Source organism: Myodes glareolus, chromosome 14 (genome assembly GCF_982192425.1).
Source record: "Myodes glareolus chromosome 14, mMyoGla1.1, whole genome shotgun sequence".
NCBI classification, from domain to species: Eukaryota; Metazoa; Chordata; class Mammalia; order Rodentia; family Cricetidae; genus Myodes; species Myodes glareolus.
The window spans coordinates 39,325,855-39,469,503 of record NC_142039.1 but is presented as its reverse complement, the minus strand read 5'-3'; the positions used below and the strand labels follow the sequence as shown (position 1 = coordinate 39,469,503).

Sequence of the window (143,649 nt, the reverse complement as noted above, 5' to 3'; positions counted from 1 at the left end):
CCACCCACTTTCCCATTCTAGACAAGGCGGTACTCCTCTTTGTTTGATTAAGTTGCCTTTCTTGAAATGTAACACCTCTCAGGAAAATGAAAAGATGACACAGAAAAAGAAATGTCTGGAAAGGGCATAAAACAAAATTCAGCGCTGGTGATGTGGCCGGTGGAGCAGTCCTTGCCTACTATGTGCAAAGCTATGGGTTCAGTCACCAGTACTACTACCAAAAAAGGCTGTGACAATGAGATGCCATCATACAGCTCTTGAAATGGACAAAATTCAGAACACAGACAAGACAACATGCTAGAGCAGAAATAATACCAAATACTAGAACACAGACAAGACCAAGTGCTCAGACACAGACAAAAGATGAAACCACGTGCTAAAACACAGACAAGGCCAAATGTCAGAACACAGACAAGACCAAGTGCTAGAACACAGACAACACCAAATGCTTGCCTAGCACATAGGCAAGCCAAAGTGCTAGGATAGAGAAGGACAAACGCTAGGGCAGACACAGGGCTGCAGGCATTCCCATTTGCTGCTGGTCAGATGCACAGTGGTTTAGTCACTTAGAAGCAGTTCAGCAGATTCTTACAGCACTAAACATAAGCTATCAAACTTAGCCAGAGATTGTGTCCTTTGCTAGTCCCCAAATGTCCTGAAAAGTTATGTCCATTTGAAAACTTGCACACAAATGTTTTTAACTGCTGTACTCATAACTGCAAATTCTTAGAAATAACTGAAATGTCCTTCAACACGTGAGTGGATTAATAAACCCTGGCATATTTAGATAATAGAACACGATCCAGTACTAAAACCTGAGCTTTCAAACCATGAAAAGACACCAGAGAAGGCAATCTGAGAAAGCTTTATATATTGTATGATTCCACCAGACCGTCTTCCCCAAAGGGTGATATTGTAGAGACATTAAAAAGATCAGTGGCTGCCAGTGACTGGGAGGTGTGAGAATCATTGCAATATCAAGGGCTTAGGACAGTGAAAGTACTCCACAGCCTCTGTGCGCACTGCTCTCTGTAATGATGGATATATGGAGATATATCCAAATGCACATTGTGTACAATGCCACAGGTGATTCCAGTGTAAAGTCTGGATTTGGGGTGTGTGAAGACCTAACCATGTGAGTCTATTCCACCTTGACTGAATGTCAAAGAGTTTGCACTGATTCAAAGTTGTTGACAACAACCATGGCCACACACCCTGACCTAGGGTGTGGTTACTTGGTGTGTTGGACATTAATGACCCATAGAGGTAGACCTCTCCACCCTGACCAAAGTCAGAGAATTCAAGCATACTTCTACTCTTCCTTTTGATATAGGCTTGACCTAGGGAGTGACTGCCTTCAGGATATTTAGTCTAGGGTAGGTTCACTACCTGAACAACAGAATGCTTTTTCTCATGAATTAATGGCTTGATGTTTCAAAGTATTGGAGCAAGTAACTGTTCTAGTTGTCCTTTGTATCATGTTAAAGCAGTCTTTGGCCTTCTTCCCCTTTTTGTACTGAGGTATAAAAGTGTATAGAAAATTAAAGATGGGGAAAAAAAAGAAAATTAAACATGGGTTAACCCAGAAGTCAGAAGTCAGAATTCAGCATTCAGTATTTGCTCAGTTGCCCTGCCAATACTATCCTATGTCTCTGTGATTCTTTCTCATCTCTGTTCCTCCTACCTAACATTTCTAATCCTCATGCCCTTACCCTGGAACATACAAACCCTCTGCATCTAGGATCATGGCAAAAGTCACCCCAAAAAGGTAGCCCACAACTTGGCAGCCCAATATGCTGTGACTCTGGACAGGTGTGATCTATCAATTTTTGGCTCATTGACTTTAACAAATGTTCCTTTGTGGTGGGAGAAAGGGAAAGCTACACATGTCCAGAGGTAATGGGATTACAGGAAATCTCTGGACCTTTGCTCTACTTTTCTGTTAGCCTAAAATGTCCCTAAGATAAAATTTTGACGAAAAAAATTTGATCTGTCCATCGAGAAGATTATATGATAAATAAAAGTGAATTCTCCTTGTAGTCTGCTCAATAATGTATAAAAGCTAAGTAAGAACCAGTTAAAAGACAAGCCTGAGGAAAAGAATAATGCATTTGAAAGTTAATGTAGATATTTCCTAGCTTAAGAAAGTGATATAGATAGTAGATATGGGAATTCATTCTGAAAAATCTGAGCCAAAGAAGTTTATCCTGGCTAGAAAGACGTGTTTCATTCTGCTGACTGAGTCTGTGGAAAGTTCCACTGTTTCCTCTGTTTTATGGTTGAAATCTGATTCTGAAGTGATGCACCTGAATGATGCTGACTTGCTGAAATCCATATGCAATGTGGTAGAGGATTCTGAGAGGACTACAGAGCATTTTCGCCGTCAATTGATCATAATGGACAGGTAATGAGGACAGGGCTCCACAGCCCATGGCTCAGGGGTTCCAAAAGGAAAATCATTCCACAACCACAACTGTATCCTCATTTAAAGTATACAAAGAACCCAGTCAACTTAAAGACCAGCTCCTAACAAGATATTTTAGCTCTGTTATCAGTTCTGTCTTCATAGCATACAAAGGAAAATTCTTTATATGAAACATGAGGAGTAGCTCTACATTCATGTCATGTGAAGCAAGACACGGCTTTCTAAGTCATAATTAAATGAACTAATTGGCTGCAAACACAATTAGAATGGCAAACTCTCATTCTTGATCTCTTTTCTGCTTTTCTTTGCTCCTCCTTCTCCTCCCCTTCCTCCTCCTTGCTTTTTGTTGTTGTTATTGTTTTGTTGTTGATGTTGTTTTTATCAAAACAGAGTTTCTGTATTACAGCCCTGGCTGTACTGGAACTCACTCTGTAGACCAGGCTGGCCTAGAGCTTACAAGGATCCTCTTGCCTCTGCCTACCAAGTGCTGGGATTGAAGGTATGCGCCACCACCTCCTGGCTCCTCATTTTTTTTTTTTAAGACAGGCTTTCATGTAGCCCAGGGTGGCCTCATCTGACCTGTGTAGCTGAAACTGGCTTGAAATTCCTGATTCTCCTGCCTCCCCCATCTCTCAGTCTCTTCTTGTACCTTGACTTGCAGCTGTAGTGAGGCCATCCACAAACCTTACACACCACTCATTCAGCTTGGCAGACTTCTGTCAGTCTGTTACCCAATGACATTGCTTCATTTTCTATTGCTCAGAGCAACTGTCAAGCCCAGGAAACCCTTCAGAGAAATTCCACTCAAACGTGTTCATCTTTCCTTTCTGTTCCCTTATGAACTATGAATGAGTGCATCTACTTCTCGTTATTCACTTACTGTATTTTCCCTTTGTATACTTAGTGAAGCATTTTGTCATCACTTTATAAATTGCTAATTAAAAGTTTAAAATACATCTTTGGGTCTCTCATTTTCACATGTTTGGGTTCTTTGGACCCTTGTAGACTTATAGCCTTACATTTTTGGTTAGTGTTTTGGACAGTGTGAGTAGTTTTGGGGTTACACCTTAAGGGATATTCATAACTCAGGAAACTGCTAAGTAGAATACTTTGGTCCTTACATGAGTCAGATCATAGGGGCTGGGGCCACAATGTTGAGTAAAATAGATATTACCCTGAAAGATCATAGAATATGATTGAAGGTCAGATACTAGACCCACAAACACCCAGACATTAGCTTTGTGAAGATAAGCGCCATCTTAGAAAACTCATCTTAGTAGGAAAGAGATAAAGTATGTAAAGGGGCTTCTCTTTTACGCAGGAGGTTTAGTTGAACCCTTTTCAATAAAGTGATATTTTAAGTAAAGACCTGAATGGGGGAAAATGTTGCTGAGAGCAGGTAGAATATAAACCATGGGGCAGAAACATAGAAACATGCCAGGTACTGTTTGAGTGGAAACAAATTATGCTGCCTTGAGAACATGATATTGGGTCTGTCTTAGTTAGGGTTTTTGTTTGTTTGTTTTTCAAGACAGGGTTTCTCTGTAGCTTTGGGGCCTGTCCTGGAACTAGCTCTTGTAGACCAGGCTGGCCTTGAACTCACAAAGATCCACCTGCCTCTGCCTCCTAAGTGCTGGGATTAAAGGCATGTGCCACCATCGCCTGGCTTTTAGTTAGGATTTCTATTGCTGTGAAGAGATACCATGACCATGGCAACTCTAGAAAGAAAACATTTAATTGGGGTGGTTTGCTTACAATTTCAGAGGTTCAGTCCATTATCACGATGGGGAGCATGGTGGCGCACAGGCAGTCATGGTGCTGGAGTAATAGCTGAGAGTCCTACATCTAATGGGCAACAGGAAAGAGACTGTGACACTGAGCATAACTTGAGCAAAGACCTCAAAGTCCACCCCTCAGTGAGACACTTCCTCCAGAAAGGCCACACCCACTCTGACAAAGCCACACCTCCTGATAGTGCCACTCCCTATGAGATTATGGGGTCAATTGCATTCCAACTACTACAGGAACCTACCTACTTGTTAAACAAAACTGTAATTGCACAGGATAAAAGATGCCTGTAATCATAACTATAGACTGAACTGAGGATCCACTCTTGTTTTTCTTTTAAAAAAAATGATTATGTGAAAAATTGGTGTTGCTGGGCATTTGGATGCAGCAGAAAAATACCTTATCTTTCTCTTTTGAAGGAATGAAAGAAGTCATCTCTAGAAGAGGAAGAGTAATAGAGCTCTTCATCCAAAAAGAAGGACTTGTGCTTGGATCAAAAGTTCCTGTGTGGAAAAGTTAGGCATGGCGGTGCATGCCTACAGTCCTAATGCGTCAAAGACAGAGACAGGAGGGGCCCTGCAGCCTACAGCCCAGGTAGTTTTGCCAAATTAGCAAGTTTTATATTCAGTGAGAGAATTGACCTCGAAATATAGAGTGGAAAGGGGTTTGAAGAGATGACTCAGTGCTGAAGAGGTCCTTCTGCTCTTGCATTTAGTACCCAGCACCTATGTCAGGAGGCTCACAGCTGCCTGTAGCTTTAGCCCTGGAGGATATACTGCCCTCTTCTGTCCTCTGCAAGCATGCACGCATGCTCACACACACACACACTCACTCACACACACACACTCACATTAAATAAATAAATGAATAAGTGAATAAACAAACAAAAATAAAAGTTTTAAAAGGTCAAGGTCAGACATGGCAGTGCATGACTTTAATCCCTGCACTCAGGAGACAGGCAAGCAACCTGGGCTGCATAGTGAGTTCCTGACAGCTGGAACTGACCTCCACCTCACGAAGATCTTCATACACACACACACACACACACACACACACACACACACACACACACACACGGATGACCGAAGATGAGAGATGGGAAGGTGGGAGAGAATATGAAGGCATCTGGGGACAGGGAGAGATTAGCTGGTTAGTCAGTGGTGACAAACAGTAGCAAGGCATGGGTGTGAGACCGAAGGCTTAGAGACCCACACTTTGAGGTTCTAGGAGGCTCGAAAAGCAGTGACGGCAAAGGAAAAGCGGCATTGGTGTGAGCACTGCATGGGATAGTTCAAATTGAAACTCTCCTTGCAAGGTCAATTTTAACTTCGGCAGGCAAGAATCAGTTCTCCTGAGGACTCTTAGAGATCTCCGGCTCAACTTAACCAGCTTCTGAATTATAAAAACCATAAACTCCCTGAATTCGGGGCTGGGATGGTTTGTTATAATAGTTTAATCACCAAAGCCAGGGACATATGGAGACGAAGGCAATGTTAGGGGGTTGTCTCCAATCAGACGAGATAACACAGTCTTGACTTGTTGACAGGGACCAGGTCTTCACAGATTAAATAGTAGAGGAAAAGAATGACATCCTGTCTTCTCAAAAAAACATCCTCAAAATTCCTGACTTGTCCACTGCTTGCACAATCTGATTCTTGAATTGAACTTAATGTGTTATATTTTACAGAATTTGTTCGGTCGTGACCTGCTCTCACACTCTTTCCTGAAGTTGACACAAGCAAGTGCTGGCAGTCTCTTTGGTAGCGCGAAAGTTCAGTTAGCTGAAGCATCTTAGCCTGGCTAATCTTGTGTACCTCAGAATGCTCATGTATTCCCCTCCTCAAAACCAAGTAAAACTGAACAAAACCCAGGGATATTTAATACTGTATTGTAGAAAGTGACATGACTAGCACATACCTCTGGTTTTGGGGGAGTTTTAAGCAGTTGTGAAACTTAGGAGAAATGTTGATGGGCCAGATTCCACAGGTCTGGAGTGGGAGAGGTGGTCTAGATGTGGCAGGTGCCTTGACAGAGAATATTCTCTCCTAACTCTATGGCTGACTCAGCAGCAGATAAAACCATCTTTCACTTAGTGCACCAGTCATCCCTGAGAGACTGCCGTTGGTAAATTAATCTCCCGAGAGCATCAGTTTTATGTTTACCATTTTGGCTACAATTAGAAATTGCATCAGTTTTTCCATCCATTAATTTCACCTTACTATCGAGGGAGATATTTGCTTCATCAATTTTCAGAAAGCAAACAAATGTATTAATAACAATAATGATAGGGTCTGAGAGATGGCTCAGCAGCAGAACACTTTTTGCTCTTACAGAGGACCTATGTTTGATTCCCAGCACTCATATTGGGTGACTCACAGTACATGTAACTCTGTCTCCAGGGATGACCTCTTCTGGCCTCTACATGCATAGGCACACACACATACACACACACACACACACACACACACACACACACACACAGAGAGAGAGAGAGAGAGAGAGAGAGAGAGAGACAGACAGACAGAGACAGACAGAGACAGACAGAGAGTCAGAGACAGAGAGAGAGACAGAGAGAGAGCAAGGAGGCCGCTTGTTGGCTCCCAGCTGCTCAGCCCCAAAATAATCACACAGAAACTGTATTATTTAAATCACAGCTTGACCCATTAGCTCTAGCTTCTTATTGGCTAACTCTTATATTTTAATTTAACCCATTTCCATTAATCTGTGTATCACCATGTGGCAGTGGCTTATCAGCAAAGTTTCAGCATGTCTGACTCTGGCAGTGGCTTAATGACTTCTCCCTGACTCCAGCCTTCTTTCTCCCAGCATTCAGTTTAGTTCCCCCCTGCCTAGTTTTGTTTTTCCCTGCCATAGACTCAAAGTAGTTTTTTTATTAACCAAGAAAAGCAACACATAGACAGAAGGACCTCCCACCCTCCCACACATACACACTAAAAATAGTAACAATAATAATCATTTAACACAACCTTGACTCTTTACATGAAAGTTCCTAATAGTTTCTTAAAGTGGGTATTATTATTGTCCTCATCTACAATTTGAAGCTTGAAGAAATTGAATAACTTGTTTAGGGTTTATAAGACTTTCACATTTTTAGAATTCACATATTAAGTGAAGGTTTTGCAGGTATCAGAGCCCATGGACTTTCCTGTGTCAGTGGTGTGTGGAATAATTCAGATTTCATTTGTTCAAGCTTGCCATGGTCAAGAGTTAGCTTTTTTTTTAGCTGCCTTAAAAACGTTATTTCTTACATGAGTTGGTACAGTTTCGACCCATCTCCATCCCATGAGTTTTCAGAGTAAATTGTTCCTTAGAACAAAGCAGAAGAAAGGCAGCAACTCTAAAGATGGGTAAAGATTCTCGCCCCGCTCCTTCCCAAACACCTAGGCTGCCCTTGCAAGGGTATTAGATGGCTCCTGATCAAGTTGCTCAGAGCTAAATGTCAAACAGTCCCTCCTCTGTCTGTTTTGTTTTGAGTCTGGCCTTGAACTGACTGTGTAGCTGAGGGTGACCTGTAACCCCAAGCCATCTGTCTCTAGTTTCCAAGTGCTGGGATTACAGGAATATACAGCTACACCCATTCCATTTTCCACCCCTCCTAATCAATCCGAAGAACAGGAGAACAAAGAGACAATAGCCACTGCACACGTGCAATGATACAGCCTAAGAGAGGAAAAAAATTACATTTTCTTATGATGTCCTCCCTCCTTCCCTTCCTTCCATTCTAGTTTGTGTTTGTATTTTATGATTGGATTTTGTGTAACCCAGGCTGGCTTCCATCTCACTGTGTAGGAGACATCCTTGGACTCTCAATTCTCTCCCTTCTGCCTCCCACATGCTGGAATTACAGACCTGAGCCACAGTGCCTGGTTCAGTCCGTCTGTTCTTCATAGAGGATCTCCTATATAGGTAGCTGGGGTTTTATTTTCTATTTTCCTCCTTCAGGAGTAAATAATTAAACAATACTTTACTAGACTGGCGTATTCTCTTTTTAAGACAAAGTAACAAAACTATTTTAGAACCCTTGAGGCAGAAAAGACTAAGGTTTGAGACTAGTCTAAGTTACTACATTTTGTTTTACTTTATGTCTATAAACCTTATTCTTGCCTCTAAAGAAATAGAAGACAGATACCATGAGAGGATTATGGGTTTCCAAAAGAGGTAGTCTTGGATTAGAAACTAAACATGGCCACTTACTCTGTTGACAGGAATATCACTAAACCTGTGTCTTCGACCACCAAATGCTATTGTAATACTTATTTATAGATATATGAGAATATATATGGAATTTTTTGATAGAATGAATTCCAGGAAATAACTCTCTTGTTTATGTGATGATAGGAGAGATACAGCTCCTGAGTCAGCACAGGGAGATGTTAGCGCAGCTTCTGAACCAGTACACGGTGCTATTGCAAGCCTCATTTTAGATCATCTCCCCGTTCACTATTGTAACCCAGTGTTTTGTAAAGCCACTTGTTTCAACAGCACTTGAAGTACTTACTAAAATACACAGTTCTGGGCCACTGACCAAATAAAATTAAAATTCTGAGACTGAGTCCCAAAGCAACTGTATTTTAAGTAGTTCTCTGGTGATTCAAGTGTGTGCTGAGAAGGAAAGTCACCACGTTAGAGAATCAGACTGCTTCTTCAATTACAGAGCTAAAAATTCATATTCCAGTGAGGTTAATTTATTTATTCCCTTGAGGACTAAAAGTCTTCTCTGTAGACAAAAGATATATAAACAGATATAAATGGCTGTCGCTAAAATTTATTAATACCTGGAAAATTATGTGCAAAATAGTAACGCAATTCTGGGTTATTTAATAGCAATAAAAAACTATATCAGAATTCAGAAAAGACTTTAAACACTGGGGACATTCGTTTTTCCCACTCTTCAGAAAAGAAAAGACAAGGCTGGTGCATCGTGGGTGCATCTGAATAAATGTAATGCCATAATTTTGTGAGAAAATCACCCCCATTGTTTACAAGATCTGTTGAAGGCCTTCAGCAGGGCTTTCTAAAGTTTCTCTATTACCCTGCACCTTCTCAGGTGCACCCCTCCGTCACATACTCAGCCATATACATAATATGGCAGAATATGGTTTGTTACATAGGGGTTGTCCTGGTACTCTCTCTGCAGACTAGGTTGGCCTCGAACTCAGAGATCTGCTTCCTCTGTCAACTGAACTACACAACCCAACCACCTGTCTGTCTTGTGTTCAGTCCTGGACCCTAAAGTGTCTCCTGTATTCAAGGTTGACTTTCCAACTGACAGTCATCCCCAGACTTATATTCTAAGTTGACTTGTATTTGGCAGTTGATAGTAATCATCATGAGTTCCAGGACAGCAAAAGCTGTAGGCAGAGAAAACCAATCTCAAGAGAGTAGCTATCACAGACGGACTTGTCAAAGCGTGAGAAGTCACCAGGGCTGCACACAAAGAATCCCTGCCACAAAAATCTGGGGGGGGGAATGAGAAACTATAAGTATAATTCTTAGACATTCCAAGATAGAAATCTTATATAACTTTGCAATAGAAAAACTATTTTTGCATAAAAAAATCAAAAATGGAAAAAATTTGATGTAAATATATACCTCAAAAGATAGAATATATATACATAGACAGAATGTATACACACATACATATATAGAATGTATATACACAATGTATATACAAAATGTGTATATACATTTTGTCTGTTGAGAAATGTGGTGGAGCACCCTTTAAGCCCAGTTCTCCAGAGACAGGGGCAGGTAGATCTTTGAATTAAAGGCCAGCTTGGTCTATACCAGGCTTGCCAGGGATACATAGTAAGACACTGTATCAAAAGAAGAAGATGAGGAGGAGGAATCTGCTTGCATATATTCCTGTTCCCTCAAAAAACACATAAGCAAAGTGGAAAAAATCAAGATAAACTATTGGAAAACTATTTCTAAATTGTGCTTTAAAGTTGTCTGGGACTGAGCGAGCACATAATCCAGCCAGATTCTATGAATGAGGTCGGATTCTCTGAATGTGGCTGGCCAGGAGTCTTTCTGAAAAGCCATTGACAATGACACTGGGACTTGTTTCCTCTGCATATAATGGATTTTTGGGATCCAGTCTGTTTGGATGCTCACCTTCCTGGACCTGGAGGGAGCGGGGAGGAGCTTGAACTACCCACAGGGTGGGAGACCCTGACTGCTCTTGGGGATGGAGAGGGAGGAGGGGAGGGAGTGGGGGGAGTGGGAGGGTGTTGGGAGGAGGGGCGGAAATGGAGACTTTTGTATTTTAATAAACTTTGAGAAAAAAAAAGAATTGAGTTTCATTAATGTTTAAGGAATCTCAGCAAGAAAAATCCCGCTTCAGAGGAAAGCTATGCAAATAGCATGGACATCAAATTCAAGGAAAAGGATGAAAACGCATAAGAACCAACGATCAGCATCGCCCTTCACAGGGAGGGTCAACTGTAGATCTACACTGAAATAGAAAATTGCATCTATAGCTTGGCAAACAGAGAACATTAGTCCTCTGAGGGTTTCTATAATAAATTACTACAAATGAAGTATTCCCTTTAAAAGTTATTTTTGTCATTTTTATTTATGCACATGCCCTTGCATGGGTTTACATGTTCCATATACACACAGCGTTCTTAGCTCCCTGATGTGGGTCTTGCAGAGCAAAGATCTTCTATGTAAGGTAATATCCTATCCATAGGGGAGAGAGAGAGAGAGAGAGAGAGAGAGAGAGAGAGAGAGAGAGAGAGAGGAGAGAGAGGAGAAGGAGAAGGAGGAGAGGAAGAGAGGAAGAGGAAGAGGAAGAGGAAGAAGAAGAAGAAGAAGAAGAAGAAGAAGAAGAAGAAGAAGAAGAAGATTGTTTCACACGCACACATTTACAAAGCATCCAACTTTAGTAAAAATTGAATCGACAGTAGTCATCATTACAACATATTTAGCCATTGTACTTTTAGCAAGTTCTCTAATATTACATATTAATTGTATGTGTTGCTGTGCGACACTATTGCTAGAGAGGCATGATCTAATGTCTTCTCACCTGATAGGGAACTGAGGCAAAAGTAAGGATACCACTGAAGTCCAACTTGGTGAACCACTGGGTTTCATTCAGTTTCATTAGGAATATAGGTCGGTTGTTACTTCCAGGGCTACACCACCAAAAGCCCATCCCAGCATGGGTTACAACCCAGGGAAGCTGGAAACTGGTAACTTACTGTACAACTTACAGGGAACACAACAGGTTAGAGACTGCCTCAGGCAACTCAGATAGCCGGAGCCGTCCCAGGCTTCTTGGCTGATCTCTACTTTTCTCCAGAAGTCTCGGCTGATCTAAGACTCTTCTTGTCAGCGTTTCTTCTCTAAGAATTTCTCAACAATATTTATAGCTTGGATATGAATACTTGGGAAAGGAGGGGCCAGTTTCAGGGACCTCCTGAAGTCATTGAGTTCCTTCTTCTCTGTGTTTAAGGAGCTTCATGGCAGAATGAAATACTTATCTCCCCTTAGAACATTTTATTGTTTTATTGAGCATCCTAAGCTCTAATCAGGGCTCATCTGGGACAGGACATTGCTACCCAACTTGATATATGGGTTGATTGTGTGTAACTTGATATATGGGTTAATTGTTTGTAACCTGGTCCGTGTGGTGAGGTTCATAAACATGGCTCCATAGAATTGAACGTCATAGGCACACAGGAGAGAATGAAGAAACTCTGCTTGGGTTTGGGAACCATGGCAACACTGTGACGTGAGAAGGCCGTAGAACAGATTTGGAAAATGTAAATGTGGGAAGGAAGTAGGCTTTTGCTGCCCGTGTGTGCAAAGACAATGCAGATTGGTTGTAACTGCAGTCTGGTGATGAGTCTGCTCAGAAGGCCAGTGCTCAGGGGAGGGTTGGGTCGCAGTGGGTGCTCACTGAAAGGCGCTGTCACCCTTTTGTTTGGTTGGTTGTTTGTTTTTGTCTTACTCCTACCTTTTGGGATCAGGTATTTAAAGCAATTGGAAATTAAACACGGGCGAATTTCAGTATTTTTGTTATTTTAAATATAAGTTATTCTATAGATGTTCCAACCACCAATGGGATCTACAAACAGGCCCCCTCTTCTTCCACACCTTGTTGAAGCCTAATCAAAGGTGTCCTCAATGGAAGCCGATTGCTACGTCTTCCTCAGAAAACAGGGGATCCATTCCCCAAATCTCTCGCTCCAGCCGGGGTTGGTGGTGAACTTTGCCAAAGGCAGAAACAAAACCTGAATCAACAGCCGGGTCTTTGGAGGAATGTGCTGAGTTCCTGCAAGTTGCGGGACGAGTGTGCGCCCCAAAGCGCTGCGTGCTTGTCTGCGCCCCTCTTACACACATTGGAAGCGGGTTAAGCTCCCTAGCGCTTTCCTCACAAGTGAAGTGGAAATGATAAACACATGCTTTAAACTTTTGGTTACAACTTTATTTCTTAAATTCCAGAACTCAGGAGGCTGAGGACGGAGTATTTGGGGTACATACTGAGTTCAGGATAGGTTAAGCTACAGAATGAAACTGTCTCAAAACAGAACTCTCAAACGCCAAAGAAAATATTTCATTTCTAGAAAATATATAATATTATATATATATGTATATATATATATTTCAAAATTATTTAAAAGCAACAAAGTTCAGTGTCCTTATTTGCGTCACTGATCAGTATTCCCCGACAACTTATTTGTGACGAATGTTCAGTGCGGTACTGTGAGGTATTACGCCATTCTGCATACAGTCGCGCTTTTAAGTAATTTAGCACGCACAAAAAAACATCCCAATTACTTTCCCTTCCGGCCCTCCCCTCCGGCCCTGTCTTTCCAACTCCCAGCTATCCCATCAAATCTTTATTACTCTAATGTGGAGCCTAGACAGGTAGAGGGCACTCAAGAGACTCGGCTAGGGAACATGAATTGTAACTATTTTGGTTGCGGCTCCTGCAGCTTCCGCGCTCCGCTGTCATCTAAAAAGTTCACGCTCAAGAACCGCTGTTGACGCACAGAAGCAAACAAGACCTCGGGGTTTAAATTGAGTTTACGGTTTTGATGGGTTGCAACGTGGCTGTCGGTGGTTTCGTGCAGCTCGGGGCGGCTGTGTGAACAAGCCACACTGTTCCTTTGACTTCTGTTGAAAAAAAAAAAAAGTCTGATTTCGGAATGAGTGTAGAAGTGTGAAAAATTGGAATCAATAGTTTTGGTCAAGAGCAAGGCATCCAGTGCCTTCTTAGCGCAGTAGGCAGCGCGTCAGTCTCATAATCTGAAGGTCCTGAGTTCGAGCCTCAGAGAGGGCAAATACTTTTGTTGATTAAGAAACCTAGAGTCAGATAAAGTCTCCCGATCCTGTGACGTTTTACTAAATGAAATCTAGATTCGGTCAACTGATACACACCGTAAACGTAATGAGGCTGTAGTCCTTCGAGATTTTTTTCTTTTTATTTTAGTACCTCCTGTTTACAAGATGATTTTTAATATGCCTACCACAGTTACGTAATTAAAAATAAATGTGTGCCTAACATCATAAATCTCAGTTACCTCCTGACTCTCTAGAAAACTGAAACAAATGTAGAGGCTTCAAATAGCTCAGATATACTCTCTTGCTCCAGTGAAGTTGGAGCCTCTGTCCTCTATAAGTCTCAGGCTCTGGGGATTTGGGGTCTGGTCCGTGGTCCGCTGACCCGGATATGCAAATGCAGATGTCAACCACAAGGTGGCGGAGTTTGAAAAAAAATGAACCACAGACCCCTTTGCTGGGTGCCTGTCTGCATCTAACAGTCTCTCACCAGAGAGTTAACAAATCGGGAATTCCGTTAAACTTCTTTCAATCTCGGTTTGAGTTGCTTGGAGCTGTGCTTAAAATTAAAGAAATTTAAGTGTAAAACCCATTAAAGCGGGTGTGGCGCTGCACACCTGGAATCCCGGTAGTTCGGGAGGCTGAGGAAGGATTGGCAAAAGTTACAGGCTGAGACCTTGTCTCAAAAACCAGCCGGGTAGACGGAGCTATCTGCTATACATTTCTGTTTATTTCAATGCCCAATTTCAGGCCAAGATCTACTCTAGGACATCAAAGTGGCTCTGCGTCATGACATAGCTTTAGCAAGTCCAAAGAAGCATCTACATTATCCTGGGAAGGTCTTTTTTCCTAGGGGACCTAGAACAAGCTGTTACGTCAGTGACACTACACAGACTCAATAGGACCTACCTCGATAACCCACCACTGGGTGAGCAATAGCTCACTCCTGGGAGGACAAACTGACAAGTTGTCACATTCTTTGTTCTGTGAACAGATACTATCCAAGCACTTTGGGTTTCTGATTGAGGACTAGCTACCAGGGATCCTGGATTGAGTGTGTCTGGTGTCTATTGAATTTTTGTCCTACTATGTCAGGGTTGGGCTAACGGTGTAGCTCAGTGGTAGACTACTTGCATAAGCATGTGGACTTTGGATTTCCGTCCAGCAGTGTAAGAAGGACAAGTGCACAGAGAGGATCTGTGAGCAACAAAACCACGCCTACGTGTGCTCCTCAGCAACCCCAGCAGACTCAGCTCTGCCTTTAGATGGGGACCAAGCACCGGCTGGTCCTGGCACAATCGATGTGCATGATCTGCTCTTTTGGCAGATTGTTCAAGCCCTCACATAGGTGCTTAAAAACGGGCCTCAGTCTGGAGCACCTTGCCTTTACAGCCCGTTCCTTACCCACGGTCATCCTGCCTCTGCTTCCTAAGTGCTGGGATGACATTCATGCACCACCATGCTCAGCACCTGTGCCAGTATGGGTATGTGAGGGTTGTTTGTTGTTTTTAGTGCTGTGGTATGTGCTTGGCCAACCCTGCTGCTGTTATCAGTCCCTAGGAAAGAAACTAGGACCCTTGCCTGCAGCGTAAGAGGGACGCACACACAACAGCTGCAGGTTTTAACTGCATGTCGAGATCTTGGCAATGGTGGTTCTCTCATTTAAATTTTCTTTAATTTTTTTCAGTTAATTTTTTGGTTTTGGGGGGACATGGGGGGCTTTGGTTTTGCTTTTTGTGTGTTTGTTTAGCTTAGGGGGTTTTATTTGTTTGTTTTTACTGTGTATATCCTATAAATATACTTTCATTTATCAGTAAGTATTTTATAGGTTTGATAATATTACAAGATGAAATCTTCTTTAAAATTTAGATTTTAGGGAGCTGGAGAAATGACTTAGTAATTAAGAGTGTCTACTTCTGCAGAGGATCCCAGTTCAGTTCCCAGAACCACATCCTACTTGCTTATAGCTTCACCTCCAGAGGATCCCAGGTTCTCTTCTGGCCTGAGCAGGAGTGCACACATGTGTTCACATATGCACACACATACACATAGATAAATAGCAAAATAAATAATTTTGAAATCCAGTTTTTCTTTGCTTTGAACTTAAGGGCGCCCTGCTCAGCAATGATGTATTGTTGCCATTTCCTATAACAGCTGCATTGATTTGCTAACAATTTGAAGAACATTTTCTTTTTATGGAGAACACTGACTTGAAATGTGTCATAAGTGTGTTTGCCTGGTTTGTTAATGCTGGCCTTCTAAAGTTGGCTCAGATATTTGTGCTAGGTGAAAAAGTACACCCTTGGGAGGTGAAGACACAGGATTAGGGTTCAAGGCCAACCTGGGCTGCCTGAGACCCGATTCCAAAACAAAAAAGAATAAAACAAAACAGCAAAAGTCAGTTACTTCTGCATTGAATTTATTTCCAAATAAAGTCACATTAATAACAGTAGGCGCAGGGGATTAAAGAGTCAACACATCTTTTGGGAAAGCGAAGCACACTCATCAAAACACGTTTAGAATGTTTATTCATACATTTAAAACAAAAAGGGATCCAACATTTGTCACAAACAATTATTTTAAAGATGGGAACAATGACCTCACCACATTCTAAACTTAACTGATGCCTTGTTTACAGGTCAGATATCCATTTCGGATATTCCATGGGGATTTATCCATCAAAGCCAGTCAACTCTCCTTGATGAACTTGTCCCTGCTGCCCATAGAGCTGACAGAATTTGCCACAGGTGCCTCAACCACCTGGTGCAGCAGCTGAGGGTTGAATATGGAGACTGTGCCCTACATCAAGTCCCCATCAAAATGGACAGAGATGAGATCCAGTCACAGTTAAAGGTCATTTTCTGATTATTTTGTGTTGCTACTTCTGGTACTTAGAGAGTGATATACTGATTATATTATGACAACATCCATTGAGTTAAAAAAAAAATTAAAGCCAGGGCCAGTGAGATGGCTCAAGGGCTACGGGCACCAGCCACCACGCCTGACAACGCAACTAGTTAGTCCTGTGTCCCTAGTCCCTAGAACCAACAGGCTAAAGAGAAAATCGCTCCCACAGGTTGTCCTCTGACCTCCATATGCACGCACGCATGCACACACAAGTAAAAAAAAATACATAAAAAATTCAAGAACATTTGCCAGTGATTTTGACAGGATACTCTCTAAGTGCCTGCCCCACATTCTTTCCTCAGTTCATCCCCACCCCAGACTTTATCGGTAGCTGACACACTGACTTAATGTATATTCATCTTTGTGTACCGGTCACTCCTACAGCAGCATGTAAGATTCCCCAGAGGTTTTAGTTAGCTGTGCTCACAGCTGAGTTTCCTCCCTTTGCCTCATAAGAACAAACAGTTCATGTTTGTTGAGTTAGTGGAGGAGACTATGGGGGATGAGGAGGCACCGACCTCTTATAGTTTTGGCACAATTGCTTTGGCACAATTTTTCAGTCTGTTCCTTTCTTATTCTGGCTATCCTTGCCCTAGGCTTACTTAGGTCTAGTAAGTTTTAACCAGTATATCATTGAGAATGCTTTCTGGTTATTTCCTTGAGAGGCTTAATTTAGGTGTTCTTCCTTTTATCCTCTTCAAAATGCCAACGACAGGGCTGGCCATGTAAGGGGTGGTCGGGTGCCTGCCCAGCATGTGAAAAGCTTTGGGCTTCTTCTACAGCACAAAAAGGGAGAGGGTGAATGAAGGGCCAGGCCTTTCCCTACAAACATTCTAGCTTTCCTTTATATTGGCTCACTGAACTGGAAATGTTTAGGTTCTGGATCATGTGTATCTAAGCATTTAATTGTGGTTGCGCCTAAATATCTTACTATGACTTAACGTAAATTTATGAAAAATGACCAAGGTCCTGTCCATGCATTATTCTTTTAACAAGATTTGAATTTGAATTATGTCACTAAAAATTGTCTTATTTTAAAAAGGATGAGGACCATGAAAGTTACAATCTTGTAAATAAAGTAACTTTTTAACAATTGCGTCTTATTTGCAGGAAAGATGTGAAAACACAAGGCCCCACTGGGAGTCGAACCCAGGATCTCCTGTTTACGAGACAGGCGCTTTAACCAGCTAAGCCATGGAGCCACATGGCAGCAGGTATGAAAGATGGGTGAATCTATCCCATTTTATTTCTATTTGATGAGGAAAAAATAGCTTCTGCTATCTGGTGATGCCTGTTTTCGTCATAGAAGAATCAGCTGTGAAAAGATGCTGCATTTTCTATAGTCAAGCTGAAAACATCAAAGACGAAAACTCCCAGTGTCAGATATTTTCCTCTTATCACAAAGATAGTCATTTCACAAAAAAAGAAATCCGGCTATGGAGTGACAATGGCCAGCTACGATAAAGTCGATAAACGTGTAGGCGCGGCGCTTGTGCGTGCTGTGCGAGTCTTTGGCCTCTACAAAGAGCTATAAAAAGTAAATCATATGCAGCGTTCTCGCTTGCTAGAATTACTGGCGACTGAGTTTAAAGGCGATCTTTAGCTACAGGTGTCTGCAGGTTTATGCCCTCTTTGAACCTCGTAAGATCGATTTCAGGGACCGTAAAGATGTTCTCACGCAGAGCCTCTGGAGCAAGGGTTTGGGGAGGCTGGAGCCCGCACTCTGGACACAGCGCGCACCGGAAACCGCTTGTTTTCTTGGGAGTGGAGGTGGAGGGTTGTGGTCAAACTGGGAAGCTGGCGGGTGCTGGGACTGTTGGGGGCGGAGAGGGGGGAGTTGGGGTAGAGGAGGGGCCTTAGGAACTAACCTGCCAGGCCACAGGGATGGGGCAGGCAGGGCCCATCTTCCCAGGGCTGGGGAGGACTTCAAGAGTCCCATAAAATGCAAACGGGTTCCAAATCGAAGTGTGGGGATTAAATGCTACCCAAAAACGCCTTCGGCAAAAGGTTTTCATCCTAAGGACTTTATAATATCAAGTAAAACACGGATTCCCAATACGTACAGTTAGTTGAAAGGCTGGGGTGTGTGTGGGGGGGGAGCTGCTCTTATTAAAAATAACAAATTCTGTGGTGGTGTACACCTGCAATGCCAACACTCGGAAGACTGAGGCAGGAGAATTGCCTTGAGCCGGAGGCCAACCTGGTTTACCTAGCAAGCCTCTGCTTTAAAAATAAACAACCCCCAAACGCAGACTGCAAAGTGCAGCAGGAACTTGGAACTGGGACTGAAGGGACAGGTATGGGCTCAGGACCCCAGGACCAAGTTCTCAGCACAAAGGAGATTTATTTGCCCCAGAGAAACAAAGGTCCTGGAATAAGAAACAAAGACAGGAGACAGAGGACGAGGCAGGAGGAGGGAAAGGATGTTGGGGGTGGGGTGAGGCAAAGAATTGCCTCAGAATAGAAAGGGCACGGGCACAGGAGGTTTATAAAGACACAGCAGGCAAATGGAGGTTTAAAAAGATAAAAGGAGAAACCCTGTGTTAGGATAAGGTGTTTAATTTTGATTGAGCATCTTAATTAGGGTAACCAAAAGGGAGCGTCTGATTGTTGGACTTCAATAATTTGATAGATGGACCTTGGTAGTCTGCCTTGGGAGGAGGAAGTGGCCTAATAAGGGACTAGACCTTGGTGACTAGCTTTAGGAATATAATCCGACGGGTTTTAGCAGGGCAGAGGGAATGGTGAAGGGAAAGGCCTGCCAGAGCTATGGTTGCCGTGCTCAATCTGGCTAGAGTCCCTCCCAGGACTAAGTGAGGTCATTGTCCCAGAACCTGGTTCTCTGAGTGAGGACCCTCATGAAAGATTTTTATGACGCTGACCTTCCATTAGGTTGTGAGCAATCGCAATTTACGATTACACCATAGGTTGTGGGAAAGTCTGGCTTAAGAAAATTGCTCCAGCAAAAATACTTAATTGTGATGATAAGTAAGAGTTATATAGATAATCTGAGCATTGCAACTTGTCAGAGCGCCTCGGACACGCCAGTTTGCCCCTTTCTAGGTAATATGCATAGTTTCCCTCCAGAACTAAGAACCGTCATAGAAATTGGCTGAGTAGTGAAATGGGATTTTTTTCCCTTTTGTTCCTTTTTATAAAAGCTTTTACAGTTTTCTATGCTCACTATCATTCGGTTCCATATCACAAACCGACACTCACACCTCACACAGTGGGCACATTTCTGTTTCTGCTTCCCCCAGCTTTGGCTGCATTATGATTTGGATATGTAATGTTCAGCACAGACTCATGACTTTCAACACTTGATCCTCAGCTGATGGTGACTTTGGGGTAGGCTGTGGTACCTTTAGGATGTAAGTGACTTCAGGGCAGGTTGTATGGGGTACAGCCTGTCCTGCTGAACTCTCAGTAATTACCTCATACTTTTGCTGCCAGAAAAACATCGCAAGCTGTCGGATTCATCATCAACGAGGAACCAAAGCAAGTCCTCCCTCCCTGATGTGGCTTTTGTATTTGGCCACACAGGCAAGAAAATTAACTAATCTAGGTTCCTCAGAACAGCGTTAATTTTCCCTAGATCAGAGGCTGAGCATCTGTGTTCTCTAGAGCAGCAGCAGACCTGAGACCTCAGAGATTCTCAGGCACAGAGTACGTGGGCTGTGACGAGCCCAGGTTCCCGGTTGCTAGAAGATTTTCAGGGCACCTCCAAGCCCTAAGAGTCAAGTGTCCCAAATTCCTAGACCCAGATGTTGTAACGTTAGCTGCTGTAGGAAAAGGGGGCTTACCCAGCTGTCTTGAAAGCTGGAACACTAGCTCTGGGATCCCAAGATACCTAAGGCTTAGAAGCAGCAGAACTGGCTGGTACAATCACCACCAGCTCCTGATAAGGGCAGAAGATTACAATTAGTGGCAAGCAAGTTACAGAGTAATAAGCCCCCACCCTAAACGCTGGGAGCATAAGTCTCTGCACTGTGGAACCCATCACCATAAGCCTGTAGACTTCTAGACTTGTAGCTATAACAAGCCCTGGGGCCTGACACTAGACCATAATCCCCACAACACTCAAGGGCCAGAACTACAGACACCAGAAAAGCTACTTTTCCTGCTTCGGTTTTCCATCTGAACAGAACAGAGTACATTAGTCAGCTGACCGCTAACGGTGGGGCTTTCCGTAGGGCTTTTGCACCTCGATAGAGATCAGGTTTTGTTGCTTTTGGACATTTCTGTTTATGTGCTTTCAGATTTTAACTGTAAGTTTGAACCAATTTTATAAACAGAAATGAGAGAGGAGGGAGGGGAGGAGGGAGAGGAAGAGAGAAAGAGATTCAAGAAACAAGAAGTCCTCTTTTGTTGGGACTTGGAGGGCTGGGCTGAATGACCAGAACAGGAGGCACAGAGAGGTCTGGCTCCAAAGAGTCTATGAGCTGGGTGGGACTGCATCCCTGTGTTCCTAGATATTTGAGAGGCTGAGACAGAAGGATTGGAAACTCAAGGCCAGCCTGGGCTACATAGATAGGTCTGTGCTTTAGGTCTGAGCAGCAATGAGGTAGTGTGTCTGCAGCACCACCTGGTGCTTTTAGTAGTACCAAGGAAGATTCTAGAACACTTCTGAGAATACCAGAATGTGGAAGATGTAAGTGGTGAGGTCAAGAAAGCACATAGTAGGGGCTGAGAAACATCACTCGGAGTCCACTGCTGCGGGGTCTTTGATTATTTATTATTGATCATTATCTTGAGACAGCGGTCACAGGAATGAATTTAAAGATGTGAAGAGTCAGGGTGAGAGCAAAGTACATCATTTGGTGTGAAAGACATCCATGGCCAGGAACCCAGACCGGAGTACACTAACAGGAAGGCACCCAGGAAGGTTCTGGTCAGGTATTATCCAGAGGGGCCCTGGGGCCTACTGGGGTGGAGATGACCCTTCCTTCATGCCAGGTGAGGTTCCTGCTCTCAGCCTTCAGCATCCCCTAAGAAAACTCCAAGGTCACCACCAAGGGGACTAGACAAAAGAAGAGCTTGACAAAGCATCCCCAGCTTGGGAGGAGAGGAGGCTGGGAAGGGAGCCCAGAGGATCTTGCTACCCATTTCCACTTCCTTTAACTCACTGGGACAGTGACTGATAGATTAGGACCCTTGCGGGGTTGGGTTTTTTTAGGTGGATAGGATTGTCTGGATCATCAACTCTAAAATATGACTTCCTTTTGGAATAGTTTAGGAGAACTTGATATAGCGGAGCCTGATATTTGGGTAAATAGATTTTCTTTTTCTTAATTTTCAATGCATGTGCTTGCCTACCAGAACGGCACTTCTGTATACAGTCATACAGAGCTGTTTATACAAGCATTAGTAGGGACCTAGGCAGTGCTGCAGGCTTTGGTCATACGGAGGCTGGAGAAGGAGTGGAGCAAAGGCATTGTTTGTAAGGCATATCCTAGTGGGTCTGGGTTTGGTTTAGGTACTCCATGATGTCTGATTGGACAGCGCTGACAGGAGTGTGGTGGAACCAGCGCATGACAGGCACCCCATCGGACCCCACCAGGAACTTCTCGAAGTTCCAGCGTATGTCATGGACCTTCATGGGATTCCAGAAGAGATATTCCGAAGAACCCAACAGTTCAGAGGTGGGAGGACAGGAGTTCTAGAGCAGAGATATGAAAAATGGAAAGATGAAAAGATGATCTCGTTTCCGCTTCTGTGTTGTCCAGCCTCCTCTCCGCTGCTATAAAGCTTAATGTTTTAAGCCCCACATGCTTCCAGCCCCTCCCAGACCTACCAGGATACTACTACCAGCACCCCAAGGCCGTTCTCACCAGGGTGGAAAGTGTGGCAGTCGGTGAACAGCACCTCACTTTCCTGCCTCTCCTCTAGTCTCATGAATTCTAGTCATGAGGAAAAGAATACCTTCAGCCATGCATGATGGTGCACACCTTTAATCCCAAGCACTCGGGAGGCAGAGGCAGGCAGGCAGACTTCTGAGTATAAGCCAGCCTGCTCTACACAGTGAGTTCCAGAACAGCCAGGGCTACACAGAAGAATCTGTTTCTTTCAGCAAGTCCTGATTTCTATGGTTTCGGCTCCCGTAGGTGAAAACTAATGAGTTGGCTGTAGAGCAGGAGCTCCCAGACTTTGGGACTTCATAAGCCAGAAGCTCAATAGCTGTTTTGACAATGAGGACATTAAAAATCTGCTGTAACTATAAATAGAAATCTTAAGACATTTTATTTACTTCCCTTTTCTTTAGATTTATCTTATTTTTAAAATGTATGTACATATATGTATATCTCAAGTGGGTATGTACACCTGTGAGTAAAAGGCCAACAAAATTCAGAACAGGGTGTTGGATGCCTGGCTGAACAAGTGATTGTAAGCTGCATAGATGTAGGCTCTGGGGACTGATCTGGAAGATCAGTGTATGTTCTCAACTGCTGAGCCGTCCCTCCAGTTCCAAACTATTTATTTGTTTTTTAATTAGTTTCACTCAAGAGCCCAAGTTGGTCTGAAACTCAGGGTGTAACCCAAGTTGACTGTGAACTCAGTTTCCCAAACACGGGGATTTCAGGCGTGAGTCACCACATCAGACCGGACTTTTAATTATTAATCAGCTGTGTATGAATAATATCACTGTTTGTTTTAAGACAGGGCCTTGTTGGGACTAGAGAGATGGCTCGGTGGTCAAGAGCACTGGCTGCTCTTTCAGAGGACCCGAGTTCAATTCCCAGTACCCACATGGCAGCTCACAACTGTCTGTAACCCCAGTTTCAGGGGATCTGAAACCTTTACACCAATGCACATAAAATAAAGTTATTAAAAAAAAAAGACAGGGCCTTGTTATGTAGCTGACTTCCCTGGACTATTTGGACTAAGTTATCCTGAATTCGCAGCCATCCCCCTGCCTTTGAATCCTGAGTACTGGCATTATAAGCATGAGCCACCAAGTTTTGTCATGGACATCTTCTGTTATGTGGTATAACCTATCGATAACATAAATATCCATTATTTATTGGAATAAATAATTATCTTTTGTATTTAATAAGTAGATTTTTTGTTTCAGTTTGCTGTGGATGAGTGAAAGTATCCATAGGGACAGCTTTGTTCTGCAGCCCACCCTATGGGGACAAGTGACTAAATGATCCTTGTTGGGAAGGTTCTTTGTACCTGCTGTTCTGCAGTTATAATACTCTGTGATTCTTCTCTCTTGGCACTCTCTTTTTATCTATGTCTATGTCATCTCCTGACTTTACAATAGTTCCTTCAGATAAGAGACTAATCTACTAATAACTGTTAATGTGTATCTCATAGTTTCTTGAACAAAGTAGGGATTTGATTAATGATTATAGAATAAACAGATCATTAGCGGTCAGCAGGGGAGGTTAATCCACATCAGAACAACCATGTGTATTTCCTCTGCTTGAAGCCAAGGCCTCATGACTGTGAATGGACTCCTTAAGGAGTCCCATCCCATCGTAGACACCAGCCCCATTGCTTCCAGAAAATCCTAGCTGATTGATCTATGCTGTTTGTTTACCCACCTTTAGGAAAGAAAAAATCTTTTGTTCGTTTTCTCCGTTCACATCCCCCTTCTCAAAGAGCTGGAAATTAGGGACATAGCCACCGCCTGGTCGCACATATCTGCAGAGAAACAAGGTGTTTTCAAGAGAATCCAAATTAAATCAAGGAAGGTTAGGACTGGTCACCAATTGTCCTCACAAAGGAATGGAAAGGACTGTATAAAAAGAGAGGAGGAAGAGGGGTCTCTGGGATCAGGACTCCAAGTAGGAGGCTTCATAGAATCAGAGAATTCCAAGACACTGGGGAGGGGATACTTTGACCCCAGATTTCCTGGCCCATCTCCATTTCCTATGTGCCCTTCTTTCCCCTGAATGTCTCTTCCGTAGATTTTCCCTATTCTCATCCTCAAAGAAGCCAAATGTGGAGAGAGAACTTGGGCATTTCCTGAGGGCTACTTGGAATTCAAGGCATCATGATGGCATTCTTCAATCCATTGTTCCATCACCTACCTAGTGAGAAGATTCTGGAACAGGAAGGTATGTAGGCAGATGTGAAAAGGGCATCCCTAGGTCCCCACATAGTACTCACTTGAGTCCAAGGAGGATCTCTGAATTTTTTCCAGGTTCTTGTTTTCCAAACTGGTTGCAAGGAAAGCCCAAAACGATGACATTGAAGCGCTCCAGCTCCTCCTGCAGTTTGTTCAGTTCTGTAAGCAGAGGGTGAGCGCCATGGGCAGACTCCCTGAACAAGACCCAAAGGACCACAAGGTTCACCCTCTCATCACATGAATACACTGGAGACTATGAAAAGCTACTGACATTGAATAATAGGCAGCGCAAGCAGCTATAACCCAGGTCTCTGGGAACTTTCTCAGTGGCTGCTGATCTTGAGGCACAGGGTCCCCTAAATCTCATTGCTCTTCACCGTGCATACAGAGAGTTTATTTAAAGCAAATAGACATGGACTTATTAGACTTACGAGAAAACCTGCTTGATTCTGAAAGGAGGCTGGCCTCAGAGTGCATTGTCTTTGTTACCCAGGTGGATAGGTTGACCAGATGTTTTATGGGTGGATAGGTTGACCAGATGTTTTATGAGGAAAAGGCAAATGGGAATTCTCCTGTCCTCCCACCATGTCTCGTCATGACAACCTCTGACACTACCGTCCCTCTCCCAGAAGCACTCTTGGGTGTTGCATGTTAGAAGTAACAGAAGAATCAGAAAATCAGAGTCTGGCTGCAGTGCTCACCTATAATCTCAGCACTGGGGAGATGGAGGCAGGGGGATGGCCATAAGTCATAGGTCAGCCTGACCCACATAGTGAGTTCCAGGCCAACCAAATCTACATAGTTAGACACTGCCTTAAAGAAGAGAGAAAAATCCAAACATGGCTACATGGTATTCTCTACCCTGACCTCAATGCCAATTAGCTAACACTGTATCCACTTCCTTAGGCTCTAGGCCACAGTGTGAACTGTACTTCCTACACCAAGAGTTTCTTATGGGTCTGCTCAGACTTGTGTCCCTGCTCTGTCTTCAGTCCTTTGCAGTTTGGAGTTACTCCTCAGAACCAGCCACTAACCTCATCTAGGCTCAGCGCTGCCTGCTGGCGTCTCCCCTGAGAACCTCTGCCTAGAGGAGAGTGCCTTTGAGTTTTAATATGTTTCTTGTATATTTTATGTGAAATATATATTTAATAAATGTAATATACAATTTATTTTGAGACAGAATTTCGAATTTAGTTTGAGACGTCTTCCAGCTCACTCTGTAGCCAAGGATGACCTTGCACTTCTGACCCTTCCTCTTCCCAGTGCTGGGATTAGCGACCTGCAGCACCATCCTTGGTTATGTGTTACTGCTCTTCCAGAGGACTGGGGTTCGGTTCCCAGTACTTAACACTGCATCTCACAACTGTCTGCAACTCCATTGCACTATACATCAATTCAAGTTGTATTTAGGAAGCAGAAAATTCTGGGATTTGTAATTATATTAGTTGCATTAAAACAAATTGATAGAGTGTAACAGCATTGTTCACAAGTATAATCCAAGCACTTGGGGGGCAGAGAAAGAAGAATCATGAATCTGAAAAAGTGAGATCCTATCTCGAAAATTATTTTTGAATAGCGCCTGATATTTTTGAATAGTCAAGTAGGTGACAATGTCAATATATGGAATTTGTAAAAACTTATTTCTGTATTATTTTGGCCCATTTGTCTGTAGGATATGATTCAATAAACCTTTCAAATTTGTTGTGAATATTCTTAAAATAATAATGTTCTTAGCATGTCAAAGATTATATCTAACACTTGTACAATTCATGTAGAAGTTTATATGACCTTATCTGTTTTTTGTTTGTTTGTTTGTCTGAGACAGGGTTTTTCAATATAGCTTTCAATGTAGGACCAATCCCAGGACTTTGTGTATGCTAGATAAGCATTCTGCCAACTGGGCCACATCTCTAGCACATAATCTGTATTCTGACTCCCCATTTTACTCCGTTTAATGCAAACCAATCTCCTCTATTCTAGGTTCTGGCCTGGAAGTCACAGGGAGGATTTAGTGTTCTATCAATCAACTCTTCAGAACACCAACATCACCGTATGCAAACATGATCAGCCATAACCAACCAAGAATGCTCCCCAATCATGTCTAAACACACACACACATACACAAACACAGTCTAAACCACAAAATGACTACTTGCCACCCTGCCAATATAAATGAACACAACTGTTTTACCAGTTAGAGTCTCAGCCTGTCTGTTTCTCTCACCATATAGATACGATTTCTTAAGATAACCAGTCACATAATTGCCCCTTCTTTATTTCCTGACAGCCTCTAATCCACAGCGAAGGTCCGGCTTCTTGAATCTTTCCCCACACTACTTGACGCCAGCTCAGATGGCCTGAATGCTTTCTGTCCCTTTCTGAGAAGCCTTCATGTTTGCCTTTGGCATATGGACAACTCCGGCTTGTTCAGCCACCGATGCATTCTTAGTAGTCCTCCAGCCTATCCTGGTGAAAACCTTTGTGCTTAGTGGAGATAGTTGTGGCATGAGAAGCAGCAGAATGGCAAGACTTAGGGGACTAGAGTCAGTGTGCTTATTCATTCCCCGATCCCAGCAGCGCAGGGAAACCGTCTCCAGTCACGATATGGTGATGTGACAAGCTAGTTCTGAGAGAGAATTGCAATCTGAGTTCTTACCAGGGTAAGTGGCCGTCAGACCGCAGAAGGACGCCACGTTGACAAAGAGGACGTGCTTCCCTGCGTACTGCTGGAACTGAACGTACTCGCCGCCATCCAGGGTCTTGGCTCCGTACTCATAGATGGTGCCGTTCACCCCCTTGTTGCAGTCCACCTGCAATACAACACACGCAACTGTGGCGGTTTGGCCTAGCAAGCGATAATCCTCCACACCGGCCAGCATTTTCCAAACACTTGAAGACTTTTTTTCACCCTGTAACTTAAAATTGTAAGAACTGAAGAATTTCTGTTTGAGGAACTCCACACCCAAGCAGGCATTGGTGGTGAGCACAGACCTGGGTGCTTCTAGAGGGTGCCCTCTCCAGTGGGCCATGACATCACTTGATAGACGGCAACCTGGGACTTTACAGCTGCCAATCAGAATTTTACATGCCTCCTTACCCTCCACCTCCCCAATAACAGAGGTCAAAGCTCAAAGGTCAGAGGTAAGGACTTACATAGGTCTCATGAGAGCATTTTAGAAATGTTTGGACTCTCAAGAACATACTGGATCAAAAGCTCTAGCCATGGGACCCAGTCACCAGTGGGTCTGGGAATTACTGTGCTCTGTGATGAGATTATTCCTTGCCTTTTACGGAAGGGAGTGGGAGCTGGCAAAAGATATATAAGTAGCTGAAAGCCATAAATGAGGTTGAGGTTTTCAACGAGTTTCTCTGATATTAAAGTTAAAATATGTTGGTTTCTTAAGTCATCCCCACTCGCCCTATTCTGTCTCCTAAGACTCATGCATGCATTTTTTAAAAAAAAAAAATAGGGATGGACGCTGACTCCCCATGTGGACACTTTTGATTACTAGTACCTCTTTATGGCTCCTTGTGAGGATTTTTGGCTACTGCCCCACAGTGTGATCCGTTCCCTGGAGCAGCACCAAGATCTGAGAGTCCTTATACTGAGCCTCCCCCTCCATCCCCCACTCCCCCTACACCCGCCAACAGCATCCTCTGTGTTTTAATAGTCACTGAAGAAAAGTCCCCCTTTCCCTAACCCCGGAGGTCTGGAGCCCAGTCCCCCCCACCCCCGGTCTCTCTCTCTCTCTCTCTCTCTCTCTCTCTCTCTCTCTCTCTCTCTCTCTCTCTCCCTGTTTGGTCCAATTGGTTTGAGAGCAATCATTCTCCCTCCCAACTCACTTGCTACTTAACCACTCGTTTCCCAGAACCCAAGGGGCTGCTCCAAAGTACAGATCAGCATGGGACAGAGCAGATTCTGATTGTCAAGCAGCCATCAAGGAGGAGTGGACATGGATCTGGGGAAGGGGGCAGCTCAAAGATCCACAAAGTGCAGAGAAGCGGAGAAGATGCATAGAAAACACAAGAAAGCACAGTGAACAGAGGCAGGCCGGGTGCTGCGGCAGAGGGCCTCCGTGGCAGAAATATGCAGAGAAAGGCTGTCGGGCAGCTCTCTCCCTTCAGCAGCAGGATAGGCTCCTGAATCTCTTGGTAGCTGCGTTACTTATCAGATGTTGGAATTAGTTTAGATCCCGGGCAGGGGGAGGGGAGTCACTTACCTTTGCTTTTTGAGGACTCAGAGACTCCTGAGACAAGACAGCAAGAAACAGTGTGAAAAGACAGGAGACCCATAACTGCTGGGCCATGGCTGTACAAGGAACACTGGGTGAGTCTCGAACCTCAGGAACTGTGATCCCTTTTGAGTATCCCCAGCAGGCGCCAGTCTGGAGATACACAGCCAATCACAGAGCTACTTTCACTCTCCTCCTCTCTCCTCTCTCTTCTCCTCACCCTTGCTCTTCTGATAGAGAAGCCACGTGAACAGGCACGTGTTCTGATAGGTGAAGGTGAGATGAAGGTGACACCTTTCTGTCTGGAACCTGAGAGGCTGTACCTCCCCTCTCCAAGTGGTTGGGGTAACTCATGCCAATGAATCACAGCCTCCTTTCCCACAACACGTTCACAAGGTTTGCATGCAAACTAAAGTCAGAAAAGCATTGACTCGGATTGTCAACGTGGTGCAGCCTGGAGACACAGGCACATGCAGCCTGAGGGGTTCCCTTCCCCCATCGGGACCTCTGCTCCGGCTCAGGTAAAGCCAGATCCTTAACTCCGCCTTAGAAAAGAACTCAGGACCAGAGAGAACAAAGCAGTCAGTATATCAGGTATTTAGACAAAGAGGCATGAAGGGAAGGGCAGAGCACAGACCCAAAACATAGCTGTACGTTCTGCTGTGGTTTTCTAAGCCAATCCACAAAGCCTGTAATTCACAGCAAGATTAAGTAAAGCTCAGAATTTAAGTAAGGTTTAAAAGTAACAAATACACGCACTGGTTTAGTTTGTAAAGACTTAAATTTTAATTTAGTGTTTTGTGTATGGTGTGTGAGCGTGCATGAGGAGCTCACAGAAAAACTGTGGGCTAGTTGTCTTCTACCTTACATGGGCTCCAGAGACTAAACATACATGTTTGTGAAGCTGACACCTTTACAACTGGAGTTACCTTGTGGCCATGAGAAACAGGTGGCAACCAGTGTTCAGATGTCAGTCCACCAAATGCGTGGTTAATCTATCTGATGGGGGATTAATCCCGTCCAAAGTCAGCAGGACCATCGACTCTGAAAGCTGTTGCTCACTTTTCCTAAAGCAGCTTGGTGTCTCCCCAAAATCTGCATTGTAGTGTGCAGTCTCATGTGATGCTTATATGTAATCTCATGATTACATCTTAATTTTATGGGCATGTATATCTGTGGGTGTTCAGGCTTAGCTATATAGTTTTTATATATAGAATATATACTGGAACTTGCTTCATAATTGGATCTATTTGACCCACAAGGACTGTAGATATTTAAAAGCATGCCTTATTCTTTTGCTTACTGGATGACTTTGTCCACCCCTTAAGATCTCCAGTGAGAGAATTTGATCACGTAGCCAGAAACCTTGGTCCCCACATATCTCCATTCTGTTTCCTGAGCTACATTAGGAACCACCTCCCTGCCACTCTCTTCCAACTGACAAGACATGCCGTCGTGAAAGGAGTCTTTTGTATAGATCACATTTGGGACCTTCAAAGATAAAGGGAGATCCTGGCTCAGAAAATTGCCTTTGTGTATACAAACTGGAAACTTTACAGAACAGGAGAAGAACGGCACAAGAAGAATAAAGACCGTGATTGTAACAGTATGTGTGAGCGCTCACTCAGTTACTTCTTAGGCCAGAACTTTTCTAAGTCCATTGTTATGCTGAGGCCACCGACCTGAACCTTGACAGGGACTCGATAGAGCTGGACTCTGCTGGCCGCTGATAATCTTGCCATCCCTAGTTTGTTGGTTTTTGTTTTTGTTGTTTGGTTTTTGGTTTGGTTTTTTTGAGACATAGTTTCTCTGTGTAGTCTAGAAAGGGTTTCTCTGTTAGCCCTGGTTGTTCTGGAACTAACTTTGTAGTTCAGGCTGGCCTAAACTCAAAGAGATCCTTCTGCCTCTACCTCCCAAGTGCTGGGATTAAAGGCATGCACCACTGTTTTGTTTTGTTTCTTAAAGGCAAGGCTTTGTGTATCCCAGGCTGGCCTCTAATTCATTTGCAGCAGATGATGACCTTGAACATCTGACTTTCCTGATTTCACCTCGGGGTTGATATAGATGCTTGCCATCATACCTGGTATGCTGTGATGTTGAGGATTAAACCCAGGACTACCTGCATACTAAGCAAGTGTCTACAAGCTGGGCTATTATACATCTCCAGTCCTATTGTCTTAGTCAGGGTTACTATTGGTGTAACCAAAGCAACTTGGAGAGGAAAGGATTTCTTTGGCTTACGCTTCCAGGTCACAATCCATTATCAAAGAAAGTCAGAATAGGAACTCAAAAAGGGTAGGAATCTGGAGACAGGAGGTGATACAGAGGCCATGGAGGAGTGCTGCTTACTGGCTTGCTCCTCATGGCTTGCTCAATCTGTTTTCTAATAGAACCCGGGACCACCAGCCCAGGGATGGCCCCACCTACAATGGGCTGGGCCCTCCCCCATCAATCATTAATTAAGAAAAATGCACTACTGGCTTGCCTACAGCCCAATCTATGCAGGCAATTCTCAATTGTTCTCTTCTCTCTGCTGATTCTAGCTGTGTCGAGATGACATAAAACTAACCAATACAACTAGTCATCCTTCCTCCCTCCCTCCCTCCCTCCCTCCCTCCCTCCCTCCCTCCCTCCCTCCCTCCCTTCCTTTCTTCCTTCCTTCCTGTATCTTGTGTGTATGAGTGTTTTGTCTGAATGTATGTAATCGCGCTACATGCATGCCTAGTGCCTACAGAAGGTAGAAGAGGGCATTTGGATCCCCCTTGGACTGGGGTTACTGCCATATGGGTGCTAGGAATAAAACCTATAGAAGAGCAGTCAGTGCTTTTAACTGATGAGCCATCTTTCCAGCCCCATATTTTTCTTAAGGAATCCCATCCCCTCTTTAAAAACTGAAACTAGACGCTGTTTTATGAGATTTCCTGTCTATATTTAGGGGTGTATGAGGAGAGCTAACACAGCAGAGCCAGAGTTACAAATGTTCTGGCCTTAAATCATAACTCTTCTGTTTTATAACACCTTTGTTTGGGACATTTTTAGGAAAACACGTTACTTCTGCAGGCAATTTTGGATTGATTCATTGTGATAAAATTTCTTGACTTTCAGGCAGCAGAAAGGGCAAACTGGATCCCAAGGTAAAGGGTTTCTTTCTCTTCTCACACCCCCTTAATCAATCTTCCCATCTTTTTAATTCTGCTTCAAGATGACTATCATTTATTCTGTCCCTTCGAACTTCACCATTTAAACAACAACAAAAAAGGTCAGATTTTTAAAATATGAAGCCAGGCTATTAGTGCTAAGCATTTTGGCTTTGCCCCTCACACTGGCCCCTAGGAAAGACTTCCTTAAGAGGTAGAACAAAACAAGGGGCACACATTCCTGGTGGCAAGCTATCAAAGAGAAAGCTTAAGGCCATGAGGCAAGAAGGACCTGGCCTTCAGTTTCCTTCTCTGTGGATACTTGTAATAATCTCTGCCCTGCCTATTCTAAAATGTGTTATTGTGAAGTTTTAGTAGCAACCGAAATGTTCCTCCAAAATTTTTGAAGTGGGTGAGAATCGTGTTTTCCTGCTGCTTCCTTTCCCATCCTCTCCCATCCTCTCCCATCCACCTGCTTTTCACTGCCGGCTTCGACTCATGAGGAAGCCTTCCTCTCCAGGTCTTAGCCTTCTGTCATCCAGCTCCGCCACCTGCCCCGCCCCTTCCAAGTTCATACAAAGGGCCTTCTATGTCTTTGAGAAACGCGATCTGGATGGAGTCCAATTCTTGGCAACTCTTAGAAGGCACCCTTTTTGTTATCTGGGATCTCTGGTTCCTCCACAGTCCAGAATGTGACTGGACATCCGATGCAGCCACACCATGCTCAGGGCCCTGAGGCAGCTGTGCAGAAGGCGCCCCTCATAGTGCACATCTCCAAGATCTTCAGCCTTCTCCCATTCTCAGTTTTAAGAATAACTGAACCTAAGAGTGGGTGTGTTTTCCCACTTTACAAATGCAAGCATAAACTTATAAAGGGTCACTTGACTTAACCTTTCTGTTTGCTTTGTTCATCAGACACACTACACATATTAGGAACATGAAAAATGACATTTATTTATCTATCTGTTTGTTCATATGTTTCAGGATCCTACACCATAACCTTGGATAGACAGCAACCTACTTTGTAGCCCAGGCTGGGTCTCAAAACTTATGACAAATCTCTGCTTCAGTATCCCTAGTGCTGCAGTTACAGGCATGAGCCATCCTGACTTTCCAGTGATGATTTGTTGTAGTTTCCTTTTATTTACATCTTTGTGCACGTTTTGCCTTGCACTGCCTAATGCTTGAAGGAAATCCGATTCAGGCTGGCTTTGTTCTGGTCCTGAGCTTTCATGGTGCCCGCTGGTCCTAACTTAAGGTCCTCCCTCGACTCTGTAGGTATTAGCAGAAACCCTACCTTCTTCTGCTTCAGGAAATAGTTCTGGCAGTTGGTGGCACAAGAGGGAGACTGTGTAAAGATAAACATGTGTCTTCCTGGGTGTGGCTCACATCCGTTGTTCTCAGCACAGTGGACCTCAGAAGTCCCACCATGTCCCCACATAACCACAACATCTGAAATGCTGTGACTGCCCTAGATGGAGATGCTCTAAACACGCAAGCAATGGACACTAAAGGGCTGAAATCTCCCCCAGAGTCCTATGCTAGATAATGGGAAAGGCTGAGACCCAGCTATCAACCAGAGAAGAACTTCATTTCACACAGGGCTGACAGCTTGCTTGTCAGACCAGAGTTGAAACAATGTTGAGTCAATGATGGGAGCGACAACATGTTAATCAGGACTTCTTAGATAAGAATACCCTTTGCCCTCTATATAAACCTAAACCCTAGTTCAGTATCCCAGAGATGGTCCTGAAGGTCATTAAACTTCTTTGTTTGTCCTTCTTCCCAAGTGGCCACAATGAATGAATTCTTTCTTCTCTGCTTTTCACTACTGTCTCTTTAATTGGCCTCCTGGGAAGTGCTGACTATAGAGACTGCCAGGCCCAGGTTTTGAGCATGATAACTCCAATAACAATGTCCACAGTGCTCACAAGAGTTGCTGTCTCATTTCGTCATAGGACAAGATGTCTCCCAACAAGGCATAGTCCCAAGGTTGCTGTAACTTAGGTCTACTTTTCTCTGAGAAGGAAGGAGAATGCTTATATCAGGCTAAATTTCAGATATGAGACTAAAAGATGATTTATTAATTTATTTTCAAATTTATTTTCTTCCCTCCTGTCCCCCTTTTTTTTTCTTGAGATGGGTCTCACTCTCCACATTAGGTTGACCTTCAATTCTTGGAAATGCTTTTGCCTCTGCTTTTAAAACCTGGGCATACAGTTGTGCACTACCTCACTTGACTTCAGAGTCTTAATGTTTTCTCCAATTTTGAGAAATTCTGCTCTTTTGGTGATGTAGTTGTTTTTTACTTTTTTACTCTGACTTTTTGGGGGTCCCATCACTCAACTCCCAAAGAAATCTCATGCAGAACCTTGTTATTTCTTATGAATGCCAGACCTTAGCTTGGCTTGTTTCTAGCCAGCTTTTCTTAACTTATTCCGCCTACCTTTTGCCTCTGAGCTTTTATCTTTCTCTTACTTCTGTAAATCTTTCTTTACTTCTTACTCTGCGACTTACTCCTTGAGTCCTCTCTCCTTTTCCTTTGCTCCTTCCTTTGTCCAGAGTTCTTCCATTTATACCCTCTACCTGTCAACCCCGCCTGTCCTTTCTCCTGCTTTGCTATTGGCCATTTGGTGCTTTATTAGACTACCAGGTGTTTTAGACAGGCAAAGAATCACAGCTTCATGGAGTTAAACAACTGTAACATAAACAAACACAGCACATCTTTACATAGTTAAACCAGTGAGTCAGAGCATAAACAAATGTAACACACCTTAAAATAATATTCTATAACACTGTGATCAGTGATTTCTCACCTCGAGAAGACTAGAACATGACAGTATTGACTCTAGACGTCTAGAATCTCAGCATACATATATTCCAGCTTCTGCAATCTATACATAGAAAGAACAGGCCCAGAAAGTGGAAGGGCTGGCCATCCTGACCTTGCACCGCCCTGGATAAAAGCCGAGTCTGCTTCTGTTGCTGTAGGGATCAAGTTAAGGCTCACTAAGACACTGGATTATATTATATTTGATTGACCAAGGCTTTATTATTTGGTATTAGAGTCACAACCTCACTGCCTTTTTGATGTGTGTGTATACATCTGTGTATGTGTGTGTGCATGAACATGTATGTGCATGTGGAGTCCAGAGGACAACCGTGGATGTCATCCTCAGGGACATCATCTGCCTCCTTTGAGAAAGGATCTCTCCTTGACCTGAAGCTCCTCAACTGGGACTAGACTGATGGACCAGGGGATCCTGCTGTAAGACAGGATGCCTCCATGTAATCCAGGCTGGCCTCAAACTCACTATTATCCAAGGATGATGCTGAACTGATTGATCCCTTTGCCTTTTCCTTCTGAGTGCTGGGATTGCAAGCATGCAGTACCACACCCAGTTTGTATTCTGCTGGGGAATAAACTCAGGGCTACATGCAAAATAGGCAAGTACTCTACCAACTGAGTTACATGGGTTTCTATAAAGAGAGACAGAACACCAAAACTTTCTGCCAGGAAACCCTCTATTATGCCTTACTCTGGCTTGGTGGATTCACAGGTAGAGGCTGAAAGCTTTTATAACCTCTGTTAGTCCTCCCTTTAATTTTTAGCACCTTTATTAGATTACATTTTAGCTCCTTAGCATTACATTCTGTTGGTGTGGCCTGTCTTACAAGGCTGTTGCAGACTCGATCGTGTGCACATCAATACTGGTTATACCACTTAGCTTCTCTTCCTTCTGAAAGGATCTTTACCCCATCACTAAGTCTGAGGTAATTTGTTAATTTGGTATAGGAAAGTAACATGAACTTTAACAGAAAGTAAGGTGCCACTGTAACAAACACAAAAGTAAAGTCCGTGGAACTGAAAAATGGGCAGAGGCTAGGAAAAAAAAAATGTGAGCTACAGGATGGACAAATGTTGTTTGCCCGACTGTTGCTAAACATGGAGGTTTCAGGTGCTTCCAGTGAGGGTTCAGCAAGAAATGAGGAAAATATTATTAAAAGCCAAAGGAAGGGATAAAGAAACTGGATATTTCTCAGAAGAAGACAGATGTGGTGCACAGCTGTAATGCCAGCACTTAGGAAGCTGAGGCAGTAGGATTGCTGCATTTGAGGCTAGCCTGGGCTACATTCAGATACCTTGTGTTTGAGAGAAAGGGAGAGAGAGAGAAAATATTGATGACCAACCAGTGTTTAAAAAAACCTGCACCACTGATCGACATCTAATTTCAAATTAAAACCATAGTGAGACATCATTTCATACCTACTAGGATAGACATGTAGCAGGGGATGCACACTGGTCGTGAAAATGGGCATTAGGACAGCTGCATTGCCTGCGCTTCTCCAGTCTTCGGTAGGAAAGTGTCCCTCTGCGTCCTCAAGGATATATGTGGTTGCATCAGAGATAATCCAGATAATCCGGAGTAATCCCTCCATCCATCTCAAAATCCTTATCTTAATCGCTCTTGCAAAAAGAGTTGTTCTGTAAGAGCATTTCCAGGTTCCAGAGACTAAGACCGTGGTTGTGTCTTGCCCTGCACCCCCCCACCACACACACAGTCCTCGCTATGTCTTTCTCTTTCAGCCCTCATTACGTGGCCCAGACAGTGCATGGTCTTGGCTCCAACAGAGACAGCGAACTAAGGGACGACCAGTGCCAACCCCTGGACAGCAAGAATCGAATGGCTACTTTCTGAGCTCTCCGCCATGCCGTCATGACGTAAAGGTCTCCCGAGTTGAGAGAGGTACGGGAGTCAGCAAACACCAACTTAGTTTTCGTCTCCTTGTTTGTTTGCTTTCCAGGTCTTTACAGACAAAAGGTTTGTTGCTCAAGTTTTAGGAGCTAGTCCCAAGACCAAAAGGATCACTTGTATTTCTGATCAATAATAAACTTAGGGTTCCTACAATATTCTCAACAGTGACAATGCTTTCCTTAAATAATTCAAGAAGACTCTTTATTCACATTTATTGGGTTATCATAAAAGATGCAACAGAGGAGCAGCCAAATGAAAGAAGGTATGGGGCAGGAGACGAGGTGGGCAGATGCAAGCTTCAGTATCTTTTGTGTGTGCACGCATTGCTCACTACCCTGAGAATTCTCTACCTCTGAAGCTCCCTATGCCCTGCTGTCTAAGGCATTTTACATCACTAATTAAATATGCCATTGGTGATTGAATTAGATCTCAAGTACCATCCCCTCCTTAGAAGATGGCATCAGACGGCATCACATTTCTGATAATCACGCCTTAATTGTTGTGGCAACTAGCACCCATATTGAAGAGCCATTGTGTCTTCTCATTAGCACATAAAAGACATACCTGTCAATTGGGCAATTCAGAGGGCTTTTGGACCTTTGTATTAGGAACAGGGACCAAGACTAAATATTTTCTAATATACATGTTGACATGTTCTCCCCAAATATCTGAGTTTGGCCTCAAACTCACATCTTCCTACGAAGCCTCTCCAGTGCTCGATTACACCACATACTTCTATACTTAAAAAACCAAAACCAAACCAAACCAAACAAACAAAAAAAGCACTATTGTAGAGATAAAAGTAAAGGCAGAAATTCTTACACCTTTAGATTCTGACTGACCGTAGCCTGGCCCAGTGACTTGTGATGTTTTATGTAAACATTTAGAATCCATTTCCAATGACTCATTGCCTGGCTCAAAATGACTAACCTCAAGAAAAACAAAAACTTACCACATGATATTGTAGCAAAAAGCTTGTCCCACAGAACCTAGAGCTCTTATTTCATCCAGGCTCTCTGACTGCCCAGTGGACTCCTGGGATCTGCTTGCCATAGTCCCCCAATCCTGAAGCTATAACCACATGCAGCCGTACCTGGCATTTTCCATGGATTCTGGGAATTCAAACTCAGGCCATCAACCTGGCAGACCGGGTGTCTTCAGCCACTGATCTATCTCCTTATTCCTTACAATAAATGAAGATTTTCAAACTTATCCAAAGTAGGTACATTGTGTCATGATTCTGAAGTGTCTTCCCCAATCAAGATGTCATTACTTTTCTTCCTTTTCCCCCTTCATCTCTTCTTTTGCTCTCTCCCCTAAATAGCTGTGTGTTTCTCCATTTTCTTCCATAACTACAACATCACCATCATACCCTACAATGCCAACAATAATTATTTAATGTTATTTAGGATGCAACTTAGGTTCAAACATCCTTAATTATCTCAGTGTTGATGATTCTTAAGGAAAAACATCTAAAGCATGAAACAAATGCAGTCACTGAAGTGTTACATGGTGATCACCTATGACACATATGACATATACATATGACACATTGTTTACTCATTCTCCTGATGCTAGGCATTTATTTTATTTACATTTACATTGCTTTGGGTAAAACTGATATGAACATTAAAGCTTTCTGTGAACATGTTTTACAGTTTTCATGGCTAAATATTGAGATTGTAGGGTCATTGATTATATGAGTTTAACTTTCTAAGTTTTATTTTCTAAGAGTATTTCCTGGTCTTCCAAAGGTCATGAGTTCAATTTTCAGCAACCACATGCTGGCTCACAACCATCTGTAATGAGATCTTGTGCCCCCTTCTGGTATGCAGGCAGAACACTATATATAATAAATAAACCTTTAAGAAAAAAACACTAATAGGTCCCCAAAGTGATTTCACTTATTTAGCTTTTTGTTTTTATTTTTTGAGACAGGGTTTCTTTTTGTCGCTCTGACTATCCTGGAACTTGCTCTGTAGACCAGGCTGGCCTGGAACTCAGAGATCTGCCTGCCTCTGTCTCTTGAGTGCTGGAACTAAAGCCATACACCACCACCACCCAGCAGCATATTTAGCTCTTTAATTGTCCTATTTCTCATATTCACCTGCCCACAGAACATTCACACATCTGAAAATATAAGCACATTGGACTACATCATCTTAAGATTTTTCCCTGCTTTAAGCAGTGAGAGATGCCAAGTCATTCAAAAGCAGAATTGTTAAAGAACAAAAATTTGGTTTAGATTTATATGCTGTGTTGTCTAGTTGACATAATCTACAGACATTTCAGGGAAGAGGACCCCTGAAATGAGAAAATGGCTATATCACATTGGTCTGTAAACAAGCCTGTGGTGCACTTTCTTAATTGGTGATTGAGGTGGGAGGCTCAGCTTACTGCAGGCAGCGTCATCTCTGAGAATGCCATCCTGAGTGCTAGAAGAAAGAAGTCTGAGCAAGCCGTGGGGAGCAAGCAAGAAGGCATCACTCTTTCATGGCTTCTGTATCAGCTCCTGCCTCAAGCTCCTGCCCGAACTTCCCTTAGTGATGGTGTATGACCTGACATTTGTAAGATGAAGTAAAGCCTTTCTTCCCAAAGTTGCTTTTGGTCAGCAATCCAAACCCTAACTAGGGCATACGCAAATTAAGTGAAGCCCAGGATGAGCATAAAGCACCTGAGAGGTAGAAAGTAGAAATAGAGGACGCTGCTGTGTTCTGTGGCGCAGAGAGGCACTAACAGACAAACACTGGGATGGAGGCAGGTCAGGCCACAGAGAGTCTGAGATACCAAAGCTAAAAACAATACATGATTGCCAACTATGTGGTTGCTCATGCCCGTAATCCCAGTACTCAGGGGAATGAGGCAGGAGAATTACTGTGACTTCCCCTAGCTTGACCCACAGGGTGAAACTGTCTCAAAAGCAAGGAAAGGAGGCAGAGACTGCAGCCAACAGAAGGCCGCGCAGGCTGTGGTGAGGGCAAGCCATCTAGGAGCCTCTCTAGGTAAAGAGTGCCGTTCTGATCAGTGGGAGTTGAGTGGAGGACTTTCTCTAAACCCGGAAACAAGATAAGATAAAGTTGTACTCATCCTAATCCCATTCATTAAAAAATTAAGCTCATAATCATGCACTGTTGTGGAATACAATCCCTGCAGACTCTAGCACATCTGTGCACCGTGGCACGGGCAGTGGCTGCTGCTTGAACTGCCTTATGAAGAGTAGCAAACAACACAGAAAAAAACCATATCCCCTTCATGAGTGAAAGGTTTGGCCACACCCTCTGGGTAGAGCTCGTCTCTACCTCATGAAAGAAAGATACGCATGCCCACTGCTCTTTATGAAGCATTCAGGTCCCAGTAGACTCAGAATGCCTCTCCTGAAATGCAACCCATCAGAAGGCAGGTGCAATCTCGCCCTCTTTGGTCACTCTTTTGAGACCTGGGAACTCAGCCTACATTTAAAAAGGCACACTGAGCATCTGTCTGCTGTTCTGATGTTATAAACGCCTTCTGTACCCATGTGTCTTCCTAGTACCCGCAACACGATAGAAAGTAGACTATTAGTTTGGATTGGGGCAAAAGTTTAATCACTTCAAAGTTCTTTCCAGTTGCATATGAACATCTTCCTCTCCACAGATCCACATCCTAATTTGTCAACAGGCAAGTTTTACCTAACACCAAGAGATCAAAAACAAACAAACAAACAAATTACAGGAGCTCAATTACAAAGGTTCCTCAAAAAACCAGCAATACATTTACCATATGGCCAAGATATACCACTGTTGGACATATACCAAGAAGACTGTGTATTCTACTATGGATTTACTAGTTCATTCATGTTTGTTGCTGCTCTACTCACAATAGCTACAACATGGAAACAACCTAAATATCCGTCAGCTGAAGAATGGGTAAGCAAAACACAATGCATACAGCAATGGAGTTTCATTCATCTCTAAAGACATAGGATATATCCATGTAAGTGAGTGAAGCTGGAAAAATTATACTGAGTGGGGTAACCCAGGCCTAGGAAAACAAACACACGTCTTTATTTATATGTAGTTCCCAACTTCCAATCTTCAAATCTGTGTGTCTGACTTGGGGGCCTATAGAAGCTAGAGAACTAGAAAGGGGCCTTGGAAAGTGGAGAGATAAAGTGCCAAGGAAGGGGGATAGTAGAACAAACAGGTGTATGAAGGGGTAAGCGACAATAAGGGGGTGGTAGTGAGGAGAGTGTTGGGGGTATGGCAGAGGAGGGGTAGGAGTAAGGGTAACTAACACTAAGGATGCTTAGGGAAAAACACATATAGGAAAATAACTACTTTATAAGCTTCCAAAAAACATTTGTAGAGTTAAATTGGAGTTCCCCTGCATGGGGGATAATTCTCCTCCTAGAATAACCACAGGTTATTAACAAAAAGTCCAGTGCCAGGTGGAGTTGGTGGCGGGTGGCGTCCCAGAGACCCCCAACACAATGTAAGCCATTGCCATTCCTCTTGGCTGTCCACAAGGATTTGATAGTAAGGCACTAGTGGTCAAGATATGGCACATTTTCTCAGTGTGTTGTTGGTTTCTAAACTTTGGGGCTCTGGGACATGCATTTTCTTGCATTTTTTAAAGAAAGGAACTTTGTTGTCACATGTCGAGAAGATCATCCTTTTGTTCTGGGGAATGATCCCATTAAACACCTGTCAGATCTTGAAAAACAAAAATAGCCAAATTCATCCAAAGTTTCCTGAATCAGCAGAGTTGTCCAAAAATCAGAATGGTTCGCACCACAAGTGTTGGCCTCTTACAAACCTTTTTCTCCCTCTCTCCCTCCCTCCAGTCTTCTCTTGCCCATGAGTCAGAGCAGTGTGGGTTACTTGAATTCCTGTAGTTAGACCTGGACACAGCACTGTCTCCCCCACAGCCTCCTCCAGCCCATTAAATCGGGTGTAATGGATAAGAACAAGACCTCAGGGAGGACACATTATTCTTCTCACTACCTCCCTACTACAACCTCCAAGAGACAGACTTCCTTTCGGAGCCCGTTGGAGGAGGGACGTTTGGCATTCAAGACAGATCCATCAGGAAGTCTGTACTCTGCCAGCTGCTTCAGTGGAGACTCCAGTTTAAGTCAGTGTTTGGCCAGACTGCCCAAACTGTATCATGTTGGGCAGGTTGGGGGAGGGGTGCTCAGAAGATTTAGAGTATCTAAGCTTGAAAATTAAATACACAAGGACAGTTAGTGAGATTCCTGTATTTCCACGCAGGTATTCCAGGGAATTTCTACCAGGTGGTGGAGAGATAGGCAGAGTCCAACAACTGCTAAGTCAGAAATCAGATGGCCTTATGATCACTCCTTCCCTTAAATTCAGGAAAATGAACATCAGAAAGAGTACTTATAGTAAGAATGTACGGCTAACAATGATGGTGATTTTAGTGTGTTTTGCCAGTGTTTTAATAGTGTTTGATATTTGCACAGTAGCCCAGAGGTTCTAGCTCAACTGTCTCAATAGACATTCCTTAAGATTTGTCACCTAGTGATTCTGTTGTTCTCTTTGTATATGGAACTTGTGATGTTGAACTTGAACTCTGTGATGTTCACATGGTGACACTATTGACTGACAACAAATTTCTTAGAATGCATTCCCATCAATACGCATCCACAATTCTGTGCTCAAGATCAAGAGCTTAGATTCAAAGGGGTGCCTGGAGGAATAAAAATCACCTCTTTTTACTGACGGTGAAAGTAAGGAACTAAGCTGAGAGCCCACACAAGACTTCCTGGACCACGTTGTGGCGCCTGTTTGGAGACCTAGTACATTGTTTAACATGCCTGACTGGGTGTCAGCGTTATCATCACAGAGGACATTAGAATTTCCAGATGATATACATAGGGCATAAGAAAAGGGATTGAAGAAAAAGAACCAAGAAGAAGGAAGATGATTTCATCATCCAGAAAGGACAGGATCAGGACTGAATAACTGTGTCTGGTGGGAGGTGGGAGGAAGAGAAGCAAGCAGCTAAGATGGGCAGTAGGGCAGCTGGTTGGCAGTGCCCAGCTGTGGCCACCTGCTGAGTCTGGGCTCCCCAGGGGAAAAAAAAGACAAGAAGTCCCAACTTTAGTCAAATCACTTTTCTAGTTAAGTATTACTCTTTTTTGGGAGTAATTGAAGTCTGTTGAATTAGCAACCTGTGACTCTATTTATTTCAGGCTAGAAGTTGAAATAAATTGGGTGTCTCCTTTATTTTTTAAATTAGCCCCTCATGCTAGTTAAGTTTTGTCAAAAATCAGTCACCTGGGAGAAGGGAACCTTGACTGAGGAACTGCTTCCATCAGAAGCCTGTGGACGTGTCTGTAGGATATTTTATTGGCGAATGATTGATGTGGGAGGACCCAGTCCACTGTGGGCAGTGCCAGTCCTGAGCAAGTGATCCTGGGCTGTATAAAGAAGCAACGTGGGTAGGGCAATGACCAGTGTTTCTCCAGTCTCTCCTTCCCCTGGGCTGCTTCTCTCAGTGAGGGACTTCATGCCAAACAAACTTTTCTCCCCAAGTTGCTTTGGTCAGGGTGTTATATCTCAGCAACACAAAAGCAAACTAATATACTACATGACGTTTATATTCCCCAGTTCAGCAGATAAGCTTCAAAGGTCTAGAACACAATTCAATCAAAGTCTAGGTGATTAGGAAAGAAATCCAAGTATGTTGTTCCAAGATTTATTATTCTAATCTTTAGGATTACCTGAACTGAAACGCAGGGGGAGGACAGGGCAGTCAGTGTCTTTAGGCAGGGAGGGAGGTGCCCTGAAGGATTTGAGGAGCTCAGACTGCCATGACTTTAGATCCCTCCCCGCAGAGCAGGGGCCTCCAAGATCAGAGGTCCTGACATGAGGAAAGGCTTCGGTTTCCTAAGATAAATCATGAACACTTGGGCTCCGCCAGCACAGGGAGTAATTCCACTCAGATTCTGCTTTGCAACAGGAGGCAACTGCTTTGGTGAGAACATGAGAAGGGAGAAAGAACTACAAAGGGAGAGTTTGGGAAGACAGCGTAGAGCATTTCCGGTTCTGGTAGCCATGCTCGTGCTTCACGGAGCGGAGGGGGCCGTGCGTGCCGAGCTGGCCGTGCTGAGCTGGCCGTGCCGAGCTGGCCGTGCAGAGCCTGTGGGCAGAGGGGCCTGAGTTCGGGGTGGGAAAGAGGGAAAAATCTGAGAATCTTTTGCTAGTCAAAGTATCCTTATGTTAGTTATCTAACAGTATGCTTTTGTTACTTATCTAGTCAGCTATAGCTAGTTAGTCTGGTTAGTTGGTGAATTTGCCTCCTTAACAACTCTAAAGCATTACCAGGCATAGTGACGCACGACTTTAATACCAGTACTCGGGAGGCAGAGGCAGGTGATTTCTGTGAGTTCCAGACCAGCCTGGTCTACAGAGTGAGTTCTAAAAGAGCCAGCGCTCTCTCTAAGCAACAAAAATAAATAATTCTAAAGCATCCTGAACAGTTATCACAGATCAATAGCCACCCATATATATCTTTTCACCATCCCAGCCAACGTAGGCAACAGTTTAACCAAATAATTTGTTCTAGCATCGCCAAGATTGTTATCTTTCCAGCCTGGAGTATCTGTTTCCTTGATATAAAAATGGGTGTGGACTAGAGATAATTTTTTTTTTAAGTAGCACAGTACTGTGCCACTAAAGACCAAAGGCCACACTTTCAGAAATGATTGCCCTAGGCTGACCTTGAACTCCCGAGCTTTAACCACTGCCTCTGTGGGTCTGCTCTGTCTGGGGGAGGCAAGAAGGCTGTGCCTTTGCCTCTCAAATATCAGCAGAGGGAACTTGATACAAGGCAGTGCGTTCCACAGAAGGCAGACCAAGAGGTTGCTGCTGCAGCACTACCACAGACTCTCTAGTGGAGCATGTGAAACTTCTTCAAAAGCAAAACGTCCCCCAGAGGGACATGAGATTAAGCTCTTCAGCAGCAGGTGTCTTAATGAGAGCTCCAAAAAAGATCAAAGCAATGTCTAAACTGACAGAGACGCAAGTTTTATCACTGAAACGCTATGAATCTGAAATAGCAAGGCGACATGACTCCAAAACACAAAAAATTCTTCAACCACTCAGGTTTTTTTGGTTTTTCAAGACAGTGTTTCTCTGGAGCTTTGGAGCCTGTTCTGGAACTAGCTCTTGTAGACCAGGCTGGCCTCAAACACACAGAGATCCACCTGCCTGTGTCTCCCAAGTGCTGGGGTCAAAGGCGTGCGCCACCACTGTCTGGCATATTTAATAAAATTATAGAAGAAAAGTTTTCAAATTTATACAAATAAATGGTCATCTCTATTAGTTATGCTTTACTGCTGCGAGAAAACACCATAACCAAAGGCAACTGAAGGAAGATCATTTGTTTTGGCTTATGGTTCCAAAGGGAAAGGGCATAGTGACTTGAAAGGCATGGTGGCAGACAGCCAGGGCAGGAAACTGAGGGATCGCATGTCCATCCACATGAAGGAAGCAGAGAGAAGAAACTGAAGTGCGTCAGGCTATGAACTCTCATAGCCTGCCTCCAGTGACGTAACTCCTCCAGGAAGGCTGCACTCTGTAAGAGGTTCATAAATTCCCCCGTGGCACCAACTGGGGACCCAATGTTCCAAATACGCAAGCCTGTGGGGAGCAGTTCTCATTCAAGCACCACGACATCCAGATACAAGAGGCATTTAGCACCCCCAAATATATGACTAAAAAAAAAAACCTGTCTATGGCATTCATAGCCAGATGTCAAAAATATAACACAAAGAAACGACGATAAAGGATGTAAGAGAAAATGACAACTCACAGCAAAGGCAAACTCATCAGTAACATCAGATCTCCCATCAACACCCATAAACGCCAGGAAAGCGCGTGGACCAAGCAGGATAATGTATCCCAAGCCCTGAATGTCAATAACTTCTGATCAAGAGTATATAGCACAACAACCATGCCAGTGCTGCAGAAGATACTCAAAGGAGAGCGTCAACTGTGAAAGCTCAGGAAACAATAAACTTAATGGGGGGAATCTGAGTCTCAGTATGGAGGGTTCCTGAAATCCAGAATCAAAACAACAATATGACCCAGCTATCTGTCCTTGGGCACATCCCTAAGAACTAATCCCTGCTACAGAGCTACTTGCTCATGTTCATGTTTAGTGCCGGGAAATGGGTCCAGCCTTTAGGTGCCCGTTATCAGACACATAGGTAAAGAAAATGTGGTACGTATATATAATGGAGTTTTATTCAGCCATAAAGAAAAAAATAAGATTGTGACAGGAAAATGAATTACTATGTTAGACAAAGTAACCCAGATTCAGAAAAACAATACCGTATTCATTCTCTCAAATGGGCCCGGGGTTTCTATATATGCACATATGTATATATGCGTATGAAGGGTTAATATAGGTCATGAAACTGGAAAGGGACCCTGAAAGGAGAAAGGGGGAGTCTTAAGAAAATGAGGGAGTGATTAAAGATGGGTAATAGAGGACATCGGTCATGAAAGTGGAATGGGAACATGGATGGGAGAGGCAGGGAACAGGGGAGTGGGGGAAGACCATCAACAAAAACAAAATATGCCAAAAATATGATTCTGAAACCCGTCACTTTACATGATAACTTAAAAAACAAGCCCCCAAATTAGTAAATTCAAAAAACAGAGAGCACTACATTCAGAGTAGCCACCTAAAAAGTCGACAGTGTTCTGTTTTCCCCACCACCCATCTAGTATGCAGGAGCACCCAATGCCAGGCTGCACCCAGGCTGGGTCCCAGCATTCCTTTTAACTTGTGCCAATCTGATAAACACGGATACAGCTCTTCCTATTCATAACCCTTTGGTTATTGCTGAGAGAGAACATTGTATCCTGCCACAGACACCACTGGGGTCCTGGACTGTGCCCATTTCCCTCTGGATCACATTTTCTAAAAATTACTGATGTATAAATCCTTGAGAATGTTCCTATAATGAGCCTAACATTGTGTTGTGGTTTATTTTCAATTCCTGCCACATTACCAGCCCCCAAGTTCTCTTGAACTTGGGTCTATCCTTTAGGGTTTTTTAAGCTTATTTTTATAATTTTTGTTTTGTTTACTTACGTGTGCGTGTGTCCCTCTGTCTGTATGTATGAGCATGCGCATGTGGGTACCCCCCTCTGTATGTATGAGCATGTGTATGTGGGTACCCTCAGAGGCAAGAAGGCTTGAGAGCCCCTAAAGCTGGAGTTGCTGGTAGTTGTGAGGCACCAGATGTGGGTGATGGAAACCAAACTCAAGACCCTTGCAAGACCAACTCTAACTTCTATTCTTTAGTTTTTAAAAGCTGAAACAATAAGCCAGTATTTCTGTTACTGCCCAACTCTTTACAGTATAGCAGTGTAAGAAAGAAATGTTTCCTTTTTTAAAGCTAAAATAATAACGTTAGGTAAAGTACTTAATTGGCTGTTTTGTTGTTATTCTTACGCATTGAACTCAGAGCCTTAAGCATACTAAGCTTCCGTACACTGAGCTACGTATCCCAAGCCCTAGAAATGGTGTGTGGAACACCCATGCCAGCTGTTTGACAAGAAGTTTATCTTTATCTAAACATTTACATCCACTCAGGAAAACCAGCTAAGGCTTCTAGAAACTTTAAGGACTTGCCACAACTTTCTGACAATCCTGCCAGGATTTATATGAGTTCCAGGGCCTCGCCACACTATTGAAGTCTAAGCGATCATGGGGGCGTGTGTAGGCAAGGATATGACTTAAATTCTCCGGGTCTGCTGAACAGGAATACTTGCTGCCCTTTGATTGGTCTCAACAGGTGTGGGCCGGGCTTTATCAAGGTATCAAAAAAACTGGGAGCTACGAAGACCCCAGACTCTCAGACCAGCGACCTACAATACTAGTCATGACTATGCAATTAAGAGTCTTCTATCTTGTCCCACTTCTTCTAGCCAGCTATGTGCAGACCTTTTCCAAGCCGGAAAAGATGAAGGTAAGTAAGGGCCATAAAGAGCACAGCAGAGCTGAACAGGGCCGCTCCTAGGCTCTGCTCCTAGAGCTCGCCCTTCCGTCCTTCTTCTAAGAATCTCACGCCTGTCTTCTTCTCCTGGTGGTCACCCCAAACCTTTCTTCTCTTCACTTTTAAATATATGCTGTTGAGTTGCGTATGGATAAGGAAGAAAGGGTTCCCTAACAACGGTCTTTTCTCCACTACTTCCCCAAGAGGATGCCCCCTACAAAACCGATTAGATGAGGGCAGAACTACTGTGGTCATCCAGTAGGTGGTAACTGGGGTTTGGAGGAGAATGATGGGTAAAGGAAGGGTTTCTTTCTGAAAAACAAAACAAAACCAAACAAAAAAACAAATGTGGATTTTTAAGACTAAAGCAACACATGGGGAGAAACAATAACCAGAGTCCTAAAGCAATTCGATTTGGAGCTTTGGAGCACCCGCACGAGGTGTCTGAGAGTCTAATCTTAGTTCTACTCTCAATATGGAGCTCAGAGACCTTGTCAACAATCTCTGTCTGTGTGGTGGTAGAAAGGGCAGTCCGCAGGAGGATAGCAACATATGAGAGGGACACCAGAAGCAATCAAATATTCATTCACACAGTGGGATATAACTTCTGGGGTGCAAACTCTACCCATTTCTAATTTGTGTGTTATATTATCCAGTTAGGGTGGGAGATTAAAAATAATAATTTATTTTTGCACTTAATTTCTTCTATAACAGGCAGCTCTGGGAAGACTTTTTCTCTTTGAAACTGACATGAAAAGTTACTGGGTAGATAGGGTTTCTATGGTACCCAGAGCTGCCTCATTAGATGTGGAGACTCAGAGTTTAATAAATGCTGATCTGAGGGCATGGGGACCTAACATTCAGACTCATAAAACATTTGGAAGAGCAGAATAATCAACATCCAGAATAAACTGGAGGGGCTGCTGAGATGGCTCATCATTAAGAGTGCTTACTGCTCTTACAGAAGACCAGGGTTCAATTCCCAGCACCTACATGGTAGCTCACAACTGCTTTTACTTCTCACCTCTGCAGGTTCCTGTATATACACAGTTCCTGTATATATATACACACACACAAACACATTCAGGCACACATACATATACACACACACACATATACACATTAAATAAATAAATAAATAAATATAATTTTGGAGGCAAAAATAAATTGGAATAGCTGGGCATGGTAGTTCATCCCTGAACTTAACACTCAAGGAAGTGAAGCAGGAGAATCACCATGAGTTTGAAGGCCAGCCTGGCCTAGATAAAATCAGGCCATGCCTCAAGCCCTCCCTCGCCCAGATAGGTAAGATGGACTAAAATGAATCTTCAAGTCCTGTCTCTCTAAGATATTGTACTGTAGTACTCAATGTGATTTTCATTGCTGTAACTCCCTGTCTGCTTCCCAAAAATAGTGTGACTTGGAAGCAGGCATCAGGAAGGTGAAAATGAGTGCTTTCTATATGTTCTGTATCTACACCTGAGTATTGCTGGCACATGAATGTGTGCACGCATGTGTGTGTGCTTGTGTGTGTGTGTGTGTGTATTTCAAGAAAGCTTACATATAGAAAGTACCTTTCCCATGAGAGTAGGACCTCCAACCTCAGGTGCTAGTGATGAGATCATCAATTGTACAGGGTTGGAAATGTTGCTTTGTTTTGCAGTATTCCCTGTCCGGGTGGGAGCAAATGGTGCTGACTGCATCCTTCCCAGCACTGCATTTCCAGGAAGTCTGTCTAAGTCGATTTCGCTGTCTGATAAGGAAAGCCAGTTTGGATCTTTTTCTAGCCAGCTCAACGGCACTTTCTCAGTCGATGGCATGTAGCTTTCTTTTCATGATTTTTTTTAATACTCCTTGTATTTCATGAGCAATTTATAGCTGCCTCTCTAGCTCTGTGAGTGGCTCTGGTTGTGCTGGTGAGCATCCATTTATACATCTTTGCATTGCAGGTGCCAAGGCAAGGCAGAGACAGAAATAAAACATAAGACTTGCCCTATAGAGAAATTTGACATGAGGACATGCAATGGGAACTTCCTGTAGAACTTATTTCTGCTCTCTTGAAATCTGCTCAAATGTCTTCAGATGTGACAGGTTAGCCTGTCTCAATCTGAGATAGGTTTTAGGGCTTTCCACATCCTTTCTTGGCACATATCATAGTTTGTTTTCACAGTGTTGGCATAAGATAACCATAGGAGTAAGATAGCGATTGTAAGAGAAATCCATCACAAAAACTGCACTGGATTCTAGAATGACAAACCTGGGAACTTTTTTGTTCCATTTTACTGTTAGGGAGAGGAGCTCCAGGGCCCAGGAATGAGAGCTTCCCAGATTCACAGACACTCTGAATGATAGATCTTATTCCAGGCTAGAGATCTCCCCATTCTATCATGCCCTTGAGCGGATTGAGAAGGCAGAAGAGCTAGAGAAAGAGAAATAACTAGGCCATCTTGAATCACTGAAGCAATGAAAATCTGGCCCTCTTGGAGAGCAAGCAGGCAGCGTGCCTTTAATCCATGGCTGTCCACAGCCTCCTCCTCGCCAACGCCGGGGTTCTTTTCTCTTTGTGCCATTTGCTCTCTAGTTCCTTTCAGTCTGATTCATCCACACATGGCCTGGTCTCCTGACATGCCAGGGCAAGAGACGAGTGATAGACAACCCTTTGCCATTCCTTTCTCCACAAAAGCATCGATTGTATGTCAAGCCCCACTGCTCTGCCTTCTAATCCCTTACACAATTCCTGTTTGTTTCTGCATCCTGGTTAACACCTTCATTGTTCATGTGTGTTTTGAATGATCAAACAGACATGGGGTACTGCTGTCAGTCATAACAAAGCTTTCAAAACTCTTCTAGATGAATTGCTACAAAGATGTGAAAGGCACCATCTATGACTATGAGACTCTCTCTCTAAATGGAAAGGAGCGCGTTCAGTTCAAGCAGTATGCAGGCAAGCACGTCCTCTTTGTCAACGTGGCTACCTACTGTGGTCTGACAATTCAGTACCCTGGTAAGAATTCAGAGCCATATGACCTTGTGACAAAAATTTTCAGCTGCCTGTATTCTCAATTACCTTGGGAATTCTATTCCAGTTCTATGTGTCATGGTAATTTGCTTCCTTCTCTGATGTCTTAAATTGGCATGTGATGGCCCACACACCAAACTTGTGAGTTTATTATTTTGTATGGGCTTTATTGGAGCACGGCACATCCTTCCCTACGGCTGCTTTCACATCCTAAGGCAGAGGTCAGTAGTTCTGTGGCTACTAGGGATGGAGAGCTGTGATCTGCAAAGTCTGAAACACTATTCAGCTCTTTACAGATGAAAACAAAACTGCTGGCCCTTTCCTTGGATAGGACTGGGGTCTGCTTTAAGATTGCCATTGGAACCAATATGTATCAGTGAATTTGATACTTCTCAGAAAGTACCAGAAGAGTCCTTGGCAAAGACAGGAGGGAAGAGCCATGTTTTTGAGTCCGTTCTACGGAAATCTACAATGACCATGAGAGGGACACAGGGGTTTTATACCTAGTTTACCACATGACCAGAGTAGAGCTTGGTGGAGGAGGCTGCCGACTCCTAGAGCTAATAAGGCCTTCTTGTGAATTATTATGGTGTGCAGCGTGCTTTGCAGAAGTAATGCATTCATAAGGATCAAAAGTCAAGGGAACAAAAAGTCTTAGAGTGAAAACCGTTTTCCTTCTTACCCCTCTGAAAATACTGTCATGCTTGTGGAGGACATTCTTTCTTCCGACACCCCTGTTGTCAGTATTGTAAATGCTATTTGATGACTTCTAAATTAATAAAGTACATTTGATGTCAGTCCAACTCCTCATTTTTTAATCAAACAAAAATTCATTTTACCAGTTTATAGGAACCTTAAAAATGACTTACAGCCTGGCGTGCGATGCATAGCTGTGGATCCTACACTCCAAAGGCTGAGCAAGGAAGGTCAGGGTTTGATGTTAGCCTGGGCTAATAGGGTGACCATACCTCAAAGAGAAAAAAGAAATCTACTTATTTAATTTCCACTTAGCATGTAACAAATAAGTAATCCTGGGAAGAGTCGCTGAAGGGCTGAAGGCAGGCTTCCTAATTTCTTGTCTCTTTCTTGGAAAGAGGAGGGATTTCCTGGTACAGACAAGAGGAATGGGAAGGAGGAGAGGAAAGTGTGTGGAAATAGGGAGGTAATCTCTAACTTTAAAGGGGGCCTTTGAGAGATGCCCATTGGCCAAGCTGTATCCTAGTGTGACAGACTTGGATTTGTCAAGGAACTAAACAGTTAATAAAAGCAGGCAGTTGGAACTCTTCATGGCGGTGGACAGGAGCACCGAACTATGTGTTCTGAGTCAACTCTGAGGACTGTCTTTAGAGGTAGAACTTGTCTTTGACTCCCAGGGCGGTTGCTGAGTATCAGGAAGTTCAGCTGGAAACTCTCGGCTCCTGCTACCTGTCAAGATTGTCTGCACCTGCTCAGCATGAGCTAACCTGAACCCAGGAGAGAACCTGCTCACCATGAGCTAGCCTGTACCCGGGGGATAACCTGCTCACCATGAACTAATCTGTACCCAGGAGAGAACCTGCTCAGCAGGAGCTAGCCTGTACCCAGGAGAGAGCCTCAGTTCTCATCTGTGCCTGCTCCTTTAGGAAAAGAATCCCCCAACAAGGAGTGGTATTTCTAGCTGGCTTTGTTTAGATGGTGTCAGACTTTTAAGTAACAAACATGGGCGGGCTCCATCTCAGAGGAAAAGAACTGGAAATGAAACCTGGAAATCTCTGTTTGTAAAAAGGACTGTGTATAATTGTGAGCTTGAGAAATGTTGTACCATAACTAAGGGGCTCAGAATGCACGTCTAACTTAAGTCATGACTTTCAGCCTCTCTGATCAGATAGTTTTCTCCTTCTGTTTCCTTCTCTGTAAAATGACCAACCCATGGGGTCAGCCTGGGCTATATAAATTTCCACATGTTGGTTATAGTAGAAACAGACTCAATAGATCCTTCCTTGATGTGGGGTCTCCAGGTCAGGCCATAATGTTGTCCCTTTTCTAACCACAGAACTCAATGCACTCCAGAGGGATTTGAAGTCATTTGGCTTGGTTGTGTTGGGCTTTCCCTGCAACCAGTTTGGAAAGCAAGAACCAGGAGAGAATATAGAGATTCTTCCTGGACTCAAGTAAGTACCTGCCTGAAGTTCATTAGAGGCCTTGTTGTGGGGGCCAGACTGTTGTCGATTATAATAAAGGAGTCCCCACAACACCTTGTCACCTTCTCTGTCTCACAGGCCCCTCAGGGCCTCCAAACCTCCTGGGAAGGTGGTAATGCATAGGTTCAGGGCACCTGCAAGCAGATTTTAATTGATGAGAATCTGATGGGGTCCATGGAGCCTCTCTTCACTCCCAACTGAGACCTGGATGAATGGTGGAGAAATTGGAGATCAGCTACTCCTGAGAGAGAAGCAGTGAAAGAAGAAAAGATAGACTAGAATTCAGAAATACGAAGTCAACCAGAGACTTGCAAAACAGGTTTTTGTCTCCTGCATGCCTCTGTTAGCAGAAGCTGCTTGTTCATTCCTGGTCACCCAGACCTGAAATAGTTACACAGAAACCATATTAATTAAATCACTGCGTGACCAATAGCTTAAGTGTATTTCTAGATAGTTCTTATATCTTAAATTAACCCATTTCTATGCATCATCTATGCATCACCACGAGGCTCGTGGTTTACTGGTAAAGTTCCCGGGTGTCTGTCTCCTCCAGCAGGGGCTACATGGCTTCTCTCTGACTCCACCTACTTTCTCTCTATATATCTTTTTCAGCCTGATTATATTCTGTTAAGCCATTGGCCAAAAGCAGCTTTTTAATTAACCAATGGCAATAAAATATATTCATAGCATACAGAGGGGAGTCCCATGTCATCCCACCACCACCCCACCAAATCCCGGGCTCTTTCTGTCCTTCCTCTGTCTGCATCTCGATGTCCTGTCACAACCTTCACCTTCACGTCCCACCCTTTGGCTCATTGCAGGTATGTTCGTCCCGGAAGAGGATATATACCTAATTTCCAGCTTTTTGCAAAAGGCGACGTAAATGGTGAAAAAGAACAGAAAATCTTCACCTTCCTGAAGGTGAGTGAATTGCTGGAATATGTATCACTCCCAATCTTGCTAGCTTCACGTGGGGGCTTAAAATTTCCATTTGTTGGTTATGGTAGAAACAGACCCAAGGGTTCGTTCCTGGAAGTGGGTTGATCTTTCTGGATGAAATCTCCTGCTTGGCGTAGAGATGTCATCTAGTCTTTAGCATGTGTAGGACTCTGGTTTGGGGAGGAATAAACACCTGTATGCAATGGCAGCTTTTACTTGGCCCGTTGCTCACTGACATGCATTCCCTCATTCATTCAAGGTTTCTTGGATGGATGTCTGCCACCTATAGGATAGGCTACATAGTAACAACATAAAGAACTCAGAGCTCTACAACCGTATGGCTCTCCATGGACTGATGAAACAGAGCAGTGTGAGGCGGCTCCATAAATTCCACCCATCCCGTTTTTATGATTGCCCTCTATTTGAAGGTCATGGGCCACATGCGAGTTATTTTTATGTTTTTTTAATTAAGTGACAAAATGTGGTTTAGTCTTTTTTTCCTTCTTTGATAAAGTCTTAAAGTAGCTCTAAGCTGTTCCCCAAAGGTATTTTTTGGAAATTCCACAAGTTCATAGAACCCTACACCTTGGAAAGAATATTCTAGTCCAAGTCACCCACTTTGAACAAAAAAAAAAAAAAAGAAAAGAAAAGAAAGAAAATGAGCCTGCACAATCTTATTTTCTGACATCCCGGCGTTTGGGAGGTAGAGTCACGAGGATCAGGAATTCAAGGTCATCTTCAGATATATATTGAGTTTGAGGCCAACATGGGCTGTGTGAGAGCCTGTTTCAGAAAACAAGAAGAAATGAAAGTTTGAAAAGCAATGCATTTTAACCTATGCAATGTGACTGTGAGAGAAAGAACGAGGGCATGCACTTAGGCTATGGTGTCAGCAGCGTTCTTGGTGACTGGCATGTTGGTGACGAGGAGCGCCTGTGGGGTTTCGCAGAAACCACAAGAGGCTAAGATGTTTGAGACTCACGGGGAGGGGCTTGCCAGGGAGTGACGACAGCCTGGACCATCTGGGAACAGAAATCATGTGTTTTGATGTTTGAGACTCACGGGGAGGGGTTGCCAGGGAGTGCCGACAGCCTGGACCATCCAGAACAGAAACCATGCGCTTTCTTTTCTCCGCTTCTCCGCTGCAGCACTCCTGTCCTCACCCCTCCGAGGTTGTGAGCACAAACAAGCACATCTCCTGGGAGCCAGTGAAAGTGCACGACATCCGCTGGAACTTCGAGAAGTTCCTGGTGGGACCCAATGGGGTCCCTGTCATGCGCTGGTCCCACCTTGCTCCTGTCAGCACCGTCAAGGCTGATATCGTGGCGTACCTGAGGCAGTTCGCAACCAAGTAGGAAGGCCATCCTGCTTCTCTCCTAGAGAGCTGCTCTGAAAAAAAAAAAAATCCGTCTTCTTACCACACTCTTTGCTTAAACGGCCTCTACCTGCCCAAGTCACCCCTAAACTGCCTAAGTCCCTCCCTTGCACAATGTAGATTTATGCTTGGAAAGTGGCAGGGATTTTTCCTTGTAACATATGAGTTGAAGAACAAAAGAAAAGGAAAAAAATCTAGATCCAGAGATCCCAGTTATAGATTTGGCTGGGTGTATCACTCACCTATAATGTCTGCATTCAGCAAGCAGACAAGAGAAACATGAATTCCAGGCCTGTCTGAGCTACAAGAGACCTTGTCTCAAAAAAAAAAAAAAAAATCCATCAAAACAACACAACCATAATGAACCATTCAAATTCATCAAAGGATTTGGGAATGGCTTGGTTGTGTCTGGAGGAAGAGTCTCCTTAGCCATTCCAGTGCCTTCTCTTTCCAGCCTGAAGGTGCAGAAATAGCAATAGAGGATGGTTACACAGTTTAGGTCCCTCCTCCTAAAATTTTTGTCTCCTGATACAAACGTGTTGTATGTTCACACGCCTTTTTGATTCAATCTTCATCCCGTGGGCCCTTCTGTGCCCAATCTGTGGAAGAGTGGGAGTAATTTGACTCACACAGGAGGAAGGTGCCTGTCCATCCTGCCAGGATCCCAGCCAAACTTGTCTCTGATTCTACAAAAGTGTTCCTTCCTGTCTGATCTTCAGTGGTCCAGCTAGTGATGGTGCATTTTATCGCCTGAAGGGCAGGGTCCTCTCATGCAACCTGGGACTCTTCAACTTCAAAACTAGACATATTATTTCCAATAAATTATTTCCAATATATGTTTCAATAAAATGTTTTCTGAAGCATTCGAGACTTCTGTGGTTCATTCCTAACCAATGCTTATGTTTAAATCTCTCTCTTCCTGCTTGCAGTATCGGTGACATCCAGATTGCTGTCCTCAGGGACAGTGTTTATCCTTCCAGACGTCACCCGATGGTTTGTGGCTGGAAGCTCTCTTTAGGAATTGCCTCAGGCCAAGTTTATCCAATGAAGACTTAGCTGCAAGGGTTTAACTGAGACCCCATCAGTTCCAGAGATGCCAGGGGAATTGGCTGGTGCTCCTTTGTCCTTGCCCTGCATCCCAGTCCTTCTCCCTAGTAAAGCCCACTCTCTAACTTGCTGTGTCTTCTAGTCTTCATTCAGGATGAGCATCAAATTCGGAATAATCCTATCAATGAGAACCCCAAGCCTAGGTGTTGACAATTCACTAATGTTCTTGTATTTTTTTTTTCTTGAAATGTTGGGCGTCGAACTGGAAGTTGCTCATGATACACAGATGCTACAGGCATTGAGTCACACCCCCAGTCATCCAATAATCAGGATGAATTAGCATCTCTATTTCAATTCTCACAATCTTCTTTCTAGGAACTCCAATGTACAATTATCAGACACAAAAAAATAATCTCACATCAAGGGAAAAGATGTTAATGTGATTTTTTTGGTTAAATTATCCACCACCTGGTTAGTAATTAGAAAATAAATATATAACCAATAGCTACAGGCACAAAGTAACCATGTGATTATTAAGACTTCCCTCCAACCCGAGTGAAACAGCTTACCTTGGAGGGACACACACTAGTAATATCCTGGTACTGAAAGCTGTGCGTGATAATAGAATAGCCATTCCTGAAGGACATCAACAGTTTGGTTGAACACAGTGAACAACTGTGGTGACACATCATGAAATAAAGGTAAATGAGAAACCATGACTCCTGGATCCTTTTTTTTAAAAAAAAAAATCTCAGGCCCAATGTGCTAATGCATATTTTTAAACCCAGTATTGAGACAGGAGAGTCACCTAGTCAAGGTCAGCCTGAGTCACATCGTGAGACCCTGTCTCAAAACAAATGGGGGGGGGGGGAGAGACAGAGAGGAGAGAGAGAGAGAGAGAGAGAGAGAGAGAGAGAGAGAGAGAGAGAGAGAGAGAAAGGGAGGGAGAAACGATAGCAACAACATTGCTCATGTTCTGATACTCAACAGCACGAAGGAACTAAGTTAAATTCCAAATTTAAGTTGTGCTCCCTCTGTGCCAGGTGGAGATGCTGATGGGAAAGGCTAGGTCATCTAGACACCAAATGCTTTAATACACAAGCATACCCAGCTTCCATAAAACTGAAGTCCCTGGTTGTAGGCTCTGATGTGAAAGAGCAGAAATAAGGAATCAGGAGGTGAGAAAGTTGTAAGATGTAAGAATTCGTTTAAAAGAAAGCTTCAGCTAATAGGCTGACCAGTTTATAATTAATATAAGCCTCTGTGTGTTTCTTTAGGACTGAATGGCTGCGGGACTGGGTGGGACAGAAATTTCTGTCATCAGAAAGTGAGGCACATAGATTACATTTACCAAGTAATGCTGGGGACCCACTGTGAGTAATTTTCACAGCAGTGCTGATGAATAAATCTTCAGTTTGAAAAATAAATGTACTGTGACATGGGTCATCTTAGTCATGTTTTTGAATAATCCTTACGTTTTAATTTTTTAAATCATTGTGTGTGTATGTGTGTGTGTGTGTGTGTGTGTGTGTGTGTGTGTGATTAGGGGTGGGGAGCGAGCACATGCTATAGCACCTGTGTAGCCATCAGAGGGTAACTCTGTGGGGTCAGCTCTCTCCTTCCATCTCGACAAGCACCTTTAAGTGGTTGACCAACTCTCTGGCCACCAACATTGTTGAGTATTTTTAACAACAAAAAAATGTGTTTTGAAAAACGTGTTTTCTTAGGTTATGTACATGGGTGTTTTGTGTGCATGCACATCTATCTGCAGACTAAGAAGAGGACATGGGATCCCACGGAACCACAGTGACGGAAGCTCGTGAGCCACCATGTGAGAGTTGGGATTGCACATTGGGAAATGAACCCAGGACCTCTGCATAAGCAGCCAGAACTCTTTGGATGGGGTATCTCTCCAGCCCTAACAAAATGTATTGTTTTTAAAAAGTTCATCTTAATCTACAGATCTTCACAGAAAAAGGTGGTGGTGGAGGAACTAAACCCTGAAATGAAAATAACAAATGTAGCCGTCATGGTGCATGCCTGCAATCCGAGAAACTGGGAAGCTTAAAAAAGAGTATTACTGAGACCAGTCGAGGATAGCCTGGGCTACTGTGAGGCTGCCTAAAAAGAAAACTGAAATTATAGAAACTTTAAAAACAATTATTGTATTGTCCTTCTGCATTTGCTTTAGCCACAGTGCATGTGTTAAGTGTTTTTTCTTTTCTTTATGATAATGATACTAAGTAGTAGTAGTAGTAGTGCTGGTGCTGAGTCTAAAAGTGTTTGCTTCATGGTAGCAAAGTGTCTTCAACAGTCTTAGGTCACACCCTAAGGAGAGCGTCTGGAGGAGCTGGAGACTCGTGTGCTGCAGAAGAGAGCTGAGCAGACGAGCAGCTGAGTGACTGCAGAGTGAGAACCGTGGAGACAGCCCACAATTTCCCAGGAGTGGAAAACTCACAGTGGCAGACAGGACTGGTCTGCATGCACCTGCCTGACTCCATCTTTTGTTCAGCCAAGGTGATTTTTATCAAAATGATTTCCAATGGCATTTAGAGATTTTTAAATGCTGTATTTAAAGAAGCCATAGTAAAAAAAACCAAGGTTCAGGTGTCAGTGGTGTGGACTCTGGGGGTGGGGAGCAGTGTTGGTAGGACAGACTTAAGATGATGGATTTTGATAGCAGCAGATTATGGGGAGTCCAGCCCTAACTGCTACATCTATATCTCCTACAGCTGCTGCATCTAAGGCTCAGGAAACACCACTAAAGAGGGGCTGGAATACCAGGAAGTCGGCTACGAAACAGTCTTTCCTAGAAATGACTGCTTAAATGAGACTAGAACAATTGGCATTATCAGTGGACATGTAAAAATGGAAAGAAAGGAAAATTTGAGGGTCTTACCTGTAGACAAAGAAATATAGGCAACTAATGGCTGCTGGGAGGAGAATTAGCCTCTCTCAAGGATAAGCTCTCTTATTAACTATTCAGAGTAGTAGGTCTTGTAACTATATGCACATCAATAACAATGGACTCAACAGGTTACACACACAACACACACACATATGTAACAATAATGGCCAAAGAATATATATGTAACAATAATCAAAGAAAAAAAGGCTATCAACTTGAGAACTTGAGTGTGGAGGTGAGAACATCGGAAAGATTTTAAGGAGTGTAGCTGAGGGGGACTGGAGGGAGGAAAGTGGGGGAAAACAACATAACAACATCTATTTTAATTAAAATCATATTAAAGAAAAAAGAAACCGTCACTGTCACATCATCCTGTGTATTCGAGACATTCTTTTTTCCTCTTTCTTTCTTCCTTCCTTCCTTTTTTCCTTTCGTCCTTTCCTTCTTTTTTCTTTGTTTGTTTATTTGTTTGGTGTTTTATTTATGAGGTGGGGGGTCGAGATGATTGATGCGTGCTCCTGTAAACAAGAGGTGGAGGCAGGAGGAGCAAGAATGCAAGGTCATCCTTGGTAATATAAAGAGTATGAGACCTTGCTTACAAAGTTCCTGTCTCAGGGCGGGGGAGAGGGAACGACAAATAGTGCAATTTATTTCGTACTTAAGACTATTCATAATTAGCTTGAATGTAACCTGACTCACCATATTTTCTAAGGATGTGTCCATTTCCTCTATTCGAACTCACCTGCTGGGATTAGTGTCCTTTTGCAGAAGTCTTTTGTCTTCTTGGCGTCCAATCTCAGAGTTTTAAAAGTCTGTTCTCTGATTCCTCAGATATTTTGGTTTCTCAGACTCGGCCACATCCACCTGATTAATGTGGATGATCCAGCTCTTTTGAGGTGTGAGAAATTTTCCTTTCCCATGGGGCGACCTTTAAATGGTCTTGAAAAACTAAATTCTCAAGGATCATAGGACTTTATACATAGAGACAGTATTGACAACTGTGTGACCACTGCAGGATTTGTGACTTCCATCCCGACCCACAGTACGCATGCACCAGCTCTGCTGGCCGCACAGTCTGAAAACACAGTTCATCTCCAAACTCGCAGACGCGGGGCTTCACACAATTCTTGTAAGTGAGTGGTTACTGCAGCAAGACAGTTCAGGCTGAAGCGGCAGAAAGGGGAGGTGAAAAAATACCAACCACGAAGGGATTCGAACCCTCAATCTTCTGATCCGAAGTCAGACGCCTTATCCATTAGGCCACGTGGTCCTACGGACTCTGAAGGGTGAAAAAGTGTTACAAATGTCTAGAACGTGAACAGCTGGCTGGCTCTGTACAGTCTTTAGTTTTAGCTGAATAGCACATTCTTTACGATGAATATGATCCCAAGGACGCAATTGATATTCTAAAAGTCCAAGTCACACCTTGGACATAGCACAGTAGCAAGTAAAATGCAGATCTCCTGCCTTTAATCTTAGCACTCTGGAAGCAGAGGCGGGCGGATTTCTGGCAGGTAGAACCGTCTTTGTAAACATAGTGGTTTTCAGGACAGTCAGGGCTACAAAGAGAGACTCTGTCTCAAAACAAAAACAAACAAACAAACAAGCAAACAAAATCACAACAACCACTCCTCAAAAAAGAATATATTTCAGAATTCTCCAAACGCCCCAAAGTGAGTATCGCTCCACGTGCCTCTCAGCTGATAAGGGTTGGTTTTTTTTGTTTTTTGTTTTTGTTTTTTTTAAAGAAATAGGAATTTAGTAAAAGAAAAAAAAAGAATTCATCATCCCTCTCTAATCTTTGCTACACGTGGTTGGCCAGTTTAGTCAGGTCTGAGACACTGTGGGAATAAGCGATAATTCCGCAAAGGGAGAAGAAAGACCCTCTCTGTAACCCTGCCCTGCGCGCCTGTCCCCAGCCCACCACGCAGTCGATAAACCTTGCTAGGCATTTTCCAGTGTGACCCTTGGAGAGTGAATACAGTGTTGCGGTTAATCCATTGTCAACTTGCCACTCAGAAACGCGTACGTAGGGAGCCTCACCTGAGGAATTATTCTGATTGTCTTAAAAGATGTGGAAAGACTCTCCCTGAATATGGTAGCAGCAGACTCAAAACCAAAAACAAAACAAATAAACAAGCCTACAAGCTAGAAGGGAGACCATTCACCTTGGCTGGTTTGGTTCAGTGTTTCCGGACTTCCATCCTTGACTAAGGACCACGAATTCTCTAGGTTTTCCGTGCTAGGGTGTGACTGCTGAGGTTCCCAGCCCCGTGGGCTCTCCGATGTGAGACAGTCACCGTGGAACTGCACCACCACGGAAGCCCCCGGCTTCCAAGCTGATATATATTCACCCTACCTGTTCTGATCCCTAGAGAAATCTCACACAGACCCTTGCCCTGGACTGCCAGTCACCTTGCTTCCGAAGGTTCCAGCTGCCAAACTGCACCGGGAAACACCATGCCATTTCTTTCCCCAGCCCTGCTGAGGTTCCAGTCATCTGGGACTCATTTCCCCAACTTTGGAAGTGTGGAAGAAACTTGATTTTCTAAAAAGCTTGACCAATCGGAGACCGCCTCCTCTGACTCTGCGGTTTCTTTCCCTTGCGCTCCAAGAAAGCGGGGTCTAACACCCTCTGAAGGTAGGCCACCTTAGTGTCCCATCACACAGCTTGAAGAGGGCCAGTGTACAACCAGGATCCAAACTTACTCTGAGACCTAAAAACATGGCAAATTTTATGGATTTTATTGAGCTATACATGTTTCTTTGCTCCCTTCCCTTCCTCTCCTCTCCCCTTCAGTCCTCTCCCAAGGTCCCCATGCTCCCAATTTACTCAGGAGATCTTGTCTTTTCCTACTTTCTATTTCCCGTGTAGATTAGATCTATATATGTCTCTCTTAGGGTCCTCATTGTTGTCTAGGTTCTCTGGAATTGTGAATTGTAGGCTGATTTTCTTTGCTTTATGTCTAAAAGCCACTTATGAGTGAGTACATATAATATTTGTCTTTCTGAGTCTGGGTTACCTCACTCAATATGATGTTTTCTAGCTCCATCCATTTGCCTGCAAATTTCAAGATGTCAATTTTTTCTGCTGTGTAGTACTCCATTGTGTAAATGTACCACATTTTCCTTATCCATTCTTCAGTTGAAGGGCATTTAGGTTGTTTCCAGGATCTAGCTATGACAAGCAATGCTGCTATGAACATAGCTGAGCACATGTCCTTGTGGTAGGATTGAGCATCCTTTGGGTATATACCCAAAATGGGTATTGCTGGGTTGTGAGGAAGGTTGTTTCCTAATTTTCTGAGAAATCTCCATAATGATATCCAAAGGAGCTGTACCAGCTCGCATCCCACCAGCAATGCAGAAGTGTTCCCTTTACCCCACATTCTCTCCAGCATAAGTTGTCATCAGTGTTTTTGATCTTGGCCATTCTTACTGGTGTAAGATGGAATCTCAGAGTTGTTTTGATTTGCATTTCTCTGATGGCTAAGGATGTTGAGCATTTCCTAAAGTGTCTTTCAGCTATTTTAGTTAAAAACATAATAATTTTTTATTTATCAGTTTGTTTTCTTAAGGAGAAAATTGGAGTGCATCGATCAGCATGAACACTGTTGGAGAGAATTTTGCCCAAATAATTTGAAAATTTAAAATAAGAAACCAATTATGCAAAAAATGTCAATTACAAAATTCGATTTAAGAAGAAATGGAAAGCACTAATATCTCTTAATCTGCTACATCAATTGAATAGTCAAAATTCCTCAGAGAAAATGTTAAGCCCAGATATGTTTAGTGAGATGTTCTTCAAAATAATACCAGGATAATTATTTCACCAGGCTGAGTCGCTTCCAAACACAGCCCCAAAGGAAGAGGCAGGAGGATTTCTGCGAGGTCAAAGCCAGCCAGGGATACACAGAGAACCCCCTGTCTCCACAAACAAATAAACAAACAAACAAAATGAGGATTTTTTTTTTTTTTATGACAATGTTGCCCTGGCTGTTTGGAACTCACTTTGAAGACTCACAGAGATCCTCCAGCCTCTGTCTCCCTCCCGAGTGCTGGAATTAAAGGCGTGAGCCACCACCGCCCGGCTGAAACGCTTATTTCTTAAAAGCGTCCCTGCTAAGGACAGTCTCTGGCCTCCTCAGCACGGAAACCTGAGCTGGGACAGGGAAGCCAAGTTGACGGGAAGCCAAATGGGTAGACGAGGTGGGCTCCCCTCGCCGACTGATTCGGAAGTTTTGGGGACCCCTTCTGTACTTGCGACCCCTTCTGCACCAGCGCTGGACGAGTAGTTTACACTAAGGATTCCTCAATCCCCAAATGTCATCAAGACTCCGGGTGACTTAGACCCAAACCCGCTTCTGAATCGTAAAGCAAGCAAGAAAACTGCAGGAAACTGGGGAGGCGGATGAGAAAAAGGTCTGCCTTTAACCCTGCAGGCGGGAGACACAGAGACTGGAGGCATCCTTTCGCTCACTCACTCACTCAACGAACAACCGGAGTTCTCTGCTTAAAGAGCAGAAGCCTCCGAACTGGGTAGCAGAAGGTGCTCTTTCCAAATTGTTATAACTGGCCGTCGGTCAGAGTTCCCTCAAATCGGCTCGAGTCTCCAAGTTCCACAGCAACTTCCAGGCTGGCAGAAGCCTTTTCCAGTTTTGGAACTTCAGCTGCGGTGCCCGGTGCCCCTCCCTCCCACTGTCCGGCCTCTGTGCACAAAGAGTGCGCATGCAAGCCAGCGCTCCTAAAAAGGATTTGTATCCTTTTCATTTGTTGCTGGAGAGAGGTGTTGCGAAGTCTGGGCTTTGTTATCCTGCCATTTTCAAGAAAACGAACCGCTCCTTTGAAAGGTTCGGGAGGAAAAGGAAGCTCAGCAGGCCCCACTGGGATTCGAACCCAGGATCTCCTGTTTACAAGACAGGCGCTTTAACCAACTAAGCCATGGAGCCAACTGCTACACTTGCTTCCAAAATAAACCGCTATTTAATGTCTAACAGACACTTCGTTAATTTTTTTTTTTAAAAATAACTTAAATGTATTTTTTTAGGGTTTTTTCCCTCTTACTATAGATTTAATTTCAATTTATTGTGTATTGCCACGTAGAATTCTCTTGAAAAGACCAAGAATATCAACTGCCTATGAAAACGCTCAGCCTTCATTAATTTCCAGCTTCACAGGGACCCTGTTCCCACAAAGCAAGTCCTCGAAAAGGTGGAACGCAGTACAGGACACCTTCCAAACCCGCAGAAGCCCACTTTCTGACTTCTGAACCCTCACACCATTTCTGCTGTGAATCCCGGTGTTGGGGGTGGGGTGGGGTATATTTACCCTATTCTCGTCTTCCATCTTTCCCTTTTGATCGCGGCTGTTTACTTGCTTAGCTAATAATTTTGTTTTGTTTTGTTTGAAATAAGTTCTCACTTTGTAGCTCAGACTCGACTCCAATTCAGGGCAATTCTCCTGCCTCAGAGTTGTGAATGCTGGGGTTAGGGTGTGAATCGTCACGTCTTGCCTATCTTCTTTAAATGTTGGGGGGAAATCTGCTGGTTATTCATTTAAATACTGATGTATCTTTTCATTTTAAAATCCCCCCTTTGCTCTTACTGTCCTTTATTAGGACAATCAATGTATAGAAAGGCTACATTTTCAGAATTAGGAACAGACCATAAAGTTTTATTCACACACACACACACACACACACACACACACACACACACTTTAAAGTGGTCTCCAGAGGGACCCAAAACGTTGCTCTCAGCAGGACAGAGTGAGGATACTCTGTGGTTTCTATCCAACACTACTGTATTAATTCTGTTTACATTTCATTATCCCAGCATGAGTCCAACTGGCTCAGCCTATGACTGTGCAGTGGGCAGAGTAATCTCACCCAGAAAGTGGCAGCAGATGATTCTTCCTGGTAATGGTCTACTCCAACGAACAGCCAGCCATTCTGTTTGCAAGCTTGGCTCATTTTTCTTTTTGTTGTTCCTCTCCCTCTCTATGTTGAAAATGTTGGGTTTTACGGCTTTAAACTTGTAGGTTTGAATACATGAAATATCAAATGCATCAATCCTGTAAAGGAAAATTGAATTCTGCAATGGGTGGTGTTGTATATGTATAATATTTATCTATAATTGCAGCAATCAGGAAGCTAAGACAGGAATACGGTACCAATCCAGCCTTGGGTACTCAGGGAGCTCCAGTCCAGCCTGGGTTAAGAGAACCTGTCAAAAGGAGGACAGAAGAAAAGAGGGAGTAGCGGGAGGAAGCGAGAAGCTAGATTGCTGTGAGCACTGTGGGGAATTCTATCAATATAATCTCCAGTAGGTACCCACGTGTGCTAAGAGGAGTAATAGAGAAGAGAACCATGGAGGTGCAGCCCACGAAGAGCGATGAATGAAAGGTACTCTTGAGAGCCGGGCTAACGGGAGCGGGGTGAGGAAAGTAGAAGATAATTAGGGAGAAATGATGTTGATTTTTTTTTTGGGGGGGGGGAAGTGGAATGGATAGCAGCTGACATCCTGAGCTACCACAAGAGCTCCGAGGCAGGAAGCCATGGGAGGATTTCGAGTAGAGGAATGAAGGTTAACCTGTCGCTTGTGCTGCTGAGGGCAGTCTGCAGGAGGCTGCCTTGGTTGGCTTATGATGTCATAGCCAAAAGAATGGACTGGGGAGCACATAAACAAGAAACATATCCCAGAGTTCTGGAGACTGCCAAGTCCACATACAATAACTTCACATTATTCCTGACACACTCTTACGGCCAAAATGGGATTTCCCACGTGTGTTACTGTACTGAAGATTCTGTGTTAAGCGCAGGTTTCCCTTCATTCTCTTCTGGCTTCTTTGAGGATAGATGGGATCTCACTCGGTAGCCCTGTGGCAGTTTTTCAACCACTTCAGGAGAAACACAACTGGAAAACTACTTTCCCAAAACTAATAAATAAACAACCTAATACAGACCAAGCTGCTGATCTCCGTGGTGCTGAGGAGTCACAACAGCAGAAATAAAACACGTTCAGAGCTCCTTGTTTCAGTAAAAGCTTGCTGTTGTCAAATCTCTCATGAGGTTTCTGAAAAAACAATTCATTCTGCCACAAATCACTTACTGCTGACTGTTTCCAGTCAAATATCTCAAGTCGAACATCTCTTTGCAGCTTTGAGAGCTTGTGTATAAGTTTAGTTTCATCTCTTTTACTTTGGAATTGTTTTGCAATTTAAAGAGTTTGGACTTTCAATTCCAGAACATTCTTACCATTAATCTTGAAGCTTGTTTTTCCCCTGTTCTATGCGCTCTCTGAGCAGGTAACTGAATTCTTCAGCTTTTCCTCCTCAGTTGAATTCTTCAACTTTAATTCTTCCATGATATTTCTTTTCCTTACCTATTTGGTTTTGGGGATAATTCCTGTTGGATTTGAACAGAAGATTAACTGATTCATTTACATTTTAAACACTGAAATTACATAACAGAACGTGTGTCACTTAAACAGCAATGCATGGGGTACCCCTGCAGCCCTCACCCATCCTCTGAGCAGAACATGAATTTAGTGGCTCTGCCAGGCGGCCATCCCTTCCCCTTTCTACTCAGGCAAGCCAAGTCCTCTTCAAATCCTGCAATTGCATTTTGAGCACGTTCTCTTTATGTTTCTATTCTACACTTTCTCTGAATTATGCTGCCTTTTCTCACCATTTGTGGGTTTTAGCTGAAGGGAACAGGTTGTAGTCTTCTACAACCGGAATTTAAAATTTAATATACCAAGCCGAGTGGTGGTAGCACAGGCCTTTATTCCCAGTCCTGGGAGGCAGAGGCAGGCAGATTTCTGTGAGTTCAAGGTCAGCCTGGTTTACCAAGAGCAGTTCTGGGACAGGTTCCAAAGCTACAGAGAAAACCTGTCTTGGCAAAAAGGAAGAAAAAAAACACCACAAGCAAAAACAAATTGAGGAGAAAATGGTTCATTTCGTTTTACGCCTCCGGGCAACAGTCCGTCACTGAGGAAATTCAGGCAGGAACCTGGAGGCAGGAACTTCAAAGTCAGTGAGGAATGCTGCTTGCTGGCTTGCTCCTCGTGTCTTGCTCAGCCTGTTTTCTTTTCCGTCCCAGAATTTACTGTCCGGGAACTTGCTCTGTAGACCAAGCAGTCCTCAAACTCACAAAGATCCACCTGTCCCTGCCTCCTGAGTGCTGGGATTAAAGACGTGCACCACCACCACCACCCTACTGACTTGTTTTCTGATAGCACCCAATAGGTGCCCAGAGGTGGTCCCACCCACAATGTGCTGGGCCTGCCCACATCAATCACCAATTAAGGAAATAGACTACCTGGGCTGGAGAGTTGGCTAAGTGTTAAGAGCACTGACTGCCCTTCCACATAGCCCCAGGGTTGGGTCCTAGCACCTACATAGTACCTCACAACATCTGTAGCTCCAGTTCCAGAGGATTGAAAAAAAGAAAAAGAATAAGAAAATGTGCCACAGACTTACTTATATGATAATCCTGTGAAAGTATTTTTACTTTTGACTTTTATATAAATTAAAGGAAGTGATTTTTTAATATTTATTTTCAATGTTTCAACATAAACTCCTACAACAGATCTTATAGGGACACAGGTAAATTTAATAATCTTTTGATGAAAGAACCAGATTTGGATCCATGAATTTCCTATACATGGTGTCAGAGCCTGCTCCAGCAAAGTCAGTTAGGGTACCTGGAGTGGTATGTTGAGAGTAAGGAAATGTCAAATTGAAAAAAAAAATTGAAAAAGAAAACACAGGATAGGTTCGTGAGGTCTGTCGGTCAAGCCAAACAGTCGAGAGCTTCTTTCAGAAGTGCTAATATACAGATCAAAGGCAGAACAAGGAGAAGTATGGTCAGCTAACCACCTCTCTACACTGTCCTTGGAAGAAAGCACAAGCTGGGTCGGTATCTATCATATGAGTCCTGCTAGCAGCAAGCCGTTTCTTTTTCTGTCTGCATGTGCCTTTGGCTGGTTTTCATCAGCCTATGTCTTAGTAGATAATGTGTTCTTTGCCATGGGCTTAATCAGAGCTTTCTCAAAGTTCTCAAGGAGACTGAAACAAGCAAGCTTGAACTCAATAGACTTATAAGTCACAATAGACTTCAGATGGTAGCTGAGTTGCTTGTGGGCCACCACAACATGGATCTTTTAATGAAAACTAAAACTCAGGGTACTCTAACAAACATGTAGGGTATTGCATAATAACCTCTGCAGATGTGAGACATCAAGATCAGTCCCCACTTCACACAGGGTCTTACCTTACCTTCCACAGCATGTCTTAACCATCGGTAGACACTGTGTTCCAGCTTTTTACCTTTTGTTTTTGTCTTATGATCTCATCTGCCACTGAGAAACCTGTTGCTCTTCCTTTGCATGGAAACATCAAAATTATTGATGATGCTGCAACTCTCAGACAAACAAACAAGGATGGTTATCCAGTTCATGACTTTAAAAAGTTGACAACAAGGGGGTTTCTTTCTTGTAGTAACACTAAGAGTTCATTTTGTATTTCACCATTGGCAGAACATTTGTTTATAACCATGGTATCTCAATAATCAGTAACAGTTGCTTGCAATCAACTTCCATATTATTGCACGATAAAGAGAACAATCTTGGATTTAATGCATTTGATTTTCCATAATTAACTGTTTAGTATTCTGTTGGTAAGCCTACAGCGTAGTTCAGCTGGTAGTTTGGTAGGTTTTTTTTTCATAGTAAGACAATCTTTGATGAAACAATGTGTTGTTTTACACTCTGGTGCACACTCTTGTAATCTTGGTAACCATTTTGGAATGCCTTCTTCTCCTGGGGTTCCTCACTTTTAAAATTCTATCTACATGTGCAGTGGGCAGTCTGCAAAAAGTTTTCTTTCTCTCCTCTTCTTTTTTTTTGAAGTATCAATATTGACTTAGTTTAAAATCCATTCTACCCTGAATTGTGTTTATGATCAAATTGCTCCTAATTTGTTCAGTGGAAGCCTCTTCAAGCCGCTTAGACATTTAAGACTTCTCACACACCCAAAAAGTGTGTTATGTTAGTATACCATAAAAGACCTTATTAACAGCACCCACAATCACCAGGAAGCAGTATGGACAAAATTGCACCCACATTCCCAAATATTGTCTATAAATGTTTGTTTACATTTAAAGGGGGTATGCTATAGAGATGGATACTTTGCATTGGTATGGATCTTGGTTTATTGATACAAGTTTTAGATCAATTTTGTTATATGTATATTTCAGCTCTTGATTAAGGTATTGTGTTTGTACAGCTCTTTTAAAAATTTAATGTATAATTAAGAAATATAAGACAATAGAGAATCATTTATAGTAGTCAAGCTTTTAGTCATGTTAGTTAGATTTTCTAGATATATAGGGATATATTTCAGTTAGATAGCTATTCTTCAAATCTTTCAGAGATCTTCAGAATATGGCATTTAAAATGTTTTAATAACTTAAGACTTTTCATGACTGATCCTGGCAACACAAGATACTTCAAGAGGAAGATGGGCATCGAAGAGACTTCTTATGAAATTGATTAGCCATTAGGGCAACAAACTGCTCTTGCCTGGACTGTTTGACTGGACATGTAGGACCCACAGAGAAATGACTGTTGAACTTGCCTAAAGGTGAGAAAGGGCCTTCGGGGTTTTTACTTCATGAAAGAATCTGCCAGACACATTCAGGACACAGAAGAAAATAACTGACAAACTGCCAATATGAGCAGAACTGTCTTTGAAACTTCTTGCTTCATGGAAAGTCTGCTGGATACTATGGGCCTGTAGGCTGAAGATGGATGCCCCAACAGTACAGAAGCAAGATGTCTCTGTCAATTCTAGAATTTTGAAAGTTGCTTATAATGCACTTCCTGTTAACTTAGGCAATATTATATTCTTCTGGAGTCTTTGATGGAACTGAAAAATAGATAGTTATTATTATAGTTTTCCTTAGTTATGATAAAAGATAAAGTAGATATAAATATTGTAACTGTAATTCTGTTTTGTTCTATGTAATTTTACTATGTTAAATTTTTCTGGTTTTGTTTAACCAGAAAAGGGGAAATGGTAAGGGAGGTCCTTCTGTCTATGTGCTGTTTTATTGGTTAATGAATAAAGAAACTACTTTGGGCCTATAGCAGAGCTATAGGGGAACAGACTTAGGCAGGGAAAACTAAACAGAATGCTGGGAGGAAGAAGGCAGAGTCAGAGAGACTCCATGAAGCTGCCACCAGTGATAGAAGTGCTGAAACTTTGCTGGTAGGCCACGACCTCGTGGTGATATACGGATTAATAGAAATGAAAAAATTAATATGTAAGAGTTAGCCAATAAGAAACTAGAGCTAATGGGCCAAGCATTGATTTAAATAATGTGGTTTCTGTATGATTATTTCGAGTCAAAGCTAGCCGGGCAGTTGGAAGAACAAGCCTTCCTCCAACAAATAATCCTTCTCTCTCTCTCTCTCTCTCTCTCTCTCTCTCTCTCTCTCTCTGTGTGTGTGTGTGTGTGTGTGTGTGTGTGTGTGTGTGTGTGTGTGTGTTCCTGTCTGCATTTCTGAATGTGTACCACATGTGTGCGCTGGCCCTGGAGACCAGAAGAGGGAGTCAGATGCCCTGATTCTGGAGGTGCTAGAATGAGTGTTAAACGCTATTTTTCATGAGTGTAAAATTTAAAAATTTCTCTTCCGAGGGGCTTTTTCCATGGTTATTGGAGTGGTTCCTACATGTAAAATTTACAAAAGTATGTATTATAATGGAAATTATCTGAGACTCGGTAGGAAAGCTTTGCTCCAGTTTTACCCCATACCTCACACAAGCTTTGCCGTGTCTAATATTGCGGATCTCTCATTTCTCTTACACATGTCCTAAATTGTATGATACAAGGCCTCATAAATTGAAGGCTACCCCTCCTGCCTTCTTCAGTCTAAGTCCTCAACAGGAGAGAGAGAGAGACAGAGAGAGAGAGCAAGCTGCAATTTCTTTTAACTAATGTGTTGCTTCGTCTCTTCCAACACACAACTTTATCAAAATTGAAGCTTCCAAAAGTTCAGTTTATAAAAAGTTCCACAACTATGGTGACATATTCATAACTTTTTGTGGGTCCCATGGTGTAATGGTTAGCACTCTGGACTTTGAATCCAGCGATCCGAGTTCAAATCTCGGTGGGACCTGTGAAGGCTCTTTTGTAAAGACCTTTTATGATTTCCAGTTGGCATCTAAACATTGAAAAACTTGTTCTTCTACTCCATGTGATATTGGACTCTGAAAACACAGACACAGAGGTAACAAGGCCTGGGGAAAAACTCCTATCTAGGTGGAGATGCCCCAACAGCTGGAGAACCACCTTCCTTCCTGTGACTGCCTGCAACCTCCTCAACCCCACCCTGCTTGCTCCTGAGTCTCATATTTCTCTTTGTCTTTTCCCTAATTCGTGTCCTGGCACTGCAAGAAAAAGACCATCTCCTGCGAGCTGGAACTAGGAAGCAACTATCTCTGCAGAGACCACAGACCTGGCCCTGAAACAGAGCCTTTTCTAGGCTCCCAAGCCCAAGATGCTGCTTTGACAGCATCCTTTCCAAACACACTGGGGAAAAAACACCACATGACATCCCTTAGCAAACATTCTCCTGGAGAACAACAGCCTGAACCTGCAATGTAGACTAGGAATGAGCTGATAGACAGTGATATGATTTGCTGGCCCGGTTTGTCACCTGGGTACCCTGTCCCTTTAAGAAATAAGCCCCGCCCTCTCCAAACCCCTCCCCTTTTGCCTAGAGATGGGAATATCTGCCTCCTCCAGCCTGTGCTCTCTGTTTCCATATCCCTCCTGAAGAAGTATCTTCAGTTCTCTCTCTCCCCTCTCCCTATTTCTCTGTCTCTCTTTCTGCTTCCCCTTTCTCTCCTCCCTTTCCCTATTCCTCCTAACCCACTAAATAAACTCTATACACAAACTCTCTTTGTGTATGTTGAATCATTCTGCCTCTCAAAAGCAAAGGTGACCTGCCGAAAACTTAGGGGACCTACCGAGGCCTGGGGGACCCGATTAGATCTCAGGTCACCCACCAACGTTTCCGATCATCTGCCACTACCCCTCATGGGAACAGCCTTTCCCCCCAGTCCTCTCTCATATCTTTAAAAAGCTTTAACATTGGTGCATTACTCTACCAGACTCTCTCCATGTTCCCTCCTACCCACAGGCAGGCCCGCTGAGGACATGTGGGGACCCTGGAATCGAACCACTTTCCAACATTGCAAATAGGTTCTCTATCAGCTTCTTTCTAATTTCTACCAGCAAACATGACTGCCAGTGTATTGCCCCTGGAATCTCACACCCATCTGCATTTCCTTTTGCTGGGCAGCCCCTTGCCACCTGCCTGTAAGTGCTCTTTTTCTCTCATTCCTATTCCTTCTACTCTTCACTACTGCTGGTCCCGCAGAAACAGGCAAGATTAATCAGATCCACGAATCAGCTGTTTACAATTCCAGCCTTTCCTCCTCACCATGGCTGCTGGTTTGGCGACTCAGTGATACAGTGACTTATGGTGCTGAGTAATTTTCCTTTCTACCTCATGCATGAAAGAATGTGTGCCTAGTGTGGCCACACGGATGTAATTCTGTTTCAAATGTATGTTCTATACAGCCTCCATGTCTCTCCTGTTATTATATTTAAAATTATGGTTCTAAAAATGTGGTTTCTCCATATAGCATATGACTGCCGCCATTTTGACTAAAGTCAGGTGCAGACATGTGTATAATTACTACAGAATCTTGGTATCCAGATTGGCTGTTTCAAGAGGCAGATATTCCATTTCTAAGAATTGGAAACCTATCTCAGGTGAAGCAAAACATGAGGTGGGTTGAATGCATAGGGTCAGAAGGGCGGCAAGGAAGGCTGAGGCCATATGTAGCTAATATTGCAGTGAATTTATAGCATTGGGGTGGAAATTATGTAGACTCAGAGATCACAAAAACAAAATCAGAAAACATAAAACAAAACACAAAACAAATAAACAAAGAGGGAAAACGGAATGGGATAATAGGTAGATTAGTGTCAACTTATTCACACTAATAATAATAGTAGTGAATAATAGAGTGAATATTTGTGAGATATTATTTACGATAACTTACACTGGTATAGATTTTTGTATGTTGATACAGGTTCAAATTACATTTGTTATATTGAATGTGTTCCTATTTCTTTTTATGATATTTGTACACTTCCAAAGTTATTTTGTCAGATTGCATGCATGCATGTTTAACCTCTGTTTAAGACATTTTGTATATTGATACAATTTTAAAATATACTTAGAAATATATACATTTATACCTCTGATCAAGATATTTATACATTGTTCATATTTTGAGGTCATTGTCCTCTTTACTGCACAGTTCTTTAAAGATTGTTTGATATTCTGATATGAAGTCTTAATCCTTAAGTTATATAAGTATTAAGTATTATAGGTCAATAGTCATTCATGTTTGTTATACTTTTAGTAAGACTAATTAAGTACTTTAGAGACATAGAAATTGTATTCTGTATAGATAGGTAGCCTTCAACCACTACAAAGATCTGTAGAACATGGCATTTAAATAACTTAGGATTCTGTTCACATGAGACACGATCACTCCTGGAAACACCAATCTATTTCTGAGAGAATGTTGAACTCAGAAGACACTCTACTTGGAGTTTGTTTTCTTCTTGGCACAACTGGCCTTTGGGCAAGAAACTGTCCATGCCTCAACTACTGACAAAGTACACGATGTCTGGACTGAACTAGCAGGATACAAGAAAAAAGACTGCCAAATCTTGACAAGACAGGGTAAGATGGTTTTGAAAATTTTTTCTGTGTCTGAAAATGATTTGTCAGTTACTCTAGGCCTTAGCCAAAGTTGTTTGTCTCAACATGGCAAATGAGACTTTGGGTGATTACTCAGGCAGTCAGTTGTCTCTGTCATCTACTGCACGTTTTGGAAGCTGCTTGATTGCACTTCCTGCCTACTCAAGTAATATTATCTCCCTTCTCGGGCCGTCAGTGGGGTTGGACTAGCTAGTCATAGTTACTGTCCTTTGATGATCTAGCTGAGCCATTTCCAATACAAGACTTAGACTCCTTAGGATAGAATGTTTATTAAAACATTAGGATATGTTCCTTGCATAATATTGTTTATGCTGGTAGTAATTTTAACTATATACTTGATATCTATTCCTAATGTACATAGTTTTGTATTGGGTTTGGGACTCTCTTATTTAAACAAAAGGGGAGAGCCGGGAGGTGGTGATACACCCCTGTAATCCCAGCACTTGGAAGGTAGGTGGATCTCTGTGAGTTCAAGTCCAGCCTGGTCAACAAGAACTAGTTCAAAGACAGGATCTGAAGCTGCAGAGCAACCCTGTCTCGAAAAACCAAAACAACCAAAACAAAACTCAAAAAAGGGGAGGGAGGTGCTGTGGGAGCTTGTTTAGCCAATAGCCTTTAAGATATGTGCCCATTGGGCATGGTCTCTTCTACTACAATTGCAGCATGTGCTCACTGTCTCTGTCTGTCTGTCTGTCTGTCTGTCTGTCTCTCTCTCTCTCTCTCTCTCTTCTTGCTCTCGCTTCCAACTGCTAGATTCGGTTCCTGTTCCACATACTTAAAGAAAACTATAATCTAGGATTGTGTTCTATGAGTCCACCCCTAAATAAATAACCCTTTATTTTACATAATTCTGAACTAGATTATTTTGCAACTTCTGCCATCACATAGTCATGGTATCTCAGTCATCAGCAACAGTTGCTTGCAATCAACTTCTATTTTATCACATGATAAAGAGAATACCCTTGAATTTAATCCATTTGATTTTACATAATTAACCGGTGCTACATCCACGGCTGTCTCGCCAGTGTAGCAGAAATGCTGACTGGATGGGCAAATATTGCCGGAAGGATCAGGATCCGCGCTTCTCGGAGTTGAGTCCTGGGCTGTCTCTTGGCAACCAGTTGTGGTGTAATGCTACCTGAGTTGCCATTTGTACTGACTCGACCTGACTGTACTTGGTGCTATATGTCTGTCTTTTCCCTTGTCTGTGTGTCCTTTGTGATCCTTGCATATTGCTAACAGATCAGACTATTCCAGGCAGTTGTGGATACAAACAAGACTGCTGAGGACATTTTTGAGTTTTGCACCCCTATTCATTAAAGCCTTTAAAGAAATAGCCAGTTCTGGAAATAGGGAAGTCATCGTTAAAATAATTCCTTAATGATGTGGAGCAGAAGGAGTTGCTCTTATCAGGAGAAACCTTAGAAGCCTTCTGTAGGAAAACAGCTGCAGCAACACTAGATGTTTGCCTGAGAATTACGTGCGGGAGGCCTATGCAGCCTTCATTATGGCCAGAACAAACCTAGGCTGATTACAACATCTGACCCTGAGAGTCGGGGAGGGAAGAAAGTTGAGATTTATGATATGAAACCAGATTCAGACAAGTTTGAGATCATGTCTAAAATTTCCTAGCAGAAAGTTTTCCTAGGAAGATAGTGGCCTTCTCCTCTCACACCCCAAGATATTCTGAGCACAAGGTCACTTAGCCCTGCCAGCCGCCTGGTACAGACTGGGCGAAAGTCCTTGTGCCCAAGTCAAAGCATTTTCAAAGATTCTTTTTGTAAACTATTCTGTGCTTTTTTTTTTATGATCTGATGATGTATGCCTTTGCCAAGTTCTTTGTTTGTAATAATATAAAAACCTCACACTGAATAAGTAAAACACAGCAGCATTTTCAAAATACATTGAGAGTGGCTGTCTGTCAAATTCCTCCGCCGTATCCTGAAATCTTCCGTCCTTCGCTCTGATTCCCTCACGGTCTGAGTGGCTCCCCTGAGCCGGTCCGTAGCAGGTGGCGCCCGAACAGGGACTTGAAGGACAGGTATTCTTTCTCTTTTCTTTCTTTTTCCTTTTATTAGTTTTCAGGAACGGCTCTTACCAGAGATCTGCAGTCTCGTCGGTAAAGGATCACCGATCAAGAAGTAAGAAATCTGAGGAATCATGGGGCAATCTATGAGAGATGCCTTATCAGCATTAGTCCAAGGAATGGCTTATGCTGCAGCAATGAAAGGTTGGAAATTCAGTGCCAATATTGAAAAGATATATGAAGGAGGTGTAAGAGACTCCTCATCTCTCACTTGTTATAATTGTGGGAAACCTGGGCACATGCAGAAAGACTGCAGGAGGCCCAGGGAAGAAGGGCAAAAAGGAGCAGGGCAAAGGGGAACTCCCGGACTTTGTCCCCGATGCAAAAAGGGAAAGCACTGGAAGAATGAATGTAAATCTAAGTTCCATAAGGATGGAACGCTCTTAGATAAGAATAAAAATAAACATAAAAATAGAAATAAAAACCAGGCAAATATAAAGCAAAAAGTCTAAAATTATGATCAGAGAAAAGTTAACAGGGGATTTAAAAAGGCATTAGCAGCTAAGGACACTTTCTGTGCCTCTTTTCTTTTCTGAGCCAAGTTTTTCACTGTGATAACACTCAAAGTTTCTTCCGCTGGCCAGCAGTTTCTTCTCTTAACTCTTTCCTGTCCTAGTAGTGCTTATAAAAAGTTTTAAATTATATCAACTTGTAACTTTAAAAAACATTAATTTTAGAATAAATGTTAAAGATGCATTAGGCTTCCATATTATCTAAAAACTTAAAAGGGCAAAAAGGCTAAAATAATAACAATAATAAATAAAAATAATAAAAAGGGGTTTGTCTAAAAGTGTCTGGCTTTATCAATGAAACAAAGATTGAGAAAGGAGTCAAACCTAAAAATTACAAAAGGTATATATAATGTTATAAAAGGTAATAAGAGGCCAAAAGAAGTTTGCTGTAATTACTTATATCTGAATGTTTAATGGTTAATTCTGGTTTTGAAGGGCTCTGTTTGTCTTGTGAAAAGGGTCATGGTTATTTCTTTTATGCATGCTTGTGTAGCTTTGTGATATTAAAAAATATATGAGGTGAGTATACTCAACAGAGTAAGGGTCTCAAAAACTCTGTCCTATGAACATCATATGATTTTGCCACATTTTGCCAAAAACTTCCTGAGCAAATATTGATTTGGGTATATTTTTCTTTAATAATGAAATAATTAATCAAAGTCATTGATTAATTGTTTATGTAAAAATAAATAATGCCTTCTCCACATTCAGCAAAGAAATTATATTTAAGATTCGTCTTTTTTCTAAGCAAAGACTTTCTAATATCTTGACAGTTATTCTTTGCAGTAGAATATTCAAATGTTCTGACTCATACAATTTTTGAGAATTTTTATGTCTTAAAAATAAAACACAAATGTTTACAAAATGTTTCATATTGTTAATATTTAGGTTTTAGCCTCATTGTCTTTGCTAAAAATGATTAATTTACAGGTTTACTCTAACAAAAATATGGTATATATTTTTGGTTTGTTAAAAATATAAGTTAATAAAAATAATAAAGTTTGCCTAATCAGAGATCCCTGGACAGCCCTAAATGCTTCAAAAATCTATACAAAATGGCATTTAAAATAAAGTTTGAAAGGCTTATATTGGACAGAAATTCTAAGACCCTAACAGTGATCCAAGGTCTCCAGAGAAGATTATGGGACACCACGATGTCTCCACCTGGATAACAACAATGCTGACCACTGGGTAAGATGACCCCCAATGCAACACCTGCTGTCAGGACCTGGTCCAGACCATGGACAACAGCAGGGGAAGTAGTCCTCAGGTAAGCTGGGGATCCTGTGACCAAAGCAGGGGAAAATAGTCCTCAGGTAAGCTGGGGATCCTGTGACCAAAGCAGGGGAAAATAGTTCTCAGGTAAATGGGAATCCTACGACTAAAGTAGGGACGATTAATTGCTTTTCCTATAAGTAAAAGGAAAGCGTCTGCTGTTAAAGCAGGATTCATTAATAGCTCTCTTTGTAAATAGAGAGAAGGCAACCGCAGCAAAGCGGGGGTTAATTGCTTTTCCCTGGAAATGAAGGAGGAGCAGCCGCTATCAAAGCGGGAGATTTATTGCTCATTCCATAAACAAGGAATGAGTGAAAAACAGTTTCACAAGTCGACGAAACGAAAGTAAAAGGAATATCAATTAAATATGGGTGCTAATCAATTGCACTCAATTGTTTAGGCTCTTAATGAGCTGCTATGTTTAAAGAATCTAGAAGATAAGACAAAATACTTAAAAGAAATTTTTTGCCATTGCACCCTGGCTCGCCGTTTCAGGGAGCCTCTTGATGTCATTGTGGGAAAAGAGGGGAGAGACCTCGACTTTGCATTTAAGCAAGGGATCCTTAAGGGAAAGGAAAAATCAGTTAAGGAATCAGAGCCAGGAACTTTAAATCCTGATGCTCCAGAGTTTACCATACATGAGTTACCTAGAGCAACACCAGGTAGTGCTGGCCTTGATTTGGCTAGCTCAAAAGATATGATTCTTTTTAAATGGGATGGCATTGCCTCAGTACCCACATCAATGAAAGGAACATTGTTGCCACAAACTGTGGGACTTATAGGAAGAAGTTACAACTATCAAAAGAATTTTAAGGTTGTGTCAGGTGTCATAGATGAAGACATAGAAAATGACATTAAGGTCATGATGAAACCATTATCTGAAACTATTCAGATCCACAAGGGACAAAGAATTGCTCAACTATTACTGCTACTTTATGTTAATTTACCTAATAAAGTTTTGAGGAATAAATGAGGGCAAGGGCAGTTTGGATCCTTAAGGGAGGGGTCAAGTCAATTTGGAAGTTAATTAGAGGCTGTCTGGAGGATCTATATTACAGTAAAGCAGCAGAAAATGGACAGGCAGCGCTGGAAATGTTGCAAGAGGAAAGATCAAAAAAGTCAGAAAAGACAAGCAGTAAAAGGAATCGTCAGGAATGGGGAGAGTTATACCCGGACCTTTCTGAGTTAAAAGAGTCAGATAAGCAACTGCAAGCAATTGTAAGCAAATTTGAGAAGACAAGACTGAGAAAAAGGATGAGAAAAAAGGAGAAAGGAGGTTTAAAAGTGCTGACGCTTTGCCCCATAACACCCTCCACCCCTCCACCTTATGTGGGAGGAGGTCAGGGCAGCTCCGAAAGCATATTTTATCTAAGCGTTTAGAAAGAGGTGAGAACTGAGCTGCGATCAGCATGCCCAGTGTTTCAAAGTCCGCAAGAAAATAGGTACAAAAAGGATAAAATCATAAATTATCTAGGAGCATGAATTTGTGAGAAGCAAATTATTCTACAAAAGGTAAAATTGAGAAAAAATAATTTAAAGATCTTGAATGATTTTCAAAAGTTGTTAGGTGATATAAATTGGCTTAGATGTTAATTGAAGTTGCCAAATTATGAGTTAAAGCCCTTATATAATATTTTAAATGGAGATTCTGCTTTGAATTCTCCAAGACAATTGACTAATGAAGCACATGAGGCATTGAAAAAGTGGAAAATAGATTACAAGATGCCTTTCTGCAGAGGATTCAAGAGGGCCAAGACATTGTTTTGTGCATTCTGCCTTCATATCACCAGCCTACAGGATTGTTATGGCAAAACGGGTCATTGTTTTGGATATATTCCAAAATATCTCCAGCCAAAGCTCTTAAGCATTATCCTACTGCTATGGCAACTTTAACCCTGAAAGGGATTGAGCAGTGTTTATGATATTTTGGAACTGCCCCCACCTCCATTACAGTGCCTTATTCCAGCCATCAAGTTAAGATCTTATGTGCTACAATAGATGATTGGGCTATTTTGCAATATGGTTTTGATGGCAACATAGATAATCATTATTCCAGACATCCACTGTTAGGATTTTTTAAGGAACATCCTGTAATATTTTCTAAAATAACATTATCACAGCCTATTTCCATGGCCCCAACTGTATTTACAGACGAATCTAAGACAGGCTGTGGAATGTAAAGCTTGCCCTTTTGCATTTAATCTAATATCAGATTCGACATATATTGCTAATACCCTCAGAATTTTAGAAGTAGCTGGACCTATTAAAAGTTCCAGCCCAGTGTGCCTTTTTATTTCAGCAATTACAACATTTAATTTGGCAGAGAAGAAATTGTTTTTACGTTCAGTACATGAGAGCCCATACAGCTCTGCCAGGACCTTTGAGTGAAGAAAAATGGAATATATATATTCATGAGTTCTACCTTGGAGAAGACGAGAGCTTTTCATAAAGCTTTTCATGTCAATGCTAAAGCATTATAACAAAAATTTCATCTCTCTCAAGCAGATGCTTGACAGATAATTTTGCTCATCAACATCCACCCATAAATAATAAATAAATCCACGGGGTCTACTCCCTCTAAGAATTTGACAAATGGATGTAACACATGTACTCTCCTTTGGAAGGTTATGCTATGTGCATATGACTTGATACTTTTTTTCATTCCATAAGTTGCCTCAGCACACACAGGAGAAGCTATTAAGAATGTTATTCAATATCTCACTTTATGTTTTCAAATCATGGGAATGCCTTTACAGATAAAGACAAATAATGGGCCTAAAAGTTTTAAATGTATTAACTTCTGTTCCTAGTATAAATTTATCTCTACAGGTTTCTCTTTGGTTGGCAGACACAAACAAACATTAATTGCTGTCTACAACCTGCTCTAAATGACTGTGGACCATGGACTTGCTGAAAACTGATGTGGACCAGTCTAGCCGATATGAATGCCCCCTGGCTGTTCAACAAAGTCCATGAACCAAATGTTCCTAAAATTTTCTCTTTCTGACTAGCATTTCACCTTTGTTAACCCTTGACAACGTCGCCCCAAAGTCAGCTGGAAGCAGTTAAAAGAATACATCGTCCAATTATCCCTGATTAAAATGCTAAGTCAAAAGAGATATACTAAAAATCTATAATTATAAGAAACAATTTGTCCAAAGTTAACAAAGCCAGCTCATGATTGAGCTGACCCTTAGAACCAAGAGGATTGGGGAAATATAGGACCCTTACCCCTTATTCTCAAAGGGACAGAAGAAATTCCTTAGCAGGATGTTTTCCATAATAATGTTAACAATTATTAACCAATTATAATGATAACTTCTTTACAGTCATAATGGTCCTACTTATGTTTCTAAAGCTTTTGAAACTTTTTGTGCACAATGACACATTGTACATACTACAGGCATCCCATATAGCCCTCAGGGCCAGGTAATTATTAAAAGAGCACATCAAACATTAAAATTACAGATTGAAAAGTTTCAGAGAGCACATGAATATTTTGCTCCTCATCATTTATTATCACATACCTTATTTGTATTAAATCATTTAAATACTAATGATAAAGGATTGACATCTGCAATGGTGCATTGGACCTGTGAGTTTAACTCTATCCTGCCAAAAGTCCTATGGAAAGATCTGCTATCTGGCCAATGGAGAGGACCAGATGTTCTAATAACATCGGGGCGAGGGTATGCTTGTGTATTTCCACAGGATGCCGACTCCCCCATCTGGATACCAGACAGGCTTGTCCGACCGACACCAGGAGAGATGGCGGAAAAAGAGAAAGCTACAGAAACAGCCGAGAAATCTGATGTGTCAAATGAGGAAAATGAAACTAACTCCGTCACGGGCTCCAGAAATCACCTGGACGAAAGTCAAACACCTCATCAAGGAAGCTGAAAGTCTGCTTATTCAGCAGGGAAAATCCCTGAAACCCAGCCTGTACTTTCTTGCTTTTTTTAGCTTTGATGTCTGCACCCCCTACAGTACAGGGAATGGCATATTGGGCCTATGTTCCTAATCCCCCGATTTTGCAACCTGTTGGTTGGCTAGATCAGAAGCCCATCAGAATTTTAACCAATGATACTGGGAGATTGGGAGGTGCTCAGGATTCTGACGCAAGAATTAGTTCGTCCTCGTTAATAACCTTTGAGGGATGTTCTGATTCCTTACCGATTTGCATTGTATTCTCTGGAAAGGTTCCAAAATTTTGCTTAAGTTCAGGTTATAGAACTTTTCTTATGGACAGCCCAGATAAGGAAAATGTTGGAAAGAGATGGATTTGGGAAATTCAGATGCAGACCATAGGAGAATGAGCAGGTCTCATCTATGCCTATTGAACCATGTATTCAAAAATATCAGGATAAGGATCAGTTTTGGGATTCAGCTATTAATAAATTTCCTACATGGCTAACTTGTGGCTTTCCAAATGCAGCCACTAAATATCAGCCTAAGAATTCCTCTTATGAAATTTGGGATTATTCTATATCTTCAAGTCAACAGTATTCTTATGAAAATCATATAAACACTCATTAGGAGAAATTTCATCATTATAAATACGTAGGAGTAGGAGAGTCCTTACGAAGATGGTTTTCTCCAGGCTTTGTGGAGCCTACATGGTTTGCTAAAGAAGGAAATGTTACTAGAAAACATTCTGACCTATATGTGTGTTTCTGGACAAAAGACCTAATCATACTAAGTCTGAGCCCATAGGACTCAGGGCATGTATTTCTTATCCTAATGCATTATTATTAGCTCAGCCTGCTTTTGTTAATATTACCAAAGTAAATAAGTCCTATCAAGTTGTTTGTCATTCCTGTAAACTTACTAATTGCATTACTTCAGCTGAACCAAAAGATTTAAATGTTTTGCTTGTTGTTAGACGCATACCTTTTGTTATCTGGTGTGACCTAGGAGGTTTGTGGCTACACTTATTTTAGGCATAGCAGCGTTAATATCGATACTCACTACTTTTGCTGTAGCTACAACAGCTTTAGTTCAAGAGATTCATACTGCTCATTATGTAAATACATTAAATAAGAACATTATATCTGCATTGCTGAGACAGGCAGGGATTGACAATGAAATGGAGGCAAAAATTAATGTATTAGAAGTGGTCCTTGTTCTTGGACAGGACATTGTTAATTTGAAAACTACTCTATCCACACGTTGTCATGAAAGCTTTAAAGCAATCTGTGTCAGACCACTAACTTATAATTATTCAGAGCCATGGGACAAGGTGAAAGCACATTTGCAAGGTATCTAGCAGAATAATTATATTTAACTACATTACAGAAAGATATTTCTGCTATTAACCAAGCTCATTTACAAATAGGAAGTCTGCAAGATTTGGCCAATGAAATTGAGTCAGGAATTAAGGCTTTGAATCCATTTAATTGGGTGCAGTATTTTGTCCTCACTGGAGTAGTCATTTTATTAGTACTGTTGGTGATTTTTCTGTTCCCTTGTCTCCTTAAGTGTCTTTTCAAGTCAGTGGCCCAAGTGAAACAGGATGTGTTCGAGTTGCATTTTAAAAATAAAAAACGGGGACCTGCTACATCCACGGCTGTCTCGCCAGTGTAGCAGAAATGCTGACTGGATGGGCAAATATTGCCGGAAGGATCAGGATCCGCGCTTCTCGGAGTTGAGTCCTGGGCTGTCTCTTGGCAACCAGTTGTGGTGTAATGCTACCTGAGTTGCCATTTGTACTGACTCGACCTGACTGTACTTGGTGCTATATGTCTGTCTTTTCCCTTGTCTGTGTGTCCTTTGTGATCCTTGCATATTGCTAACAGATCAGACTATTCCAGGCAGTTGTGGATACAAACAAGACTGCTGAGGACATTTTTGAGTTTTGCACCCCTATTCATTAAAGCCTTTAAAGAAATAGCCAGTTCTGGAAATAGGGAAGTCATCGTTAAAATAATTCCTTAATGATGTGGAGCAGAAGGAGTTGCTCTTATCAGGAGAAACCTTAGAAGCCTTCTGTAGGAAAACAGCTGCAGCAACACTAGATGTTTGCCTGAGAATTACGTGCGGGAGGCCTATGCAGCCTTCATTATGGCCAGAACAAACCTAGGCTGATTACAACATCTGACCCTGAGAGTCGGGGAGGGAAGAAAGTTGAGATTTATGATATGAAACCAGATTCAGACAAGTTTGAGATCATGTCTAAAATTTCCTAGCAGAAAGTTTTCCTAGGAAGATAGTGGCCTTCTCCTCTCACACCCCAAGATATTCTGAGCACAAGGTCACTTAGCCCTGCCAGCCGCCTGGTACAGACTGGGCGAAAGTCCTTGTGCCCAAGTCAAAGCATTTTCAAAGATTCTTTTTGTAAACTATTCTGTGCTTTTTTTTTTATGATCTGATGATGTATGCCTTTGCCAAGTTCTTTGTTTGTAATAATATAAAAACCTCACACTGAATAAGTAAAACACAGCAGCATTTTCAAAATACATTGAGAGTGGCTGTCTGTCAAATTCCTCCGCCGTATCCTGAAATCTTCCGTCCTTCGCTCTGATTCCCTCACGGTCTGAGTGGCTCCCCTGAGCCGGTCCGTAGCAAACCGGTTTTTTGTTCTGTGGGCAGAAAATTGCCCACAGCATAGTTCAGGCTGGTAGGTTTTTTTTTTCATAGCAAGACAAATTTGGATGAAACAATGAGTTGTTTTACACTCTGATGCACACTCTGTAATCTTGATAATCATTTTGGAATGCTTTCCTCTCCTTGGGTTCCTCACTTTTATAATTCTATCTACATATGCAGTGGGCAATTTTCTGCAAAAAGTTTTCTTTCTTTTCTCTTCTTTGTTTTTTAAAGCATCATTATAGTCTTAGTTTAAAATCCATTATACCCTGAATTGTTTTTATGCTCAAATTTCTCCTAATTTGTTCAGTGGAAGCTCGTTCAAGCTGCTTAGATATTTAAGACTTCTCACACATGCAAAAAGTTATGTTAGTATTTTTAATATGTAATAATCTCTCTTTCTCTTTCTCTGTCTCTCTCTGTCTCTGTCTCTCTCTAGTAATAATCTCTCTTTCTCTGTCTCTCTGTCTCTCTCTCTCTCTCTTCCTGTGTGTGTGTGTGTGTGTGTGTGTCTGTGTCTGTGTGTAGTGCTGGGTTTTAAAGACAGACCTTACAGAAGTACTCAACCACAGAGCCACCTACCCACAAGACTACTGTAAACTTAGTGTGAATTTCACTGATTTACAGAACTTCTGTCAATTTCCAATTGTGGATCTTCCTTTCACAACGGGAAAGATAGGGAACTCAAGGTCTTGTATATGCCAGACAAGCACACTACCATTTCTCTGCATCTCCAGGTCTGATTGTGAATCTTTGCCGTCAATTAAGTTCATGGATATTACCATATGTTAGGTAGAATCTTCTCTGATTCTTAGATATTTTAAAGTCTTGTATGCACTGTAGAAAAACAAGCTTTGAAAAGATAGCAATCTCTTAAATTGTTCTTAAAAATTTTCAGCCAATGGGATTAATCTGATCGTCATTAATAATTTTGACATTATAACAAAAGTAAAAGTTTCTTTAAAAGTTTTATTTTCAGGGCAATCTTAATTCTGATTTATATCTATTTAAAATACTCAATAGCCCAAAGAAATAGGCCTGTCCTCTCCAATTAAAGGCCTTGAGTATGAGTCCCCTAGTGCTGTGCGCCACATAAAGTGGAAGCAGGCTGGCCACCATGCATTCCTGCAAAACTTGACCTCTTGAAAAAAGTGTTGTAGAAACATATTGCATTTATACTAACTACTCAACTTGTTAGCCTTGTCAAATCTTCTTAGATAAGGCAGAAGAAAACAATGTGGTTTACAAATGTAAGATCTAATGTAAGAAACTCATCAGCTCGTTCTCTACAACTGACCCACAAAACCCAAGGGAAACAGCTCATGCCCTCCTGACATTGGTAGACTTGGGAAATTCCAAATTACACCTTCATCCATGTAACCCAGGATCATGAGCCGTTGCTATGATCTATCACAGAAGACATCATAGTATATTATCTTCTCCCCACTCACCTATCTCTCTTTTGAGACATGGAACAACTCAGCCTGGCTTCACATTTGAGATCTTCCTGCCTCAGCATCCAAGTACTGACACACCACCATGCTCAGCTATCATTTCTCAATACACTTTTTCACTGTACTGATTACAAAACCTATCACAGCTCGTCCTCCCGTCTCTAACACAGTATCTCTGGCTAATCTGGAAGTCAATGTGTATACAAGACTGGCTGGCCTTGAACACATGGTCATCCTGCTGCCTCTGCCTCCAGAGTGCTGGGCTTACTGGAAGAGTGCTGGAGTAAATTGTCACACACAGTTTACATTTTTTCTCATTTCTTTCCAGTTTGCAATTTCAAGGTTTTTCCTCTTTTACACTCATAATCAAAAATAAATCATTAGCATGTTTCTGTAGCACATCCAACTTCTTCCATGCCCAGTTTTATAGAATATAAAGCAATTTAGCAAAAAAAAAAAATGCCCAAGATGGAAGGTATTTACAAAACAGTAACTTTTTAACACAGACCATTTCCATGTTAGAGGAAGAATGACAGAAGAAATTGCCACAAGCCACCATGTGTGGTACAGTATGTTTTTACAACTTGCTGATTTTGCTGCAGATATTTGGAATTTAGTCTCTTTTATTTCAACTTCCATGGAGAATGAATGCATGAGCTGGAATAATTTTAGCAGTACATTAATTCATTTTAGAGTCAGACAGATTTCATATTAAAGATTTAACATTCCAGAAACACATATCAGACTATGCACAATAAAAATTCACTCAGAAGTATTTAAAGTAAATGCCTGGATAATATCATTACAGAAATGTAAAGGTATCTGGAAATAAACGTACTGTTCTTAAATTATTGGCATAGAAGGCAAATATACTGGTAAAAGTAATACTAGAAGCTGGCAAGATGGCCTGAATCAACCCTCTGCAATCATGCAGTTAATATTGTCATTGTACGGATGAAGACTTTAAGGCACTCCAAAAGGTCCGATAGTCCCAAGGTTACACTGAAAATTAAAGCCAAAGCCTGTCACACAATGAAGCCGAATTTGTAACTTTCTATTTCTTCATAATTTCCAGTATACTAAGCTACTTTTCCTTTTTCTCTTTCTATGCAGGCATCTGTAGCATAATTAATAAAAACCCAGGGACAGCTATTTGGGTTCAAACTGAAGATCAGAAAAGCAAAACAGCCAGCCATTGGCTCTATCTCAGTCCCAAATGGCAATCCTGCCTCCAGGAATCTCAGGATAAGACTGTTCGAGAGCTGTCTCTTCCGTTTTATATTCCTCACTAGTGCTGGGATTAAAGGTGTGCACCACTACTGCCTGGTTTCTATGGCAAACTAGTGTGGATAGTGGGATTAAAGGTGTGTCACCACTGCCTGGTCTGTAGAGCTGACCAGTGGGGTTGCTTTACTCTGTGAACTTCAGGCAAGCTTTATTTATTAAACTATAAACAAAATATGACAACAGGTATCCACTGTATTCCTCTGCTGAATTATTTTTCTGTATGATAAAAACAGTAGGCATCAGAAGTAGCAATAGTTGCCTAAAACACAACTAATCAGATTACAGTTTATCAGACATTCATTTACATCATACATCCCCCACCTCTGTTGCACCTCTGCCCTCATCCCTACCACCTAAACCAAGCATAGCAGAGTGTCAGGCTTCTGTAGACCACGATTTTCTTTTTCTAGTCACTGTATATCAGACATGAAGAAGAACTGTAAGACCTGTCCATTCTCTGCATTTACAGATGGGAAACCCAATTTTGCCTATGAGCAGATCTGTGGGAGCCTGGCTCCGGAAAACTAACGAAGTCTGCCTGTGAGGCAAGATAGAGATACTGAAGATTAAGGGAACTTGAAAAGGGTAACGAAGCTTTTACCCAGGCATCTAGTTAAAGTCTCTCACCAGCTGAGAATCAAGATTTCCACAATTGCTAGGTGGTGGTGGCACAAGCCTATAATGCCAGCACTCGGGAGCCAGAGGTAGCAGATCTCGGTGAGTTCAAGACCACTCTGGTCTACAAAGCTAGTGCCAGGAGAGGCTCCAAAACTCCACAAGAAAAAGGAGACCTTGTCCTGAAAAGCCGAAAAAAAAATTATACAATTAATACCTGCTTAAGGTCTTTCTCCTTCCTGACTATAAGCCTGCAGATTTAGGAATTCTCATTAGAAATTTTCATAAAAGAAGGTGAAGTCCCAGAGGCTCCTAATTGTGTCGTATCAAATTATAATCCCATCTGAGGCATTTCCAGAGCCACCCCATAATTTCAAATTGTAATCTGAGAGACATCAAAATGGGATGTACAGCTAGCACTTAGACACTGCGTGACAATGCCTAAAAATCTGGGGTTGAAATGTGTGTTGATAACAGGTGCTTCATACCAGCTCATCCAGACATTCTTTTCCATAGGAAACCCAAGGATTTTGTCTGCCTGAGTCAGGCTCACCGAATTACTAACAGGAGTCCTCACTGCTGCAGGCAGCACCTCAGCTTCCCTTTCATTTTCCTGACCATGGTTAACATGCTACACTCATCTCTTGTGATTTTCTAGCTCTTCCACATTCTGCATTTGCAATCACAGCCTTAATTTTCAAAGCAACAGTCAACAGGTGAAATTAATAAATTCCAATTGGGTTTTATCTGTTAGCCCAAAATATAGGTGGGCAAACAATGACTATTTAGAGGGCTGTAGATTGCCCAGGATAAAGTGTAATCAGTTTCTGGAACTGCAGCATTCCAGACGCCCCTCATCACTGAAGTTTTATTCGACCATCTGCCTTTGCAGACACAGCTTCTTTCCAGGAATTCCTCTGCACACTGTACATTATACTTTAGTAACAACAGTGTCTTATTTGTTTAAATGTAAATACCTATGCCCCAAACTCCCAAGACGATGTGAGAGTCCCCTCTGTATGCTGTGAATATGTTTTGTTCCCATTGGTTAATAAAGATGCTTTTTGGCCTATGGCAGGACAGACTATAGCAAGGAGGGAAATCTAATCAGAGACAGAGGAGGTAAGAAGGTAGAGTCAGAGAGACGCCATGTAGCTGTTGAAGGAGAAAGATGCCAGAACATTACCAGTAAACCATGAACCTCATGGCAAAATATAAAATATTAGAAATGGTTAGTTTAAGATGTAAGACCTAGCTAGGAATATACCGGAGTCATTGGCTGAGTAGTATTACAATTAATACAGTTTTGTATGATTATTTGGGTCTGGGTGGCCAGGAAACAGAGACAGAGTCTCTGTTTACACCAAGCCATCAAGTACTATGCCCAACTGTCCGGTTCTTTTTATGGGCAATCAAATAGATCTGCATTATTCCAGCTTTGTAGGATTGCATTCCTATTCTTAGACAGGCTTAAAACATTTCCAGACAAGTTTTAGAGGAAAATCTGCAAACATAGATTACTTTTAAATTCAGTTTTTGGTGTGTGTGTGCGTGTGTGTGTGTGTGTGTGTGTGTGTGTGTGTGTGTGTGTGTGTGTTCCTGTCTGCATTTCTGAATGTGTACCACATGTGTGCACTGGCCCTGGAGACCAGAAGAGGAAGTCAGATGCCCTGATTCTGTAATGCTCATTGTTGCAGGGTCTGAGAACTGAACCCCAGACCTCCACAGGAGTAGCCATTGTTTTTAACTGCTCTACCCTCCATCCTGAGCAAGGAGATTATTTTTATAGACATTATCAAATCACATGTTAGAATGAGTGTTAAACGCTATTTCTCATGAGTGTTAAATGTCAACATTACTTTTTTGAGGGGCTTTTTCCATGGTTTTATCAGAGGTTCCTCTAAGTAAAATGTGTTTTTGTCAAATTTGCAAAAGTATGTGTTATAATGGAAATTATCTGAGACGCGGTAGGAAAGCTTTGCTCCAGTTTTACCCCACACCTCACACAAGCTTTGCAATGGCTGTGTCTAATTTTGTGTTGGTCTGTCATTTCTCTTACAGACGTCCTAAATTACGTGATACATGGCCTCATAAATCCAAGTCTACCCCTGCTGTCTTCTCCAGTCTAAGCCCTCAACAGCAGAGAGAGAGATGGAGAGACAGAGAGACAGAGAGAGATAGAGACAGAGAGACAGAGAGACAGAGACAGAGAGACAGAGAGACAGAGACAGAGAGACAGAGAGACAGAGACAGAGAGACAGAGAGACAGAGACAGAGAGACAGAGAGACAGAGACAGAGACAGAGAGACAGAGAGACAGAGAGACAGAGACAGAGAGAGAGAGACAGAGAGAGCTGCAATTTCTGTTAATGGCTTCGTCTCTCCCAAAAGACAACTTTATCAAAATTGAAGCTTAACCTATCACTTCCAAAGTTCAGTTTATACAAACAAAGTTCCACAACTATGGTTACATATTCATAACTTTTTGTGGGTCCCATGGTGTAATGGTTAGCACTCTGGACTTTGAATCCAGCGATCCGAGTTCAAATCTCGGTGGGACCTGTGAAGGCTCTTTTGTAAAGACCTTTTATAATTTCCAGCTGGCATCGTACGTGGAAAAACTTGTTCCTCTACTCCATGTGACACTGGACTCTGAAAACACAGACACAGAGGTAACAAGGCCTGGAGAAATCTCCTGTCTCGGTGGAGATGCCCCAACAGCTGGAGAACCACCTTCCTTCCTGTGACTGCCTGCAACCTCCTCAACCCCACCTTGCTTGCTTCTGAGTCTCATATTTCTCTTTATCTTTTTCCTGATTAGTGTCCTGGCACTGCAAGAGAAAGATCATCTCCTGTGGGCTGGAGCCAGGAAGCAACTATCTCTGTCAGGACCACAGACCTGGCCCTGAAACTGAGCCTCTCCCTGGGCTCCCCGGCCCAAGATGCTGCTTTGACAGCATCCCTTGTATTCTACATAGATAGATAATCTTTAACCACTTCAAAGAGCTGTAGAAAATGGCATTTAAATAACTTAAAGTTCTGTTGAAGTGAGACACGATTGCTCCTGGCAGCACCAATCTATTCCCGAGAGAATGTCTGAGCACCAAAGACACTCCACTTGGAGCTTATTTTCTTCTTGGCAAAAAAACAAAAAAGCAAAAAACCATGCCTCAACCACTGACAAGATATTTAATATCCGAAAATGAATATACAGGACTGTCAAATCTTGCCAAGACAGGGTAAGACGGTTTTGAATAATTTCTTGCCTTTAAAAATGGTCTGTCAGTTATTCTAAGCCTTAGCCAAAGATGGTTGCTTCAACATTGCAAATGAGACTTTGGGTGATTTCCCAGGTACCCAGTTGTCTCTGTCATTTGTTGCACACTTTGGAAGTTGTTTCCTGCTTACTCAAGTAATATTATTTCCCTTCTCAGATAGTCAATGGGGTTGAAGACTAGATAATTGTAGTTACTTTCCTCCCATGACTTGGCCAAGTTATTTATCTTACAAGACTTAAATTAATTAGGATAAGATAATTATTAAATATGTTTATTGTTATTGTATATAATTTTTGTATTAGGCTTAGAACTCCCTTATATAAAGAAAATGGGGAGGTGCTGTAGGAAGTATTACAGCTTGTAATTACCCACCAACTGGGACGTGGCCTCTTATACTATATACGCGGAAGACAAATCTGCATCTGCCACTTTTTCTCCTTCCCCTTGCTCCTTTCCAGCCGGCTGCTCTTTTGCATCGCTTGATTCAACCGGTCAAGCAGAGGATTCTGATTTGTGAATTTACCCCTAAATAAATGACTGCCTATTTCTCAATTCTGAGCTAGTGTGGGATCTCTTTTAAGCATCTGTTTACCATTTCAAAGGTGCAATCCCAAAGGCTCCTAAATGTATCGTATCAGATTATAATCCAATCTGAGGCATCTCCAGATCCACCCTATGATTTCAAATAGTAATTTGAGAGACATCAAAATGGGATGTACAGCTAGCACTTAGACACTGTGTGACACACACACTATACCTACCAGAACCCAAAAGCCATGCTCGAGAGCCTGAAGTCTAGACTGTCTCACTGTGTTTCTGAGAATCTCTTTCTCTTAGCCTCATGGTTAAAACTCTAGGTTTGAAATGTGTGCTGATGAGAGATGCTTCAAACTGCTTCTTCAGGACATTCTTTTCCAAGGGAAACCCAAGGATCTTGTCTGCCTGAGTCAGGCTCACTGAAATAGTAACAGGAGTCCTCACTGCTGCACGCAGCAACTCAGAGCTGTGCCTCTCCCTGTCTTAGCTGCCACTGACAGGTGCACTTTTAGAGCTAAGTGAATCACTATTGTGGCAATGAGAAAATCCTCTCATGTACCATGTAATGTTATGATTTTTTAAAAATGCTGCAAGATCCCTGGCAGCAGTAGGCAGCAGAAATGCTGTAGGTCCCCGAATGGTGGTAGCGGGCCATGTGGCGGCAGGCAGCGGGCCCTGGGAGCAGGCAGCGGGCCCTGGGAGCAAGCAGTGGGCCCTGGGAGCAGGCAGAGACGGCTGTTGGTCTCCGAGCGGTGGGGGGTCCCAGACAGGGAGACACATGGTGGGCAGGCAAGAGACAGAAACATGGATAGACACGACATGTAGAAATGAGATTAAATATTTATTCAGGGAGCTATGGAAGGGAAGGCAAAAAGGTGAGATGGGAGGTGAGAAGTGGGGAGAAGGGGAGAGAGAGAAAAAAGAGAGAGAGAAAGAGGAAGAGAGGCAGAGAAGTGGGGAGAAAGGCAGAAGCGAAGCTGCCTCTCAGAAGACGAAAAAGAGAGCAAGCTCAGGCCTAAACTGAAGATCAGCCTGCCTCAACGGAGGGGGGAGGAGTGGGCGTGGCTTGTACGAACAATCATAACACCATGGCTCTATTAGCTGCATGCCCTTCTGGGGAAAGCACTGGATGGTGCTCAGGACTGGCAGTGTGAGGCTGGATACCTCTAGCCTGCAAGAAGAAAGGGCTGTAGGCCTCCAGTGTCAGCCAGAAGACTGGGAGCAAAAGAACCTTCCCACATCCTAGCCTTGGAGTCCACTTTCCCCTCCTCATCCAGAGTACTCGATAGATAGGAGATGCCTGAGATGCTGCCGAATGGCTTTTCCCTCACTATGTTTCTTTCTTCCCTCACTATGTTTCTTTCTTTTTCAGTCTTTCTGTGGATTGCTCATATTTGGACATTTCCAATTTGAGCAGCTTTGAATAATCAGAACATTTCCCTCTAAGTAGATTCTTATCAGGTCTGGGACTGAATTGTCACTAAATCTGATTCAGTCATATGTAAGAATTTGCTCAAGTCCTGAGAACATCAAGAATGAGACAGAGCTTCCCTTTCATTTAGCTGACCACGGTTAACAAGATACACTCATCTCTTGTGATCTTCTAGCTCTTTCACATTCTGCATTTACAATCACAGCCAGAATTTTCAAAGCAGCAGTCAACAGGTGGTAAATGTGGCTTCTAAGAAAGTCTTGTACAGAGAGACATTCTTTTTGTACATTTTTATTACAATTACTAAATTGGTATATACTTGCCACCAAAATCATAGCAAAAGTGAAAACTACTTCATCTCCGGGTTGAAACCAAAATTTTGATGGTTGTCTCTTCTACCTACTTTGAAATGAATGTATATTTCATATATTATGACTTACAAAATATGATAATATTATTGGCAAAAACCAAAAACAGAAACAAGCAAAAATAAACAAAGAAGCACAGCTCCCACATCCAAAGAGATAGTCTATTCTGAAGACAAGTGTGAGTGATGCTGCCCTGGAGCACAGGGGTCAGTAGCCTAGATTCCACGCTCCAGTGAAGGGCAATGGACTTTCATGAAGTTTCTACAGTAACAGAAGAAAGGTGTAGGCCAAGGCACTTTCAAATACATCTGTAAAAACATCAGAAAGGTAGGCTACAGTCGAGTGGAAAAATGTCAGTTATAGTCCCCAGATGCTGTCCGATAGCATTCCAAAGTTATCAAATTAACAAATTCCAATTGGTTTTTATCTGTTAGTCCAAAACATATGTGGGCAAACAATGGCAGTGAACAAGGCTGTAGATAGCCCAGGATAAAGTGTAATTCGTTTCTAGTCCTGCAGCATTCCAGACCCTTCATATCACTGAAGTTCTATTTGACCATTGACCTTTGCAGACACAGCTTCTTTCCAGGAATTCCCTTGCATACTGTACATTACACTCCAGCAACAACAGTGTCTTATTTGCTTAAACATATGTCTCTGTTCCGCAGACTCCCAAGACGATGCAGGATTCCCTTCTGAATGCTATGAATAGGTTTTATTACCATTGGTTAATGAAGAAGCTGCTATGGCAGGACAGAATATAGCATGGTGAAATCCAAGCAGAGACAGAGGAGGAAAGAAGATGGAGTCAGAGAGAAGCCATGTAGCTGTGGAAAAAGAGAGATGCCAGAACGTTACTGGTAAACCATGAACCTTGTGACATAATATAAAATAATAGAAATGGTTAATTTAAGAAGTAAGAGCTAGCTTGGATTATGCCTGAGCCATTGGCCAAGCAGTGTTATGCATAATACAGTTTTGTGTAATTATTAAAGTATGGGCGGCTAGGAACAAAGGCAAAGTCTCTGTTTACACCAAGTCATCAAGTACCATGCACAACTGTCCCATTCTCTCTATGGGCAATCAAATAGATCTGCACTATTCCAGATTGCAAATAGGATTGCAAATTCCTATTCTTACACAGGTTTAAAACATTTCCAGACAAGTTTTAGGGGGAAAAAATTGCAAACATAGATTATTTTTAAATTCTGTTTTTGGGGTGTGTGTGTGTGTGTGTGTGTGTGCATGTGTGTGTGTGTGTGTTCCTGTCTGCATTTCTGAATGTGTTTCACATGTATGAAGTGGCCCTAGAGACAGAAGAGCGATCCAAATCCCCTGCTTTTGGAGATGCTCGGATGCTGATCATCGCAGGGTCTGAGAACTGAACCCCAGACCTCCACAGGAGTAGCCATTGTTTTTAACTGCTCTACCCTCCCTCCAGCACAGGGAGATTATTTTATAGACATTACCAAATCACACGATAGAATGAGTGTTAAACGCTATTTCGCATGAGTGTTAAACGTCAACATTTCTCTTTGAGGGGCCTTTTCCATGGTTTTATCAGAGGTTCCTCTAAGTAAAATGTGTTTTTGTCAAATTTGCAAAAGTATGTGTTATAATGGAAATTATCTGAGACTCAGTAGGAAAGATTTGCTCCATTTTTAAACTATACTTCATGCAAGCTTTGCAATGGTCATGTCTAATTTTGTGTTGGTGACTCTAATATCTTTTACAGACATCCTAAATTACGTGATACAGGGCCTCATAAATCTAAGTCTACCCCTGCTGTCTTCTCCAGTCTAAGCCCTCAACAGCAGAGAGTGATGGAGAGACAGAGAGACAGAGAGAGATAGAGACAGAGAGAGAGACAGAGAGACAGAGAGAGATAGAGACAGAGAGAGAGAGACAGAGAGAGCCTCAATTTCTGTTCAATAATGTGCTGCTTCGTCTCTCCCAAAAGACAACTTTATCAAAATTGAAGCTTAACCTATCTCTTCCAAAGTTCAGCTTATACAAAGTTCCACAACTATGGTTACATATTCATAACTTTTTTGTGGGTCCCATGGTGTAATGGTTAGCACTCTGGACTTTGAATCCAGCGATCCGAGTTCAAATCTCGGTGGGACCTTATGAAGGCTCTTTTGTAAAGACCTTTTATAATTTCCAGCTGGCACCTAAACGTGAAAAAAACTTGTTCCTCAACTCCATGTGACATTGGACTCTAAAAACACAGACACAGAAGTAACAAGGCCTGGACAAACCTTCTTTCTAGGTGGAGACGCCCCGAAAGCTAAGAGAGAATCCCCTTCCTATGAATGCCTGAGACCGCCTCAACCCCACCTTGCTTGCTTCTGAGTCTCATATTTCTCTTTGTCTTTTTCCTGATTCATGTCCTGGCACTGCAAGATAAATATCGTCTCCCAAGTGCTGGAACCACGAAGTAGCTCTCTTCCAGTAGTGTCTCTTCCAGGACCACTGGTCTGGCGCTCAAACTAAGCCCCTTTCCCAGGTTCCCCAGTCTAGGATGTTGCTTTGGCATCATCCCTTCCAAACACACTGGTGAACCTCATGTCATCCCTTAGCAAACATTCCCCTGGGGAAACAACAGCCTGAACCTGCAATGCAGACAAGGAATGAGCTGATAGACAGTGTTATGATTTGCTGGCCTGGTTTGTCACCTGGGCATCCTGTCATTTTTAGAGAAAAGTCCTGCCCTCTAGTCCCTCCCCTTTTGCCTAGGGAAGCAGATATCCACCTCCTCCAGCCAGTGCTCTCTTTTTCCATCTCTTTTCTGTAGAAGTAACTTCTGTTCTCTCTCTCTCCCCACTCTCCGCATCTCTCTTTGCCTCTCTCTTTTCTCCTGCATCTCGTCTTCCCCCATTTCTTTTCCTTCCATAAACCACCAAATAAACTCTATACCCAAACTCTCTCTATATATGTTGAATCATTCTGTCTCTCACTCATCAAGGTGACCCTACAAGGACTCGGGGGACCTGCTGAAGCCTGGAGGACCCATTGAGATCTCAGGTCACCCACCAAGGTTTCAGATCACCTGCTGCTACCCATCACGGGACCAGCTACCCCTCGTGGGAACAGCCTTTCCCCCAGTCCCCCTTTGTATCTTTAAAAAACTATAACATTGGTGCATGATTCTGTCAGGCTCTCTCCATGTTACCTCCCACCCACAGGCAGGCCAGCTGAGGACATGTAGGGGACCCTGGAAATAAACCACTTTCCAACATTACTAATGGTAAGGTTCTCTATCAACTTCTTTCTAGTTTCTACCAGCAAACATGACTGCCGGTGTATTGTCCCTGGCATCTCATGCCCATCTGCATTTCCTTTTGCTGGGCAGCCCCTTGCCACCTGCCTGTAAGTGCTCTTTTCCTCTCATTCCTATTCCTTCTACTCTATCTCTGCCACCACTACTGCTGGTCCCGCAGAAACAGACAAGATTAATCGGATCCACAAATCAGCTGTTTACAATCCCAGCCTTTGCTCCTCACCATGGCTGGTAGTGGCTCAGTGATGCAGTGGCTTATGGTGCTGAGTAATTTTCCTCTAGACCTCATGTATGAAAGAATATGTGAATGGTGTGGCCACATGGATGTAATTCTGTTTCAAATGTTTATTCCATACAGCCTCTATGTGTCTCTTGTTATTATATTTAAAACTCTCGTGGTTCTAAAAATGTGATTTCTCCATACAACATGTGACTGCCGCCATTTTCACGAAGGTCAGGTGACCTCACCGCCATCTTAACTAAGGGCAGGTCAATTGACCAAGTCCCACCATCTTTACTGAGGTATCCTTGCCTAGTCTTGCAGTTTACTTATTTTTTTGTCTCTAAATTCCTCTTTCTCTTCAACCTCCTCTTTCTCTCTGCCCTTCTTCTGGGGAGGCAGCCTCTGCCTCTCTCCCTTCTCCCCCCCCTTTTTCTTCCCTTCCCACTTCTCCCATCTCTGCCAGCCCTGCTCTGTCTTATAGGCTGGACTCCAGTTCTCAGCTTGGTGGCATAAGAGGCATTGTGTCCCGCTGGTGCCCCACCCCACCCCTGTGCTGCCTCCCACTGCAGCAGTGGAATCTGTCTCTCTTTCATTCATGGAGCCCTGTTTCTACCCATTTGTATTAATCTGTGTATCTCTAGGTGGCAGTGGCTTACCGGGAAAGATTTGGCATGTCTGTCTCTTGCAGCTCCATGGTGTCTTTCCCCTACTCTGCCTTTCTTCCTCCCAGCATTCAGTTCTATCTTTCCCACCTACCTAAGTTCTGCCCTATCACCTATCAACTAGGCCACGGCAGTTTCTTTATTAATCAATGAAAGCAACACAAAGACAGAAGGACCTCCTACACCATCCTTATATGACACAACATGTCTTAACCATCTGTAGAAACTGTTTTCTAGCTTTTTACCTTTTGTTTTGTCTTATAACCTCATCTGTCACTGAAAAACCTGTTGCTCTTCCTTTGCATAGAAGCATCAAGATCATGATGATGTTGCAAATATCAAATAAACAGGGATCATTATTCAGTTCATGACTTTAAAAAGTTGACAATAAGGGGGTTGCTCATTTTGTATTTCAAAGAATCTTGGTAGAACATTTCTTCACAACTGCTGTGGGAGCTCCTTCAGCCAATAGCCTTTAGGATACCAGCCCACTTGGCTGTGGTCTCTTATACTATAGATGCATCTGTAAAGCATGCACTGTCTCTCTTTCTGTCTGTCTGTCTGTCTGTCTGTCTCTCTCTCTCTCTCTCTGTGTGTGTGTGTGTGTGTGTCTCTGTGTGTCTGTCTGTCTCTCTCTCCCTCCATTCCTCCCGCCACCCTTCCCTCTATCCCTCTCTCTTTATTCCAGCTCTCATTTGTGGCTGCTAGATTTGTTTCCTGTTCCCCATTCATGAAGAACACTGTGATCTTGTACAATGATCTGTGAGTCTACTCCTAAACAAATAACACTTTATTATACTAATCCTGAATTAGTGTGGGATTGTTTTGTAACTTTCACCATCACCTGGTGCCCGAATGTGGGGACTAGTTCACCTTTTTTGGTATCAGTTTGCCAGCCACGTGGTGCATTGGGCACTGATTTTTCTGCCATCAGCTCCTGCTAGCACTAAGATGCAACAGGCATCCCACAATCCACAAACTACTGCTCTGTGCATTACATGCCCACTCACACACTGCTGCCTGTGATCCATGTGGCAGACATGGTCCACAACTCACACTGATGGAAAACTTTCGGTTTTCTCTTTATCCTGCTCTCAACCCTTGGAATCATTTGATCACATTACTAACTGCCCATAATTTGTTAAACAAAGCATATTTTTCAGTACCTATGTAAGCAACACATGCCGTTCGCTGCTGATAACGTCCCTCAGCCATGAGACTGCAACTGCACACATGCTGGCCGGTAACGATTATGACACCTACTCCAGTTCATTGCAATTGCCTTGCAACAGGTAAAATCTGAAAAACTACAAACATTACTGATAATAACTATCCAGGAGTTCAATAATTATTTTGCTTATACTATGAATGATATTCTACAAGGCTTAGGTGAGTTCCCTTCTACAAACCTTTATTTGATTCTAGAAATTAGTTTTGTTTTTCATATTATCCCATTACGAAATGGTTTGATAGTAAGACCAAGGATGAGGCTCTTTTAGAAATAGTACAATCTTTACAGATGAAGAATGGACAACTAGTTGAAAAGATCACTATTATGGGGAAAGATAGCGTCAGTTTGACAGAATTATCTGAAAGAATTTGTGCTGTTGAGTTTAACAATCAGAATCTGTTGAAAACACATGGTAGATTAAGGAATAACGAATCTCTCCAGGAAGGTAATAAGCACACCATCAAAATTATGTCCAAGGATGAGATGTTATCTTCACTGAACAAGTTTCATACCTTAGAATCCTCAGTGAGGGCATTAGAACAGAACACTGGACAGGAGATTCAGACCTTACAAAAGGTAGTGGTCAAAAGAATCAAAAAATATTAAGAAATTTATTGAAATTGATGAGCAGGAGCAAAAGAAACAAGGACAGGTTTTAGCCTCATCACTATGTGCCAGACCCCGAGATGACTTACACAGGGTTTTAACTGCATATCCAGGAATTTCCTCGGGAAGACCATCTGGCACAAAGTACCCTAAGGTATTTAAAGAGTATACATGGGAACAAATACATATGAGCAATCTAACAGAAATTAAACAAGCAATAGTTTCTTATGGACTACATTCATCTTTTATCAGGGTAAAACATGGGCTCCAAGCACTAAGGCTACCCAACACAATTGGCTTCAATTAATTTCAGCAGTCCTAGAAAATGAACCTCAGTTGCCTTGGATGTGTTATTGGAGAGAATGGGCAAAAATTTTAGAACAGGGAAAAGCAAAAGGATTTGAGAATTCCCAAAATCAAATTCTTGGTGAGAGTAATAGAGTGAATGTTTGTAAGCTATTCTTTATGGATAATTTAAATTGGTATCGATTTCCGTCTATTGATATAGGTTCAAATTATATTTGCTATATTGAATATGTTCCTATTTCTGTTTATAATATATGCACACCTATGCAAAGTTATTTTGTCAGATTATATGCATACATGTTTCTACCTCTGTTTAAGACATTTTGTATATTGATACAATTTTAAAATATATTTATCATATTGCATTATAATTTCTACCTCTGATCAAGATATTTATACACTGTTTACATTTGAGGTCATAGTCTTCCTTTACTGCACAGTTCTTTAAAGATTGTTTTATATTCTGATATGAACTTTTAATCTATAAGTTATATAAGTATTAAGTATTGTAAGTTAAGGTCTTGCATATTTGTTATACTTTTAGTCAAACTAATTAGATTCTTTATATACATAGAGATTGTATTCAACCATTTCAAAGATCTTTAGAACATGGCATTTAAATAACTTAGGATCCTGTTCACATGAGACATCATTGCCCCGGCAGCACCAATCTATTCCCGAGAGAATGTAGAGCACCGAAGACCAGTCTGTTTACAGATCTAGTTCCAGAACAGGCTCCAAAGCTACGCAGAGAAAAGAAAACCTTGTGTAAAAATCACCCCACTCCCCCAAAAATGAATTCTACAATTAACACCTGCTTAAGGCCTTTCTCCTTCCTGACTACAAACCTGCAGATTTAGGAATCCTCATTAGAAATCCTCATAAAAGAAGGTAAAGTCCTAGAGGCTCCTAATTATATCATATCAGTACTCAATAGATAGGAAATGCCTTAGATGTTGCTGAATGGCTCTTTCCTCACTGTTTTTCTGTCTTCTTCAGTCTCTCTGTGGATTGCTCATATTTGGACATTTCTAATTAGAACAGTTTTGAATAATCAGAACATTTCCCTCTAAGTACATTCTTATCAGGTCTGGGACTGAATGGTCACTAAATCCGATTCAATCACATGTAAGAATTTTGCTCAAGTCCTGAGATAATCAAGAATGAGACAGAGTTTCCCTTTCATTTTCCTGACCATGATTAACATGCTACACTCATCTCTTGTGATTTTCTAGCTCTTCCACATTCTGCATTTGCAATCACAGCCTTAATTTTCAAAGCAGCCAGTCAACAGGTGAAATTAATAAATTCCAATTGGGCTTTATCTGTTAGCCCAAAACATGGATGGGAAAACAATAACTATTTAGAGGGCTGTAGATAGCCCAGGATAAAGTGTAATTAGTTTCTGGACCTGCAGCATTCCAGATGCCCCTCATCACTGAAGTTCTATTCTACCATCCACCTTTGCAGACACAGCTTCTTTCCAGGAATTCCCCTGCACATTGTACATTACACTTCAGCAACAACAATATCTTATTTGTTTAAAATAAATTCCTGTTCTCCAAACTCACAAACTCATATGGGATTCCCTTCTGCATGCTGTGAATATGTTTTATTACCATTGGTTAATAAAGAAGGTCCTTGGCCTATGGCAGGACAGAATATAGCAAGACAGGAAATCCAAGCAGAGACAGATGAGGAAAGAAGGTGGATTCAGAGAGACGCCATGGAGCTTTGGAACAAGGAAATTGCCAGAACGTTACTGGTAAACCATGAATCTTGTGGCATAATATAAAATAATAGAAATGATCAATTTAAGATGTAAGAGCTAGCTAGGAATATGCCTGAGCCATTGACTGAGTAGTGCTACAATTAATACAGTTTTGTGTGATTATTTGGGTCTGGGTGGCTTGGAACAAAGGCAAAGTCTCTGTTTATACCAAGCCATCAAGTACCATGCACAACTGTCCCGTTCTCTTTATGACAGTCAAATAGAGCTGCACTATTCCAGCCTTGTTGGATTGCATTCCTGTTCTTAGACAGGCTTAATATGTTTCTGGACAAGTTTTAGAGGAAAAACTGCAAACATAGATTATTTTTAAATTTGGTTTGTGTGTGTGTGTGTGTGTGTGTGTGTGTGTGTGTGTGACTTCCTGTCTGCATTTCTGAATGTGTACCACATGTGTGCACTGGCCCTGGAGACCAGAAGAGGAAGTCAAGTGCCCTGGTTCTGGGGGTGATAGGGTGCTCATTTTTGCAGGATCTGAGAACTGAACCCCAGACCTCCACAGGAGTAGCCATTGTTTTTAACTGCTCAACCCTCCCTTTAGCACAGGGAGATTATTTTTATAGACATTATCAAATTACATAATATAATGAGTGTTAAACACTATTTCTCATGAGTGTTAACCGTGAAAATTTCTCTTCTGAGTTGCCTTTTCAATGGTTTTATTTGAAGTTCCTCTATATAAAACGTGTTTTTGTAAAGATTGCAAAAGTATGTGTTATAATGGAAATTACCTGAGACTCAGTAGGAAAGCTTTGCTCCATTTTTACCCCATATGTCACACAGCTTTGCAATGACCGTGTCTAATTTTGCGTTGGTGTCTGTCATTTCCCTTACAGATGTTCTAAATTACATAATGCATGGCCTCATAAATCTAAATCTACCCCTGCTGTCTTCTCCAGTCTAAGCCCTCAACAGCAGAGAAAGAGAGAGACAGAGAGAGAGAGAAAAAAAAACAGAGAGAAGTAATTTCTCTTAATTGATGTGTTGCTTTGTCTCTCCCAACAAACAACTTTATCAAAATTGAAGCTTAACCTATCACTTCCAAAGTTCAGTTTATACAAACAAAGTTCCACAACTATGGTTACATATTCATAACTTTTTGTGGGTCCCATGGTGTAATGGTTAGCACTCTGGACTTTGAATCCAGCAATCTGAGTTCAAATCTCGGTGGGACCTATGAAGGCTCTTTTGTAAAGACCTTTTATAATTTCCAGCTGGCATCATATGTGGAAAAACTTGTTCCTCTACTCCATGTGACATTGGACTCTGAAAACACAGACACAGAGGTAACAAGGCCTGGAGAAATCTCCTTTCTAGGTAGAGACGCCCCAACAGCTAGGAGAGAACCACCTTCCTATGAATGCCTGCGACCTCCTCAACCCCACCCTGCTTGTTCCTGAGTCTCATATTTCTCTTTATCTTTTTCCTGATTAGTGTCCTGGCACTGCAAGAGAAAGATCATCTCCCATGGGCTGGAACAACAAAATAGCTGTCTCTGCCAGGACCACAGGCCCAGCCCTGAAATTGAGTCATTCCCTGGGCTCCCCAGCCCAAGATGTTGCTTTGATAGCATCCCTTCCAAACACACTGGTGAAAAAAACACCTCATGGCATCCCTTAGCAAACATTCTTCTGTAGAAACAACAGCCTGAACCTGCAATGTAGACTAGGAATGAGCTGATAGACAGTGTTATGATTTGCTGGCCTAGTTTGTCAACTCGTTACCCTGTCCCTTTAAAAGATAAGCCCCGCCCTCTCCTAACCTTTTCCCTGTTGCTGTGGGAATGGAATATCTGCCTCCTCTAGCCTGTACTCTCTTTTTCCATCTCTTTCCTTAAGAAGTAATTTTTGTTCTCTCTCTCCCTCTCTTCCCTTCTTCCCTCCCCCCTTTTTTTCCTCCATAACCCACTAAATAAACTCTATACCCAAACTCTCTCTGTGTATGTTGAATCATTCTGTCTCTCACTCACCAAGGTGATCCTACAAGGACCTAGGGAACATGCCGAGGCTTGGGGTACCTGATTAGATCTCGGGTCACCCACCAAGGTTTCAGATCACCTGCTGCTACCCATCTTGGGACCAGCTGCCCCTCATGGGAACAGCCTTTCCCCCAGTCTCCCTTTGTATCTTTAAAAAAGTATAACATTGGTTTGTGACTCTGCCAGGCTCTCTCCATGTTACCTCCCACCCACAGGCAGGCCAGCTGAGGACATGTAGAGGACCCTGGAATCAAACTACTTTCCAACATTGCAAATAGTAAGGTTCTCTATCAAATTCTTTCTAATTTCCACTAGCAAACATGACCGCTGGTGTATTGCCCCTGGCATCTCATACACTCTGATTTTTCTTTTGCTGGGCAGCCCCTTGCCACCTGTCTGTAAATGCTCTTTTTCTCTCATTCCTATTCCTTCTACTCTATCTCTGCCACCACTACTGCTGGTCCCGCAGAAACAGACAAGATTAATCAGATTCACGAATCAGCTGTTTACAATCCCAGCCTTTGCTCCTCACCATGGCTGGTGGCAGCTCAGTGATGCAGTGGCTTATGGTGCTGAGTAATTTTCCTCTAGACCTCATGTATGAAAGAATATGTGAATGGTGTGGCCACATGGATGTAATTCTGTTTCAAATGTTTATTCCATACAGCCTCTATGTCTCTCTTGTTATTATATTTAAAACTATTGCGACTCTAATAATGTGATTTCTCCATACAACATGTGACTGCCGCCATTTTCACGAAGGTCAGGTGACCTCACCGCCATCTTAACTAAGGGAAGGTCAAGTGACCAAGTCCCACCATCTTTACATCCTAGCCTAGTCTTGCGGTTTACTTACATTTTTGTCTCTGAATTCCTCTTACTCTTCCCTGTCCTCTTTCTCTCCGCCCTTCTTCTGATAGAGGCAACTTTTGCCTCTCTCCCTTCTCCCCTCCTTTTTTCCCTTCCCCCTTCTCCCATCTCTGCCAGGTCCTATTCTGTCTCGTAGACTCAACTCTGATTCCCAGCTTGGTGGCATAACTGGCGTTCTGTCAGGCCGGCGCTCCCCACCCCCTTGCTGTCTCCCACCACAGCAGTGGAATCTGCCTCTCTTCCATTCAAGGAGCCCTGTTTCTACCTCTGCTGCACTGTGGATGAAAATCCTAAACCTGGGCCTTCTACCAGCCCACTCCCCAGCTTTCCATCACTCCACTGGGACAATTGGTAAGACCGTTCCCTTTTTGGCCTAGTGCCACTGGGGCAATTGCCCTTTCTCTGGTTCTCCCTTAACACTGCACTCATTGAGCGGTGCATTAGTTTTTGGGGCCCAGGACTCCTCGGATATTTTTCTGTTTCATTGCTTCCCTTAGCTAGAAACGTGAACTAAGTGGTCCTTAGACTGTTAAGGTGTGTGTGTGTGTGTGTGTGTGTGTGTGTGTGTGTGTGTTTTCTTTTCTTTACAGACCTCTCGTAAGTGGTCCTCGCCACTGTAAGGACTTCTCAGAGCAGTCCTGGCCCCTGGTTCCTGAGCCGACAGGCTGGTAATCAGCTTGGCTTTATTATCAAACCCGTGCTAGCCTGGAGACGTCCAGCTAGTTGCCCTGGGGTTTGTGCCATTTTTCCATTCTCGCGTTTTCAGCTATAAAAAACAAACCACATTTCTAACTTTTGCCAGCGAGCAGCTAAATTTAAATAGTCACACCACCTGGACAACCATGGCTGCTGCCATTTTCTTTGAGCTTAGCGTGAGGTTCTGTCCCTAGCCATAGAGCACCAGCAGTAGGCTCTTCACACGAGGTCCCGCTCACTTTTCCTTTAACTCTATATGTATAAAACTTAAATTCAACTGGGTGTAAATGCGTGAATATTTACTGTTAAACGTCACTGTCTGTCCATTATATTTCATTCCAGACTAAGAAAGCAATGTCTCATGTTTTAAATTGGTATGTGCTTTTAAATCTCTTACAAAAAAAAAAAAAACTGTATATGTAATCCAACCCTCATTTAAAATATATTAAGCTGTTCTCTGCCATTGTCAGGTCCATTGTTAAACATCCCTCAACTGCTCAGACGATCTGGAGAATATGGCCTTTAAATATTTAATTACTAAAAGACATTTTATAACAACAACAAAAAAAGACAAGTTGGCTCCCAGTAGCAGCATTCGACTTCCTCCAAAGAAGACAGAAGACATATGGGCACAGAACAACATCCATCTACAATTCGCCTCAACTGCCAAGCGCTCACCACTAAGCAAAACTGCCTTTCATCTAAACTGAAGATCTCCAGACAGTGGACAGAATTGCTGGACTCGACAGCCTAGCTTCTCAGGTCAAGGTAGGCTTATCTTCCTACAAATTTCTAAGCCCACAGGATCTTCTGAACCCCGGCAGGCCCTGTGCTAAACAGCAAAAGGCAAATATGACCCTCAGCGATCATGGAGGACCCAGAGGAGTGGCTCAGGTAGCCAATCAATTCTAAGGAATGACTTTAGGTAGTCAACCAAGTAAGTTCACTATCATGTTTTAATCAATAAATAACTCCTCAAGGAAAAGTTTATCCTTTTCAAAGATCTCTGATGCAGTTTGACAGCTGAGAGGTTTTGTCGGTTTAAAAGGACAGACTCACCAAAAAAAAAAAAATTCAATAAAATACAAATGCAAGTTATTAAAATATATGAAAGATATAAAGGGATGAGGACAAATACAAGTTATCAAATTTCTCTCTCACACTGCCTTCCACAGTCTTAAAAATACTTTTCATTGTGCAAAAACAACTGTCACAGTCATTCTGACATAAATATGCTACTGTTTATTCAATGTATATGTCTAAAGCTTACGCTTTCACAAACCCAAAGAATTCTTGTGTTCCTAGGAGCCGAATTAAACAGGTCAGATACACCCTTCTCAATTCCCTGGTCCTAAAATTTTTTTTTCTTCCTAAACTTGACTTTGTCCTCTGTTCTGCCAACACCTTGCCGGGTCCAAGAGACACCAGACAGTTCCATCCACAAACCCTGGAGAGGAGGAAAGAGACCAGGTACCCCAGGAGGTGACCAGCACCCAGCTTTCTCATGTCTCCCCCCAAAATGATGTTCACAAATAAGAATCCTCCATCCCAATTCCTTTAACCTGTTGTGCCTAATTTCCTGCCTTTTTTTTATAAGAAAGAGAGGGGAATATTATGATCTGCTGGCCTGGTCTGTCACCTGGGTACCCTATGCCTTTGAGAAGCAAGCCCTGCCCCCTCCCAACCCATCCCCTTCCACTCAGGGAAGTCAATATCTCTCCTCTTCCAGCCTGTATTCTCTCTTTTCATATCTTTCCTAAAGAAGTAACTTCTGTTCTCTCTCTCTTCCCTCTCATCCTTTCTCTGCCTCTCTTTCTTCTTCCCCCTTCTCCCCTTCCTCATTTCCTTTTCCCTCCATAACACACTAAATAAATTCTATACCCAAACTCTCTCTGTGTATGGTCTATCTTTCTGTCTCTCACCCATAGAGGGGTCTCCCATCTGCTAAGATGACTCACCGAGGCCTCAGTGGGACCTTCAGAGGCCTTCGGTCATCCCTCTGGGACCTGCTACCCCTAGTGGGACCACCGTACCTCGTGGGACCAGCCTTCCACCACCCCCCACCCTTATATCTTTAAAAAAGAATAACAGACAGTCCTGAGGGGAAGGGAGGGCAGACAAATTTCAACAAGAATCCAGCTAAGCCAGTTCAGGCCCAATTACCTACTGTTGATACTTAATTGGGTCTCTCTCTCATCTTGCTATCTAGTCAAAATCACTTCAGGAATTTCCTGTCTAGTAACCCTTACAGCTGTTCCTGTTATATCTGGATTTAAAGGTCTGAGAATTTAACCCCAGGCCCTCCACAAGAACAGCCAGTGTTCTTAACTGTTGAACCCTCCCTCTAGCACAGAGAGAATATTTTCATAGACAATATCAAATCACATGCTAGAATGATATTCCTCATGAGCATTAGATGTCTAAATTTCTCTTCCGAGGGGCCTTTCCATGGTCTTAGTAGAGGATCCTCTATGTAAAATGTGTTATTGTAAAATTTTCAAAAGTATGTGTTATAATGGAAATTACCTGAAACTCAGAAGGAAGGCTTTGCTCCAGATTTACCCCATAAGGCACACAAGCTTTGCAATGGCCGTATCTAACTTTGCGTTGGTGTCTCTCATTTTCCTACAGACGTCCTAAACTGTGTAAGAAGAAGCCTCATTAATCTAAGTCTACCCCAGACTATCTTCTCCAGACTAAGCCCTCAACAGGAGAGAGACAGAGAGAGAAATAGAGCAGCAATTTCTCTTAATTAATGTGCTGCTTTGTCTCTCCCAACAAACAACTTTATCAAAATTGAAGCTTAACCTATCACTTCCAAAGTTCAGTTTATACAGAGTTCCACAACTATGGTTACATATTCATTTCTTTTTGTGGGTCCCATGGTGTAATGGTTAGCACTCTGGACTTTGAATCCAGCGATCCGAGTTCAAATCTCGGTGGGACCTTATGAAGGCTCTTTTGTAAAGACATTTCATAATTTCCAGCTTGGCCTCATATGTGGAAAAACTTGTTCTTCTACTAGATGTGACATTGGACTCTGAAAACACAGACACAGAGGTAACAAGGCCTGGATAAACCCTCCTTTCTAGGTGGAGATGCCCCAACAGCTAGGAGAGAACCACCTTCCTTCCTGTGATGGCCTGAGTCCTCCTCAATCCCTCCCCACTTGCTCCTGAGTCTCATATTTCTCTTTGTCTTTTTCCTGATTTGTGTCCTGGCACTGCAAGAAAAAAAATCATCTCCTGCTGACTAGAACCACGAAGTAGCTATCTCTGCCAGGACCACAGGCCCAGCCATGAAACTGAGCCTCTTCCCAGACTCCCCAGCCCAAGTTGCTGCTTTGACAGCATCCCTTCCAAACATACTGGCGAACAAACACCTCATGGCATCCCTTGGCAAACATTCTCCTGGAGAAACAACAACCTGAACCTGCAATGTAGACTAGGAATGAGATGATACACAGTCCTGCAAGGAAGGGAGGGCAGTAAAATTTCAGCAAGAATCCAGCTAAGCCAGTTCAGGCCCAATTTCCTACTGTTGATACCTAATCAGGTCTCTCTCTAACCTTGCTATCTAGTCAAAATCACTTTAGGAATACACACACACACACCGCCACTCATCCAGTAACCCTTATCCTACCATCAGCTGTAAATCCCCAGCTGTTCCTGTTATATCTGGATTTAAGTTCAATCTCTCCTCCTTATTGCAGAACCCTTCCATGTAGGGTTCTGCCTGTTTAACACCATTTGATACAAATTTTGATACTTCTCTCAAAGAAAACCACCACAAGATTTAGGGTGTGTGATCCACCTAAGAGAACACATGTCAGGGCTGGTGGTCAAACTCATGACAGTCAGTTTCCTGAGGAAATCAAAACAGACTCTCGAACCTGCCCTAAAAATTAAAGATGATGACACAATCATGCAATAAAATATAAAGACCTTGCAATCATCTTGATAAAAACAAGCAAACAAAAAAATTAACTTGAATCAAATTCAATGACCTTGCATGATTTAAAAACAAGCAAAACAAAAACCTTTCATCAGATTAGAGGTAGCAGGAATAAGTTTCAACGCAAAAAAAGGCCATAGACAACACACCCTTAGTGAATGTCACACTCAGGAAGAGAAGTGTAAAGGGCATCCAGGTCAAGAGGTGTTTACTCTCTCCAATTCTTTTCAGCATAGTATTGGAAGTACAGGCCTCTAGCAACCAGACAAGAGAAAAATAAAATAATAAAATAAATAAAATAAAATAATAATAAAAGAATACTGATAGGGAAGAAAGAAATAAGAACATTTTTCACTCCCCATTACCTTAATTTTTATTTTAAAAAAGAAGAAATACAGAAGTTATCTATATTTGCAAATGAGATAATTTTATATAGACAAAATCCAAAAACTTGCTCTGAAAAACTGTTTAATTTATAAAGTCAGTGGAGTTGAGGACATGAAATGTGCTTTAACAAACCAATACTGTTCCTGTGCAGTAATAATATAGTGTCTGAAAATGAAATTAAGAAATCTCTGCCCAGGCAGTGATAGTACACACTTTTAATCCCAAAAGGCAGAGGCAGGCAGATCTCTAAGATGGAGGCCAGCCTGGTCTACAGAGCATATTCCAGGGCAGAAAAACCCTGCCTCACAAAGAAAGAAAGGAAGAAGAGAGGGAGGATGGAGGAAGGAAGGAAAAAAATAAAGAGAGATGGGGGGAAGGGAGGAAGGAAGGAACGAAAGAACAAACGAACATACAAACTCTGGAACTTGTGATATTTTGTTTGTGATCTAACAAATAAAACTTGCCTGAAGATCAGAGTGTGGAGCTAGCCACTAGTTAGCCATAGAGGCCAGGCAGTGGTATCACCATGGTCTACATGAGATTAATCCCGTCTTAAAGAGCAACAGAGCCCAGCATGGTAGCTAAAACCTTTAATCCCAGTCTTGATTCACTTGCCTTTAATCCCAGCACTAGGGAGGTGGAGACCGGAAAAAATATGGCTGGACAGAGAGAGGAATATAAAGCAGGAGAAGACAGAACAAGAAATTCAGTCTGAGGACTTGTAGAGACAGGATATCCCATTTGGTCTGGGGGATTTTGTAGAGGTAAGAACTAGTGGCTGGCTGTTCAGCTTCTCTGATCTGTTGGTGGAGGCTGCTCACTCATTCCCTGGCTACTCAGACTCAAAATAACCATACAGAAACTATATTAATTGAAATACTGTTTGCCCAATAGCTTAAGTGTATTCTTTGCTCTTTTATCTTAAATTAACCCATTTTTATTAATCTGTGTATTGTCACGTGGCTGTGGCTTACTCGCAAGGTTTTGGTGGGCTCTGGCAGAGGCATCTATCTCCTGCGGGTTGCTACATGGCTTCTCACTGACTCCGCCTACTCTCTCTATATATCTTTTCCAGCCTGCCTATATTCTGTTAAGTCATTGACCAAAAGCAGATTCTTTATTAACAAATGGCAATAAAACATATTCATAGCATACAGAAGGGAATACCACAAAACCTCCCCTTTTCTGTCTAAATAAAAAGGAAAGTTTTAACTCTAACATAGAAAGATTGCATACAATAAAACAGCTATCAAGCAAGAATTATAATTACAATATTTACATCTACTTTATCTTTTATCATAACTAAGGAAAATTATAACTATTTTTTAACTGCATCAAAGACTCCAAAAAGATATAATATTACCTAAGTAAACAGGAAGTGCATTGTAAGAAACTTTTAAAACTCTAGAATTGATAGAGACACCTCATTTCCTAGACAGTTATCCAAAGTTCTTTTGGAACAGCACCCATCTTCAGCCTACAGGCCCATAGTATCCAGCTGACTTTTCCATGAAGCAGGAAATTTCAAAGACAGTTTTACCTATATTGGCAGTTTGTCAGTCACTTTTTTGTATGTGTATTCTGCAGAATGTCTAGCAGACTCTTTTATGAAGCAGGAACCCCAAAGGATCATCTCACCTTTAGACAAGTTCAGCAGTCATTTCTCTGTGGGCCTTACACATCCAGTTCATACAGCATAACATCAAGCAGTCCAGTAAAGAGCAGTTTCTTGTCCAAATGACTAACCAACACCATAAGAAGCCTCTTTAGTGCCCATCATTTTCTTGAAGTAGATTGGTACTGCCAGGAACAGGTGAGTCTCATTATCATGAAAAGTCAAAGTTCTTAAAACATTTTAAATGCCATATTCTGTAGTCTTTGCAAGATTTGAAGAATACCTATCTAACTGAAATATATCTCCATATGTTTAGAAAACCTAACGTAACTACAAGCTTGACTATTATTGATAATTATCTATTAATCTGTATTTCTTAATTATACATTACATTTTTAAATGAGCTGCACAAGCAAAATACCTTAATCAAGAACATAAATATACATATAACAAAATTGACCTAATATTTATATCAATAGACCAAGATTTATACCAATACAAAATATTCATCTCTATAGCATATCCCCCTTTAAATGTAAACAAACATTTATAAACAATATTTGGGAAATTGGGTGTAGTTCTCTCCAAACTGCTTTCTCTTTTTTGTTAGGTGAAGTACCTTTGGGGGTGTTCACAGTGACCATTCAGTGGGTCTTGGTATATCAAACCACATTAATCTGGAAAGAATTCATAGGTTCTCATCCTCTGTGGAAACAAAAGAAGAACCTCTTTTCCAATGCAACAAATCCTTAGGTCCGAATTTTGAAGTCACGATACCTTAAAAATATAAATGTTGGTTTAGCTTAGCAGCCCATATAATGAAATGTCGCTTTGTACTTAGCTCACTCACAGTCAAATAATTCAAAGAAAACACAATAATTTACATAATCTAGACTCTCTAGTTAAATTAGTGTTATCTTGCTCACACTAATAATAGTGAATATTAGAGTAAATACTTGTAACCTATTATTTAAGCATAATTTACATTGGTATAGATGTGTATATTGATACAAGTTCAAATTATATTTGTTATATTGAATATGCTTCTATTTCTGTTTACAATATTTGCACACTTATGCAAAGTTATTTTGTCAGATTGTATGTATACATGTTTCTACCTCTGTTTAAGACATTTTGTATATTGATACAATTTTAAAATATATTTATCATACTACATTATACATTTCTACCTCTGATCAAGATATTTATATACTGTTTACATTTTGAGGTCATTGTCCTTCTTTACTGCACAGTTCTTTAAAGATTGTTTAACATTCTGATATGAAGTCTTAGTATTTAAGTTATACAGGCATTAAGTATTATAGGTAAATAGTCATTAATGTTTGTCATACTTAGAGTCAAACTAATTAGGTTCGTTAGATATATAGAGATTGTATTCTGCATAGATAGGCAATCTTCAACCACTTCAAAGATCTGTAGAACATGGCATTTAAATAACTTGGGGTTCTATTGACATGAGGTACAATTGCTCCTGGAAGCACTGATTTAGTCCTGAGAGAATGTTGGGCACCAAAGACACTCCACTTGGAGCTTGTTTTTTTCTTGGCACAACTGGCCTTTGGACAAGGAACTGCCCATGCCTCAACCACTGACAAAATGCACGATGTCCAAACAGAACAATCAGGATACAAGAGAAAAGACTGTCAAACCTTGCCAAAGGAAGACAGTTTTGAAAATTTTTCCTGCCTCTGAAAATGGTCTGACAGTTATTCTAGGCCTTAGCCAAAGTTGGTTGCTTCAACACTGCAAATGAGACTCTGTTTGATTGCTCAGGCAGCTGTCTCTGTCATCTACTGCACATTTTGGAAGCTGCTTGATTGCACTTCCTGCCTACTCAAGTAATATTATCTCCCTTCTCAGGCATTTGATGGGGTTGAAGATTAGATAGTCATAGCTATTTTTCTGTTATGATCTAGCCAAGCCATTTCTAATACAAGACTTAGACTCTTTAGGATAAAATGATTATTAAAACATTAGGATATGTTCCTTGCTTAATATTATTTATGCTGGTTGTAACTCTAATTTTTATAGTTTATATCTATTCTTAGTGTATATAGTTTTGTGTTGGGTTTGAAACTCTCTTATTTAGACAAAAGGGGGAGGTGATGGGAAACCTCCTTCAACCAATGGCCTTTAAGAAACTGGTTGAGGTGTGACTTTTGGGTACCTAAAAAGCCATGGTCCCGCCCAGCTCAGGCTCTTCTTCCCATGCTCCACATCTTGATATTGAAACAGGGGGTTCCTGTTCCATGAGTTTTCCCTTATAATAATAATAATAATAATAATAATAATAATAATAATAATTATAATAATAATTATAAACCTTATAATACTCTATTCAGAGTTATCTTGGGATTATTTGACTTGCATTCAGCATCATTGATCTTTCAGCATTTATCTGACTCTGAATTTTTATAATTAAGACCAATTAGAAAGTGCACTACTGGAGCTGAACATAAGTCAGTGGTAAGAATGTGCAAGGACTTGGGTTTGGTCACCAAAACAACAAGAAGGAAAAAGAAGGAAGAGAAAGAGGGAAGAAAGGAGGTGGAAGAGGAAGGGATGTGAGCAACAACCAGAGAAGACCTCATGCCTTCCACTGCTTAAAACCTCAGTGACTGTGCTGCTCGGAGTGCTGCAAGCCCAGAGTCACATTCTCTTGGGCCACCATTAGCTCCTTTAACGCCCATTCACTGCCCTCCTCTGACCTGACCAGGCACTTTGTGACCATTTGGTACATCGTTTGAATGTACAAACAGGGCACTAGCTTTCTACCCAAGCAAAAAGTTAAAATTTTCATCAGATAGCCTGAGGCCTGCAGTAGAACTTTCCCACTTTGCTAACACCCACCAATTTAGTGTTTCTGCCACTGTATTTAAAAAGTATCTTTATTTGTGATTTTATTGTTGTTCTATGTTGGAATAGGTATGGAAGCCCAAAAATGTGAGCCTATTTCCACCCTGACCTTGGAACTTACTTCCATTCCTTAAAGGTTATTGTCTTTTTCTACCTTAAAGGTCCCACCTAGATTTAGATAAGTGAGTTCCGCTCTCTCAAGGTTATTATCAACAGGTGTGGCTAGTATCCAACCCTTGTATTTCAGGAATAGAGATGTAGATATGTTTCTTTTTAAAATATTTATTTTTATTTCATGTGCATGTGTCTGTATGAGGGTCTCGGATCCACTGGAACTGGAGCTACAGACAGTTGTGATCTGCCATGTGGGTTCTGGGTATTGAACCAGGGTCCTACTGGAAGAGCAGCCAGGTGCTCCTAACCACTGAGCCATCTCCCCAGCAACCAGTAGATGTGCTTCTACTCCAAACAAAAGTCTAAGAATCCAACTAAGTTCTTACTTCCTTAAGGAGATAACAATGGATTCCACCCAGGGAGTGGTTTGCCTAGGTCTAGGGTTTGAGCGTTACTTGTCTTGCTCTAGCAGCAGAATGTTTAACTAAGAATGTGGCCCATAGCCTTCCATTGGCCTGTTCATTCCCTTGTATAATGGTAACACAGTTTTTTTTTTTCTTACTCCCTCCTTTTGGGGTCAGGGGTATTTTAAGCAAATGGAAATTAAACATGGGGGATTTTCAGTATTCACTGGAACTCCCTCCTGGGACTATCCTACGTTTTCTGTTTTATTGTTTTTCCTCACATATTTGTTCCCTTTACTATTTTTCTAATCCCCATGTTCCTACCCTGGTAAGCGGTATCTTTGTCAAAGCTGGTCTCCGACAAATATGGAATTTGAGGTAACCTAAACCCATGTTCCAAAGTTGTAGTCACTCAGAGCTGGCTTCAGAATAGATTAGTTTTTCTCCCCTTTGAGGTAAAAGTTATGGGATTTTAAAGCAGGGGAATCTTCTATTTACAACAGCAACAGCAAAGGATAGAATTTTTACGTCTAATTTAATCAAGGAGGTAAAAGATCTATGTTATTCCTTTGCAGTCACTTTAAGAGCTAGCCACGCCCACCCCCCATCCACTTCTGACCTCCCTCGTCGCCATCTTTCTCTCTCTTGTGTTTGTCTCTTGTTGTGTGCACGTGTGTCTTTGTTCTTCTCTATGTTTTTCTTATGTCTCTCTGTTTTCCTCTTCTTTAAGCAATAAATGTCTCCCTCTTCTTTAAATAATACTATGTCCTGTGAGCCTTTTATCTGCCGTAACTGCCCGCCTGACTCAGCCGGCCGCATGGCGCTGCCACCCTGGAGATCTTGCAGGGACCCACAGCCATCCTTGTCGGACTAGCAGCTGCTCTGCGAGCCTGCCAGGGAACACACCTGCATGTTTTTTAAAGAACAATAATCTGTATACTGAAAACTATAAAACATTGGTAAGTTTAACAAAACAGAACTAAATGGAAAAACTAACATTGCTAAAATTTCCATACTACCTGAGATGATCTTCAAATTCAATGCATCCTTATAAAAATGCTAATACCATTATTCACAGAATAGGAAAAAATCCTAAAAATGTAAGAACCTTGGTAGCCAAAGTAACCTTGAGTGAAAAGAACACAAGCTCTAGTTTGAAAATATTCTATACAGAAGTTGAACTCAAAATAGGCACATTAGCCAATGAAATGGGATGGAAGTCACGGGCATAAGCATGCATTATAGTTAGTCAACTTGGCTGTGCCTGAGTCCAAAGACCCCCAAGAAGACCACCATGTAGCCACACTTCAGAAAGCAAAAGCAAGGTTTTGTTTATTAAGTACAGGCTAGCGCGGGTCCTCTGCCACACAGTCTGACACAGCAGATGGAGGGAGAAGGACCCCATTACTATTATTATAAGGGGTTTTTAAAGGGGAAACTCTGCAAGCAGGGTGGCACAAGCCTTGGTGTTTCAGGATTGGGTAAAAGTAGACAACTTTTGAATTCGTTGGTTGGAGTATAGGGGAATTTCAAAACAGTCAAATTTCAAAACAGTCAAAACAGGTACCAACAAGGACGTTTGAAGCAAGCAGATTGTAAGTAGATATTGTTTGGATACCCTGGTGGGTCAATTTGACCAGGGCAGGCACGGTTTCCTTGGAACGTTTGTGACTTTCCTGACTTTGCTGACTTTTCAGCCCCCTAGTTAGGTCCTGTCTAAAGTAAGTAAGCTAATTGCCTGAAATTACCTGGAATGAGTGAGAAGGAAACATGGAGCACTCAACAAACCCACTTAGGAGTTTATTGGACAGGGCATGTACAAGTCTGGGGATGTCAGTGTGCAGAGAGAGAGAGAAAGAAAGATGGTGTGTCCAGCTTTCAAAAGCTGCCTAGCACATGTGCACAAAGGAGTTGACGTAGCTACGTCATACGCAGAAGACAGGACTCAGGCATGTGTGCAAGAGCTTAGCTGAGTCAAACGTGGATGATGTAATCCACGCCACACGTGGGTCACATGGGGCCCTTTAACATCCCCATGGGCCATTAGGCACTTCTGCCTGAGGGCTTGTCTGCACATGCATGGCCCTAGAATGAGGAAGTATCAGCCTTATTGTTGCTGAAATCATTACATTGCCCACATTCAGCAGAAGCAAATAAGCCATTTTCCTACATGTTTTACAAAATTCAACCCAAAAAAGAGTGAAGGTTTAAGTATATTAGAAATAGACAAAGAATAATCTCAACATTGTGCAAAGGAACACACAAACAAAGCAAAAGTAGCTTGACAAGGCAATTTCTTTTAAAAGATAAACAACCTCGGGCTGGAGCGATGGCTCAGGGGTTAAGAGCACTGACTACTCTTCCAGAGGACCAGGGTTCAATTCCCAGCATCCACATGGCAGCTCACAACTGTCTGTAACTCCAAGATCTGAGACCCTTACACAGACGCCTGTATATACAGGCAAAATAAATACAGGCACATAAAATAAAAATAAATTTAAAAAGATAAACCCTGTCTTGAAAAAAACAGAAACTAAAAATTTTTAAAAAAATAGTCATCTAAATATTGAACACACTAGGCATTTAGAGTACTGGTTCTGCTCTCCCGCTAGGTGCTTCAGGACCACACAATAAAACCCTGTCTCAAGCAAAAACAAAACATGAAGAAAATATGCCAAAATAAGCAAAATATGCCTAAAAGTACAAAGGAAAAAGACAAAGACAAGGTCCTTTGGTCTCCATTTGAATCACCTTGAAACAGTTCAATTCTATTTCAAAGTGGAATTACATTTGTTGGAAAATATCCAAATGCTCTAGGAGTTACTGAAGTATTAAGAAGTGTGGCTGTCATGCAAGACATGCACCAAAAGGTGCAATGAAGTTTGTGTGGAGAGGTCATGGCATGGAGGTCAGTCATCGCAGCTCTCCTGGAGTGCAATCTTGCAATACTTAATACAATGTAGTGCGTGTGTGACTTTTCTGTGGCCTTTGTAAGAAATAAGCATAAACTTGGAAGCTTAAAACCATACACATTTATGCTCTTAGTTTAAGGGTCAGAAATCCAAGTTTTAGCTGGGCCAAACCCCTCCAAAGAGTAGAAGAGAATGCTTCTTTTATTTTTTCCAGCTTTTTTGTTTGTTTGTTGTTTTTGTTTTTCAAGACAGGGTTTCTCTGTGTATCCCTGGCTGTCCTGGAAGTTGCTCTGTACACCAAGATGACCTGGAATTCAAAGCTCCTCCTGCCTCTGCTTCCCTGGCATTTTTCAGCTCTTAAGCTGTTTCCCTTGGCTTGTGGGGGCCTCTGCCATCTTTAAAGCCAGCAGTGCAGACCTTGCATCAGTCTGTACCTTGTTTTTATCGTCTCCACTTTCTTCTTCCGAAAACATATGATTCTTCTCAGGGCTCATGTGACCTAAAGAATGTTACCAATAATTCTGACTGATGTGCCCACTGGTACAGCAGTGACAAGCCTGTTATGTGAATAATGACTTCATCCTGATTGTACTTAAGGTCCCATTCAGAAGAGGAATTCACACCTGGGGTTGTAAGCCCAATTAAAAGTATCATAGGCCCTACTTGGGAAGCTGCTGGTGTTGTTTTGCTAAGTGGATGTAATGTGCTTGTCAAATTGCCTTTAACTAACTATGTTCTTACCCAGGAATTAGTGCTACTGCTAACTTTGGTCAGAAAAGTTTGTCTTCCCAACCCCAGGATCAGTGTTAGCTACAGATGCATAACTAGTCAAAGTGCTGAGTGTCCAGCCAAAATAGATACCATACACTCTATAGAACTCCTTCCAAGGAAGGATGGAGTGAGGAAAATGTGGGCGTCAGAGGAAGTGGGGGCAGTGATGTGGAACCCTGATTTCTCAAATGTCATGCTGCTACTCTCATGAACTCACAGCAGTTGTGACCCTGCACAAAACTTACATGAGACTGTGCCCATGAACGTTCCTCCACGGAGAGGTCCTGAGCTCCTAACTTCCTGGGGATTTAGAAGTAGATTGGTGCTGCCAGGAGCAATCGTGTCTGACATCAACAGAATCCTAAATTATTGAATGTCATGTTCTAAAGATCTTTGAAGTGGTTGAAGATTACCTATCTATGTGGAATATAATCTCCATGCATTTAGAGAACCTGACTAGCCTAACTATAAGTATGACAAACATGGGTGACTACTGATTTTTAACTCTTAATACCTATATAGCTTAAAAACTAAGACTTCACATTCTAAAATTAGACAGTCTTTAAATAGATGTGCAGTAAATGAGGACAATGACTCCAAAATGTAAACAACATATATAAGTATCTTGACCAGAGACAGATACATATATAAATATCTTGACTCAGCACTTTGACTAGTTATGCATCTGTAGCTAGCACTGATCCTGGGGTTGGGAAGACAAACTTTTCTGACCAAAGGTAGCAGTAGCACTAATTCCTGGGTAAGAACATAGTTAGTTAAAGGCAACTTGACAAGCACATTACATCCACTTAGCAATACCACAATATGATAAATACATCCTAAAACTGCATCAATATGCAAAATATCTTAAGCAGAGGTAGAAACATGCATACATACAATATGACAAAATAACTTTACATCAGTGCACAAATATTGAAAACAGAAATGGGGCATACTAAATATAACAAATATATTTGAATTTCTATCAATATACAAATTATCTTAGGAATACAAAGATAATTATATATATATATCAGCATACAAGAATCTATACCAATGTAAATTGCCTATACCTAATAGTTCACAAGTAGATACACTAATGTACCTTTTATTCCATCCCATCCATTCTGTCCCCCCCCACACCTTTTTTTTCAAAAGAGATCCCTGAGCCTACTTTATTTCCATCCTCAACCCTATACAATTTATAACCAACCCATAACAGATAATAATTGTCCCTAACCCTGAGGACAAATTCTGCTGGGAGAAGGGATATCATCTTCTAGAATTACTTCTAGCTGTCATGGGGGCAATGTTATTTCTACGGGATCCTATAAAACTAAAATGATGGTTAAGTTTTAAGAATGCTGTCTGATACAATTGTAGGTAGTCTCCAACTAGTTAGTAGGGTTTTTTTTTCTTTAGTTCTTATTTGAAGCTCTGGCCAGAATATTGTAAGAAGGTGTACCATCTCAGCTAGCCAAGTTGGAATCATCTTGAGCAGTTTGTAACCCCAAACCAATCTTAGGACAACGTGCATGAAAATATCAAAAAGATATTTTATTTAGAAAAATAAAGGAAAGAAAAGAGAAAAAAACAGATCAAAAAGCTAAATTGTCCAAGAACTCCTAGTTTGTACAACTAGATACTTACTAAAATATTAGCAAATTCATTCAGGTTGAGAAAAGAGAAGATGCAGTTGGAATTTGCTCTTATGGAATTATTGAGCAAAAGCAATGGGTGTAATTTATTGCTTTTCCTTCATATTTTACATTTTAAGTGCCTCACAAAAGAGTCACTTGTGAGCACTGATCCCTCAGAAGTTACGGGGAAAAAAAGACTGCAAATTTTAGGATGTTTTCCTTCCCACGCTTGATGCCTTTTGATTATGCAACATCTGTACACTCTCTGTAATTCTGGTTATATTGTTTGAAATCTGTTCCTTTGATTTAAGTATAAATCTACTTTCAAAAATGAAGAAAAAACAAAAACACTTCGAAAAACAAATCTCAAATGTCTCAGAATTTTCCCTGGCTGATAATATTTTGAAATGAGTGTGTGGTCCTGTCTTCTTGCATGCGGATGTGGTTGTTATGGGATAGACTGAAATCCTCCAATACACCCAGTGAAAGCCTGGTCTTTGTCTTGTTTGCCATTTGTTCTTGTTCTAACAGAGAGACTGTTTCAATCCCATGCATGTGGCCTGATTCTCTCTAACTTCAGTATTACACTCTCTGCCTTTCTTCTCTACACTGCTCTCTTTATTCACAGTAGGCATGCCCCCCTCTCTGCTGTCCCGAATACATTTGTTATTTTTCATATTGCTGTGACCAAACTCCTGGTAAGAAGCAACAGCAGAAGAGGGATTCATGTTGGCTCACTGTAGCAGGAAAGAGGACGGTGGGAACACGTAAGAGTTGTTGGCTCACAGCGTGGCAGAACAGGACAGTCAGGGAACAGGGCTGAACTTCACCATCTCACCTCTGTGACCTACTTCGTCCCTCAAGACCTCTCCTTGAAAAGTGTCACCAGTTGGAGACCACGTAGAACACAAAGGTCTACGAGGAAAAGTTTCGTATTCAGATCATAACATCTGATTAAAGCAAATCACTTTTATGTTCCCCTAAACACCAGACGTCCCGGCATCACTGCCTCAACTTTGTGTAACTTCTGCTCCTTTCCTACCAAATGAGCTTTTATCTCATTTGGGTTCAAAAGTCATTTACCTTTTCACACTTAATATGAGTGGCATACAATTAAGTCTTTGAATAAATGGGGGTCTGAATTTAACTCCATAATTGCCAATTGAAATAGATCAATGTGTCTTTTCCACTATGGTGAGGTGAAAGAGAGGTTGTACATTATAAAGAATTCCTTCCAGAATTCATTTCAATCACCTCTCATTCAGAAGTACAACTTTGTGGTTTTGGCATGCTGGTCTAGAACTTTGGTTTCCTGGACTAGACATATGCCTGTAATTACCCAGTTTCTATCAGTGGAGAATGAAGACTATACTTTCAAACTTAACACTGACAAGCAAAAACAAAGTGATATAGTCTCCTGCATCAGCTTAAAATCTTCATAATATTCATTTGTGGTTCTGAAAAACATTTTTGACATTGTCTACCGGTACAGAGGTCACCAAGATCCTCACTCAGAGCCCAGCCCCTGCCATGAAGCTGCTTTCTGAGCCCTAGTGACTGGCACTTGATTTGTGAGTGTCAAGGATTTTTTTTTTCCTCTTTGGCCCATGATGAATATGTGACAGTTTAAAGACAACAGTGAACACTTCCAAAGACCTACACCAAGTGTATCCATGTTCTGGAGTATGTGGGCATGCTTATAGACAAGAAGAAGCTGTGTAATCGGTCTATGTGGCATGCAATTTTAAACATCATTATTCCAAGCTTTATTGGATGTTGCTTTTATAATAAGATGATGTAGTATTTAGGATCAGAAATATTGAGTTTAAATTCTAGCCTCATTATTTCACTAGCTGTAAGATCTGGGGAGATTAACTTTTCTCCATTCTCATCTAATTTACCTGTAAGGTGTGCACAGTAAAGCTTACTTTAGTGAGTGTTCCTGTAGATTAAGTGTGCATGCGAAAGACATAAAATGCAACTCGGAAAGTGTCCAAGGAGCTTCGATTATTTTTCATCTGTTTAAGTAAGATGCTTAGAATTTGAGAAGTCAGATGACTATTTTATAAGGATTACGTTGAAAGATTTTCAGTTTTCTGATTTGGGGTTACAAAAGTACAAACAAGGCCCCACTGGGATTCGAACCCAGGATCTCCTGTTTACGAGACAGGCGCTTTAGCCAACTAAGCCACGGAGCCACCTGGAGGACCCTTTGCAGTTTTTTATCAAATCGCAGTAGATTAGCTGAAAAACTGTTAATTGGTACTGTTTAAGTACTATTTAGATGGATTGACACTGCCGCCAAAACATAAACATTTCCTTCAAACCAACAAACCACTGAAACACTGGATTATTTAGAAAACGCACGGAGCGAGCCCCCAAAAGTGACCCGAAGGGAGTCTAAAAGATTACCGCTCCGCGTGAGATAAGACCGATTTCCAATTTGGCGATTCAGAATCGCCTTTGGAGGTCTTCTCCAAACACGTCAGTCAAGTTTTAGCAAAATCAGTGACATTCCTGGAGGGTTAGAAAAAAGCACACTAGAGCATCGAAAAAACAAAACTCAACGCTTTGTCTCCAAACAGACTTGACGCAATTGCAGAAAGCTACGGAGGCCGGGCGCTCGCTCCGTGCTTCTGAGATTCAAACCCCAGAGCCAGGGCTGTCCTGAGGCTCTTAGTGAGGCGCTGAGATACAAAGCCTACAGACCTACAGCCTTGGGGAGGCGTCAGGAGTCCTGGGGCTGCTTCTCCACTTGGCCTTCCTCATTTTGATTGTGATTCTGTGATGTTCCCATTCTCTCATGAAGAAGCTACATTTTGGAGAAGTTAAACGCAATGCTGGGTATTTTACAGAGGAGTTGGCTCAAAGACCCTGCGGGTGCTAAAATCTGCGGATGCTTAAGTTTTCGGCCAAAATGTGTGTTGGTGATATTTTCATGGACTACGTGAACTTCAGATCATCTCTAGACTATCAGTATCTCAAATTTTTGTATGTAGGCCTATGACTCATTTTAGTGCGGTTTTACGGATAGCGTGACATCCAATTTCATTCTTTTGTATGTGAACAATTTAGCTGATCCACCACCATCTGAGATAGTTCATTTTAATTCCTTGACCCTTGAGAGAGGGCATTTTTAGAGGGTTAACTAAGGAAAGACCTACACCTCAAATATGGGTGGCACCATCCCATAGACAGGTCTCAGACTACATGAAAAGGGGAAAAGGAGAAAGGTAGCTGAGTCAAGAGGGGGATTGCTTGTGTGTTTATAATAACTATTTAGTAGTTAATGGTTTATCAAGAAAAGGAGGATGAGAAAGGAGAGGATGCTGGGTAGTGTGGTGCATGCCTTTAATCCCAGCACTTTGGAGGCAGAGACAAGTATACATATCAGTGTGTAGCTCTGATTGGCCTAGACATCTTTATGTAAATCACACTGGCCTTAAACTCACAGAGATTTGCCTGCCCCTCACAGGGTGCTAGGATTAATGGCATGTGTCACCATGCCCAGTGTGTGTGTGTGTGTGTGTGTGTGTGTGTGTTGTATTAAAAGGGGATTTATTGGCTTGGCTCACAGGCTGTGGTCTAGGTAGTTCAACAATGACTGTTTTATGCTGGAAAAACCCAAGATCTGGTAGTTGTTCTGTTCTTGAAGCTGGAAGGTCCAGCAATCCTAATCTGGCGCAGGAGTCCTAGAGGATATCTGGGGAACAACTGGTCAGGGGTCTACACTGAAGTCCCAGGAGAAGTTGGCTCTAATACCAGCAAATAACAGGATAGATGGACTTTGTCAGCAAGAGTGAGGGCAAGCCAGCAAAAAAGCAAAGTTTCCTTTTTCAAAGTCCTTTTATCTGGGGTGCCACCAGAAGGTGCCACCCAGATTTGGCATGGGTCTTCCTGCATCGAATAATCTGATTAAGAAAAATCCACACAGGAGTGCCCAACAGCTTGTGTTTTAGTTGAGTCCATATGCAGTCAAGTTGACAACCAAGACTAGCGGTCACAATGTATTCTACAGATGGCCAAGAGGGGACAAGAAAGGAAGGCATGGTGAGGAATGGGATGAAGTGAAGGGGAGTAAGGAAGTAACCACAGCCTGAGGCTACCAACCCAGGAAGGATAACCAGGTCTGTAATCCCAGATCCTTGGGAGGCTCGGGTAGAAGGACCTGAAGTCAGAGGCTTGCCTGGGCAATTAAGTGAGACCTTGTCTCAAAATAAAAAGTAAAAAGCGGGCTGGGAATATAGCTAAGAGATCAGAGATGGAGTGATTGCCTCCAGGCACAAGACCCTAGCTTCGATCTCCTGCCCCACCCCACCTTCCAAGTAAAACAAACAACACCAATAACAACAAAACGACATGGACATTGTTGAGCAGGCGTGTTGGTGTCTGGCAAGTGCTGGTTAGACTGTATAAGAATGACCGCAACACAAGGCACAAGCGAGGAAGGGGTCCGTGCACGCTTAACCTGTGATGTGGAGAGCGGATCGATGCTGAGGCTACTTGTAAATGAGCTATTTAAAACATCCTTGTATCTTTAATACTTGAGGGTTGCATCGCTCAGGCCTGTAATGCTGGTCAGTAGTTGGCAGCACAGGGCTATTTAACCAGAAGCCCAGTCTAAGACTCACACCTTAGTCTCCTCTTTCCTTAGGGTCAAGTTGGTTGAGCATGAGACCCTACTTTACCTGAATGTCCAAAATGTTGCTGTCAGATGGAAGGAAGAGCCGGTGCCCATTGTTCTCCCTAAGAACTTCACTAACCCCTACCCTCACCTCTACACCCCCAGGTTTAAAAGCTCAGGCTTTAACTACAACCAGGCAGCCCACCAACCAGTGACAGTTGCTGTAGGCCTGGTTGGGAGTGGGGAGGGAGGGGAGCATTGGAAAACTTTTCAAAACTGCCTTCACTTGTTAATGTCACAGAGTGCCTCGACTTGGAAGTTGAGGCAAAAGTTCAAAGGATGTATACCCCTTTGACAGGGGGTCTACCAGACAAAGCCCCTTACAGAAAGAAGTGCTACAAAATCACTAACTAAAGTGTTGAGTTTTCCAGTGTGAGAAGTGGGAAGCAGGGGAAGGAGAAAAACCATCCCTCCGTGTTCAGAAGCGGGGAATCTGTTTGCCGTGATCACAGATCTGGCAAATGAACACTTTATTACAGGCACCACGATGCTGCTTTGTGCATAGCAGAAGCTTTTCTAAAAGTGAAGGCGGATGTTTCTTCAAAAACCTGGAGATGCTGGGGATCGAACCCAGGACCTCATGCATGCTAAGCATGCGCTCTACCACTGAGCTACATCCCCACCATCTACAGAATGAGGATTCCAAATGATCTTTTTAAAATTTTAAGTCCATTTTAGACTTGCTATCTTCATTTTTTACTTTGAGTAACAACAACAACAAAACCCAAAAAAGAATCTTGTTACTGGGGTATTCTAATCAACCTTCATTTTTGCAGACACCCAGTAACTGGTATGAACAATCTGGGGCCAGAGATCTCAGTAAGTGTCCGGGGTTCTCCCTTCTTGAGCCTTCATCTCCTTCAGGACAAAGGAGAGATCCTTCAATAAAACAGGCACCTACAAATGCCCTACCGTCTCTGCGTTCTGTTCCCGGACTTCGAAATTCAATGAAAATTAGGAGCCTCGGAGGACAGGGTTCTCCAATGACAACCAGTCACCCTGTCTCAGCCCAGGGGAGAACAAAAGAATCAAGATATTAGACAGCCACCCGCACTGCTGCAAGCTTTATCCAAAGGATGCCGACGAAACCTGTAGCACTCGGAATCTCAGACTCCTCCATCTTCAGAGCGGGCAGGGATGAAAGCGCGCTTCCTCGTCCGCTCAGCTTCTCTTCTCTGGGGTTTTACTTACTGTGCACAGGGGTTTTCCCACCTTTGGAGCGTTCCCTCTCAGGAAATCGGATCTTATTCCTGCTGGGAGAGTTCAGGGGAATCCCCATATATACAGAGTCCTGTGGGCAAACCGCTAGGATGGGAGCACGAGGGAAACTGAGGCAGAACTAAGGATTCAGAAGGCAGAGAAAACATCAGAAGAGAACAGGAAGACAAAGCCGAGGCTAGAAAACCTTGCTCGGCAAGACGCCAGCTTTCCTTCCATTTTTCCTTACCAAGAGGACCTAAATTCGGTGTTAAAGTTGACAATTTTGACAAAAGTGACTGGTTTAAATTAACTACACGCTTTTCCGTTTCCTTTTGCTTCACTAGGAAAATCATGACCTGGGGCCGTTTGCAGCTTGCTGTTGGCTGCCTGTGGTGGCTCTCCATATAATTAATTTCAGCCTTGGTGGCAGAACCAGGATTGCCACAAATTTAAGATAAGCCTGTGTTCCAAAGTGAGCCCCTGCTATAAAAGACTTTATGAGATGTTTTCCCAACCAACTTCAAATATTTCCACATTAAAAAGAAAAATCCAAGGGAAGAGGCATGCGCTTCATTCTAGCAACTCTATGTGTGTGTGTGTGTGTGTGTGTGTGTAAGGAGGTGGGTGAGTGCATGACACATGGATCCAGCTGGGGATGAATATCTGATTCCCTGGAACTGGAGTTTCAGATGGTTGTGAGCTGTCATACAGTGTTAGGAATCAAAGACAGTCACGCTCTTAACAGAGCCGTCTCTCCAAGCTCAGTAGTTCTAAAAACAAAAGCAAACCACTCTCTTAGCTGAAATTATACAATGTCTACAATTTGATGGGTTTATACAAATGTGTGTACAACTGGAACTATCATCGTGATCAAGGAAGTTAACACACTCATCGGCTCCAAAAATTCCCTTCTATTTTCACGTGTGCATGCACGTGTGTAAAGAGCGCTTGATTTCTGCTCTCAACGTTTCCAGTGTAAAATACAAAGTCTTAGCACATTTGCAGCTTTCTCTCACAAATCTTAAAAGCAAGACCTCAAGGAGTCTTCTGAAGGAATGGCACACTCTGCACAGGCTTAGGGAGTGCGTGGTAACCCCAGTTTCTAATAGTACACAGGCTCCCTGCCCACTGTTGCCTGACAGCTCACTAGACTTCCTGGATTCCCTTTCTGGAATGCAAAGGGGGGGAGGGGTATTAAATGCACTGGGAATGAAAATATAAATAAAAAATTGCACCAAGAGGTGGGATTTTTGAATGGCTCTGTTTTGGAGGGGCAGTCTTTTCATGTTCAGAGCAGCTTTTCCAGAAAGATGGGACCAAGGATTGGGCCAGATCAGTAAGTATATGTTTTTTGAAGACAGTTTTGGTTACTCAAAAGTCTCCACTGAACTGAAAGAGCAAAAGAGAGAGGGAGGCTATTTAGGTGAAGCAGACTGAAGTGTGTGTGCGTGTGTGTGTGTGTGTGTGTGTGTGTGTGTGTGTGTGTGTGGTTGATTGTTTCTGATGTGAATTGTTTGGTTGTCCGTTTGAGACAGCATCTCACTCTGTAGCCCAAGCTGGCCTTAAACTCACTACATCAGCCTCCTGGATGCTGAGGTTGTAGGTTGTAGGCTTCCGAGTCCATTCTCAGCTGAAGTAAAATGTCAGTGACGAAGAACTGATCACATACAAATGCAGAAAAGGCGCATCCTGTGGATGAGGGAAGGCAAGACTACAAGCTATATGGCAAAAGAATCTTTTGCAAAGGTCAGAATGCTTTAAAGTTAAGAAAAGTCTAGAGATCCGTATTTTAGGACTTTGGGAAAGGTGAATGGAAGATTGGGCTTCGTGTAACTAAGTGTGAAGGGCAGGGCAGTGGCTCTTGGTTGTTTCCTAACAGTATTTCCTTGGTTTTCATTATTAGTTTGTGGTCAGGCAGCCCTCTACCCTATCACAGATGGTGTATGGTCAGCCATACAGACAAGCCGTGCTTCTTAACACAGCAAAACCAATACTCTTCCCTTTCAACACAATATTTTATAACTTGTTCTTGATTATCCTGGAATGAAACACAGTTCTTTTAAACTAGATACATAAATTTTCTTCCAAACCAATAAATCCCTAGCTAGTATGAGAAATAGACGCAAATTAGCATGGCATACAGAATAAAAAAAAATCACATGAATGCTTAGAATGACTGTTTAGAAAATAGCATTATATAGCCATGTCCTTCTACCTTTAAAGATAATGTCTGTGAATAAAGAGAATCCAAAGAGGGGCAGATACTTGGTGCTGAATTTAAGCCAAACCCATATTCCCCTTGCTCAGGCTGATTTCCAATGTAACCAGTGTTTAGTCAAGTTTCGAAGCATATTTCCACAAGTAAAGACAAGTTTAAAAGTAAATTAAAGCAGAAGTTGTATTCCTTTTCAGTAGAAAAGGAACATTGAGGTTTCATACACGTAAGCTTTAGAACTCGAACTCTCTGCTGGAGTTCCCGCTTTGTTTGTAACCGTTACAACACAGAACCCAGGAGCCTGAGAACGAGTAACTCGGTGTCCAGAATCCAAGCTCAATCGGGTTCTCAGGGCGGCAGTCATTTATGGGTTTCCATCAGCTTGCTCTCCAGAGTCTTTCGGTGATATGATAGTGTTGATGGGGCCTGAATCCAGAGCCTCCTGCCGGAGAGGCAGGCAAGCCCAGCACCTGTGGACAATGGCCCCACTCACCTGGCTTTTAACGTTTATTCTAGGTTGCTCAGGCAGGCATTGTTCTATAACTTTTGATACTTTTACCTCAGTCTCTAGGAAACTGGGGTTCCAGGCGCAGCGCCACCATTTCCCTAGCTGTCTCACACTGAGCATCTCAGCTATGCTGTGCAGAAGCCATTAATAAGGCCAAAGTCACAGAGCGAGAAATAAAATGGTAACTGGTTAGTACCTCCAATGGGTGAGAAATTCTCAATTCAAGGGACCGCTGAATTCCTATGTACAATTCCCAACTAATAATAGCAATGGATGATATTAGTACGTCTTCCATTCCCACGATTTCCCAAAAAATAAATTGGAGTCATTTTATTTTTAATGACTATCCCCTTGCTGGGCTGGCAGTGTACCCTTCTTTCCTTTGGGATTCTCTCAGTGGATAACTTTCCTCCCGTGTTCAACAACCACCTCAGAGTGCTGAGAAGGTCGTGGTGTCAGATAGTTATATAGAAACGAAATAAACATGAGGACACGAAGACACGAAAAACTTACGGAAGCGTTAAGGGGAAAGAAATTTATAGATGTATACTTATTTTTATTTATATATATTATTCGAAAAAAGTAAAAGCTACTGGAGATGCCGGGGATCGAACCCGGGGCCTCATACATGCGAAGCATGCGCTCTACCACTGAGCTACATCCCCCAGTACGCTTTAATTGTCGTATACAATTCCTATCTTTTAAAAATCCCAGCGTATTATACATAAGCTTTGGCGGGAGGAGGGGGGAGCATGATTGGACTATTAAGGATAAATTCCAGCTGCACCATAGCAGCTTCTTCTGAGCCCCCAACCTCAGTCTCAGAATCGCCGAGAGTAAAAACCTTCCGCACTGCCGATTTCTTTGGTGACCAATGCGCACCCCAAGCACAGGCAGTAGGATTGAGGGAACAGAGATTCCCTCAAAAGATTCTGGAGCATTTTCTGCAACTCAAAGGCCCAAATTTACAAATGTAGATAGGCCTCGCCCGGAGAAGGAACCGTGAAAATGTTATAAAATGAAAACATGAGCATCTGCCCTGGTCTTTGTCCACACTGGCAAGGGCTAAGACCACCTGACCCTATCGCCAAGCACGAACCTGTGTACTTCAGCGTCACCAGGGATCCTAGAAAGTTCTGCAGCCCATCGAAGGGCTCTGGCTGCAACAACCTTACCCAGGATCCTAGCGACCAGGATCTCGGACAGGTTCAGTCGCCACTGACAGCCACTAAACATCACGTCTGCCCAGGGCTCCGCTACCGCAGCCGCAGACACAAAGGTTCGGTTTCTTGGTTCAGCAGAGAGCAGTGGCTTCTTCAGGAGAAATGAATATCAAAGACACGGTCCAAGAAAGCGCTCATTAATTTATTGGACTCCGCTAAAATTAAAAAGTAGCCTGTGAAAAACTCAAGACAATAAGACATGCCCCAGGCGGAGAAAAAAAATACCGTTCGCTCACACTTGATAAATCTGATATCCCAATTATCCAAAGCATGGTGGTGAAGGTACCTCCGGAGCATCAGGAGTGCTGAGTTTGAAGAAGACTGGACCACATACTGAGTTTCAGACCCATCTGGGTCACAGAATCTGATCCTTGTAACAAATTAAGGGTTGCCATGAATTAGCCTGCTGTGTTGACTTCCATTGTGTCTGAAGTTAAGGACGCGTGTGTTGTGTGCGGGTTCCTAAGTCCTTCACAGCCAAGATTACCCGGAATGCTATGGCAAATTCTCTGAAACCGCACACATAGCTTTTTAAATTTAGACTTTCATCTATAGCTTTACAATTGACTGATAAATTTTGCCCGATGCTGAGGATATACCTCTGTGGTAGAGTGCTTGCCTAGCAGTCATAAGGCCCTCGCTGGGCACAAATATCCCTTACTGCAAAAATAAGCTTTGTCTGAATTCATTGTTGCATGATGGTCAAAATTCTTTCCACATTTGTGTATTGGCATGCCATCATAAGAAAAACTTGTCCTCCCCTCCTTTCTTCCTTTCCTTTCTCTTCCATATCGATGTAGACTCGGGTATTCTTGTACTGTATAGATCATTGCCTTTTGTTGTTCAATAACTCATTTCATTCTTTGTGTTTCTAAAATCTACACTAGATCCTGTGACCTTTTGAGCAGCCATTTTGTTCTGAGTAGCTCCTTATATTCTGGCAGGCAATGGTGTCCTAGGCTCAGATTGTACTTTCCCTGTCCTAGCCCCTCTTGCAACGAAAGATGCTCCCAGAGCACTGCTTTCGTTTTAGTGGTATTCACACTAAGTAATCAATACGTAAGGCTGGCTCTGCTCTTTGTGCAATTGTTGCTGCACTGCTTCAGTAAACAAAGCTAGAATGGAACTGTCCTTTGCCTTTGGGGAAATTTTGTGTAGCCCCTCTCTCACAATGATAATACTGGCTTCTAACATCAGCTTCATTCCTGCACACACACATACACACACGCACACACACACACACGCACACACACAATTACATACTAAACAGAACTCAAAATTCAAGTGTGGTTCTGTTTTATCTAAAAGGCAGTTGTGTCAAAGATCCACACAAACATTCACTTGGGCTCACCCTCTTTTTCTATTGTGTCATGGCTTTACTTCTTCTTTGACAACTTCTTACATGTATACAATGTGTTTTGATTTGTGTTTCATAGTGTTTTATTTCTTTGTTGTTTTCTTATTGGCATTCCAATTTAAAATAGTTTCCCTTTCTCTGTGTTGAATCAATGTTTAAATATTAATGTGAAAGACATAAACATGGTTCCAAAAGCAAATCTATAGAGAACTGTCCAGTTACTCAAGTTGCGGATGGTTACAGTATCTAGGGATGCCTTCAGGTGGGCCAATGGGAGGACCCTCCAGGCATCATCTTGCGCGGTGTCTTCAGGGCTAAGAGTGCAGCACCTGGACTAGTACCTTGGCATTGTCAACCTTCCCTTGGTGTGGTTTGGAGATAGAACGCAGTCTAGCAGGTTCGGAAAGAACAGAGCTGTGTAAAAGGGATCTATGTAACCCATCTATTTTAGGTTCTAAAAACTTGCAGATAGAAAGACCATCCTGGGGTATTTGTGAAGCAAGTTTTGATGGTGCTAGTGTAGCTCAGGAGAGGCTTGCTTATCATGCTGAGGCCCTGGGTCTGCAGCTCCTCCATCTGCAAATCTGTCCTTTAGGCTGAAGACCTTGTGTCCAGATTTCCCACCTCCAATTCTTAGCTCACTTACATGTCAGCCATCTTTCTCAGCATGTTTCTTGCCCCCTTTGAGATTTAAAAAGCTATTTTTTGCTTATTTATATAAACGACCTTTTTCATGAAGTGCAATATTTTAGTTTTTAGATATGCTACTTGTCTATGTAAATTATATGCTCTTATCATGTACAATATGACAGTATGGAAAACATACATTATACACACACACACACACACACACACACACACGAAGTTCAAAACAACTTAATAGAGTTATGAATATCCATGCTTCCCTCTTGTGCTGACCTTTCTTCTTCCATGTGTCCTTTCTGTGAGTGGTTGAGAGAGAGGGGTTGGGGGAGGGAGAGAGGGAGGGAAGAAGAAAAGAGGGAAAAGAAGGGGCAGGTAGAGGAGGAAAGGAGGGGAGAAAGAGAAGGACAGGCTATGAGAGGCCTTGTGGAAGCTCAGAGGGGGGTATGGCCACAGGGCCACATTTAGCTGGGGCACTGGCTTTGTACTTCTGGATGATTCTACCATTCCCTACTAGCATCTAAGCTTGTGGTCCTAGCAATAACTTTGATGGACCCACATAATTTTGTTCATTTAGTTCAGTTATGAAGTAAAATTGTTTCTCTGTGTCACCCAAATGAGGAGAAAGTATTTTAGAAAAACAGAGTAAGATGAGGCTTGAGGAAAGATAACGAACCTTCCATTTCTAGTATCTGACACTGTGTGGAAGTGACAGTGGCTTGGTCTCTATGTAGCAGGAAGAATCCACTATTGGTGATATTTACCCTATCACTACTCAATAACACGATACTTTCAGATTCTCCACAAACTATCTTCTGCTTACAGTTTACATTCACTAGTAGGATGTGTTCAAAGAGTTTACCTCATACTTTCACAAATTACTACTTCTTAACGTCTTAAAAACAATCTCCTCATCTAACGTTGGGCCATATAGATGATTCACGCAGTTGGATCTTCAATTACTTTGAACCGTCATTGACTCTGAATGAATTCTGGGGCAATATTGGTAACTTCCTGCATTAATCAAACATCAGGGGAAGTCACTTCAAATCATTTGCCATATGTCTGAAATTACTTACTGCTCTCTTAACCACTAACCTTGAATCTTTAACAGATGAACTGTTTTACCAAAGGCTATCAGTTTTAAACAGGTTAATATTCTTTGAATACATTTCTCTGACTGCTGCAATTAAAGAAAATTTAAGTACCATATCATGAATTACCATTTTGTTGTTGTTGTTGTTGTGAGTTTTGTTTTTTTATTTTTTGAATGACGGCAGTGGTTCACCCTTTTAATCCCAGCACTCAAGAGGCAGGCAGAAGTCTGCGAGTTCAAGGTCAGCCTAGTGTACAGAGCGAGTTCCAGGAGAGGCTCCAGAGAGAGAAACCCTGTCTTGAAAAACCAAAATAAATAAACAAACAAATAAATAAATAAATAAATAAAATCTTGAGTTGGGGAGTGGTGGGGAAGGCTTTTAATTCCAATGCTTAGGAGGCAGAGGTGGGCAGATCACTGAGTTTGAGGCCAGTCTGCTATATCGAGTGAGTTTCAGTTCTGGTTGGAATTTTTTTTAAAAAAAAGTCATTTTAAATTTTTTTAGTTTTTTTTTTTTTTTGTTATATTTGTGTAAGTTTGAGATTTGGTGACTGATGCTCAGCCTGGTAATGCTTACATATATCTTCTTTCAGCAAAGTTGTACTGCCCGTGAACCCTCAGCATTTTGAAGATTGTGAATGACTGAAGTTCTAGATTAATGGAAGAGTGATCCTCAAAAAGTTTTTCTGCAGTTTTCTTAATTTTCTGAGCTGTGTCAGTCAGCGAGGCCTGTGGGATTCCTGTCCGGCTCTCTCATCCGGCATCCTCTCCACACCACCAGGGGGAGCTCTCGTCAGCACTGAGGTCTTCAGGGCCTTCTGGATAGGGAAGGTCGGTGCATCAAATAGTTAATGATACTTTGAAAAAGACAAAATAGAGGAAGGGAAAGGAAAACTGACAACAAGAAATGAAATAAAAGCTCTTTCCGGTGTGGCGAAGATGGTTCGGTGGGGAGAGCACTGAAGGTTCTTGGTTCATTCCTGAGTCTTGGCAAAGCTGGTTTTTAAAGCCAACTTTACACATCAGATTGTGAGACCATTCTTCTGTGAGATGGGAATTCTGAATGTTTACTCCAACAATCCTCTGTACTGTTGGTATTCTGTAGTAGGCTGATGCTCAAGTCTTCACTCAAGAAAACTATAGCTTGATTTTGAAAGGATTTTTCTAACTCAGTAATGCTGTCTTTTCCTCTCCGTTCCACCCTCTCCTCTTCCTTCCGTTGCTTTTTTGTTTTTGAAATACTGATGATCCAGCTCAGGGCTCAGGGAATAAGATATTTGTAATTCAGCCATGAGCTTGACAAACAAAGCCTTATTGTTTCAACTGTGCAGGCACTGATAAGGCAAAGTTACAGAGTGTGGTGCACAGACATCTGTGACTCTGAAAAAGGCGTAGAAGCAGCGCTCAGTCAGTACGGTTCAAAGGGCCTACCCAACTCGACAGGAAGCTATCACACAGCATCTCGAAGGAAGCTGAGCTGTCACTGTTGCCCAGTCGTCTGTCCACGAGGAACAACACCCTTCTAATTTACAGTGTTTGTCTACAGCACTGCCTACCTATACTCTTCTAGGAGGAAACCACCTTGCTTCATAAGGGCTCTGTGGCTTAGCTGGTTAAAGCGCCTGTCTAGTAAACAGGAGATCCTGGGTTCAAATCCCAGCAGAGCCTTGAAGTGGACTCTGGGTAGTTCAACTTTTAAAAGTTGGGTTTATGATGTTTTACTACCAGTCCTACCACACACCCTACTATGTCCATAACTATCATCAACCTAAGGCTTTGCAAACAAAAAGCAGACCTAATTTGAAGGGCTGAGCCCAACAAAAGCAAAAGGTGAGTTAGTACTGTCCAGGCTTTATGGGAGTTTGCTAGAAGTGTTTGGGTTTTGTTGTTATTTGGGGTTTTTTGCTTCTGTTTGTTTGTTTTTGATTTGTTAAATTTTCCAAATTAGATCTTCCACTGGGATTTTCTCACTCAACATTATCTTAATTATTCTAGTCATAATTTCATATAAAGAACTAAAAATGAGTAACTGAAATTTAGAAAAAGTCTGTAGACCTTGCACATGGATTTTAGTGAAATGTCCAAAAATTGTTGTAGTAGAATATTATGAGTGCTGATTTAATATGACTAGGTCCACAGCCTGTGTACCAGCCCAGTATGCCCATAACAAAATGAAAATACCAGTTCTTGTTCAAACAAAAATTGAGTTCTTTCTCAGTTTCCCCTCCCCTCCCCTCCCCAATTCTGTTCTCTCTCTCTCTCTCTCTCTCTCTCTCTCTCTCTCTCTCTCTCTCTCTCTCCCTCCATGTCTCTTTCCATTTGGAGAATTTAACCTTTGGCCCAAGACTGGCTCAAGTGCTCTCAGTGGCTTCCCTCCCAGCCCCTTATTTCTGACTGAGATAAGCTTCAGGTGTTTATTATTTCTGAGGATGTGCATGTGAACATCACTCACAAAGAGTGGGCTTTGTTAGATCCTTCCCAGAAGAGTCTCTACAAAGGTGTCATGCTAGAAACCTCCTAGAACCTCACTTCTACAGGTCAGAATGAGAGCTTTCTGTCACTTTTTAACTGAAGGGGACAAACCTTTGGTGGAGATTGTGAAGTAACTTTTGAGGAGTAATATCCTCAAAACAAAGCTGAATGGCAGGTGACCATCAACTGTGAGAAATCCTGAGATAGAGCATAAAAGAAGGAAGGCCTGGTTCACACACACACACACACACACACACACACACACACAGTGCAGCAAGGGGGCTCCAGCCACATGAGTGAAGACCAACCCAACTACACAGGAAATGCTCAGTGTGGCCATGCCCTAAATTTCAACACAGATAGTTGTGAGCATATGAAACAAGTGTGTATTGTTTTCAGTAGTCTGATTTTCAGTAGTTTGATACATAGCAGTAGATAAACTGTGATTTTTCTCCAGTATGTTTTGTCTTGCTGACAATTTTGTGCACAAAATTAAAGACAACCAAAAGAAAAATGGTTGACGCAGAGCACATGCTGGTACCCTCCTTATGAGAGGAAGGGATCTCAAAGAGTCACAGCAGCAGACCTTGGCATGTACTGACGAAGTGGAAGGAAGAAGGATGTCTTCTAACCGAACATTCACAGCTAATAACAAGCATGCAGGTAGAAAAAGGACTGAGTCTGGGTTTTATTTTGGAAATAAGGAATCCAAATCCTTCCTATCAAGCCTGAGAACAACTTAAATTGAGACCAATCACATTCGCTGCTAAATAGATCAGTCTGGTTGTGTGGCTCAGAAGTGGACTGCAGGCTTAGCATAAGGGAGTCAAGTGATTTTGGACACCACATTGTTTTTCTTTCCCTCCATCAACACTGTACATACCTCAATAAGCTATCCAAGTTTTCCATCTTTAAATTGTCTTTAGTCACATTTTTCCTCGCTCATATCTAAAGTAAATCTATCCCTGGACAGACTGTTTTTGAATGCATTTATTCCAATGCTAGTTCCTGGCACCTGCAAGCCTTGCTCCATCAGCACACGTACAGGGCTGAATTCCTCCAGCCCCCAGTTCGCAGTCTTCTGGAGTCTAGAAAAGGAAAAATGCTGGAAGTACAGCTCAGTGGTGTAGTGGAGCCTTCAGTATGAGAGGTTCCGGGTTCGATTCCCACACAATGAAGGGGGTGCTGCACTGTCCTTCTCTGAAAACGCTTGGCCGTACCTCTGTCAACTGTGTGACTCTAGAATGAGGAGAAAACACCTCTTTCCCCTCCTCCCACTTTAGCCCCTCATTCATGGTAGACAGTAATTATAATTATGGTAGACAGTAATTATTCCAGTAATTGGAATCAATTACCAAAAGTATTGGAAGAGATGGGGGTGCATATACCTGTGATCCTAACACTTGAGAGGTGGAGGCAGAAGGATCAGGGAATTCAAGATCATCCTTTGCTCCACAGTGAGTTGGAGGCAAACCTGAGCTACGCATAACTGTCTCAGACAAACAAGGCGGGGTAACGCACAGTCAACATCCGGGCATATTCAGGATGAGCATGAGAGAATGACTTCTCTGAAGGAATGCTATGATTTTCTAATTCCGAAGGGGAAAAAATGTCTGTGAGAGTAGAGATGTGGTCAAACTTACTTATCTACGGGAACTCCAGGTGGTTTCAGCTCTGGGCTGAAATCGGTGATCTGGCTCTATAATCTGAAAGGTTCAAATTTTATGTCCAGAATAATTTCTTGAAGTCTACCCCTCCACACTATTCTTCTGAATTCATTTCACATAAATCTCCCCAAGAGCTGAGTAAAAAGTGCCAGAATTGAATATCTTTAATTTTTTTCACTTTCACCAGGACAACCTTAGGTTCAACATACTAAGTCATTAATGAAACCCTACCTAGCTAGGCTTGGTGGTACAGACCTATAACCTCAGCCCCTTTGGAGACTGAGGCAAGAGGACTGCAAACTCAAGATCTGCCTGGGCTACTGGGTGGCTCAAGGCCAGTCTAGAGAACTTAGTAAGATCCTTTCTCAAAATAAAAGGTAAAGAGCGGCCTGGGGGTGAAGTTCAGTGGTGGGCTCAAAGTCCTATGTCCAACCCCCAGCACCAATAACATTTTTCACTAGTTTTAAAAAACCTACTTAAATTAAATTCATTTCCATTAACATCACAGGAAAGAGATTTGGGATTCTGTGGAGGCTGGGAGTCACATACAGGAATCTAAATTCCATTCCAGAACAGAGCAGTTACTACCTCAGTGCTGACTGGCCTCAGGCAGTCTAACCTTACCTGCTTTGTGTTTTCTATGACTTTATTACACAATCTATCTTTCTTTGAAGGCACTTTATGAAGAATTACAATTACATGGTTTTATTCTTTTAAGTACCTGCTGCACATTGTCTCTCGTGGGTTTTCCCATTGCCATGTTTTTGGCAGAGTTATCCACTGGGCTTTGGAGATATACATTGGTAGGCACGGGTTCACTTCCCTAGTAAGGAAGAATGTCATTTGTTTAGAAAACGCAGGGCTGTGCATATAGCTTATGACAGGATATTTCCCAGCACCAGAAGAAAATTGTTTAATCATAAAATTTAATTTGATGAAATATAAAAATAAAAAAAAAATGAAGATGAAGAAACTTTGGTAATTTTTCCCCCTGAAACCCTTTTGTGAAGAAACCTTCAAGGGAGGGCTCTCCCCAAATTTGTTTTGGTTACAATATTTCATCATGCCAATACTAACCCCAACTAAGACATGGTCTCTTCTAGTACAGTGTTGGAGACGTCAAGCTTCTAAAATGGCATCAGATTTCCTGTCTTTGGAGAAACCAGCAGTGTGTTATAATTCCTAAAGGGTCAGAGTGAAGTAAAAATCACTTCTGCTTCCTCCATGACTCAATCTCTGGACAGAGTTTGAATGAAATGAAAACCACAGAGCTCCCTCCCATGGCCACCTCTGTCTACCCCTGTCACACTCTGCTGAGTAAATGATTTGGGGCAAAGACAGAATAATGAACTTTGGTTTTTTCTGAGTCTCCTTTTCTGAATGGTACAGAGAATTTAAAGCAGAGACCATCACTGTGGCCCGTTCTGCACTCTGCTGAGTCACAAGATCATCCTTCCCATCTTGTTCTTTATCATCTTGTCTTTGTAAGGCAAGGTCTACAGAACTTGACCAGCCTGGAATTCATTATGTAGGCCAGGCTGGCCTTGAATTCACAGAGATCTGCCTGCCTTAAGGAAAGACCTTGTGCTGGGCAATTTCTCCATTTTGATGGACAGCAAACTTTAGGGACTCTCCCAAGCTATTAAAACCTGTGGGAGTTAGGTTTGTACGTGCAACACAGCTCTGATCATTGTAAGCCTCCAGAGAAATCAACCCTTTGGACATTCTTCCCAAGAGAAGGGAGTAACTCAATATGGTGATCTTGGGGTCTTGCCATGGATAATGCCAAATCCGGTGGCCACAGGCTGGACCTCCTGGTAATCCCCAGTATTGTTAAACTGCAGGATTCCCATATCATCACACCAGTGTCCCAAATTACAGCTTCAGGTCGTCAGCCCAGCAGAACTGCTAAGATATCAGCACAAAAGAACAGAATCAGAAAGACGCCCAGGGAACTTTGATACAGATGGCTTGAGATGCTGACTCCCGAGGGGCTGACCATGAGTAGTGAGGGAAAGACACACAGACACACGTGCAGAAAAGTTGGGATCCCCTGGGCTGTGCTTGCTTTGATGGAGCACACCTTCTCAACAACCGCGCCTCACCGAGTGGTTTAGGAACAGCACAAGGGTAGAGTCAGCTAGCCTTGGTAGAAGGTCTGGAGGCATGCAGCCTCTGGTGTAAACACCCTGGAGGAGCAAACTGCAGCTGCTAGTTTTTGCACACTCTGATCCATCGTTAGTAGCATCTGTATAGGCACACACTGTAAATATTTGCACTAGGATCAGAGAAGCCTTCGCCGTCCTCTTAAGTCTTACCCACAAGAGGAAGGACTTTGCCATTCCCATCTGTCTGAAGCGTCGGTCCTTGACATGCCCTCCCGGTGTTAAATAAGACACCTCGACACCTTACACACTCGCTCAAGGCTTTCTCCACACCCCAAACTGGAAAAAAAATACCAAGTGAAAAAATCTACTACTTGGTGCTGCCCCAGTCTCTGCACTCAACCATGCCCAAGGGATTGTGGTGGAGAAGCCTGGGGCAGCCTTCACTCGGGAGTGTTGTACTTACTTCTGAGACCCACACAGAAATACAAGGGGGGCATTTCAGATCCCGAGTGAGAACAAAAATGAATTAAACTTTGGCAATGATTTCCTCAGTCCTAGTCCCAAACTCCCGAACAGATTCTCCAACCGCAGCTGGTGCAGAGGTGCAAAGAAGAGATATTTCCTACTATTTCCAAAACTTCGGGACTTTTATGTTCCTTTCATTTCAGGCTACTGCCATAACATTAGGAGACCAACCTCTCCTTCTATCGCGGAAAACTCTCAACTGTAGATCTGGGAAGCATCTTTCCTTGAGGCAGCCTCCTAAACACTGGGGCCCCAGGGAAAAGACTGGTTCTCCGAGTCTGGATATGTGTCAGGAAAGTCCTGTTCGTTTGAGATCTTGGGGAGGTGAAGGAGAAGCGGCCCCGGGAACAGGTGGAAGAAAAACCGGGATGAGAGAGCCAAGACGGGTTAGGTTGACTTTTTACATTCACCAAAAGTACCAAGTGGGGGTGGGGAAAACAAAACTCTCGGGGATTTTCTTCTGCCTGTGGGTCTACTTATTGTATCAGGACAGGAGGCGGGGACAGTGAAGGCTAAAAGAATTTTCCAAAAGTCTTTTCTCTCCTTTTTCGGTCTCTTTCTTCCCAGTATCTTAATAATGAGAAATGAACACACCGGGGAATGTGACTTCTAGGCTGGCTTGCTTCCTGCTTCTCTGCTCTCAAGAGATCTTGAGTTCTCTGTTTAATTTGCGTACATGGTCCCAAAGTTGTTTCCTTGCGGAGAAGCAGTCGTGTTATGAAAAGTGAGGTGCCACTGAAGAGATGAATAAATATCGGACAGTTTACATCTCTCTGAGTGGGGGAAGCACAGCTAGTAGTGCACAAAACATGAGAAGTGTGAAAACGGTAACCATCACACCAACCGCCGATGGTAAGGAATCTCCAATGGAGGTGCTGGGGATCGAACCCAGGGCCTCGTGCATGCTAAGCACGCGCTCTACCACTGAGCTACACCCCCGGCGACAAGTGCAGTCTTACTACTGCTCCTTACTATAATTTATGCCCTTGCTTCTAGTTTGGTGTTTCAGTGTTCTAACTTGACCCCATGAAATTTTGTTTTTGAATTTTTGAATTGTCTGATCTAAACAGAGAAAGGTGTTCTGCACGAACGATCTCAGGCTATTCTTCCCACCGTTGTCATATTCTGCAAGGCAGCAGATCCTAGCGCCCCTCCGGGGAAAATCCCAAAATAGAATCTTGAAGTAGGTCTTAAGAATCCCCCTTCTTACAAATCTGCCGATGAGGTTCAAAAGAGAGTCAAGAACTTTTTGAAAAGGAGCACATGATTGTTCTGAGAAATGCAGATACAGGTTGGAAGACAGGAAATCAACTAAAAATAAGAGTTAAGTCTACCACATTTAAGATCAAATTCTATAAAGCTCCTGGAAGGAAAATAAACTAAAACCTCTTGACAGGACTGGGTCTAGGGTTCAATAGTACGGTACCTGATCACACTTGACTAAGATGTGCAAGGCAGATGGGGTGGGGGCAGGGGCAGAAACCTCAGATGGAATCTCTCACAAAAGAGAAATATTTGTATGTGACAGCAAACACGACATACTCTGAAAAGCAAACACTGTAGATAGTACTGTAAAAAGAAGTCTAAGAAAATAGAAGCACCGTGTCCGCTGTTTGCATGACTCGGCACACAAAGATCTTCATAAGCAGGGTTAATAAAATTCTTATCAAAGTCCGGCAAGAGGCAGGTATGTGTGTCAACGACAGAGTGCTTGATGAGAATGCTCAAGGCCCGGGATTCTAAATTCTGGCAGTGTGTGTGTGTGTGTGTGTGTGTGTGTGTGTGTGTGTGTGTGTGTGTGTGTGTGAGAGAGAGAGAGAGAGAGAGAGAGAGAGAGAGAGAGAGAGAGGTATGGGTGTATTGCCTGAATGTCTCTGTCTGCTCCTGGTGCCCACAGAAGCCAAGAAGAGTGCATTGGACCTCCTGGAACTGGGATTATACAAGGCTGTAAATTGCTGTGTAGGTGCTGAGCTTTGAACCTGGGTTCCCTGAAAGAGTCCCCCGTTTTTTTTTTGGTTTTTTTGTTTTTTTGTTTTTTGTTTTTTTTTAATCACTAAACCGTCCTCCCAGGCTCACTACCACTTTTTTTTTTTTAATTCCAACAAGATATTTTGTAGATATTGACTAGATGATTCTAAAATGTGTGTGGAAAGTCATAATAATTCTAATAAATGTGTATGGAATTAAAACAGCGAAAATGCTTCTAAGCCATATAACACAGGATCAATCTAGCTAGTTTCTGTTTCTACGTTTGAGTAACTGCAATTACTAAAACTGTATGGTAATTGTGGAGACATAGACACATAGGACAGAACAGAACAGAAAAATGAAATCACACAGACATCCCCAACTATTTTTATACAGAGTAGCAGAAGAAATTTTGTTGAGGGAATTAGGCTTTTAAGAAATGGTACTGGAAAGTTAGGCATCTGAGGAAATGAATGAATGCGTGAACTCTGACGTCTTATATGAGAATTAAACCTAAAGAGATTGTGGGTATAAACTCAAAACTTTTAGGAAAAGTGGAAGGAAATCTTGCTGTTTGAGGAGCATAGTTTTCTAAATGAAATCAATGAATGATTCAGACGGGGGGAGAGGGAAGAAGAAACGGGGAAAGGTTAGGAGAAGGGGCGGAAGTGGAACAGAAAGAGAAGTGGAGGGGAGCAGGGCCTCCAACTGCTTGGGCTGACACAACTGTCCAATGAATGAATTTCATGTTTTCAGCTCCCTTGTTGAAGTAATGCCACACTCAGAAGAGCGTTAGGAGCGGTGATCACAGATTGCAAGAGACGTATAGAGTTGCAAAGAGAGATTCTAGCAAAAGTCGGAGTGGAGGTACCGGGGATCGAACCCGGGGCCTCATGCATGCAAAGCATGCGCTCTACCACTGAGCTACACCCCCTGCTCCTGTAGGACTGTCTTTAGTATTTCACTAAAAATGAATTCTGTTTTCCAACGGGACCCTAAACCCAGGAAAAGATTTAGAACCTATGTTAAATAACACAAGGAGCTAACTTTGAGTCATAAGCATCTCCTACTGCGCTTGGCAAGGTATCAAGTTATGGATTCTCTTCATGTCTTCCAGAATTTCTTCACCCAAGACACAAAGTAGTGGGAACGTCCCTTTTTTCCCACCCAGGCGACGTGATTTCTGTTATTTGCTCAGTGCAAATACAAATGGCCAGGGCCGCTGGAAGAAAGGCACCGTCAGAAAACACTCTGAAAGAGACTTTAATGTATTTCTTTAATATAAACTTCCGGATTAATTAACCTAATCCAGGACACCTAGCTAATAGTACTAAAGAGAAGTTCGCCCAGTCTCTAGTATTGTAGTTTTTGTCAACTTAACACACACAAACCTGGGAAGAGGGAATCTCAATTGGGTAATTGCTTCCAACAGATTGGCCTTTGGGCATGCCTGTGGCCTTTTTCTTAATTGTTCTTTGATTTAACCGTGTCCAGGCCTCTGTGAACAGTGTCGCATCCGGGAAGGAGAGCTTGAACTGCGTAAGGAAAGCTAGTGGATCGAGCGAGGAAAAGCCAGTAAGCAGCTTCCTCCATGGTCTCTGCTTCACTGCAATTCGTGACTGCCTGCTTCCTGACTTGAGCAGGATCCTGCCCTGGCTTCCCGAGATGATGGACTGTTACCTGGCAGACTAAGTATAAACCCTTTGTCCCCAGGTTGCTTGTAAACACTTTGTCACGGTGTTTAGCACAGCAGCAGAGAGGCAAGCCAGGACACACAGCTTCGGGGATATAGGTAGGCGCTGCACACGAAGGACAACTGAAGAGAGGGTTGAAGGGAGAAACACAGCAGAACGCTGGAAGTTTTTGCTGAGTAAAACCAACAGGACATCCCAACTGACGAAAGAACAGAAAGGGAGATTGTGATATCGCTTAGGGTTAGGACTACTTGGGAAGCTATAGCAGTTTTTGGGGTACCCTTGTGACGATGTAACACCCCAGAATTCAAGCTGTTGCCCACTCTGGCCTGGAATTTTTGAAGAATCAGTTACTGTCACTGTCCACAGAGCTAATCAAAACTTGCAAACTTAAATGTGAACAACTCAAACAAACACCTTTGCTGCTATGGCTTTTATGAGCACCACTATTTGTTCAGATCAAAGCTGTGTTTGAACTACAGGAGAAAAGTAACGACAAGAAAATGTGTTGGTGACTCCAGGTTCCTAGAGGTTAGTAACTTCCTTTCTGTCCTTAC

At 42.2% G+C, this 143,649-nt stretch overlaps 2 protein-coding genes, 1 long non-coding RNA gene and 15 other non-coding genes across 18 annotated transcripts; 9 read left to right on the top strand and 9 right to left on the bottom strand.

Moving 5' to 3' along the window:
* The first annotated feature begins 13,453 nt into the window (after positions 1 to 13,453).
* Trnam-cau (transfer RNA methionine (anticodon CAU)) lies at positions 13,454 to 13,526 on the top strand. Its single transcript has one exon. It is a non-coding gene; the product is annotated as a tRNA-Met (tRNA).
* A 4,034-nt stretch (positions 13,527 to 17,560) lies between these two features.
* Positions 17,561 to 17,634, bottom strand: Trnat-cgu (transfer RNA threonine (anticodon CGU)). The gene has a single exon. It is a non-coding gene; the product is annotated as a tRNA-Thr (tRNA).
* Positions 17,635 to 21,146: 3,512 nt separating this feature from the next.
* Positions 21,147 to 28,978, bottom strand: Gpx6 (glutathione peroxidase 6). Its single transcript, XM_048461219.3, has 5 exons — positions 28,730 to 28,978; positions 27,166 to 27,319; positions 24,551 to 24,668; positions 23,983 to 24,082; positions 21,147 to 22,091 (listed from the first exon to the last, which is right to left on the bottom strand). Exons 1-5 carry the CDS (start codon positions 28,814 to 28,816, stop codon positions 21,885 to 21,887), a joined length of 666 nt encoding a protein of 221 aa, XP_048317176.3. The 5' UTR covers positions 28,817 to 28,978; the 3' UTR covers positions 21,147 to 21,884.
* An 18,557-nt stretch (positions 28,979 to 47,535) lies between these two features.
* Gpx5 (glutathione peroxidase 5) lies at positions 47,536 to 55,429 on the top strand. The gene is made up of 5 exons (XM_048461107.3): positions 47,536 to 47,622; positions 50,500 to 50,653; positions 52,701 to 52,818; positions 53,670 to 53,769; positions 54,936 to 55,429. The coding sequence occupies exons 1-5, from the start codon at positions 47,536 to 47,538 to the stop codon at positions 55,140 to 55,142; spliced, it is 666 nt and encodes a 221-aa protein (XP_048317064.1). The 3' UTR covers positions 55,143 to 55,429.
* A 4,885-nt stretch (positions 55,430 to 60,314) lies between these two features.
* On the bottom strand, positions 60,315 to 60,387 carry Trnar-ucg (transfer RNA arginine (anticodon UCG)). The gene has a single exon. It is a non-coding gene; the product is annotated as a tRNA-Arg (tRNA).
* Positions 60,388 to 63,992: 3,605 nt separating this feature from the next.
* Trnat-ugu (transfer RNA threonine (anticodon UGU)) lies at positions 63,993 to 64,066 on the bottom strand. The gene has a single exon. It is a non-coding gene; the product is annotated as a tRNA-Thr (tRNA).
* A 7,161-nt stretch (positions 64,067 to 71,227) lies between these two features.
* Trnaq-uug (transfer RNA glutamine (anticodon UUG)) lies at positions 71,228 to 71,299 on the top strand. Its single transcript has one exon. It is a non-coding gene; the product is annotated as a tRNA-Gln (tRNA).
* A 3,695-nt stretch (positions 71,300 to 74,994) lies between these two features.
* LOC148119799 (uncharacterized) lies at positions 74,995 to 84,315 on the top strand. The gene is made up of 2 exons (XR_015734852.1): positions 74,995 to 76,028; positions 81,572 to 84,315. It is a non-coding gene; the product is annotated as an uncharacterized LOC148119799 (long non-coding RNA).
* A 5,975-nt stretch (positions 84,316 to 90,290) lies between these two features.
* On the top strand, positions 90,291 to 90,362 carry Trnaq-uug (transfer RNA glutamine (anticodon UUG)). The gene has a single exon. It is a non-coding gene; the product is annotated as a tRNA-Gln (tRNA).
* A 5,109-nt stretch (positions 90,363 to 95,471) lies between these two features.
* Positions 95,472 to 95,543, top strand: Trnaq-uug (transfer RNA glutamine (anticodon UUG)). The gene has a single exon. It is a non-coding gene; the product is annotated as a tRNA-Gln (tRNA).
* Positions 95,544 to 102,619: 7,076 nt separating this feature from the next.
* Trnaq-uug (transfer RNA glutamine (anticodon UUG)) lies at positions 102,620 to 102,691 on the top strand. The gene has a single exon. It is a non-coding gene; the product is annotated as a tRNA-Gln (tRNA).
* Positions 102,692 to 107,935: 5,244 nt separating this feature from the next.
* Trnaq-uug (transfer RNA glutamine (anticodon UUG)) lies at positions 107,936 to 108,007 on the top strand. Its single transcript has one exon. It is a non-coding gene; the product is annotated as a tRNA-Gln (tRNA).
* Positions 108,008 to 121,857: 13,850 nt separating this feature from the next.
* Trnat-cgu (transfer RNA threonine (anticodon CGU)) lies at positions 121,858 to 121,931 on the bottom strand. The gene has a single exon. It is a non-coding gene; the product is annotated as a tRNA-Thr (tRNA).
* Positions 121,932 to 124,966: 3,035 nt separating this feature from the next.
* Positions 124,967 to 125,038, bottom strand: Trnaa-agc (transfer RNA alanine (anticodon AGC)). Its single transcript has one exon. It is a non-coding gene; the product is annotated as a tRNA-Ala (tRNA).
* Positions 125,039 to 128,933: 3,895 nt separating this feature from the next.
* Trnaa-cgc (transfer RNA alanine (anticodon CGC)) lies at positions 128,934 to 129,005 on the bottom strand. The gene has a single exon. It is a non-coding gene; the product is annotated as a tRNA-Ala (tRNA).
* Positions 129,006 to 134,252: 5,247 nt separating this feature from the next.
* On the top strand, positions 134,253 to 134,326 carry Trnat-agu (transfer RNA threonine (anticodon AGU)). Its single transcript has one exon. It is a non-coding gene; the product is annotated as a tRNA-Thr (tRNA).
* A 5,971-nt stretch (positions 134,327 to 140,297) lies between these two features.
* On the bottom strand, positions 140,298 to 140,369 carry Trnaa-agc (transfer RNA alanine (anticodon AGC)). Its single transcript has one exon. It is a non-coding gene; the product is annotated as a tRNA-Ala (tRNA).
* A 1,891-nt stretch (positions 140,370 to 142,260) lies between these two features.
* On the bottom strand, positions 142,261 to 142,332 carry Trnaa-ugc (transfer RNA alanine (anticodon UGC)). Its single transcript has one exon. It is a non-coding gene; the product is annotated as a tRNA-Ala (tRNA).
* Positions 142,333 to 143,649: the final 1,317 nt, after the last annotated feature.

Coding starts and splice junctions, on each gene's coding strand:
- Gpx5 (XM_048461107.3), top strand. CDS start 47,536: ATGACTATGCAATTAAGAGTCTTCTATCTTGTCCCACTTCTTCTAGCC. Junction 47,623..50,499: donor CCAAGCCGGAAAAGATGAAG/GTAAGTAAGGGC, acceptor AAACTCTTCTAG/ATGAATTGCTACAAAGATGT. Junction 50,654..52,700: donor TCTGACAATTCAGTACCCTG/GTAAGAATTCAG, acceptor TTCTAACCACAG/AACTCAATGCACTCCAGAGG.
- Gpx6 (XM_048461219.3), bottom strand. CDS start 28,816: ATGGCCCAGCAGTTATGGGTCTCCTGTCTTTTCACACTGTTTCTTGCT. Junction 24,083..24,550: donor GAGATCCTCCTTGGACTCAA/GTGAGTACTATG, acceptor GTTTCTCTGCAG/ATATGTGCGACCAGGCGGTG. Junction 22,092..23,982: donor AGATTTTTTCTTTCCTAAAG/GTGGGTAAACAA, acceptor TCTCTGCTCTAG/AACTCCTGTCCTCCCACCTC.